The sequence below is a fragment of the Pholcus phalangioides genome, unplaced genomic scaffold (assembly GCF_987345545.1).
Source record: "Pholcus phalangioides strain wild (caught in Gottingen) unplaced genomic scaffold, Ppha-v1.0 ptg000008l_1, whole genome shotgun sequence".
Taxonomy (NCBI): domain Eukaryota; kingdom Metazoa; phylum Arthropoda; class Arachnida; order Araneae; family Pholcidae; genus Pholcus; species Pholcus phalangioides.
The window spans coordinates 13594643-13738821 of NW_028301601.1; the positions used below are offsets into that span (position 1 = coordinate 13594643).

The following is a 144179-nucleotide window of genomic DNA, read 5'->3' on the forward strand; positions in this document are numbered from 1 at the left end:
CGAAGAAACGGTGTGACGAATGAAACGAACATTAATGCTCTGGTGCACGGCAAAGTCCTTTTTCCTTGCCTAGTTCCGGGGATTTTCGTGCTACAGGTGCCATTCCAACGCTATTTAGTGTTTTTCAGTATGGACATCGCATTCCAATACAAAAAACTTGGCGTTGCCATTTGATGTTTTCGAAATTTTTTCACTGTAACCGTAACTGTTGTTTTCCATATCATTCTTGAGCGCATACCTCAAAATACCTTATGCCAAAATTTCATTCAGTTTCTGTGAATGGTATGATAGTTAGGGGCCCATATGTCGGGATAGTTTTTTTATAATCACCCTGTATATAATATATACATTCACCATATTGTGAGAAATGTAAAAGGAGATATAATTTTCTACAAACTTTTCATTACATGTTTAATTGGTGATATATCCACATTCAAAACATACAGTATTTAATTAATAAATTTCGACATAATTTCCATTCCTTACATATTTATAATTAAAGCGTTTCTCGCTCTCACTCATTCCCTTACTATTTCGCTCGCTCGCACGCTCACGGACTCTGTAGCTCACTCGCTCACTTATTCGCCCCCCCTCACCAGCTTGCCCATTCACTCGCTCACGGATTCAGTAGCTCGCTCGATGAATCCCGCATTCACAATCTCGAGTCACTCGTCCCTCCATTCACTCGCTCCCTCACCCACCCGCTCAAGGAATCAGTATAGCTCGCTCTCCTACTCACTCGCTCACTCTCCTGCTCACTCACTCACTGACTCAGTAGCTCGCTCGGTCACTCCCTCACTCAACCACTCGTTCACTCACTCACTCGCTTGCTCACGGACTCTTTAGATCGCTCGCCCACTCATTCGCCCAATCACTCACCCGTTATCTGACTCACTCGCTCATTTACCCACTCACCCATTCACTCGCACCCTCAGTCAACTACTCACGGACTCAGTAACTCGCTCTCACACTAATTCGTCCACAAACTCGCCCGTTCACTCGTCACTCATTCAGTCATTCGTCCACTCACTCACTAAATCACTCTCTCACTCGTTCGCCCCCTCAGTCGCGGACTCAGTAGCTCGCTCACTCGCTCCCTCACTCAATATTTCATTCGCTCACTCGCTCCCTCACTCAATATTTCACTCGCTCACTCGCTCCCTCACACAATATTTCACTCGCTCACGGACTCGGTAGCTTCGTGACGAACTGCTATCAGTGAATTGTTATCGATGAATTTTCCGTCGACGAATTGCTAGTTGGTGAATTTTCCTAGCAGTGAATTGTTGTCGGTGAATTTTTCATAAACCATTCGACTCGGGGCAGTGCCCCGGTTGCTTCAGACTAGTTACGGCCCAGGGTCCATAATGTCTAATATTAAATCAAGCTTCTTCACAACCATTCAACCCGGGTTTGATTTTCGTCATCAGATAGCAGCAGCAGCACGGCATTTCGATTTTATTTAATAACTGAGGGGCCTCTTCCGCCTGTTGGCCACCCCTCATTTTCTCTTCACAACATATCTTGTTTATTTTGTCTCACCTTATCAGAGTACTACGAAAAGCGACATGTCGAAGCACCGGCTTATTGACGAATTTTAAAATAATAAACGGAAAAAAAAACAAATGTGATTCACATTAAGTACCCCCAGAAAACTTCTTCATGAGGGCTCCGCAGACTGGAGCCCTGTTGGACCAAAAAAAGTTTTCACTTGTATTCATTTCACCAATATATAAATTCTTGGGTTTCCAATCGAGGACCCACGACCCGATTCGCAAATTTTAGCGGAGCCCAGACTGGATTTATCTCGGTGTTCCTCTGTTACAAATTTTACAGTGTAAAACAACAAAAAAAAAAACAATGCGATTCATCCAAGGCCCTCAAAATGAAACCTGTCAACTACACATGCCCCCCCCCCCCCATGGCTTGTCAGACATCCCTTCCGTGAGAGCTACGAAAAATTTTCATTTATGTTCATTTTAACAACAAATAAAATTCAAGATCCCAACCAATTACCCGGGACCTCAAACTGGATTTACCTCGGGCTACCGTTGTTACAAATTTTACAATGTTAAACAACAAAAATCATTGAGATTCATCCAAGGCACCCCGAAATGAAACCTTTCAACTTTTCCATGGGGGGGGGGGGCGACCTGGAGACTTCTCGGACACCCCCCCCCCCCCGAGGACCACGAAAATTTTTATTTGTATTCATTTTGGCAATCAATAAAATCCAGGTCCACCCAATCAAGGAGCCGGGATCCACCAACTCGTAGATTTTTATGGGGGCCCACAGAGTGGATATATTTTGGGCTTGCCATTGTAAATTTTTTAAAGTTAAAGCAGTAAGAAAATATTGAGATCCATCAAAGGCCCTTGGAAATAAAAACTTTTACTTTCCTGATGAAGGTGTATATGCAATGCCACGCCCTGGGTACCCGACCTTGTGTGCTGCGAGCACAGGTGATGTATGTATATTATACATATACATTCCTCTTAGCATGGCCACCACAAAGGCAGGGCTGACGGGGGCCGGAACGATTCTTACAACTTTTTGATTTTACACACTATAAATTAACCACGGGCCCTCGTGAAAAAGCTGGTTTGGGGCTCGTAAATTATCCCATCCTAGGGGTCTTGCTGCAGGATATTGGAAGTGCAAGCCTCTCGGTACATACACATAGTTTGGTCCCGATGGGTCAAACGGTTCCCGATATATTCAAGAGTAAAGCCAGGTTTTCCTAGAAGCAGGCTTTCTGCTGCGCGTCCAGCGTGAAAACTGTGATTGGTCAAAAAACCTGAAATTCAGGTTTTTAACCAATCAGCGTTTTCACGCTGCACACTGCGCAGAAATTTTACTCCTAGGAAAACCCGGCTGTGAACCTAGGTTAACCCGGTAAATGAAAACTTCACCAAAAAATGTAACAGATTTCCGTTGCATAGAAACAGGCCCTTTTCGAGTTTGTGATTTCATATATTCAGCAGGGTTTTCATAGGAGCAGGTTTCTACAGCGCGTGCAGCGTGAAAACACTGATTGGTCAAAATACCTGAAAAAAACCTGAATTTCAGGTTTTCAACCAATCAGCGTTTTCGCGCTGCTCACGACGCAGAAATTCTACTCCTAGGAAAATCCGGCTTTACAATAAATAGATAGACCATGCACGTGTAGATTAATCTCGACACATTATCGAAATTTTAAAAAAATCGTAGTGGGGTGGGGGAGGGGAATGTGCATATTTTTCGTGCATATTTTTAGAATGAGCGAGTGGCTGACTCAACACCACACTAAATATAAATATATATTTCTAGTTACTCCGTGCGTGTTCATTATAGCAAGCTGTGAAATAATAAGAGCCATAAGTGGGGTAACCATACGTCCCGTACTTCCGTGCACAGTCCCGGTCTTTTCTGTTTTTCTATCTGTCGCGACTTTTTTGCAAAAATGTCCCGGTTTTTCACGCATTTTCAACGAAGCCAACTTCACTTTTCGTTATCAATTTTATTCATCAAATCAACAAATAAAAGTAAGTTCCAAACTCAGAAATTATATCAAGACTTAAAAGACAGAAATTATATCAATCATCTCAGTTTTTTTTTATGTCTTTATTTTAATTCCTTAAAATTTGAAACGGGCTTCATTTCCCGATATTCACGACTTTTCTATGATTTTTGCACGAGTTGGCATATATGTTTATTTCTAGCATCAATTTTGGCGATAATTGGCGATATTCCGTATTTCTAAGCTTGATTTACCATATTTTTCTCGTGTAAATATGGTCAGTCTACTAATGATGACACTTCAGCACATAAAGACTCAATAGATGTCACTGCGAACAGTTCGTTGTCTGTAACAAATATAAGTAAACAAATCGACATTCTACCAATGCCTAAAACGTAGGAAAAGCCCAATATACTCGTCTCAGCTTATGATTATTTCAGCATATAAAGACTCACTAGATGCCACTGCAAACAGTTTGTTGTCTGTAACAAATATAAGTAAACAAATCGACATTCTACCAATGCCTAAAACGTAGAAAAAGCCCAATACACTTGTCTCAGCTTATGATCATTTCAGAATATAAAGACTCACTAGATGCCACTGCAAACAGTTGGTTTGTCTGTAACAAATATAAGTAAACAAATCGATATTCTACCAATGCCTAAAACGTAGAAAAAGCCCAATACACTTGTCTCAGCTTATGATTATTTCAGCATATAAAGACCCACTAGATGCCACTGCGAACAGTAGGTTGTCTGCTACAAATATAAGTAAATGAATTCAAACTGGTACCAATACTACTTTTTAGGCATCGGTCCAATGCCTAAAAAGTAGTAAAAGATCAATATTATTCTATCGTGATAATATATCGAGGAAAATGAAGAGTCGTTACAAATTGTAATGAATTAAAAAAAAAAAAAAAACCATGACAAATATCTCTACTCTGCAATATAAGAGTGACCATACGTCCCGTATTTCCCGGGACAGTCTCGGTTTTCTCTCTTTTTCTGGCTGTCCCGACTTTTTGGCAAAAGTGTCCCGTTTTTTACATGATGCTACTTGGATTTTTATTCTTTATTGAAGTCAAAGATTGAAATTATTTTTTACCTCGTCTATTATATTATGATTATTAAAAACTATAAATAAGAACATTAATCTCCCTCATTTGTGTTGATGAACGTTTTATTTCGTGGAATTCATTTTAATTCACTACAATTTTCAGTAAGCTTCGTTTCCCGTCATTGAGATTTTCCTTAAATTCAGCAATATTTGGCAACTTTTTTCACTTTTGGCGTTGTTCTTGGCAATAATTGGCGATATCCCGTATTTGGAATCATAGATTCCCGTATTTCTCTAGAGGAAATATGGTCAGCCTATGTAATATAAAATCACATACCCGAAAAGGGCCCGTTTCTATGCAATGGAAATTGGTGACGACTTTTAGTCGTTGACGTTTTTTGAGGCGGAAATCAGTTACGTTTTTGTGTTAAGAAAATCTGTTACGGAAGTGGGTTACGATTTTGGCTCAAGTTTTCATTTAAGTCCTAGACATATTGGGAACTCCTTGACCTGTAGACATCACAGTGTGCATTGCTAATAATGGTGCATTCCGCATTGCAGCGCATCACGTGATGTACTGCTCATTTGTAATGTAATAATGCAGTGCTTTTTCTTTTTCCGTATATTATAGTGCTGCAGTTATTGCGATATATCGCGTATTGCGATGAATTGTGGTTATTGCGATATATCGCGTATTGCGATGAATTGCGGTTATTGCGATGAATTGCGGTTATTGCGATGAATTGCGGTTATTGCGATATATCGCGTATTGCGGTGAATTACGTTTTATGCTATATTGCGGTGCACTGTAAATAGTGGTGCACTGCTATTTTTGGTCCATTGCGTATTGTAGTCCATCGTGAGCTGCATTGCTTATTCTAATGCATTGCTTATTATGGTACATTGATTATTGCGCGCCATGAATCGCCTATTGCGCATTGTGGTGCATCACGTGCTGTATTGCTTATTATAACGCAGTGCGTATTGCGTATCGTGCTGTATCGCTTATTGTGGTTCATTGTCGATTGTGGTGCGTTGCGTATTGTTATGCATTATGCATTATAGTGCCTCACGTGATGTATTTCCCATTGCAATGCAGTGCTTATTGCGTATTACGGTGCATTGCGTATTAGGCTGTATTGCTTATTGTGGTTTAGTGCAAATAAGTGTGCATCGCTTTCTTATCGAATTTCAGTGGTTACGGTGTATTATGGAGTTTATTGCGATGCATAGTGCTTATATTGCGTATTGAGCTGTATTGCTCATTGTTGTGTGTTTTGCGAATTGTTATGCATTACGTGTTGTATTGCATCGCGTGCTTTATTGCTCATTATAATGCAGTACGTATTGTGATGCATTGCGTATTCTGATGTTGCGTTTTGGGGTTTATTGCGTATTGTGGTGCATCGCGTATTGTTATGAATAACGTATTTTAGTACGTAGTGTGCCCTATTGCTTATTATAATGTCGTGCCTACTGCTATTACGCTGTATTGCTCATTGTGGTGCAATATGGGTCCATTGCTGATTGTGATGCATTGCTATTGCTATGTTATGAATAACGTATTTTAGTACGTAGTGTGCCCTATTGCTTATTATAATGTCGTGCCTACTGCTATTACGCTGTATTGCTCATTGTGGTGCAATATGGGTCCATTGCTGATTGTGATGCATTGCTATTGCTATGCATCACGTATTGCATCGCTATTGCTATGCATCACGTATTGCATCGCGTGCTGTATTGCTTAATATAATGCAATGATTCTTGCTATTGTGCTGTATTGCTTATTTCAGTGCACTGCAAATAGTGGTACAATTCTGGTTTTAGTGCATCGCATGCTGTATTGCTTGCTTATTATAATGCAGTCCGTATTGCGTATTGTGGTGAATTTCTTATTGCGATTTCGTTAATTGCAGAGCATTGCTGATTTTATTGGTTGTGTACTGTTATGCATTACGAATTGTAGTGCATACGTGCTGTTGTATTGCTTATTGAAATGCAGTGTGCAGTGCTTATGGCGTATTTTGGTGCATTGCTTAATGCTTTATTGTGCTTTGCTTAATGCTTTATTGTGCTTTGCTTAATGCTTTATTGTGCTTTGCTTAATGCTTTATTGTGCTTTGCTTAATGCGATACATCGTATTGCGTATTGTGGTGGGTTGCATATTATACTCTATTGCTTATTGTGGTGCACTGCAAATTGTGGTGCATTGCGTATGGAAGGGCATCGGGTGCTGTATTGCTTATTTTAATGAGTGCTTATTTAATATTGGGGGTGTATTGCTTATTGCGGCGTACTGCAAATAATGGCGCCTTCCATATTGTAGTTCATCGCATGCTGTAATTTCTAATAGCAATGAAGTGCTTATTGCGTATTGTGGTGCATTGCATATTATTACACTTTGCTTAATGCGATACATTGCGTACTCAGATGCATTGCTTATTGTAATGCAGCGCTTATTTTTATGTATTGTGGTGCATTGCATATTATGGTACTTTGCCAATGGCGATTCATCGCGTATTGTATTGCGTATTGTGGTCCATTCCTTATCATGTTGCACTACTTACTACTTATTTTGCTGTATTGCCGATGGTGGTGCATTGCGTTTTGTGCTGTTTCTCATTGTGGTGCATTGCGTTTTGTGCTGTTTCTCATTGTGGTGCACTGAGTATAGTGGTAGTAATGTGCTTTATTGCCGATAATGGTGCTTTGCGCGCTGAGATTCACCGCATATAGTGGTGCATTCCTTATTGTAATGCATTGCATACTATGGTACTTTGCGAATTGCGATGCATCAAGTGGATCAATTGGATGCATAAGTGGTGCATTACTTATTGTGTATTGCCTATCCAATACGTTATTATTGCTAATACATTATTGCGTTATACACAACGTACGTACGGTTCACGGAACCTTTGCCCCCGATATTTCGCCTCCGACATTTCGTCCCCGACATCTCGCCCCTGGCACGTTTCGTCCCCAGTACATTTGGCCCCCGGAAATTTCGCCCCGGACATTTCACACCGGGAATTTCGCCCTGACCATATCAGTGACCCAGTGAGTGACCACATGAGTGACTCAGTGAGTTACCATATGAGTGACTCAGTGAGTGACCATATGAGTGACTCAGTAAGTAATCAAGTAAATCGGAAATTTATCTCTGATATTTCGCCAGCCCTTATCGTACGCGTGACTCCATGAGTGAACATATGAATGATGGTACAAGTGACCAAGTGAGTGACCACATGAGTGATCAAGTGAGTTGGACATTTACTCGTGACATTTTGCTTCCCCTGATCGCATGAGTGACCAAGTGAATGAATACATGAGTGATCGAGTGAATTGAAAATTTATCCCCGGACATTTCACCTGCCCTGACCATATGAGTGACTCAATGAGTGACCATATGAGTGACTCAATGAGTGACTCAATGAGTGACTCAATGAGTGACCATATGAGTGACTCAATGAGTGACCATATGAGTGACTCAATGAGTAATCAAGTGAATCGGAAATTGACCCCCTGTCATTTTGCCTACCTTGACCGTACGCGTGACCGTATGAGTGAATATATGAATGATAGTGTGAGTGACCACACCGGTGTGAGTCGTAAATTTGGGAAAAATATTTTATGCTTAAACTGAAAATTCCAAATTCTTAGAATCCATTAAAGTGTGAGTCACTTGGTCACTCAGTGCTACGTAACCACCTATAAAAAGGGAGGGGATGAGGAGAATCATCTTTGCAGACACTCCACCCTCGCACTTTGCCAATCACTCAATCGCTCACTCTGTCAATCACTCAATCGCTCACTCTGTCAATCACTCAATCGCTCACTTTGTCAATCACTCAGTCGCTCACTGGGTCAATCATACGGTCATTCACTTTATCAATCTTTCGGTCACTCATGCAATCATTCACTTTATCAATATTTCGGTCACTCATGCAGTCACTCACTTGGTCACACATTCACTTATGCGTTCCATCACTCAGTAACTCCCTTGGTCACTCACACGGTCAGTCCCTTGATCACTCACTTGAACACTCATACCGTCACTCACCTGGTCACATATACAGTCACTCACTTGGTCACTCATGCAGTTAACCACTCGGTCACTCATGCGGTCAGTCACTCGGTCACTCATACGGTTAATCACTCAGTCTCTCCCTTGATCACTCATATGCTCAATCACTCAGTCACTCGCAAATTTATTCAAGCATTCACTCTGTCTTTCATTCCGTCAGCCACTCGGTCACTCATACGCTCAATCATTCACTAGGAAACTTACACCAGTATTTAATTAGCCACTCACTTGGTCACTCATTCGGTCAGTCACTTATTCACTCATTCGGTCAGTCACTTATTCACTCAAACGTTCCATCGCTCAATTCCTCCCTTTGTCACTGACACGGTCAATCCCACTATCACTCACTTGATCACTCATACAGTTAATCACTTGGTCGCTCATGCGGTTATGGTGATGCTAGTGCTGGTGGATGTGTCTGGTTGTTATTTCGGAAACATACAGTCATGACTCCTTTCTTTCTTTAGTTATTTAATAGAAGAGAGAGAGACTTTTAGGACATGTTCGGTCGACAGTTGGAGACAGACTGAACTCCAATACAAGAACACACTAGATAATGCCTAGCTAGTGAGTGGCATAAAAAATATAATAAAAATATAAAAATTGTACAAGACAAGTAGCGCCACACGGTCATTCATTTGCTCACTCATACGGCCATTCGGTCAGTCACGTGGTCACTCATACGTCCATTCGGTCAGTCACGTGGTCACTCATACGGTCATTCACTCATAAAGTCAACTGCACACTAGTTGATACGGTCACTCACGTGGTGAGTCATTCTGCCACTCGCTCAGTCATTTGTACGGTCACTAACGCACTCCTACAGTTCATTTCATACGGTCACTCGATCACTCATACGGTCACTCGATCACTCATACGGTCACTCATACGGTCACTCATACAGTCAATCACTCATACGGTCACTCATACAGTCAATCACTCATACGGTCACTCATACGTTCAGGGCAGGTGTAATGTCAGGTGTGAATTTTTCGGGGGCCAAACGTAGCAGGGGCAAAATGTACCGGGGCGAAATGTCAGGGGCGAAATTTCCGGGGGCCAAATGTAACGGGGACGAAACGTTCCAGGGGCGAGATGTCGGGGGCGAAAGTTCCGGATCCCCGTACGTATTGCGGTGCATCGTGTATTATGCTGGCATCCTGGAGTAGTTAGGTCCTTTGGAGAAGTTTAATGGGTTTGAACGGCGAAGCCGTCTGGGGTGGGGGGGGGGGGGGGGTTGCCCTACGCCCTCCTAGTGTGAAAAATATTCTTATTCGTAATTGTAATTATCGCAATTATCTTTAAATTTAAAATTTTTAAATTTATTTTTAAATATTTAAAATTTATCGCTGTATTATATCGCTGTAATTATAAATTTAATCGCTGATTTGAAGAATAAATGTCAAATTAGATTCGTTGAAATTACGTGAAAAACCGGGAAATTTTTGCAGAAAAGTCGGAACAGCGAGAAAAACAGAAGAAACCGGGACTGCGACCTCATTAAAAGTAATAAAATTCTAATACATTTCTTTCAGCTTATTATGATGTCAGATGACTCACTAGATGTGAGTGCTTTGCAAACAGTTTGTTGTCAGTCACAGAAACAAACCTCGAACTTCCACTAATGCTTGTAGTGGCGTCCTATACTATACGTCCCGTATTTCCCGGAACAGAATCGCGGTTTTCTGCTTTTTTTTTTTGGTGTCCTGACAATTTAGCAAAAATATCCCGGTTGTCCCGTTTTGCCTCAAGAGAAGAGGGACCTACAAAAATGAGATCTCGTTGAAATTTTCTAGAATTAACCAGGTGGGGGCCTCATAAAAATCATTGGCCCGGGGGCCCATGATGCTCTTAAGACGGCCCTGGTGAGTGCTGGGTGTGATCGTAAAATTTGTTAAGTAGGACTTGTTATATCGAGGTAACTCGACCCTCTTTCACACCGAGCTGTCCGCTCACGCATAGACGTAAAGTTATTCAAAATGTTGGGGTGGGGGGGGTGCTCAGTTTCATTATAACGAAACCTCGTTTATACTATGCGTCGCATAAACGAAGTTTGTATGCTTATGCAGGTCAAAACGTCGTATAAATGCGAAAATCGTTTTACTGAAATTTTTTTAAAATGACCTTTTCCAGCCATAGCCCTTTTTTTTAAAGAATTTAATGGTTTTAATTCAAAATCATTGGTTTCTATTCCTGTGGAAAAAAAATTGTGGTAGGCTCTGTGTCGTGGCCGCAAGTTTCAACATGAGCTTTCTTCGTGCCTTGAATCTCATTGTCGGTAATTTCTTTCAAAAAGAACACGCGGACCAGGCTCTATCGGATTTAGACAATTTTAGCCACCCAGGGGGCGGGACCGTGACGGTAAAAACTTTTATAAACAATACACAGCGTTGACACTGCGACGATTTTGTACCGCGACGAATTGGCACTGCGACGAATTTGTACCGCGACAACTTGAGTGCGACAAATTGACCGGCTACGAATAACAATGTGCCTACCTATATAGTTCAAGTTTGAAAAATTTGGCTCTCAAAACAAATTTCAGTCGTTGTACTGTTGATATTTGCCTCTGTTAACTAATGAGTTTGCCGACCACTGCCCTAAGTGGACAGAGCGGGGGTCACGGTTGGTCTGGTGGTGGTTGTTTGAGGAATAGGTCAGGTTGTTAAAAGCTCCTTTAATATCGATGATAATTCATGACTGCCGCCGTTTGCAAAGCATATTGTTGCGGCCTTGGAACTCTTTGAAACCGTGTATTCACGTGTTTATAAAAACTCGTACATCATTTGTAAATTTGTCACAATATGCCAATTGGATTGTCAAGGATATTCCAGGAAATAATGTAAAGAAAGGAATTACCCTCGTTCCCTATTATTCACCTTATCAATTAAAAACACCAGGTAGGTAACAATATCCATACAAAATAATAAATAAATCAGGGATTCATACCAAAATATTACTGCTTGTGTTTATTGATTATATGCAGTGGATCCCCTGCTTTAAACGAATTTTCCACGACATAATGACATTAGTATCATCGGATTTGTCTTTGAAACAGCTAATAGACGATACCAATATCTTCTATGTATATTGCAAACTTCTCGAGAAAAAGCGCAAAACAATTTCGCTACGAAAGCGGGACAGGGTGTCCAGACCGGGAAAGCTATTTAAACCAGAGTAGAGCACCCAGGGCCGAAACTAGACGCTTGGTCAGCCGGGGCAAATACGCTCCCCGGATATTTTGGTGCCTCTTTATAATGCTGGTAAAATTTGTGCCCCCCTCTGGCCTGGCGCACCAGACCATCCTGCTACCCCTAGTTGTGGCCCTGGTAGTACCATTGGATTTGTCTTGCCTATCATTGACTTAAAAATGCCTATCATTGACTTAAATTTGCATTGCGAAGCCGGGCCTTTCACTTACACAAAAGAGATTTACCAGGACACGGGCTTCCAAATGTTTAGAATAGATAGGTACTTGGTCAGCACGGGGCAAGCCAACACCTTCTAGAGCAAGCTGCTTTAGAAGGTATTGGGCAAGCATGCATTTTGGCACCCCCTTGTAATGTTCAATGATAGGTAAAGAGAGGAATTTGCTCCTTCTCTGCAGGGCCGTATTAAGAGCATCATGGGCCCCGGGTAATAAGTGATGTTTTTGAGGCCCTACCGGAAAAATTTCAACCACTTCTCATTTTTGTGAGGCCCCTCTTCTCTTGAGGTGCCCGGGTGGGCCCATGCGTTAAGACGGCACTGTTCCTCTGGCCTGGCACCCGTGGCAGCAGACCCACCTGCTCCCCTCCAGTTGCGGCTCTGCATCAGTCTGTATAGTCTCGGGAACTAAGTTTTCCTTTTTTTATGACATTGAACATTGAAGGACCGGACACACCCCGCTTCCCATCTCAAGGAGATATCAAAGCGTTCCCGAGAGATGGGTGCATCCGGAATTTTATTAAATATGTATATGTATATATATCTATATAAATTTGTATAACAGAATAACAATCCAATTACAGGAGTATAAATCAACGAAATAATTATGATAAAGCATGATCTAAGAATCGAAATCTAAATTGATATTATATCGTCCTTGGGGCACGTCCAGACTCGATAATCAAATTCTGTTGGTGGCGGTCCGTCCGCGTTCGTTGGATGTCACTAGTCGTGTAGGCCGTACAACGACGAATCGATGTCATGTTTGCGTCACATGTCCTGGTCCAAGTGTCCAAGTCAGCCAATGTTCGGACACCCAGATGTTTTAGCTCATTCTAGGAACACATTCCTGTTCCATAAGCATCCTACGTCTTAATTCTCCTGGGCAATTAGGAGATTTCATCATTCCCGAAGCTACATCGGCTGGCTAGCTGGATTATGGGGTGCATAGATTCACAACGTTAACATGTTAAGTGTTTATAGTTTCTCCAATAAAGTTCACCGTTCAACGACGTATCAGTTTCGTGAATTTCCGGTACCCCTACGTGGCCGCAAGTTGTAGACTCTCCGTGGTATCAGCTTTACTGGTCTGGAAGGCTGAAATTCATCCTGCTTCTTCCGTAGTCCACCCATCTTGTCGTGCAGCAAATATAGGTTACGGTCTAAAAATTGAATCAAATTTTGAATGCGTGAGAAGTTCATCGGACTTTTTAGTATTCTTCTTTTGAATGCCGTCATCTGACTTTGTGACATCTGACCAAAATGAAACGCTGATGTGTGTGGACATTGGCAGACGTAATGCCATAGCGAGCCCGTAGCACCACACTTACAAGCATTGTGAGATGATCGTCCAAAGCGCTGCAAGTATGTCGGAAATGGACCATGCTCAGTTAAAAGGATTGTTTTTGTTCGCGGCCATACACACTTGCGCAAAGCCACTCGACGTTGTATCTTGTAGACGTCTTTCGTTGAGTTCTTGTTCCATTCTACTTGCCAAAGATGAAGCATTCTGTCTTTCAAGATATTACGGGCATGACTCCTCGGCCAAGGTAGAACAACCAAGTCTTTCAATGTTGTCGCTTCCTTGGCAAGTTGATCCGCTTTTTCATTTCCAGCAATACCAACGTGCGCTTTGACCCAGACTAACCTTATGTTGTCATGAGCGCGTAGGATAAGACGAATACTTCGTACGTCAGGGTTAGGTGAACGAGGATCTTGTATGGCTAGGAGGCCAGATGCGCTATCTGTCAAGATTGTTACTGGACAAAGCATCTCTCCCGCACGTTTAACAGCATTGAGTATCGCAAAAATTTCGGCTTGGAATACGCTATTCTCTTTAGCTAACCTTCGACTCCATTGCTCCTCTATTGAACCATCTTCCGCTAGTACCACATACGCGCAGCCAGTAGCCGTTTCTGTTTTAGAGCCATCAGTGAATATTTTCTTAGAGCCTAAGGAATCTATATTATCAATACCAAATGGCATTATTTGAGACTTGGTGAGATGTCTGCTTGGGTGAAACAGCCATTGCTTATGCCGCTGCTCAAATTGGTTTGACGAAATTCTCTGCTCGTCCAATATTATGTCCTTTTCAAGATGTAGCAGTCTGTTCTTAAGAGCCTCGTACTCCATGTAAATACTCAAAGCTGGGTTGCCTGTAGCCACATACAGAACTTCGTTCGCGGTTGTAACGTATGCTCCTGTAACATATAGAAGAAAGGGACGCTGTGCGATATCCAGAGCTCTCTTTTGTTTTTGAGTTGGGTGCTGATACCAAGTGGCGCATCCATATGAAAGTTGCCTTTGTACAATAGTCTTATATAAGATGTTGCGAAAGGCTCGCTGCATCCCCCATTTCGATCCGGCCAATCTGCGCAGTAATTGCAGTGTGCCATTTACTTTGTCGACCTGTTTTTGGATGTGCGCCATAAAGTTCAATTTACTATCAAAGTACACACCAAGGTATCGTATTATCTGAGACGGTCGAATTCGTATACCTTCAATGTAGATCTTAGGTTTCATCTTTTTCTTTGGGTGCGGCCACAAGAAGCGGGTTTTTTCTACTTCCAATTGAAGTTTATTATTAGCCAGCCAATTGCTCAATTTTTCGAACACTGTCTGTGCTTCATCCGTTATTGCTATATGGTCTTCGCCGGATATAACATATACCAGATCGTCGGCAAATGCCTGTATATATACCCGCGGGCCCCAGTTAATCTGTAAAAGCGTGTTGAGGACAAGTGACCACATCAAGGGGCCGCTGCATGAGCCCTGTGGACACCCTTTCATCTGCTTTTTCATGGCTATTCCTCTTTTTTTATGACAGCCTAGCCCCTCTAGCGGCAACAGTGTGGCACCATAGTTCATTTGCTTAAAACTGTCAAGCAGTCAGAATAATGCAGACTTGGTGTATAATGCAGTAAAACCTATCTTTTGCGGACACCAGTGGGACAAAAAAATTCTTCCGTAAAAGAGGGGTGACCATTAATCAGGAGTTTGAAATGCATACTTTTATTATACAAGGGTAAATTATTATTTGGCCCTAAAAGGGGGGGGGGTGACAGTATCTGGGAGGTGTCCGTTAAGAGGGGTTTTACTGTATAAGAAAAGAGTGAGTTAATTGTTTTCTCACTAACGCTCACTGACCTCCAAGGATCCCTAATTAAGAACAGGCGATTTTAAACCTTCGGTTCACGTGTTTAGGCGCATTGCTTAGGCATCATGAGCAAAGTGATTTTTTTTTTGAGGCCCTACCTGACAAATTCCGAAAATATCAAACAGTTGTCATTTTTGTGAGGCCGCTGTTCTGTTGAGGCTCCCGGGCCGTGTCCGATTGGGACCATGCGTTGGGACAGCACTGATCTGTGGTCAATAATCATTTTAAATCAGCAAAAAAATTTAAAAGTTGGCGACTCACAAGCTCGGATTTTTGGTTGGTTTCTAGATTCAAAATCCCCCCCCCCTCCCCGTTCAATAAATTTGATGTCAAAAATAAAACACAATAATAGAATTCTACCCCCTCCACCCTTCTTAGTCCTCTAAATAGTGGGCCACACATCGAGTAATTGTTATTGCCTCGAGCTGGAGCCCTGTCAGCACCACCCATGGGGAAAGGGGCGGGCAGGGGCAGTCTTAGGGCAGTGTGACCGGTACACTTGCACCGGGCGTCAAATGAGAAAGGGCGTCGAAACGCGTTAGATATACATTACTAGAAAAATATCTTTAAGATACGTGTTTGAAAAAATAACTGTAAAATATACATGAAAAATGACTGAGAGGAGAAAACAAATTGGAGGTTTGAGTGCATATAATATTACGGTTATTTTTCGAAAAGAAAAGAATCGACGGGCAGTGCACCTATATACGTACAGTACATAGCGATTTTGATCAGTTAAAAATACTCTCTTTCTCGAGCTTTTTTCGTTTATTCCTGCAGGAGATTTTGTGGGAGACGCAATTTCTTCCTCTTTTTTTTGTGCAGTAAAAAATAAAAATAATGGAAGAGAATCGCCCTCGGCCTCAGAATTCTTCTACTACCGAGAGCAAAAGTGTTTTCCGGTGTTGTGGGGAGTATTACAGGAATTCAAGGTGTCTTCTGATATGTTAAATATTTTGAGCCAGAGGCCTTTCATGCCTATTTCTTCCCGACTTGTATAACTTTTTATTAAAAACGCAGAATCGAATAGCCAATGCAGTACAGTATTTCGTAAAAACAATATTGAATAAATATTTGAAAAAAAAAAAACCAATGAATTAGAACCTATTTTTTGCTGACCATTTTAAATAGGGATCCTGTACTTGCGCCTCGTTCCTACTTGTCACACGAGGAGAAAAAAATGTGCTCACACGAGAAAACCCATGCACTTTGGAGCCCCCGATCACTGGCCAGACTCTATTAGTTCAACCAGGGGCAGCACGGTGGCACTGGGTGTGCTCTAGAACAGTGGTTCTCAACCTTTTATTGTCCATGGCCCCCCTTTCAACCATTTCTCATTCCTATGGCTCCCTCTTGCGAACATGAATAATTTTTTAACCCCCCCTCCCGTTTTCCATTAGAAGATAGTTATTCAAAAATTGTCTGAAGTATATAAATATGTTTGAATTTAATTTGATGAATTTTTAATTTATGAAAATAACGAAAAAGCAAAATAAACGTAATAGGAATACAGTAAAAAAAAATAGAATAAATTATTTTCAATCAATGTAAATTCTGCGCTTCAAGATAACACAAAGTCATGAAGCTACTGAACTGGATGAAATTTGTATTATTTCAAATTAGTTTATTTTTGTGTAAATGATTATGGTTTCGTTGAGAAAATGTCAAGTTGTAGCTTCCAAAATACGCATTCTTGTAGTGATAAAAATCGCAAAAAGTGGTAGCAAGCAGTTTTATTAATTTTATTATCTTCATGCGATTAAAAGTAGTATATAATGAGGGAGTAACCACACAGAAATGAATCACAATTGAAATGTTCAACCTTTCACATCGTTTTCAATATTGTATTAAGGATATAGGCTCATGTTATAGCCATACTATGAACTTAAAAAAACGAACTAAAATACGTGTGAAAAATTTTTAAATATTTGTTGGAAACATTCATTCCAGAGAAATCATGTGCGCAGTCACAGGGCCGGATTAACCATTAAGCAAAATAAGCACGTGCTTAGGGCATCAGTACTAAAGGGGCACCACCAAAAAGATATCATATGGTATTTTCTTTTTAATGCACGATTTTTTTTCAACATCCATCATCCGATAGAAGATCCTAAAATTGTAAGAACACTCGATTGTATAGTTGAAGATCATTATCACAAGAATGGCACGAAAGATGAGAATCTAATAATATTGCAAACTAGACTTCACATTATTGCCAAGTTTTTCGATTAGCTTTTCGCAATTTTCATAAAGTACGTCCAGGGCTGTCTTAACATCATCATACGCCCACATACAAAGCGATTTTTCTGAGAGAGGCACTACTACCTATAGCTAAACATTCCTACCTACCTACCTATTTGCATATTTACTCTTGAAAATCGGAACCAGATCTAATTGTCACTTGGTTGCCAGAAGTGCTCAGGTGGACCCACGCAGTAAACCAAGTTCTACAGAATAAGGACATGATTTTTTGTGGGTCATTAGTAGATCAACTGTGTAGTTTGATCCATAGAAGTAAAAGAAATGTTACCAGGTGTAAATTACAAACTTGACAATGTATCTAAACAAAAAAAATACCCAATATATATATATATAACGGTGAATCGCCAGAAATAAGATACCTATTGGCAGGGCCGCAACTAGATACTTGGTTAGCCGGGGCAACTACTCATTTAGGCACTCCCCCCCCCCCCTGTAATGCTGAAGGATAGGTTGAATGGTTGAATTTGCGCCCCCTTTTGTAATGCGCACATAATCCGTGTTTTCACTTATTTGTTCGATCATCCATATTGTCCGAATGTTTTTGTGGAAAGAAATAATTATTTTTTTTCTACATAAAATCGATTCTTGCAAATGTACGAATTTTGTTACGAAATTTTCGTCTCATAAAAAAATTTCATGCCAAAAAATGACAAAGAACTCTCTTATCTCTCTTTCATCATCTCATGAGTTGCCTGAAATTTCGAGATTAAATGGCAGCACCAACAGTATATAAATCAAGCCTCTGGAGAGAGTAGGACGTCAGCGGTCTCCGCCTTGGTAGTGCTGAGAACGGCGTCTCCCAATATCTTTCGTCGGAACATCACGTGACTCGGTGAAAACAAACATGATCCCCCTCAACTGTTATTTTCTTATGGCATAAATAGGAGTTTAAAACAATAAATGAAAAAATAATTTCAGCTTGGACGAGATAATTCCAAAATTAATGAAAGTTATAATTTCAGCATTAAAGAAAGATAATTTCAGCTTTAAAGAAAGATAATTTCAGCTTTAAAGAAAGATAATTTCAGCATTAAAGAAAGATAATTTCAGCATTAAAGAAAGATAATTTCAGCATTAATGGAAGAAAATATTCTAGAATTAATGTAAGAGATAATTACAGCATTGATAAAAGTGATAATTCCAAAATTAGTGAAAGAATTAATGAAAGAGATAATAATAAAATTAATGAAAGATAATTCCAGAATGATGGAAAAAGATAATTCCAAAATTAATGAAAAAGAGATAATTCCAAAATTAATGAAAGAGCTCAATTCCAAAATTAATGAAAGAGACAATTACAAAATTCACGAGATATAATTTCAGAATCAATGAAAGAAATAATTTCAGCATTAATGAAAGAAATAATAATCAATAAAGGAAATAAAATTCCAGAATTAATGAAAGAATATTCAAAAAATGAAGAAAAATCCAGAATTTATGAAGGAAAATTCAAGAAATTATGAAAGAAATGATTCCGGTATTAAATAAAAATAATTTGATCAGTAGTGTACGCGTCGCTTTACCGAGATTTACGCCCATTTCCGCCGCTAGATGCCGACAAATGCCTTATGAAATAAGTATATAAAAATAATACTACGTATATTAAATAAGTATATTAAAAAAACGTCGCTCCCCTAATTTTGATGTGCCTATGATCGACGATCGTCCACGGAGTTATTGGTGAAAAGGGCGAATATTGTGAACCATAGCTACTGTTTTTCAATTATTTTCCACAAACCTTTTTTTAAATAAATTTCAAAAAATTTTCTCAAGATGGTCGATCACGTGACCCACGTTGATGACGATACTAGATGGCAGCACTACCGATATTTAACTTCCGTGAAAATTATTCACTACGTCGTCATATAAAATTTTTTTTATCAAATGTCGTCCCGATTTTCTCTTTGGACATGAAGTTGTATTAGAAATGAATTTAAAAGAGAAAAAAATTAAGTCGCCAAATTACGGCGAAAATGTCAATTTTGGGACCAAACTAACCAAGATTTTTCTCTAGCTGCTTTCAATCCTCAAGTTTGAAAAGATATAGTTCGTTTGTGGATGATGATGATGCTAATTAACCACTAGTATTCAAATTATGCTGCTTCAAGAAGAGCCTTTTTATAAAAAAAATATCCAAGTTAATCAAACATGATCCAGAAAACACGCTCACTTTCCAAGCGTTATTATTTTTACCCCTCGTCTTTGGATCTTTAAGAGATTAGATACCAAAAATATGCCCAAAAAAAACACACACACAACTTTTCATTGTCAACATTTTTATATTTCCTTCCATAACGAAACGAGATTTGTAACAGCACCCTTAAAAAGCTTATTCTTTAGACATCACTCCTTATACCAAATAAATAAGAAAGATATTGTGTCTTCCACATGGCCCCCACATCCTGGACTAGGGCCCCTAGGCTGGAATCTTTTACGGGGGCCCCCCCCGACCAGACTTTCGCGGGCCCTTTTATGATGGATTTATAGCGTTAAAAAACAAAAATAATGAAAATCGTCCCGGGCCCCAGGGCTGGAGCCTTGCCAGCCCACCCCTTGTGGGGGCTATGGTCTTCCCGCACTTTATTATTTTATTTCTATATTCCATTCAGCCACTTAAAAATTATTTATTTCACTTGTTTCACTGATATTATTTTTTAAATTTAAACCTATTTTTAATTTTTCATTATGCCACTTTATTCATGGCTTTTATTTTATTTTATCACTTTTTTTTATTTATTTATTTTTTTATTCACTTCAAACACTTAAAAATTTATTAATTTCACTTTATTTTATTTTATCCAACTTATTCTATATGTTTTACTTTATTAATTATTCAAACTTTTATTCAAAAATTTTAATATTTTCTTTACTTTATTATCTTTTTCATTTTGTTTATATTTTAATCATTCAAAATTTTATTTTTTAATGTTTCATCGTTATTATATTATCTATTTGGTTTTATTATCTTTGTGCCAACATTTTATTTTCATTTCTTTATTTTTACCGTTATTATTTCATCTATATCGTTTTTTCACTATCTTTATTATTTTCATTGATATTATTTTTTTAAATTTAAACCTACTTTTAGTTTTTCATTATATCACTTTATTCATGCTTTTATTTTAACAATTCTATTTTTTATTCACTTCAAACACTTAAAAATTTATTTTGCTTTATCCAACTTATTCTCTATTTAATTATTCAAACTTATATTCGAAAATTTAATTTTTTTCTTTATTTTATCTATTTGATTTTATTATCTTAGTGTCATAATTTTATTTTAGCTTATTATTTCATTTATAGTTTATTTTTATATTCCATTCACAACCACTTAAAAATTATTTATTTCACTTGTTTTAGTTCACTTTATTTCCATTGATATTATTTTTTAAATTCAAGCCTTTCCAACTTATTCTATATTTTACTTTTATTAATTATTCAAACTTTTATTCAAAAATTTTAATTTTTCTTTATTTTATCTATTTGATTTTTATTATCTTAGTGTCATCATATTATTTTCATTTCGTTTATTTTTCAATCATTCAAAATTTTATTTTTTAATGTTTCATCGTTATTATATTATCTATTTGATTTTTATTATCTTTGTGTCAGCATTTTATTTTCTTTATGTTTTTATCGTTAGTATTCATCTATATATCGTTTTTTCATTATCTTTGTTATTTTATTTGTAATCATTCGATTTTTATTTACTTAAAATTGTTTATTTTGTCGTTTGAAGATTTTACATTTCTTAAATGATTTTATATATATATACAGGGTGATTATAAAAAAACTATTCCGGCATATCGCCCCTAACTATCATACCATTCACAGAAACTGAATGAAATTTTGGCATAAGGTATTTTGAGGTATGCGCTCAAGAATGATATGGAAAACAACAGTGTCACTCTAACAGTTACGGTTACAGTGAGAAAATTTCGAAAATATCAAATGGCAACACCAAGTTTTTTTGTATTGGAATGCGATCTCCATACTGAAAAACACTAAATAGCGTTAGAATGGCACCTGTAGCACGAAAATCCCCGGAGCTAGGCAAGGAAAAAGGACTTTGCCGTACACCAGAGCATTAATGTTCGTTTCATTCGTCACACCGTTTCTTCGGCTGAGATCCCACAAGGCCTGATTAGTCCTCCACAAGGTCATGTGGAAAACACAATAAAATGCTTTATTTTATGCTGCTTCTCTGTCCTTATTGGTTGTCCTCACTTTTAGCCTATCTACCGCCGGTGATTTTCATGCTACAGTTGCCGTTCGAACGCTATTTAGGGTTTTTCACAACGGAGATCACATTCCAATACAAAAAACTTGGTGTTGCCATTTGATATTTGCGAAATTTTCTCACTGTAACCGTAACTGTTAGAGTGACACTGTTGTTTTCCATATCATTCTTGAGCGCATACCTCAAAATACCTTATGCCAAAATTTCATTCAGTTTCTGTGAATGGTATGATAGTTAGGGGCGATATGCCGGAATAGTTTTTTTATAATCACCCTGTATATTAATTAAAATGTTATGTGAATAACCTTCACACATAGTTCAAAAAATGAGACAGACTACAAATTTATTCAGTTCGATTATTTATTCATATCAAGATATCGATTGCGTGCTCGATAAGTTTATACATTTGTCTGGAATTTAAATTAATTCCTTTTATCGTCGGTGTGTTATTGACAAAAACACGAATGTCATAAATTGTATTATATTTCGTGAAAAAAAACACCATCACCAAGAGGTTGGGAACGAGAACAGTTTCCTCTAAATTTGAAGCTGGGGTCGTCGTACACATTCAATGCAAGGCTAGATAAAGTGATAATTATAATCACGGACACATCGATGATCCCGATCAAGGCTTTCCCGGTCTCTTCACGGCTAAAAAATTTTCTCTGGGCCGGCACAGCGCTATCCTTTGGCACGTCTTGCATAACTCTGTACTTATCACGATCTCCACTGGAAGTAACAAATGCTAGCGGGATTTCAGCAATTAATATGATTCATTATGAAAAATCGACGTGGTCTTTCTAGTGTTAAACTGTATTTACGTTGAATTGGGTGTGAAAACCGTGTTTCTGACATGTCTCAATGAATAAAATTTTCATAACTTAATATTATTCATTTTATGAATAATAATATTCATTTCCTGCCTTTTTATGAAATATCAATGTTTCTTACATTTCTGCTGAAAAGATTTCTAATGTTTATCAATCCGGGAAGTTACTCCGACTTACGTGCTATAAAATATTATATCTGTATGCTTATTCGAGTTTTTTTTCGTGAATTTTACGTTCCTTAGTAGACATTGTTACCACGAGAGGCATGTTTTTTCGAATAGTGGTGAGAATAAGAAAAGGCTAAAAATAAACTAAAATAAAAATTCCGTTCGGCATATATACGCTCTAGCAAAGGAAAATCTCTATCTCCTCTGTAGCTTAGTGGTCAGAGCACTCGTCCGGCAATCGAGGGACCCGGGTTCGACTCCCGGTAGAGGCAGAGATGAGTTTTTTCCTTCCTTAAAAAATTAACATCTCAAATAATAAATATCTTCACAACATCCAGTCTTCCGTATATCTTGTATTAACAAGTGGAGAGCGACATTCATGTCATATAAAAATAAACTACTGTATCCGATATGACTGGTGTCAACTAAAGACATGACATTTTTACTTTTATTCTTTCTCGCACCAATTTTCTCAGAAGCATGCGTGTGTATTCAATAAAATAATAATACTTTTATAAAAAAAGGGATAAATAACATGAAAAAATGTTAAAACTCATAAAAATGATTCAAAAAAAAAAAAAAAAAAAATCCACAAGGAATTTTTAGCCAGCAAGACTTCAAAATGACAGTCCTTTTTTACTGTTTCTAAATCGCATGTTATATCGTGACTTAGAACGTGACCTACGTGAGTGACACTTATTACTTTCAAAGGGCACGCTTAGAATGACCAACTGAACACATTATTCGTCCCTAACTATTCAGTGTGAATCCATTGTTTCTTTCATAAAATTTCTCACAGTGAATGCTTTCCAAAATCAGTTTTTGGTTTCCAATCTTTAATTCCGACATATTCAATTTCTCGAGATGAACGAATTCTCAGCTGTTTTCTCTTATTCACACACACGCACACACGCTTCACTAATTTTAACATATTCTATTTCAAATGAAATTTGAAAAAAATTTAATTATGAGAAACATATATACCATCCCGAGAAAAATGCCTGTACCGACGATTAAAAAAATTACATTGTTATTAAGGGATAAATAAAATATTTATAAAATTAACAAAAAAATATAAAAAAACACAAGACAAAATTACTGATGTCAAATAAAAAAATAAACACAGAAAAAACACATACAAACACCTAAAAGGGGAAAAACCTATAAGACTAACCTAACCTAAACAAACACCTATAAGGGAAAATTCTTAGTTTATGATGAAAAATGCAAGAGAAACAAGACAAAATTTACGTTCACATAAAATTTCAAGATTTAAAAGATTTAACGAAATGAAATGATTTTTTCACCTGTTGTCGTAAAGTACTCCGGATATCACACTATGAAACGAAATGGGTTTTTTATATATATAAGTTATTCTCCTTAGATTATTTTCACAAATTCAACAAAATGGGATACAAGTCGTTCTTTTAGTTTTTCATAGATTTTCACAGTGGTTTCAAAGGATTCAACCTAAACTTTGCGCTAGTCAACTAGTTGATTTGTTCTCCCACCCCCCAAACAAGAGCGACAATAGAAAAGTTACAGTATGTAACTATGTAGTATGGATACAGATGATTGCAATATCCAAGATGGATAGACGAAACAAATGCAGAGATGTTTTGTTTATGGTGTATGGATGAGATGAATAATGGTTTTTCAAAACTAAATTGTTCAAATGGATAAAGTATTCACGTAATTTTCGAATGATGTTCAATATGATGAGACTTAATAAACCTCTTTTATTATTTCAATACATTAATTCCTTTTGACATATTTTCTTTGATTTCGTGATTTTTCCCCTTTTCAAATTACCGATTTTTGATTAAAAAAAAGACACAGGTGTATCATTTTCATCAACTTTTTTTAACAGAAAATACTTTAATTACCGTGAGCTAATAAAATATGAATTCGATTATTTTACTGTTCGTATGCTCATTCAAACTTTTCCTTGGACTCATCATTCGCGACGTTTCAAAGAATTATTTTCCGATAAAACTTGCATTTTCGATGAAAAGATTTTTCGTCGTGGTTTCTTCCTGCTATCTTTCTATTGTTTATTAACCTATTGCCAGCTTTAATGTTATAAAATATTATCTTTGTATATTTCTTCGTGTTTTTTTCATGAATTTTACGAGTCTCAGCAAAATTACATCGGTACTTGATAACTCTCATATCGAATTGTTGAACATCAACGCGATCGCGAAACCCCCATACCATTAAATACTCAATATTTCTCACCCATATGGGCGTTAATGCTGAGAGTAATACTTTGATTTAGACAAAATTTATCACTTTAAATTCACTTTGAACGTGTACGCCTGATGAAAAAAATTCATTACCCATACTAGACCGTTGAAAAAGACGATTAGGGCAACAAAATTTGGGCGTTCACTCTTACCTTCGAGAACTCTGATGTCCTATATTACCACACAATCTTGACCAATCGATGGGTTTGTAATCCAAGAATGTCGTTCAGAACGGGTACAAATTCAGGTGAAAAGACGGCATATATCATCAATATAGTGGAAGAGAAATTACATCAAGCACAAATATTATAGAAAGGCGTGTATTCAGTAAAATAATTATACTTTAAAATAAAAGAAATCATTGAAAATGATAAACAAGAAAAAAAATTGTAGAAAAAAATATTACAAATTTTAAAGAGGATGAAATACTGAGAGGTCTGGAACAAAAAGTGTGTGCCGTGCAAAAAGTGTCGATTAGGGGCCGTTCAAGTATTACGTCATCATCGATGGGGGGGGGGTGTTTCCGATTTTCTGACTTTTGATGGCATGGGGGGGTGGGGGGGGGGTTTGGATAATGCTTACGTCATCTACCACCCTTTATGAAAATATGAGTTAGGATTCAGAGAAGCACAGCTGATGACGAAATTTTGCTGACGGTGGTGGGGGGGGGGGTCAAAAATGGCTAAAAATATGCTTACGTAATACTTGAACGGCCCCTTATGACAATATAAGCATGAAAGGGAAATTTCCGTACTAGCGGCATTCTCTCCCTCCGAAAACAAATATCGTATTTCTCCGAATATTCGGATGACGATAAGGATAGGGCAGACCCACTTCTTATAAGCATCGGATGATCTTGGATTTGGAAATTTATTACGCGATGACTTAAGTGGTGTTTTTCCTTGGAAGAAAACTATGCAATTTCGTCGGCTTTTTGCAATTGATTGGATGGATTCAATTAGAAATCCAAGTGTAGTATACAGTGGAACCTCGCTACAACGATGCTCGATATAACGATAATTCCCTCTACAGCTAGTATATTTTTTCGAGATATTTTTTTCACGGTATATTTCTCGATGATATAATTATATTATCCTAAAATTATATACATATATACTAGGAGGGCTCTGCCCCCTGCCACCTTTGGCGGCCAACCCCCCCCCCCCACTTCTCTTCACAACATATCTTTATATCTTGTTTATTTTGTCCCACTTCATCAGCGTGCTATGGAAAGAGACGTGTGAAAGCACCAGCTTACTGAAGAAGCGAATTTTAATAAAAATAATGATAAAGCAACAAAAAACAAATGAGATTCATCAAGCACCCCCAGAAACTGGGGCCCCAGATTCAATTCGCTGAATTTTAGTGGGCCCACACTGGATATATCTCGGGCTACCGATGTGTTGCAAATTTTACAATGTTAAACAACAAAAATCAATGAGATACATCCAGGGGCCCCGAATTAGACCCTATCAACATTCCCATGGAGTACTGACCTGGAAGCTTGTCGGACACACCCCTGTAAGGGGCCACGAAAATTTTTCATTTTTTTCAATTTTGCAACGAATAAAATCCAGGGCCCCACATCCATTAGCGGGAACACAATACGCAGATTTTTAGTGGGGAATCCAGACTGGATTTATCTCGGTCTTCCGCTGTTGCAAATTGTTCTAATGTTAAAAAACCAAAAGAATCAGATTCATCCAGAGCCCCAAAATGAAACTTGTAAACATGGGGCCCCGGACTTGGAAGCTTGTCGGTCATCCCCCACTGCGAGTGCCATGAAAAATTTTCATTTGTATTCGTTTTACCAATGAATAAAAGCTAGGGCCCCCAATCAGTTGCCCGTTGTATTCGCATACTTTTAGTGGGGCCCCAGACTGGCTTGATCTCGGGCATCCGCTGTTGCAAATTCTACAACAGAAAAGAATGAGATTCATCCAGGGCCCCCAAAATGAAACGTGTAAACATGGGGCCTCCGACTTGGAAGCTTGTCGGTCATCCCCCGCTGTGATTGCCATGAAACATTTTCATTTGTATTCGTTTTACCAACGAATAAAATCCAGGGCCCCCAACCAATTACCCGGGACACCAATTCGCATACTTTTAGTGGGGCCCCAGACTGGCTTGATCTCGGGCATCCGCTGTTGCAAATTCTACAACAGAAAAGAATGAGATTCATCCAGGACCCCCAAAATGAAACCTGTAAACATGGGGCCCCCGACTTGGTGACTTGGGAGCTTGTCAGTCATATCCCGCTGCGAGGGCCATGAAACATTTTCATTTGCATTCGTTTTACCAACGAATAAAATCCAGGACCACCCACGCAATTACCCGTGACCGAATTCGCAAATTTTTTGGAGCCCCCAGACTGGATATATCTTGTGCTTTCGCTATCGCAAATTTTTCAACGTTAAAGCAGCAAGAAAACAATGAGATTCATCAAGGGCCCCTGGAAATGGAAACTTTTAACTTTCCCATGAAGGTATACGTACAACCCCCCCCCCGGGTACCCCGACCATGTGTGTTGGGAGCACTGTTGTTATATGTATATTATACATATACATACCTCTCGGCATGACCCCCCCCCCCCTCACAAGGGCAGAACGATTCTTAACACTTTTTGATTTTTCACACTATAAATTAACTACAGAGGGGCCCTGAAAAGCTGGTTTGGGGGTTCGCCATCTAAATTCCAGCCCGAGGGCCGTGCTGTAGGATATGGGAGCCTCTCGGTACATGCACATAACATGGTCCCGATGGGTCAAATGGGTCCCAATATGTGCTAGAGTTAAATGAATACTTGACCCAAAATCGTAACCGACTTCCGTAACACAAAAACGTAACAGATTTCCGTCACTCAAAAACTTCACCCACTTCCGTGACTTGGTTGCTTAGCAGCAGGCCCTTTTCGAGTTTGCGATTTTATATTATAGAGTAGATATAAATGAAGCAACGTGTAATAATCACCCACGTCCATCAAAATAGGCAGTGGAGGACAATACATTATTATCCCAATGTGATTTCGGTAGTTCCTTATGAAGTACGGCTTAAAAAGAACTTCAATAAACTAATTAGAATGCTGAAATATCTTTCTGAATAACATTTACACGCTGAAAAATATATTTTAATTATAGAAATAACTCTTCATATTACTCTTATTTTCCATCCTCCCCATTTAAAAAAAATAAAAAAAAGTATCTAGCTGATAGCCCCGCTAACACCTTCCGTTTTTAACGTTAAAGAATGTGAAAAAAAAAACAACAACAAATGTTCTGCACGTGCATTACATGGAGGAAAGAATTAGTAAAACTGAATTGCGTTGCCACCGCCGTTGAACAAAAAATTCAGTAAATGTATAGTAGTAGTTGTATACCCCAAGCTTAATTTTGATTGGTCAGTGGTCGATCGGCCAAAGGGAAAAATCGATTTTCCCTGTGTAGAAAGCGATTTCTTTGATTTTCCCTCTTTCACGTCACGTGACGTTAAGGAGTGAGCCTACGAATAATTCCTTGGTATCGTTTTTCGGATTATTCTTAACGTCATGCTTATAATTCAGATCGGATGAGAATAAGCATGAGCAGGTAGTACAGCCCCAGTCTTCCTTATCACAACTATGAGCCGGCGCCCAATCGTAGTAACCACCTGGCATTGCATTGAACCTGCCGACTTTTCCATCAGCATGTTCCAGATGTCGGCAAACCATTGGCGTCGTCGTTGAGCTGACCACAAAGAGGTGCGTTTCCAAAATCAAAATGTTTCAGAACTGCTTTCGGACTGTTTTGTTTGAGTACATACACATCACGAGAGAAAATTGCCGCGAAGAGGGATGGGCTGTTTACTTTAGCTACCATCATCATCGTGAAAGTCCCGACATTGAGTGATAGAACTATTGTTTGCTTAGGGAATCCGCATTCACAATGGTCACTTTGGTGGTGTAAACAGTCATTAAACCTAATAGAGACATATACATATATACATAAAGTAGTGAGTGCCATAAGAAGAGAAAGAAATTTCTCTCTCATTACAAAGTTAAAATGTCATTGCAATTTACATGTGTCAAGATATATATATATATATATATATATATTACGATACAAATACAACCCCTAATAATTATTAACAACACATTAAAAGGCATTCAAATTCATAATGTGATTAAATAATCCAAATACTTCGAAAACAAGTACTATACACACGTGTTTCTAACATTTAAAAAAAATTCTCACTCTTCCATTATTATTCGTCATCACAGAACCATTTCAATACTCTCTCGGTGAGAGAGGCAGGGTATTCAACAGCTGTTCGATATATATCGGTGCTTTCTACATGTGCGATGCGAGTGCGGCGTGGTCTGAGATCATACCTGCTATGAGTGGCCTCAGTCGATTGCTGTACAGGCCCACACTGTGGTTCGTCATCACCTACATTACTGGATAATGAAACATCCCTTACGTTATCGGAGTAAGATTATGCTGCATCAGCTCCTTGGGGCGTTTGTATCGGCCGACAAAAAGATTGTAAATATTCCCACGGCAGAATCTTTGTCTCATCCGATTCAGTATCGCACTCCTCCCTTTCTGAAACCATTGAAGAACTAGATTCCGCATCTTGGTTTGTTTCGAGGGTTTCCTCATTTTCTACAGTGTCAGGGCCCTCTCTCACCTTTAAAAATGTCCTATCCAGTGAAGCCTTAGTCAACCTATCTGAGTGAACTTTCTGGACATCTTTTCTATCTTCAGTGTGTTTTATCTCGAAGAGAACAGGACTCAATTGTTTTTCAACCCGATAAGGACCCTTAGAATAACGCGCCAGTTTGCGCCCCTGGCCCTTCTTCACTTGGGGCGTATACAAGTATACGAGATCACCTATTTGAATGTCTTTGTCTATGGAATGCTTTGCTCGTTGTTGTTCTTGTTTTTCAGCCGCTTCTTCGAGGTGTTGCCTTACTATCTCGTGCGCACGTTGCATTCTTATCTTAAGGGTCTTAATATAATCTTCGTAATCGAAATAACCCCGAGCAATTTTCTCCTTTAAAGTGAGGGTCGCAATGAATTTCTTAAAAAGAAATTTTGAGTTCTTACCCTTCAAATAGCATTGAAATTAACAGAAATCGACTATAATTACATATAAAGGTATTTTATTTTGAAATTTTAATTTCTGTTTTTTTACATTAAAAAATATTTTTTTCGTCTGGGGGGGGGGGCGCATGAACCCCCTTAGCTCCCCTCCTGCGTACGTTTCTGATCCCAACAATATGCGTTAAAAGGTAGGGGGCAGTGCTGACGAAATTTTGCTGACGGCGGGGGGGGGGGGGGGGGTCAAAAATGGCTAAAAATTTTCTGACGTAATACTTGAACGGCCCTTAAGGGTGGGAGTACCGTCAAAAAGAATGGGTACACCCAGACACGGCTCGAGGGTCCAAGAGAAGAAGGAACCTCACAAAAAATAGATCTGGTTGAAACTTTAGATAATTTGCCTAATAGGGAGGGCCTCAGAAAAATCATTTGGCCTGGAGGCCCGTCAAAGATCCCAGCACAGGCAGCGTTGGAGGATGTGTGGGACCTCTTATACACTTATATTATGTCACGGGTTCTCAAACTTTTTCCACCCGAGGCACGTCTTTTTCTAATCATCGCTGATCCGCGGCTCCCCAGAGCAGTTTAACAGTCTCTTCGGAAAACCTTTTCAGGGTGCCGCGGCACACAGTTCGATAACCCCTGCAATATGTATTTGCATCACTTTCTGTTTTTAATGTAAGCTTCTCCATTATTCTGAAACCACTTTACTCAAATACAAATACAAATACAACGCCACAACAGGCAAATTGCCCAACGAGGTGGCTGACTTAAGAACACATGGATCCCCGAGCCATGTTTTGGAGGCCCTACCTACTACTGCTACACCACACATGCACCCCCCCCCCCCCGCGGAACCGCCAACGAATCGGTACATGCGGGAATGTGCGTGTACGTGTAGTGAAACCTGACGTGAAGTTTTTTTGTTTCTCTGTAATGCTTGTTATGCGTAGTGCTGCCATCTGCCACCAGTTTTTCTAACTATGAGTGAAGTGTTATGATTGAATGATTTATCGTTGTAGGACTGTTGCTCTCTGTGGCGAGACTTTTTAACGGGGAGATCGGCTCGCATTTGCGCCTTGAAGTTGGGAACCACGTGACCCGCAACGTTACTGTGTGGTATTGGTTGTCAATTTAAATGATATCGGAGAACTTGAAACGCGAATTCAACCAAATTATCAACAATCCAATCCAATCATTGATTAAAAACTGTAAAATACATACGATAGAACTATTCGATTTCAGAATACGCATTAGCATGGTTTTAAAGAATTGATGATCAAAACCATCATTGATTAATGATTAAACCCATTTTCCACCACTTTATTTCGGTTTATAATAGAATTTCACAGTTCTATGTAAATATTATGAGGGGGGGGGGGGGCAAGGCATTTGTTCCAAGAGACATTTTTAATTCATTACCTTCAAAAAACATTTTAAATCTACAGAAATTGGAAAAATATATCACGTAAACGTATTTTCTATCAATATTTTAATTTATTCAAAAAAATAATTTTAATTTTTGTTTGTATTGGGCAGGGCCGTCTTTAGAGCATCATGGGCCGCAGGGCCAAGCGATTTTTCTGAGATTCCCACTTGGCAAATTTTCGAAAATTTTAACTGGTTCTCATTTTTGTGAGGCCCCCAGGCCGTGCCCAGGTGGGCCCATGCATTAAGACGGCACTGGTCTTGGGGCAGACACGGGACCCCTATACCCTCTCCTGCATAGGTTTGTTACATTTTACTGTAGTGGAAATTTTACCACTACTACAAAAGTAGGTTGAAGAACGGGCTATCGCTAAAATCCAATGGATTCGAAAAAAACGGGACACCCTACTTCAAAAAGGGACGTGTGGTCAGGCGAAAATATATGTAAATGTTATGGTCTGTACAGAGAAATGACTCGCATACTTTGAGCAACACCAATCATTTCTGACTTCCGGCGTCCCTGTCCTTATCCAACATGATATAATACCATCGCGAATACATGAACTTGACATGCCGAATGTTAAATGATTAATTATCTCCATGAAAATAAAAACTACATTAGTTATTGAGGGAGATGATTCCGAGACTATATTGATACGGCACTCACCACCAAATCTTTCGGACCCATCTCAGTCCTGATCGTCCATAATCATCACCAGATTTCCTCTCTCGATCTCTATCTCGTTTCGACCTCTCACCTCCTTCTGAATTCGACTATGGGGGGGGGGGGGAAAGACCCCGTTTTTAGCAGCGTGTCACCTTATATAGGCCCGATGGTACCAGCGGTTCCTCAGAAGAATTGCTTCTCTGAACTTACCGGTTACCTTTATGTCGGTGCTCTATTATTTCGAGAGATCGTCGAGGCGCTAGAAACTGTAATTACACCGTCTGCGTCTGGCAGTGTTACATTAAAAATGGTGACAAACGTGAAGAAAGCTAACATTACAAAGCTGATAATAATTTATTACGTCTTTTTAATTCTCATTAGCTTATTTCCATTTAGTTTTCATGACCTAAATATGTGCAGTGCACACATCACGTAAAGGAGAAACTAGTGAGTGGTTGAATTTAATTGATATTTCCGCATTATTTCTTTCATGTTTATGTCATGCTTCATGTTTACCAACTTCAATCGGGAAGGCGAGCAATACGGAAGAACCTTCAATCTCAGAGAAAACCAACATCATCGTGATTAGGATTTTTTTTGACAGTTTCAATATATTTTGCTTGCTAAAAATAGTCATTTATGAATATCAAAATGCGTAGACACTTAAAAAGGATGAGTAAGCGCTTTCTGATACGGGAGTTACCCATACATGTGGCAAAAGCTCATTCAAAGGGGGAGGGGGGGAAGGTGCTTTCAAGCAATTATCATGATTCCACGGGTTTTTAAATAATGAAAGTCATTTATTTTTCAACACATTCACGTCATAACAAAATCATCCGAGATTAATACGTTATAAAGAGTCCTTTAGGAAAAATTTAGAGTCAGTTTCTCGAAGCAGAATCTTCAAGTGCATGATATTCAGATATGGCTGCCATGGGGATACGCTCAAGGTGTGCGCTGATCGTCGCTTTGAACGTGACTCTTCTTGCCTCGGTCGTGCTTCTTGCTCCGTCGCCTGACACTGAAGTCCAGCAGAAGTTTAAAGCATACAATATAACGCCGCAAATAATCGATTACCCACCATCATATGAACTTCAAGTACGTATTTTTTTTTTCATTGCATTCATGTTATACTGTAGAGGACCTTCAAGTATTAGGTCAGCATCGATCGGCGGGGGGGGGGGAAGGTTTCCAGATTCGTTGACTTTTGATGACAGGCGGGGAGAGGTTTTGACTGAGGCTTAAGCTACCGGCGCCACAATGGTGGTCGGCTAAAGTTGGTTTTCTGTGGTTCCCAACTTCAACGCGCAAATGTGAGCCAATCATCGTGTTACAAAAATCTCGCCACAGAGAGCAACAGACCTACGAGCGATGCAAATACTCAATCATTAGACATCACTTACGTCGCTTCTGAAATATAGATGGCAGCACTGCAAAATATGACACAACACTAGATGCGAACTCAGATTGTTAGGTACACATACTTACGCGTCTGGCACAACTCAGTAGGTAGTAAATTGCCCTTTTGCGATAGTCTCTGAGTTGGGATCCGTTTGAAAGAAAGAAAGGTTATAGCGAAACGACGAGAGCGAAGATACACAATTTTGCGCTGTTTATCGTCCACATCGACCGCTCTCTGTGCGCAGTTTCACCTTAAAAACCTGGTTTTTCACTGCGCAGTTACCAGGATGTTAACCCGTCTTTACGGGTATGACACTATCCGGCAGAGTTGCCATATGGGCACTCTTTAGAGACTCCATAGAAATATAGTAATTTTCGTCGAAATCCTCCCAGTTAAGTAAACTCAAGTAGGTCTTTTCCCGCCTGATACACACTACCACTGCTTCCTGATAGGCTAGTAACGTTACTAGCGTACTCAGTCGCATCATAAGTTACGTTTAAAAAATATCAGGATGGCCTTTGACAAAATCAGGCATCTTTACCAGGATAGAGATGCCTAATATCTACTATGTAGATGCCTCACCTATATACTCTATAGATAGCCACATCTCATTGCACCGGTATTGCACTTATGAAACTGCTGAATACGAGAACTGACTGCATAATGAGCTCTGAAATTTTAATGTTTGTTGGGTTAATATGAAGGCATGATATCGTTAATGTCTAAGGTTGATATCATTTATTTTTTACCCGTTATTCAATTTATATTGAGAAATTGCCTCTCCGCCATACAGGTTGTGTACGAAGACTCTATCAGAGTGGAATTAGGAAATAACATTTCTCTTGATCTGACACAGCGTGAGCCTAAAGTATCGTTTGCCGAAGCTGAGAGTCAATTGAATTTTACTCTGGTGATGATTGGACCAGGTAAATATTTTGAAGTGTTAACCACATCTTATTAATGAGTCAGATCATGACAACACGTCGAAATATTTTATTATATCTGTCAATATGTGTCACATTGATCTTTTTTTCACACAAAACAATTCATCTCCGAGCAGGTCAATGATGTGAATTATTCAGATACAAATTTGCCAACTTACCAACAGGAAAAATAACCGACTACTTTATTCATCACGTAAATATTCTATAATTAGTGATTGAGGCAGCGGGTGTGAGCGACTGAACGACCATTGAACGTTGAAGGACCGAACACACCCCGCTTCCCATCTCATGGAGAACGAATCTCGACTGAACGACCGCAGTGACCTAGATACAGAGACTGACCGATAGAGTGTGAGATCATTCGCTCAAACTTGGTATATATAAATGTTTCGCGCGCGCGCGTAAACTCGCTTTTGCTCTCTCGGCCATTCCTTGTCTCCGTCACTCACTCGATCGATATCGATAGACACGAAAGTGCGCCTACACGCGCGCGCGCTATGCGTTGTCCTTCAGTGCTTTGCTGAGATTGTCCATCCATTTGTACGGCTGTCACGAAATATTTCTTCTAGTGCGCCAAACAAAGCGCACTAGAAAAAAATGTCAAAATTGGGAGGACCCGACAACGTTGGATTCAGCAAAGAAGGTCACGTCGAGTCTTTCAGATTTTGTATACCGAAGCGTGTTTTGTGCTGAGGTCAAACGAGGTTGTGCTTTGCGAAAGGGAACGATTATTTGTCCATCCAAAAGCACGGCGAAAAAAAATCAAATCGCAGGTAAGCCTACGTAGATGCGTGCACCTTAGCACAATCTTAGACACTCGTTTACTCTATTTGTGTTTTGAACTCTTGTCTCAGTCACTCACTCGCTTAATCTTGGTATACAAAACAATCTCGGCCATTCGATATATCAATCATTATCTTGAATACTCACTCATGTGACTTTGGTATGAAAAAAGTGCCTATCAGTTTAGGCCACTCGCTTTATTCCCTGAACTTGAAAAACCAGACACACTCCCACGTTACTATTCCTATGGAACCTCTATAAGGAATAGGGAATGTGCTGGAAAGCAGCCATTCCCCCAAGGAATCCCAAAGGTGGACCCACCGCCACAACTCCATCGGCTCCCCATAGTTCGCACGCACCAGCGATCCACGCCGGAAAAGCCCCCCCCCCCCCCACAGACAAGAAGAAACCAACCCTCAGTCATGCCTGAGAAAGGGCGAGTCCCCCAGGCCACACATGCCACCGGTGCAAACCACCCGGAAAAGAAACACGGAGGGCCATCTATTGAGCTTAGCAAAATACCAAGGCCCTCTCCTCCGAGGGCAGAAGACAAGATAAACATGGGCAGGCGCGGACTGGCCATGCATCGCCAGTGATTCACAAGAACCACCAATCTGGGGGTGCCATAGAAGCTCTTTCCCGCCATCAGCTCCCACTTGGCCGTCTGCCAAGGAAAGGGCGGCTCCCATACGATGGACTATCGGAGAGAATCTCGCGCTCCCACTCAGCAACTAACTGAGGAGCCCATGAGGTTCAAGCCGAATCCCCAGTGACGGTTACAAAGAATTAAACTTGCAGTAAGGGAGATAAACAGAATTTACAGTGAGAGAAAAAAAACTCGGTCCAAAATCTGAGCTGAGGAAAATCTTTTAATACGCCTCCGCTCTCCTGTATGCCCGGGTAATAAATAATAGGGCAGGCCTTTGTACGACGTCCATTTTGGCCATAAGTCTGGCTGATGGAGATGAAAACCAGATCGAAGCACCATAAGCCGCTTCACGATAGAGTACTATCTTGTAAAGGATATTTTTAAAGATTTCTATGGAAACCACAATTCGCGCGACCCAGCGAGGCGGCGAAAATTTTCCAGGGTACTGGCTATTTTACGGATCAGTAAGAGAGCATGGGCTTGTAAGTCATATTGACGACTCCAAGAGAATCAGAAGTACGATTACATTAAAGCATATTTAATAATTACAACATGAGGATCGTTTCGCGACCCCGAGATAACAACGTGTCTCGTCTAGCGTGTGTAGACAACTGATTAAAAAAAAACATGCCATCGTGGAGTTGTACACTTCGTACAAGAAGGAAAAATTTGTACTGAGTATGGAAGTACACTATGGTATGGCGACGCCATCTGGCGAGTGAAATATGAACTGAGGGCGCCGGCGCACCACAGGTACTCCCCCCCAATGTATACTGGAGGTACAGAGAAATTAGGTTGATTACAATGTTTAGACACAATCACGATATTTAAAATTAAATCTAACAGTTCGTCCTGAACGAGTCGTGACACCAGATTTTTTTTCATCGCAGTCCTTTTTGTTCTTCACAGTCATGTTCGGAAGATTTGATGCCGTTAGAGTTAATGGTTGGTTTTGGTCGGAGTTGGTTTCTGCAATGTCCAAGAAACATGGTTTAACTCTGTCCAGACTGACAGTTGATCTCTTGCCATTTACATCCAGGGTGATTAGTTTGTCAGTCCGAGACACAACTGGATACGGGCCATCATAAGGTGGAGTTAGTGGAGGTTTGACGCAGTCAACTCTGAGGAAGACATGAGTGCAGGTTGACAGTGCTGGATGTTTGAAACATGTAGTAGAACCTGTAGAGTGAGTTGAAGTTGGTACTGGCTGCAACTTGGCCATAGTGTGGCGCAGTTGTTCAACAAAGCTGCTGGGATCTTCAGCTTGGCTCGGTGTCGACGAGCACAACAGTTGACCTGGTAGCCTAAGGGTGGTGCCATACACTAGTTCAGCACAAGTACTGCGAAGATCGGTTTTGTAGGCAGAGCGGAGACCTAGTAACACGATTGGTAGTGTTTCAGTCCAACGCTTGTTGGAGTGGCACATTAAAGACTGTTTTTGTTTTAGTGAACGGTGTAACCGTTCCACTAAACCGTTGGATGCCGGATGGTATGGAGTTGTTCTAATGCGCCGGGCACCAAGGAGAGCTGTAAGTGCCCTGAAGAGGTTGGACTCGAACTGTCTGCCCTGATCTGTGGTAATATTAGACGGGATGCCGAATCTTGAGACCCATCCTGAGACAAATGTTCGAGCAACTGTGTCAGCAGATATATCTTGAATAGGGTATGCTTCTGGCCATCTGGTGTATCTGTCGACACACGTTAAGAGATATCTGTAACCGTCTGATGGTGGAAGTGGACCTACTAGGTCTATGTGCACATGATCGAATCTTGCAGAGGGCAGGTTAAACATCTGCGGTGAACTGCGAGTGTGTTTGTTCACTTTACATTTTTGGCATTGGGCACATGACCTTGTCCATTCTGCAACATCTTTCAGCATAGAAGGCCAGATGAAACGCTCCTGGATTAGTCGTTTTGAAGCACGGATACCAGGATGAGACAGGTTGTGAAGGAATGTGAAGACTTGACGGCGCAGTTTATGTGGCACATACGGGCGAACACTTCCGGTGCTAGTGTCGCAGATAACATGAGTAGAAGGTGACAGTTCGAGTGATTTCCAGTGTAGCTGAGAGTCTGTCTTCTTCATCAGGTTTCGCAGCTCTTCATCTTCTGCCTGAGCTGTAGCAAGTTCTGTGTGGTTCGGGCATTGGAGATTAATTTCATTGATGCGGGACAGTGTGTCAGCGACTACATTGCTAGAGCCAGAAATGTGTCGGATGTCAGTACTGAACTGGCCAATGTAGTCCAGATGCCGAAGTTGGCGAGGAGAGCAGGAATTGGAATTCTTCTGAAAGGCGTATACCAGGGGACGGTGGTCTGTGAAGATTATGAAGTTGGTGCCTTCCAGGTAGTGGCGAAAATGTTGAACCGCTGAATATATACCCAGGAGCTCTCTGTCATAGGTAGAGTAGTTACACTCGGCAGGCTTCAGTTTGCGAGAAAAGAAGGCCAAGGGCTGTAAACCAGAATTTGTGTGTGACTGAAGAACAGCACCTATAGCAACGTTAGATGCGTCGACTGTAACTGATAGCTTATGATCGGGAGAGTGATATGTTAGTGCAGCAGCATTGGCCAAATCTGATTTAGACTTCTCGAATGCTGCGACAGCAGAGTCTGTCCAAGGAATAGGTCGTTTGTCGTTCTTCTTGGAATCTTTGAGGAATTCATGTAGTGGTGCTTGAGTGTGTGCAGCTTGTGAGAGGAAACGTCTGTAGAAGTTGAGCATTGCCAGGAAACGTCGGAGTTCATTGATTGTCTTTGGTTTTGGGAACTCTCTAATAACCTGAACCTTCTCTGGAAGGGGTTTCACTCCGGTCGAAGTAATAAGGCATCCTAGGAACTTCACTTCACTTCTTCCGAGTACACATTTTGATGGGTTGAGTTGAAGACCATGGTGTTTCAATCGAGAGAAGACTTGGTGTAGATGTTGAACGTGTTCTTCTTCACTGGTTGATGCTATCAGGAGATCGTCAAAGTATGGGACGCAGAAGTCGAGTCCAAAAAGGATTTGGTGCATGAATCGTTGGAAGCTTTGGCCAGCATTGCGGAGGCCAAACGGCATGCAAGTGTATTCAAACAGCCCAAAAGGAGTAGTGACTGCTGTTTTTGGGACGTCTTCTGGATTCACTGGGATTTGATGGTACGCGCGGGTGAGATCCAGAGTAGAGAAGATCGTCTTGCCATGAAATACTTGCGTGCAGTCTTGCAGATGTGGCACTGGATAACGGTCGGGCACAGTAATAGAATTCAAGCGACGGTAGTCTCCGCATGGACGCCATTCGCCGTTAGCTTTGCGAACCATATGCAGAGGACTTGCCCAAGGCGATTTTGATGGTCGAATTATTCCAGCTGACATCAGAAATTCAAATTCTTTTCGAGCTATCTTCAACAACTCAGGTGACAGGCGCCTAGGTTTGCAAAAGACAGGTTGTCCTTTAGTTTCAATGTGGTGATATATTGTCGAAAGTTCTGCTTTGTTGGATAGTTGAGATGGATTGGTTATATCCGGATACTTCGCGAGAACTTCATGGAACCGAGAATCACCCAAAAGAAGACTGATGGTGGTTGACGACAATTGAGAGCTAGGTGGTTTGCCAGAGGAAGAAAGGTTAGTGTTACCATCAATGAGACGAGAGTTCTTGGCATCAACTAATAGGTTGAAGTGTTGCAGGAAGTCGATCCCGACGATAGGTTGTTATACGTCTGCCACGATGAATGTCCATGTAAAGGGACGGCGTAGTTTCAGGTCGAGGGTAAGTCTTTTAGTGCCAAAAGTTGGAATTTTCGTGCCGTTCGCGGCAAATAGAAGCAAGTCCGCTGGTGTTTTGGCTTGAGGTACGAAGTTCTTTGGGAGCACAGAAATATCAGCACCCGTGTCTATAAGGAATTTTGTTTTTGAAGTCTGGTCGGCCAAAACAATTCTGTCGATATAGCGATCACTGTTGTGGCCGTTTAGCGATCGCTGTTTCAGTTTTCCGGCTGGGCGCGGTACTCGCATGGAAGGTTACATTTCCTGGCTCTTGAACCGAAGTTCGTATGGTAAAAACACATACCGTTCTCCGGCTCTTTGTACTGTCGATTTCTTGAGCTGCTCCTTCGGCGAAAGTGGGGGCTACGGTCGTAGCTGCGAGATGCATGGACGACAGCCGTTAGCTCGCTCACTTGCTTGGTTAGTTGTGCCACTTGCCTCGCCAGTTCCGATTGTTGTGGTGGCACCTGTATAGCAGTGACCTGCGCCGGAAGGGCCAGGTCACAAATTTTGTCGGCGATGGCTGCCAGCTGGTTGAGGTCGCCTCCCAACGCGGCGAGGACGCTTTGGGTAGTGCTCGGCATTCTGGCGAGCCACAGTGATTTGAGTAGAGGTTCTCCCACACTACCTCCTGATAACGCACGCATACGTGTGAGAAGTTGTGATGGGCGTTCGTCACCGAGTTCCAGTCCTTGTAGCAGGGTGCGGATACGCGAGGTTTCGCTTTGCGAGTGCAAGTCGATAAGTCGTTTTTTCAGAGCCTCGTACTTGTTCTCTGTTGGCGGGTTAAGGATGAGATCGCTGGCCGATGCGAGAACGTCCGACTCCACAACCGAAACAACGTGATGGAATTTAGTAGTGTCCGTGGTAATGTTTGCGAGTGCGAATTGCGCCTCCACTTGGCTGAACCACAGAGTTGGATTCGCTTTCCAAAACGGAGGGGGTTTTACTGCTACGCGGGCGATTTGCGCCGCTGGTGCGGGAGAATTTTGGTCGTCAGTCTGAGGCATGGTCGAGAGGGAATATATATTATATGACGAAAATAATGCTGAATAAATACGGACGGCTTCGTTTCAAACGTTTAACTTGAGTGTTATGACATGAAGAGGAAAATTAAAGCTTACGGTTTACGGATGCACCCGGATTGATATGAAGACAACGCTGTGGCACCGTAGCGGTCTGTCGGTATGATGTCGAAACTTGTAGCGTGTAGGAACACGGGAAAAGGTCACCAGTTGTAAGTCATATTGACGACTCCAAGAGAATCAGAAGTACGATTACATTAAAGCATATTTAATAATTACAACATGAGGATCGTTTCGCGACCCCGAGATAACAACGTGTCTCGTCTAGCGTGTGTAGACAACTGATTAAAAAAAAACATGCCATCGTGGAGTTGTACACTTCGTACAAGAAGGAAAAATTTGTACTGAGTATGGAAGTACACTATGGTATGGCGACGCCATCTGGCGAGTGAAATATGAACTGAGGGCGCCGGCGCACCACAGGCTAAAAAGTTGAGATTTTTGTCGAAAATAATACCGAGTATTTTGACGTTTTCTGCCGACATTATTCGTCGATTCGGTCAAAGAAATGATTACTTTTTAGCTTCTACTTGCAAATCATTTACTTGAAGCCATTCATGAATTTGTTGTAGCACTGTATTAGCCAATAAGGAAATTTCTTCCGGCTCTTTGATGGAAACTATGAGAAGGAAATCGTCAGCGAAGGCCTGAGCAGGGATTCCCTGGGCCCATGGTAGCCTAAGTAGTGGGTCGAAGGCAATATTCCAGAAAGCAGGACCACTACATGAGCCTTGAGGGCATCCTCTGCTAAAAGTTCTTGAAAGAACCTCCGAACCTATGTGAAGGGTGATTGTCCGGTCAGAGAAAATGACCTCAAGAATTTTTCTTAGTGAACATGGGATAGGAAGATTTTGGAGGTTGTTGGAAATTACCTCGTGTCTGACACAGTTGAAAGCATCCTTTTATATCTAATGAAATAACTGCAGTTAGTAGACGTTTCTTCTTTCTTCCATTCATAAGATGTTGGAGCGCATCATCCGTTGAACGGCCCAAGTGAAATCGGAATTGGTGTGGGTGGAGAAGAGCATCTCGTTCGACGTTAATACAAATACAAATACAACGCCACAACAGGCAAATTGCCCATCGAGGTGGCTGACTTAAGAACATCATGGATCCCCGAGCCATTTTTTGGAGTCCCTACCTACTACTGCTACACCACACATGCACCCCCCCCGCGGAACCCCCCAACGAATCGGTACATGCGGGAATGTGCGTGTACGTGTAGTGCAACCTGACGTAAAGTTTGTTTCGGTGTAATGCTTGTTATGTGTAGTGCTGTCATCTGCCCCCAGTTTTTCTAACTATGAGTGAAGTGTTATGGTTGAGTTATTTACCGTTGTAGGACTGTTGCTCTCTGTGGCGAGACTTTTTAACGGGGAGATCGGAACCACAGAAAACCAACTTCAGCCGACCACCACTGTGGGGTTCGAACCCGGATCCTCGCATCACGAGTCCGGCACTATAACCACTCGACCACCACAGCGGCCGTTGGAGAACACTTGCAGTACCCTCCTCAATTATGAAAAAGTCATCACCAGGCTGGCCTTGCTCAACTATAACATCACCGTCATTGAACTGTACCGTTTCCAAAGCATCAGCCACTGTCAATCTTTCCCATTTGTCTAAACTTTCTAATATAGACACTTTACTCAAGAATTCTTCATACATTTTTCGCTTTCTTATTATACTTCCCATAAGAATTCGCCTGTATGTGTCCCTGTCAATAGCCCATAATTTTATGTAAGTTTTGGCCTTAACAGTAGCTGCTCTTGGAGTACCATATATCAAAGCTAATTCACCAAAGCTGCCAGTATCACCAATTGTTGTAACCAGCTGTCCATTGACAAAAACCTCTACTTCTCCGTGGTCAATTACATAGAAATTATCACCCTCATCTCCTTGATTGATAATTACTTCACCGGGAGAATGAACAACCGGAAACATGGCATTCGCTCATTGTCATCCAAGTGTGAAAATAAAACATTTTTCTCTATAGCTTTTGACAAAGCAGTCATAGTTTTGTAATCTTTGGGAACAACTTTTTTGACATATGTCTTAACATCTTCTTCCGAGTATGTCTCTGCACTGACAGCGCCTCTCCTAACACGCTGAGCTTAAACATTAGTCTTTGTAAAAGAAGTATCTTCAAAATCTTGCCAAAATTAGAGGTTAGAGTAATCGGTCGAACGGTTTTAGAAGCACCAATTCCTATTTTAGGCAAAAGAACAAGTTTGCTTGGCTTGAATACATCCGGAAAAGTGGAAAAGGAGAGACATTTATCAAAGAAATTCTTGAAGTAAAATGGATGAGCCCGGATGATTGCTTGGACTAAATGGTTAGACAAGTTGTCTTAGACTAGCTGCTTTTCTCAAATTTAGTCTGTTAACACCTCTTAAGATTTCGTGATGATTTTGAAGAGGGATGAATGATGATACTGCTGGGAAGAGGTTATTGATCTTTTGTGTAGCTAGGTCCTTAGCAGTTGTTGCGATCGGAGAGATTGTAGGCTGAATTAGAGAGTGTCGTGGCCGAAAAACAGCTTTGTGCCATATGCTGTCTCGTCCTGGTCCACTTGGACGATAGCCGTTTTTAGGTTGAGCGATGACCAAAGAGTTTGGGCAGACTACTTTGCAAAACTGTACAGCTGGCTCTTGAAGAAACAAAAAATCGATAGATTTGGACTGCGCATATTCGTAAAGCGGGGACATGCGCTCTATCCAAGTTGATTTGAAGGAATTTGATGCCGCGTTGATGAGGGTTGTTATTGCAAATATTAGATGTAGATCAGTGCCGTCTTAACGCATGGGCCTACCCGGTGTACGGCCCGGGGGCATCAAGAGAAGAGGCGCCTCACAAAAATTAGATCTGGCTAAAATTTTCTAGATTTTACCAGGAAATCACTTAGCCTCAGAAAAATCATTTAGCCCGGGGCCGATGATGCTCTTAAGATGTAGATGATGATGCTCTCCCTGATGTAGATGTGGATGAGATGTTTGAATTTGACATGAAGCTTCAATAAAAGTTTAGAATCGATGAAAAAGATTTTTTGCAGCTCTAGTTGAAATCTGAAAAATTATGCCAGATATATATTGAATTTTAGTTTGAAATTGTTCCTGACGTCATGGTGGACTTGTCGTCGAAAGGTCTCTATTCCCTCGGCCTTAACTTCAACTAACTATTCACTGTAAAACTCGGTGTTTCAGTCACACGTTCTCTTGATCTTCGTGTCAATAATAGATGGAAGGAGACAGTTGTTCCCCCCCCCCCGTCGACAGGAGGGTCATGGGTAGAGAGCAATGTAGGCATGCGTAGTGCTTTTAATGACTTCTTCGCGTCAATTTTTAATAAAGAAAACCGTATTCAATGTACGGGTGTTGCATGGGGAAATACCCTAGGGCAGTGGTCGGCAAACCACGTCTCGCGAGCCACAAGCGGATCTTTGGCCCCTTGAGTATGGCTCTTCCTCAATATACCAAGTGCGGGCGCACAAAAATTGCAGATTTTTGAAAAATCATGTTTAGACACGCATTTTGGTCATTTTGTTCTCGCTCCCTCCCCTCCCAAATGAGTCATCTTTTTCTCGGTTTTTGCCGAAAAAAAGAGTGAAAGCCTGACGCTGCTGTCACGTGACACTTCCGCGACCAATTAAAACTTGATTTTGTGTCGAAACTGAAAAGTTCGGGAAAAAGTTGTCTAAAAAGAGGCTTTTTTCCTAAGGTACTCGGGGTAAATAGACGCGAAATACACGTCTCCTTTCAGAACATGGGGAGGGGGAGGGCGCATGCAATGTTTCCATACTAAGGGTCGTCAACCTCTACCCTGCCAGATCATAGAAGATGATGCTCCTGGGCCACCACCTCTCATGACGACTCTCCCGTGTGGCCACCTCTCTCCATCTGCATCAAACATCGGCTATCGCTGCTGAAGAAATCCACCAGAGGCGACCATCCGAAAACGATGCTCCTGGGGGCTCCTGCCCCCACCTGACGGACCGCCTTGGGCTTTCTTTCATCGACGACGTCTTCCGGCTAACATCTCGTCGGACGAGCTTACAGTGAAACCCTCTTCCGCACATTTCGCAGAGAAGGGAGCCAGGGGCTGTACTATCTCTTCATGCTTATCGGGAATCCGATCCGTATCTCCGCCGATTATGACAATATAAGCATGAAAGGGAAATTTCTGTACTAGCGGCATTCCCCCTCCGAAAACAAGCATCATATTTCTCCGAATATTCGGATGACGATAAGGATAGGGCAGACCCACTTATAAGCATCGGATGATCGTATTTTCTACTCGGCCATCGCGAGTAGAAAAATACGAAATATGAAAAATTTATTTCTTGGACTTGGAAATTTATTACGCGATGACTTAAGTGGTGTTTTTCCTTGAAAGAAAACTATGCAATTTCGTCGGCCTTTTGCAATTGATTGAATGGATTCAATTAGAAATCCAAGTGTAGTATACAGTGGAACCTCGCTACAACGATACTCGATATAACGATAATTCCCTCTACAGCTATATTTTTTCGAGATTTTTTTTCACGGTATATTTCTCGATGATATAATTATCCTAAAATTATATACATATGTATATATAAAATAAATGACGCAAAGTAATAATCACCCACGTCCATCAAAATAGGCAATGGAGGACAATACATTATTATCCCAATGTGATTTCGGTAGTTCCTTATGAAGTACGGCTTAAAAAGAACTTCAATAAATTAATTAGAATGCTGAAATATTTTTGTGAATAACATTTACATGCTGAAAAGTATATTTCAATTATAGAAATAACTCTTCATATACTCTTATTTTCCATCCTCCCCATTAAAAAAAGTAAAAAAGTATCTAGCCGATAGCCCGCTAACACCTTTCATTTTTGACGTTAAAGAATGTGGAAAGAAAACAACAACATAAATGCTCTGCACGTGCATTAAAAATGAATTGCGTTGCCACCGTCGCTGAACAAAATATTCAGTAAATGTATAGTAGTACTTGTATATGCAAAGCTTAATTTTGATTGGTCAGTGGTCGATCGACCAAAGGGAAAAATCACTTTTCCCTGTGTAGAAAGCGATTTCTTTGATTTTCCCTCTTTCACGTCACGTGACGTTAAGGAGTGAGCCTACGAATAATTCCTTGGTATCGTTTTTCGGATTATTCTTAACGTCATGCTTATGAACCGATGCTTATAATTCGGATCGGATGAGAATAAGCATGAGCAGGTAGTACAGCCCCAGATATCCGTAAGACAACAAGTAAAATAATAACTTAATAAATTTAAGTAAAGTTTATATATTAGGTTGATTTTAGGGAGTGTTGTGTAGTGAAAGAAGATGTTGTGTCGAGGATTGAAAAAGGTATGTTAAGATGGTTTGGATATACATTGAACATTGAAGGACCGGACACACCCCGCTTCCCATCTCAGAGAGACATCGAAGCTTTCCCGGGGGATGGGTGTATCCGGAAATTTATTAATTTATGTGAAAATAACAATGATATACATATATACAATAAATAATCTGGAATGAATAATCGTACAAATTGTGATCATATAGCATCATCCACAGATAATCAGTCCGTAATCGTAATAGTCCTTATATAAATAATCATAGAATAATTTTTGTCTTGTGTGTGATAGAATCTGGAAGTGAGTTTATCCAATCTCGAATATAACAATCTCGGCAATCAAGCTGTAATAAGATATAAATTACAGCTTGATTGCCGAGATGGTTTGGATATACAGGATATATAGAGAGGATGAACGAAAAAGAGATACGACTAAACAAGTGTACAAGATGGGTGTGGATGGGGTCGACCAGGGCCGTCATTTAAACTTTTTCCGGGGCGGGGGCAAAGTACATGTAGTCACTGTATGTATATATACCATTTTTAGCGTATTTTCAAAAGCCACTGCCCCCCCCCCCCTAACTGACGGGCCTGGGGTCGACCTCACCGAACGTACCTCAATCAGATCGAGGACGTTTTAGAGCGGGGGTCACGGTTGGTCTGGTGGTGGTTGATTGAGGAATAGGTCACAGGTTGTTGAAAGCTCTTTTAATATCGATGATAATTGATGACTACCGCCGTTTGCAAAGCATTTTGTTATGGCCTTGCAATTCTTTGAAACCGTGCATTCACGTGTTTATAGAAACTCATACATCATTTGTAAATTTCTCCATATATAGATCCTGAAGCTGAGCTTTCTGCTCGGCGTCCGTCACAATATCTGAATTGGCTTGTCAGGGATATTCCAGGAAATAATGTAAAGAAAGGAACTACCCTCGTTCCCTATTATTCACCTCAACAATTAAAAACACCAGGTAGGTAACAATTTCCATACAAAATAAATAAATGTGGGATTCATACCAATTATTGCTTATGTCTACTTATTGATTATATGCAGTGGATCCTGCTTTAAACGAACGTTTCCATTTGGACCGTTTTCCCGCTTAGTACGACCCATTTTTGTGGTCCTAACTAATACTGATAATACTCGTTGAGATTTCATTTCATGCGCTTAACCGCTTACTCCGTTTATCCATGATGGTTTCTTGGAAACCGTTATAAGCAGGATCCACTGTATGTAAGTGATAAAATATTTTTTGGACAAAGGCATGGGATATTTGTCCGAGTTGAATTCTTCGACCTAAGTCGGATACCCAGCGAACTCATCGTCGTCCATCTTAGGCCGCGCCCGCGCACATAGTATGGTACAGAAATGCATAATAGCATGGAATGCTAATAGCCTAGCGACGAAGATATTGGAGGAACAAACAAAAAGGTAGGAAGTGGCCACTCAACGAGGTGCGCGATTTGGACAAACCTGTTTGTTTTCACCTCGATTTGCTGATTTTCACTAACTGCCGATTGTTTCGTTTCTCCTTTTTTTTTTCTTTCCCTCTTCTGCGGAGGGGAATCAGCATCATCAAAAAACCTTACATTTCAGAACCCCTTATTTTCTCTATCCTCCTTCTCTTTTACTATGTGCAGGCATCTTTTCCTCCACCCCCTATGGTTTTTTTCCCTCCTAGTCACAACTCTTTCAACTCTTCGCTCCACTACGAGCGCAGCCTTACGGTTAAAAACCGGTTTTGTCTTCAACGTGGCGTCTAATCGTTAAAAAAAGACGTCACTAAATCATTTTAACGCAGTCAACGGTCCTTATTAATATGAATTAAGCGGTTCTTAACTTTCTTGGACTCGTGGAGCACTTTTTAGAATGTAATTTCTATGGCAGTGCCCTGTAGGTTATAACGACTTCGGTTGTAAAGGCAACTCGGTTATAACGTCATTAATTGGTGGTCGTGACTATTTCCCATAGAGAATAATGTTAACGAACCTCGCTTATAACATTAATTGAACGCGATATTATAACGTCGCATTTTTTCGTTACTCCGTTTTATCATTATTAAGGTGATAATATGACACGTACACGGAAAATTTCGCAGTTTTGCCCTCTTTTCAACAAAGCTTACTTTTATTCATAACCCTTACTAAAATAGGGGACGGATGTGTGTGTGTGTGTGTGTGTGATAATTATGATTATAAATATCAATATAGTCTAATATTTACCATGTTCAGTGCCGTCTTAACACATGGGCTCACGGCCCGCGAGCCTCAAGTGCAGAAAGGACCCCGTCAAAATTAAATTGGGCCAAATTTTCTTTCGAGTATGAAATTGGATATATAGCAAAAGTATCCGTCTTTCTCTCCGGCCAAGTAGGGAGCCCCAGAAAATATCACTTTGCCCGAGGGCCTGCGATGCCGTTAAGACGGCGCTCGCTGTGTTCGACTCCCCTTCCCCCCCCCCCCCCCCATGAAATACATTTCAAATCACTGCAGACTTGCTGTAGTTGCGCCGCATTCTTCGCCACTGGCCATTTATAAGGAATTGGCGATTTATCTAACAATTGCAGCATTTTAGCGGGAATTGACACGATGTCCGGAATTTATTACCTCAATTCCCCATATTTTCCCGGATCAAATATGGTCACCCCCTTACTTAAAATAAAACTACTTAATGCCACACTATTTGATTGCATTTTTTTTCCCCCTTGAAAAGGTCTCGAAAACGTCGACCTTTTGATTGTAACGATATCTCGTTTATAACGACAAAGTTTCCCGGAATCTTCTTCGATGTCGTTATAGTTTTGAGTTTGACTGTGTGCATCGAATTCACTCGAACGGAAGTGCACACTGAGGAGCCCCAGTTGAGAAACCGCGGGACTAATTCGTAGATTTTTTTTCTTTCTTTCCAGGAATGAACCTGTTGATATTCTTTCTTTTCCCCCAGGAAGACGAATACGATTATTTTGGCGACGTCACCGTCGACCCGTTACAAGCTTCTCTCAGGACAGGATTCCGCACCCAAGCTCTCATATATCAAAGTGGCTTTCCAGGCGCAATCGCTGGCAATTTCTTCAACGCAGTTTCACCTACAAAAGGGACGCCGGAACCTATTTGCTCGTGTTGCTAAAGCATTACCAATCACCATTCGAACATAGCTCAGATATTGCACTGAAAGAGCTTTTTTTAAAATTAAAATTTTTGATGGTTGGAATTGAAAATAAAATTTTTGACGGTTTGATGGTGAGGAATTGCATAGCTGTAGCTCCTTTTGTTTGCTAGTCATTTCACGTCCAAGGGACTTTCCCCATACACCCTGTATATACATTAAGCATGAGAATAAAATGAGCATCATAGAATCTGAATACCACAACGGTAGTCACAGCAATAGACTTGAGACAGTACGTTTCAACGCTGATTTCAGACGAATCTCAACCCTTTGAGTGGCATTTACAAGATATCTCGCCTTCTTATTTTAGCATTGACAAGCCCAAATATTTTGTAAAGTTAATCTCTCTCTCTCTCAGTGGAACACTTTTCCCTGTACCAATGGTTCACAAACTTGTGTCGACCGCTGCTTCCTAGCCTGAATATCTCAAGCTTGCCGTGACACCTTACATAAAGGTTGGCGTTCCCCTTAGAAACAGCGACGCACACTTTGAAAAAGCTGCTGTATACCATAGGCGATGATAAACTTGGAATTCTGGGGAGGCACGATAATAATGATGTCAATTCCTATATAAATATATACATTAGTCGAGACTCCACGCTTTAACGCTGGGGGCGGGCAGGGCCGCAACTAGATGCTTGGTCAGCCGGAACAAGCATGCATTTTGGCTCCCCCATAATGTTCAAGGAGAGATTAAAGAGTGAAATTTGTGCCCTCTAGTGCGACGCCCGGGGCACCAGACCCGCCTGTACCCCCCCCCCCGGTATCTCCGCCATGCTCTATACCCATTACTTTTTCATTAATTTATACTCATTTACTGCTGAAAATCATAAGGAAGCTACAGAATCGTGTATTCCAGCGCTATTACCAAAATTAAAATTCACAGCTCAACATAAGTATAAATAAACAAATTCACCACAGACACAGAAACAAACAGGTGCCCGAGTAGCATCGTGAAGGTTGTTATCAGGGTCCCGGGTTCGAACCCAAGGGAGGACATAGATAAGATATTTTCCCTGACGAACTCGAGGCGACTACCGATAGACAGCGCCTTCACTTCCAACCCATCTCGCTAATTATCAGGGTCCCGGGTTCGAACCCAAGGGAGGACATAGATAAGATATTTTCCCTGACGAACTCGAGGCGACTACCGATAGACAGCGCCTTCACTTCCAACCCATCTCGCTAATGGCAGTAAATTGCAATATAGCGATATGGCCAGAGTTGGTGTTTGGTGAAGTAGACACAGAAACATGTATTTAAAAAAACATCCCGGTAAAATGTGTGAGATGCTGTATATACACATTTATGCAGGATACTCATCACAAAGGATGCATCTTCTTCATACTTATTTTAATTGAATTTTATGGTAAAATACGCAGAGTGCACGTACGGGCTAAGCTGCTAATAAAAGTGGTTAAATTACAGTGATATTTCCGTATGATTTCTTTCATTTATAAAACTCGTGAACTTCATTTGAAATTAACCCTTCAGACCCAGTACTAAGAAACAGAGCGGGCAGGTAAACACCAGCTAAAGCACCGGGACATAACTATTCTGAGGCAACTTGGGCGGTGCCCCGAAGCCTGGAGAATGACAGAGCTGTCTTGAGAGCATCATGGGCTCCCGGGCAAAGTGGTTTTTCTAAGGCCCTACCAAGTAAATTCTAGAAAATTTTAACTAGATCTCATTTTTGTGAGGCTCTGGAGGTAAGATGGCACTGGGAAGGGGTTGTTTTTCTCTCTGTAGATTTAACCTCGGGGACTTCAGCTTAACGATAATGCACAATTCTTGCAGTTTGGGCTGAACATCCCCGAGGTTAAAAAAAGAATATCTAAAGCGGAAAGAAACAACCGTACGTTTGTGCATACAGGTTACTATAAAAGGATTATGCATAATCGCCGGTAAAAGTGATAAACGTTGCGAAATTTATCGAACTTGCCGAGACGATTGGTGATTATGCATTACCGATTCAACGCAGTTACCATTTAATGCTATATTTCTTCAGCTTCAAAAAACCTCATTTCGAATATACGAAGACACATACTCGAAATTTCTCTTATTCGAAATGGATTTGCCGCTGTTTGTTTTGAATATGTGAGGTGTACCCTACTTCATTTCCGTATTTCAATGGAAGTCCCTATTAACCTACCTATTCTGCTGCGCATAGTCCGTGGATTATACGTTTAAAAAAAATACGTTTAAATAAAAACAAAACGTCGGAAATGAATTTCTTATTGTGGATCGAAGTTGCATGAAACGGGTCTAACTTCGAAGTGACTTTAGTGCGGATAAACCACTGCGTCTTATCTGCGGCTTAAGTTTTTTCCCGAGAGCGTTTTAGTAGTTATAATTACATTGGTAGATTTTTCAGATTGGGTAGATGCCAGTACGAAAATTGGCATTTTCTCTACAAAACCGTGTTACACAACACCCCCCTTCCTCCTTGAGAGTGATTTCATATTGATAAATGAAATATTCTCATGTGGGTTACGTACCGCTGCGGACTATACGTGGTGCCTTTTTTTCCTCAAACTAGCGAAGTTTGCGGATTATACGCAGCTACACTGCTGGCCACCGTAAATGCAACACCCTGAAGGAAGCATGCAAATAATATGAAATTTACAACATGCATTAGCGGAGGTGAGATATGCAAATGATTAGAATTTCAGCTCAGACGCACATCACGCGCGCCTGTGGCGCCACTTCAAAGCGCTATTTAAGGCTTGGAGATTTCGACGATTTGAAGTACGGCAATTGTGTTTTTCTTGTGGTTTTTTCAAAAAAACGATCAATTATGCCTCGTAGAAAACAGCGATCATCTTTTGATCAAGTATCCGAGTTCGACAGAGGAAGGATAGTGGCCTACCGAGATTGTGGATTATCTTTCAGGGAAATCGGTAGTCGTGTTGGACGAAACCAAACAACTGTAATGCGGATATGTGATCGTTGGATGCACTTCACAGAAGTCTATAAATTTAATCATTTGATGCTTGGTCAACATGTTATCTACAAAATAAATATTGTTGCGATATCTCTTGTCTTTCTTGGTGTTGCAATTTGGGTGGCCAACAGTGTAAATTCAATAGGTTTTGTTTGACTCTTATTAAAGATTAACGTCGAGGAAATGACTCTTTAAGAAGATTAAAATTCTTACAAATCTTATAGAAAACTAATACAACAAAAATTAAAATCGACAATTTCTCTATTAGGATCACCAGATTTTCATTTCGGTCGAATTTATATTGAGGTTTTCGGCCCTTCTTGAAAGTCGGTTGGGGGAAAAAAAGTCAAATTGAATTTTCAACATACGTTCCTCATTAGTTTCTTGAAAGTGGGGAAATTATGCCTTTTTACAGTCCCGTTGTGGCCACAACTTACCAAGGCCTCCTAGACAGAACGGAGACTTACTGTCTAACGGCCGTCTTAACCCATGGGTCTACCCGGGCACGGTCTGGGGGGCCTCACAAAAATGAGATTTGATTGAAATTTTCTATAATTTACCTGGTAGGGCCTCAGAAAAACCACTTATCCCGGGGGGCCCATGGTGTTCTTAAGACGGCCCTGTTGGCATGGTTTTTTTTAAAGAGCTGATGATCAAAACCATCATTGATTGATGATTTTGCCCATTTTCCACCACTTTATCGGTTTATAATAGAATTTCAGTTTTTTGTGAATATTATAGGGGGGCACAGACAGTGCCGTCTTAAGGCATGGGCACAACCGGGCACGGCCTGGGGGCCTCAGGAGGAAAAAAAGCCTCACAAAAATGGGATATGGTTGAAATTTTCGAAAATTTGTTTGGTATGGCCTCAGAAAAATCACTTGGTCCGGGAGCACAGGGCATCTGTCCCAGAGACATTTTAAATTAACATAAATTGAAAAATATAGCACATAAAGGTATTTTCTTTGAATAGTATTTTAATTTATTGAAAAAAAAATAGTTTTAATTTTTGGTTGTCTTGGGCAGGGTCATCTTTAGAGCGTCATGGGCCCCCGGACCAAGTAATTTTTCCGAGATCCCACCTGACAAATTCTTGAAAATTTTAACTGGGTCTCATTTTTGTGAGGCCCGGGTGGGCCCATGCGTTAAGACTGCACTGGTCTTAGGGCAGACATGGTACCCTATACCCCCTCGAGCATAGGTTTGCTACATTTCACTGTGGTAAAAATCTTACCACTACCTCAAAAGTAGGACCATCGCTGAAATCAAATAGATTCGAAACAAAAATACGGGACACTCTACTTCAAAAAAGGACGTATGGCCAGAGGAAATATATGTTAATATCGTGGCCTCTACAGAGACTCGTATACTTTGAGCAACACCAATCATTTTTGACTTCCGGCGTCCCTGCGTGAAACATTTAGAGATAATTAAAGTGGCTCTGTAGGGCAGGGTTTTCCAACGTGAAAGCTCGCGCGAAAACCTTAAAACATTTTGAATATTTCAATATATAGGGTGTCCTAAAAGTCCGCATTCGCTCTGCGAAACAAGAATCCTCACTTGCAGTAGAGTGAGAAGTGTCAAAGAATATATATATTCGTGACCATATGATCCATATTTTTACGGGGCAGAATTATTTTTCATAATATCCAGTTATTTAACGAGCTATGGATCAATGGAGATGTCCGGGTATATTTTTCATATAGTCATCCTAGTTATGGTCATCCTAGCTTTAGGATAACGAAAAACATGCTCATTTAATCTTTTTTTCCTCCTCCACATTCATTTTTCTCATTTCAATAAACTAATTAGACCGTTACTTATACAGTTCACAGCCAATCCCGAACGGCTTTTTTGTTTCTCACCGAGAGGGGTTTGAATGTCAAACGTTTGGTGTGCGCACTTTCTTCAATAGCAATGTGCTGTTTGATCATCATGGCGCTGTTTTCGCAATAGTTCCTTGTATCAGAAAAAGCACTATGAAGGACAAACTAGGGTATTGAACACATGACATCTCTGAACATCTTGTGGTACAGTTCACGAGTATCTTATCGACCTAGGCTACCATATATTTCACTGCTATGTAATTAGTGTTTCACAAATACCCCCGGTTTTTAAATCTTGACAACTACATTGCTCAAAACAATTAGGGGAGCAAGCAAAAAAGTGAAGAAAACCCCTGTGCGAGACAGCCACGTATTGGCATACAATGGATAGTACACGCGTATCAATGCGCAATACAGAAAAAAGACATTATAAAATTTGGAATTAAGCTTTAATTCTTTGAAAATATGGAAAAAACATGAAAAGATGATTTAGGGCAACAATTTGGTTACATGTAAACGATAAAAAAAAAAGTACTGTTTAGACATGATGCATGAGTTTTAATAGGGCGTGTAGTCTCCTCGAACAGCTAAGACTGCTGCACACCTGTTTGCCATGGATGCGATGAGGTTATAGATCAGACTTTGGGGAATACTGTTCCACTCCTCAAGAAGTGCAATCTGCAAGTCTCGGACAGTAACAGGCGGCCTTGGTCGCGCAGCAATGCGTCGTTCGATTCAGGTCAGGAGAGCACGCAGGCCATTCCATACGCTGTATTGTTTCAGCTTCAAGCATGTTCTCCACCAGACGAGCTCTATGCGGTCGGGTATTATCATCCTGGAAAACAAAGGAATCTCCAATGGCTCCAGCGTAAGGGATGACATGAGGTCGCAGTATCTCGTCTGCATACCTTCGGGCCGTCAAAGTGCCATTCCGAATGATATGCAGGTCCGTACGTCCGCCTATGCTGATTCCACCCCATACCATCCAACCAGCTCGTCTGTATTGTGACCTTTCACGAACGAATGCGGGGTTATTTCGAGTGCCCCTGTCCCTCCATACCAGAACACGTCGGGTGTCACACTCCAGACTGAATCGGGACTCGTCTGTAAACAGCACTTGGCTCCAATCATGTTGCTCCCAATCTCGATGTTCAGCAGCCCATCTTCTTCGGGCCGCACGGTGGCGTGGGGTCAACGGAATGCAGACCATTGGCCTACGTGCATAGAGCCCTCCCTCATGAAGTCGATTACGTACTGTTTGGCTGGACACCCTTCGTCCTGTTGCCAACAGCAACCGTCTTTGCAGCTGCGTAGCATTCTCTGTTCTGTTTCGACGGGCTGTTAACCGTACATACCGGTCATCAGTTGCTGTAGTGGCGCGTGGCCGACCTTGCCCTGGTCGACGTCTAACATTTCCGGTTTCTTGGAATCGATTCCACAGCCTTGCAACAACACTTCTGGCGACTCCAACAGCGTCCGCGACACTACGTTGTGTTTGCCCGGATTCCAGTCTGCCTATAACACGCCATGCCATGGATTCCGGTAAATCACAGAGAGAGAAATCGTTGAGACATCCTCAAGTCACCTTGTCTCAAAAAAACAATACTGCGCAATCGAATTTCACAGTTACGGCAGTAAAACAGACGTTTCTGCAACATCCCGATTTCTGCCCTTATCTCCTTTTTCTGGTTTTTGACGTCATGAACTTTGATTTGCATATGAAGTTTTCTTCTTCCGTTTCCTGCTAGGCTTTAAATTATGGATGATTCATTTTATGTTACTTATCCGTATACATCTTTGCGTAATTTTGTTAAAACCATGGGCTCCTCTAATTGTTTTGAGCAGTGTAGTACACAATATCATTGATTTCTCGTTAAAGTATTCACATTAAAATTCACGAAAAGAACAAGAAACGTAAAAAAAATAAAAACAAAAATAGATGAAATCAAGGCCGGAACTGGGGAGGGGGCAACTGTCCCAGGCACCAAACTTTAGGGGGGGGGCGGCAAATATCAGTGAAGAACGAAAATACTTTTATAAAATCATCAGAATTTAAGTGGAGAGGGTGACAAAATCATGTTTGCCCCTCCTCATAAAAATCGTAGTCACTAACTTGGATGAAATTGTCCTTAACGATAAATAATATCGATAACAAAATACAGAACAAGAGGAAAAAAATTACTACTCACTGTACTTGGTCATGGGTCGAGTGTGAATTTTGGCACGCACCATTCTCACCCGAAATGTGGAACGAGTGGTCAAAGTAAGAGGAAGGGTGAATATAACCCCCCCCCCCTCCGGTCCACAGGATGCCAAACCAGCACCAGCTATAGTGAATATGAACAAAAAATATTTGTTCTTATGCTTCAATAGAGTAAAGCAAGACGAGCTGAGGCTTCAAACAAATAAGAACACAACGAAACTACAGTCAATTCGCTGGATCATTTCCCTCGTGATGAAAGAGATCACAAACTGATATCGTGGCCTCAGAGGAGCGAAAAATTCCAACTTCAGCAAAAACACGAAAGTGAAAGGACGGTTAGTTTTTAACAATTGACCATTTTCCTGGAGCATGCTAAATGTTTGCTTGTCATGGGATGTTGTCACATGACCAACACTGATTAGACATTGAGAGCGACTATGTGTTATTACTAGGGGTGGGAATATTGACATTTTGGTGAACTCACCCACATACAATGATGGTCACTCGTGGGAAATTTCCCTTACGCTTTTCTTTCAACATTAAACAAAAGAATAATTGGAAGAAACAAAAATACCGCAGGTCACAATGTCAGTCTTTCTCGAGACCTTCTTCCGAGCATAAGCATTTTCTATACATTGAATCGATGTAATTATTGTGGATTACAAAAATGTATCACTATAATAGTTTTTCATTGCATATTGTCACCTCAAAAGCCCTAAACTTTGATGATCGACTGATTGTTGACGGAGGTACGGTATCAGAGGACGCAACCAGATGCTTGGTCAGCCGGGGCAAACCCGAATTAAGGCAATACCTTCTAGAGCAGCCTGCTCTAGAAGGTATTGATTAAGGAGACCCCCCCCCCTTTAATGTTGGGGAGAAGTTAAAGAGTGAAATTTTCGCCCCCTGTGGTCCGGGTCACCAGAACTCCCAAGTTCTCGTCTGGTTACAGTCCTACTCTGACACGCCCGAGTGTCGCTGTGGTAAGATGCTCGTCTGCCACTACGAAGGTTACCATTAAGGTCCATGGGTTCGATTCCGGGCAGAGAACGTTAGGAGTAAGTTCTTTACCTACCGAACCTGGGGCGACCACCGATGGACGGAACCTTCATTTCCCCCCTAACTCCTATGGTTTGAAAATTGCCGTATGGCGATATATGACCGGAGTTGATGTTCGGTAAAGTAGCTATAAGTAGTCCTACTCAGAATAGTTAAACAAACACCCCTTTAAAATACTGAATAGGCAATCAGCAATGTCTACAGCTTACCGCGACGCCCTTGACAAAGGTTGGCGATGCCCCTGAGAGACTTTGAGAAACATTGATATCCAGTATTTCGGTTCTTCTCTTTTAGACAACTTTTAGAGAGTTGGACTCGATGTCCAACTATTATCTTCTTTGCTTAGATATGGAAAACAAAAACAAAAAAGTGAAAAGTTACGTTTCAAATCTTCAGAAGAACAATATAAGAATATTCAGGATTCAAGGAAGGGTGAAAAAATGCAAATTAGTTATTTAATTAATTTATAATATTGTTTTGAAAAACTAAATATTGTGGCTAATTTTTCTCAAGAATTATTATATAACAAACAAAGTGCAATTGAATTGTGAAATTTTCTGTGAGGTCTATGGGATGGGGGTAATTTCCAAAGAAGTTTCAATCAATTGTACGATTTTCACCCTTATACGACGTTTTGACGTGGCCTCTCGAACGTTGTTTAAACGAGGTTCCATTTGTAGTAACGAATTTGTAGCGTGGAAGAATCTGGTGGGGGGCACAGAATGCAAAGGAACAATTTAATACTTCCGAATCTTTGAAGGAAGACCCTCATAAAAATTCTCATGTAGGTCTTGAGAGTTTTGGGAATACCAATTCAGAGGACTGTTGTTGTCTGAAGGACTTGTGTGCGAGAATAGAAAGAAAGAAAGGAGCCAACACAAGAATATTGTTCGTCTTCTACTGGTCGATTATCCAATATTTTCTCTGAATTACTTTAGAGTACCCGTTCTCAACAGAAATGAAAATAAAAAAATTGCTTGAAACAGTAACAAGAAAATTTTCACAAGCTACCAGGGTTCCGTCCCTTTTGATTCCGCGGAACCCCCCAAAAAAAGCTCTCACGGAACCCAAGAGTTCCGCGGAACAACGGTTGGAAAACCCTGTTGTAGGGGACTTATCAATAGGTAGAATGTTAGTTCAGGTGCCCAATATTTCATATCTTCATGAAGGGTGGTTGATTATGTAAGCATCATCCAAACCCCCCTCCCCCCCTTGTCATCAAAAGTCAGCAAATCGGGAAACCCCCTCCTCCATCGATGCTGACGTAATACTTGAATGACCCCCTTGCTAAAAAATAGCCATTAAGGAACATAAAAATTCGAATATTCTTAAAAAGGGTGAATAAGCGCTTTCTGATGCGAGAGTTACCACAAACCCATTCATGTGGAAAGAGATGATCCAGGAGAGGGGGGGGGGAGGAGGAAAGGTACTCTCAAGCCAGTATCACGTTTGCACGGGTTTTCTCCTCGCTTAATGAAAGTCATTCATTTTAAACTCATTGACGTCATCACTAAATCATCCGCGAACAATATGTTATAAAGAGTCTTTTCGGAAACATTTAGAATGAATTTCGAAGCAGAATCTTCGTGATATTCAGATATGGCTGCCGTGGGAATACGTTCCAGGTGTGCGATGATCGTCGCTCTGAACATCACTCTTCTTGCCTCGGTTGTGCTTCTTGTTTCCTCTCAGGAGATGACTGAAGTCGAGCAGCAGTTCATAGCATTCAACATAACGCCCGAAATAATCCCAAAAGCACCAAAGGATAAACTTCGAGTTCGTATTGCTTTTTTTTTCTTTATCGTTTTTCATTGCATTTATGTTACGCGGTAGGAGCCATTCAAGTATTACTTCAGTACAGATGGGGGGGGGGGAAGGGTGGGAAGGGTTTATGGATTTCTCGACTTTTGATGACACAGTGGTGGTCGGCTGAAGTTGGCTTTCTGTAGGTTCCCAACTTCGATGCGCAAATGTGAGCCGATCATTCAGTTGAAAAGTCTCGCCACACAGAGAGCAACGGGCCTACAAACGGTGCAAATATTCAATCATTACACTTCTGAAATATAGATGGCGGCACTGAAAAATCGAAGTTGTGTTCGGTTCGAAAGGAAGAAAGGCCTAAAGATTAATTAAACCACCATTTATAAAAATATGAAATATTCTTAACGGTATCTTTACTAGCAATGCGTAAAACGGGAGAAACCTTTTCTTAGTGGGAACCTGAACTGATATCCCCCATTCCATTGATACTCTACAAGAAGAGAATACCTACTTCTCTTGTGGATTTAACCATATCCAGGGCTCCCACTCAAAAAAGTAGGACGTGGTAGTACCGATCATTGCCCTAAACAGGAAAAAGAAAACACAGTCCAAGTTGGAATGCTCACGCATGAGCCAATTTCTTTGACGCGATGATTCTCCGGCACTAAGTGCTCTGACGAGAGTGAGGATTACGCAATTTCGTGCTGTTTACCGTCCACATCGACCGCACTGTGTACAGTTTCACTTTAAAAAAAAAACTCGTTTTGCACTGTGCAGTGCTGCGGGTGTGGATCCACCACCATCTGCCAGATTTACCATATGGGTACTGTTGTTGGGACTTACTTTCTTTCAAACCGAGCACAGCTCAGGTCTATAGGCAATTCACTACCGAATGAGTGCCGGAAGTGTGAATGTGTGTACCAAACAGACTGAGTGCGTATATAGTGGTTTGTCTGACTTTTCAGAGCTGCCATCTATATTTCAGAAGTAAGGGTCCATTCAAGTATTACGTAAGCAGATTTTCAGCCAATTTTTGACCCCCCCCCCCTTGTCAGGAAAAGTCAGCAAATCCGAAACCCCCTCCCCCCCCCCCCCCCGATGCTGACGTAATACTTGAATGACCCCTAAAGTGAGACAATTAAATATTTGTACCGTTTGTAGGCCTGTGTTGCTATGTCTGTTGAGAGACTTTTTAACGGGGATATCAGCTCGAATTTCACGCCTTCAAGTTGGGATCCACACCCAGAAAACCAACTTCAGCCGACCACCATCGTGGGTTTGACCCATGGACATCGCGATGCGAGCCCGTCACTTTGACCACTCGCCCACCGCATCGGCACTGTTGCGAGACTGCACAGAAGTAATTTTTGTCGAAATCCTCTGAGTTTAGTAAATATCCCACACACACTCACACTCCTCTCTGAAAAAATCATTCATCTTCTATTGTGTATGCTCGCAACGTTTACTCAGTAGATACCCAGGTCACACACATCTCGTTGCGAGATGGTATTGCTCTTATGAAACCGCTGAATACGGGAATTGACTGCATAATGAGTCCTAAAATGTTAATGTTCGTTGGTTTAATATGAAAGGCATGATATCGTTAGTGTCTAAAGTTGATATATCATTGATTCCCCCCCCCCTTATTCAATTTACATTGAGAAATTGCCTCTCCGTCATACAGATTTTGTACGAAGACTATATCCAGGCGGATTTAGGAAATAATATTTCTCTTAGTTCGACACTGTATGAGCCTAAAGTATCGTATGACGAAGCTAACAGCGACGCGATGTATACTCTGGTGATGATGGGACGAGGTAAGTGGATATTTTCAAGTGTTAACCACATGTTATTAATGAGTAGGATCATGACAATATGTCGAAATGTCATGTTATTATCTCTCAATATGTGTCACATTGATCTTTTTTCACACAAAACGATTGATCTCCGAGCAAGTCAATGAAGTGAATATGCAGATACAAATTTACGAACAGGATAAATAACCGACTACTTTATTCATCACGTAAATATTCTATAATGAGTGATTGAGGCAGCGGGTGTGAGCGACTGAACGACCGCAGCGACATAGATACAGAGACTGACCGATAGCGTGTGAGATCATTCGCTCAAAAAAACGTGGTACATTAAAAACTGTCTCGGAAACTCGCTTTGCTCTCTCTGCCATTCGTTGTCTTTGTGTCACTCACTCGATCAACACCATCTGAAGCGGAAGGGCTCCGCGCGAAGCTCGTTATGCCACTGAACAAGGTCACCTCACCTATAGCCATTGAATATAGATAGCAGTCCGACGCATGCGACATCTATAAATTTTTTTGTAGTATATCCTATGACTATAGGTGAGATGATCTTATTTCAGTGAAGTTACGAGAATCGAGCGGAGTCTTTCTGCTATAGATGGTGTTTCCTCGATAGACACAAAAGTACGTCTACACGCGCGCACTATACGTTGTCCTTGAGTGCTTTGCTGAGATTGCCAATCAATGTGTCACGAAATATTTAATCGTGAGCCAAACACGAACGTCAAAATTGGGAGGATCCACCGAAGTTCGATTCAGTAAAGAAGCTTGCGTCGAGTCTTTTAGATTTTGTACGCCGAAGGTTGTGTGGCGCTGCGGTCAAACCAGGTTGTGCTTTGTTGAGTCTCTGCCATTCGATATATCACACTCATTATCTCGAATACTTACTCATGGGACTTTGGTATGAAAAACTGTGTGTTTTGGTCACTCGCGGTTAATCTCGCGACCATTCGCTGCATAACTCACTGTTTCGGTCATATATTCTCTTGACCGCGTGCAAAACTGCCTTGACTGTCTTGGCCACACCGTTATTTCCTCGATATACACCCCAGGCTTATATACCTTATAGTAAGGGCTATTTCATCTCTTTAAAGTCGAGCTTCCCGCCTTGGCTCAAAAGGCGTAGTCTCTAAGCTACTGCGTGTCGTCAATGCCCAAACACTATTTTTAGCAGATGACACCAGCACACGAAACGTGCTGAACTGACGTGGTTTTTCATTTTACATGTAAGTTGCTCATTTTAGTGAGTGATCTCTCGTTTTTGGATTTGTTTTATCGTCACAGGCGTACGCGTGTGGTATTTTTATAACCTTTTTATAACCTATGATCCAAGAAATAAATTAAATCTAATTAATATACAGGGTGATTATAAAAAAACTATCCCAACATATGGGCCCCTAACTATCATACCATTCACAGAAACTGAATGAAATTTTGGCATAAGGTATTTTGATGTGCGCTCAAGAATGATATAGAAAACAACAGTGTCACTCTAACAGTTACGGTTACAATGAGAAAATTTCGAAAATATCAAATGGCAACACCAAGTTTTTTGTATTGGAATGTGATCTCCATTGTGAAAAACCCTAAATAGCGTTCGAACGGCAACTGTAGCATGAAAATCACCGGCAGTAGATAGGCTAAAAGTGAGGACAACCAATAAGGACAGAGAAGCAGCATAAAATAAAGCATTTTATTGTGTTTTCCACATGACCTTGTGGAGGACTAATCAGGCCTTGTGGGATCTCAGCCGAAGAAACGGTGTGACGAATGAAACGAACATTAATGCTCTGGTGCACGGCAAAGTCCTTTTTCCTTGCCTAGCTCCGGGGATTTTCGTGCTACAGGTGCTATTCCAACGCTATTTAGTGTTTTTCAGTATGGAGATCGCATTCCAATACAAAAAACTTGGTGTTGCCATTTGATATTTTCGAAATTTTCTCACTGTAACCGTAACTGTTAGAGTGGTGACACTGTTGTTTTCCATATCATTCTTGAGCGCATACATCAAAATACCTTATGCCAAAATTTCATTCAGTTTCTGTAAATGGTATGATAGTTAGGGGCCCATATGTCGGGATAGTTTTTTTATAATCACCCCGTATATAGTTGGTCTGTATATAATAATATCTTTTGATATTAATTCGAAATTACATGGTAATAATAACCTCGAACATTTTGTATAAGTATTTGTTTATTAGAAGCTTCAGAAGTGCAAGAATTCCAAGCAGGGCCGCAACTAGATGTTTGGTCACCCGGGGCAAGTGCGCATTTTGACACCCCCTTGTAATGTTGAAGGAGAGGGTAAAGAATAAAATTTGCGCCCCCTCTGGTCTAGTACCCGGGGCAAGAGACCCGCCTGCTCCCCACCTAGTTGCAGCCCTGATTCCAAGAGATAAACCTAATTCAAGTGAAAACAAAAAGATAATCAAAAATTATCAGAACGTTCAAAAGATAATTGAAATTATCTGTCACGAGTTGGTTTTCCATCAACTCAATAGCAATTAATTAACGTACGTGATTAGAATGAAACTTGTATCCCGGGGAAATGTTCTCAGTGGAAGTTAACCTCGTATACAAATGCAAAATGTCTTATTTTGAATTTTTAAATGGTTGAACGATGCAAGACAATAGCAAATACTAGTGACAATAATCGTAAAGATAAGCTTATAGATTCATAAAATACTACACGCCCCTGTGACACTAAGGGGTCATTCAAGTATCACGTCAGCATCGATGGAGGTTTCCGATTTGCTGACTTTTGATGACGGGGGAGGGTTTGGATGATGCTTATGTCATCAACCACCCCTTATGAAGACATGAAATATTCTTAATGACTTCTTATTCGGTGCCCCAAAACTAGGAAAAAACACCTTTCGATTGTTATTGGCCAACTGAACTAACATTCTCCCTATTGATGAATCCCCCTACAGAAACACTTCCTTCAAGTGCTATGGAAATGTGTCCGGGCTGCTTAAGTGCTATGGAAATGTACAACGCATCACTCAAGTGATCCGTAATTATGCCACGTAATCTGGGAATGTTCCGCGGGTAACTTGAATGATGTAGAACCACACTGTTGGGGGGGGGGTCACTTAAGTGCTCTAAAACTGTGCCACATGTCACTCGAGGGATCTGTAAATGTGCCACGTATCGTTTAAGTGTTCTGGAACTGTGACCAAGGTTACTTAAGTGATCTTTGAATGTGAAAGTGATTATTGGGGGGGGGGGGGGGGCTTCTTCACTGATCTGAAAATGTTCCACGGGCCACTTAAATGCTGTGGAATTGTGCCACGGGTCCATTTAAGAGATCTGTAAATGTGCCGCTTAGTTCATTCTTACAAAATTAGGTTTGAGGTGACAAGCCACATCAGATAACCTTCAGGGCCACATTTGGTCCGCGGTCAAGTGTTTACCATATATGGCTTAAAGGGGTGGGTCGCAATGAATTTCTAAAGAAGAAATTTTGAGTTCTTAATCTTCAAACTGCATTGAAATGAACAGAAATCGATTATAACAACATATGAAGGTATTTTCTTTCGAAATTTTAATTTTCTTTACAAATATTTTTTGCATTAAATTTTTTTTTTTCGTCTCTGGTGGGGGAAGGGGGGAGGAGGCGAACGAGCCCCCGGCCCGCGTACGTTTCTGATCCCTGTACTGATTTCTGTACGTTAGAAGGTGGGGGCAGTGCTGACGAAATTTTGCTGACGGGGGGTCAAAAATTTCAAAAAATTTGCTGACGTAATACTTGAACGGCCCCTAAAACAAATCCATGAACGAGAAATCACTCACTTAAAACAATACAATAAATAACCATAATGTGGGGGAAAAAAAACCTCTATCCAGTTCAGCACGTTTCGCGTGCTGATGTCATGTGCTAAAATAAAGTGTTTGAGTAGTGACGTGTTACGAAGTAGCTCCGACGCCAAGCCCGTTGAGGCGGCAAGCGCAACTTCACAGACCTCAATTGTCTTCGCCATTAGCAGCCATTAATCGATTTTCCGACCACTCAAACGCTTGAAATACATAAGGGGCCGTTCAAGTATTACGTCAGCAAATTTTTAGGAATTTTTGACCCCCCTCCTCCCTGCTTGTCAGCAAAATTTCGTCAGCACTGCCCCCTACCTCCGAACGCGTATTAGTGGGATCAGAAACGTACGCGGGAGGGGGGCCATAGGGGACTCGTGCCCCCTTCCCCCCCCAGACGAAAAAAAATTATAATGTAAAAGTCACTTTAAAAAAAATTGAAATTTCGAAAGAAAATATCTTTATTTGTAATTACAATCGATTTCTGTTAATTTCAAAGCTATTTGAAGAACTCAAAATTTCTCTTTAATAAATTCATTGCGACCCACCCTTTAAGCCATATATGGTAAACCCTTGACCCGCGGACCAAATGTGGCCCTGACGGTTATCTGATGTGGCTTGTCACCTCTCAAACCCAATTTCCGAAAAATGAACTAAACGGCACATTTACAAATCGCTTAAATGACCCGTGCCACAATTCCAGAGCATTTAAGTGGCCCATGGCACAATTTCAGATCACTGAAGTAAGCTCGTCGCACATTCAAAGATCACTTAAGTAACCCGCGACAACGTTCCAGAACACTTAAATGATCCGTGGGACATTTAGAGATCCATCGAGTGACATGTGACACAATTTTAGAGAACTTAAGCGGCCCCCCCCCAGTGCTGTTCTGCATCTTCACTCAAGGAACATTCCCAGATTACTTAAGTGATCCGTGGCATAATTACGGATCACTTGAGTGATGCGTTGTACATTTCCAGAGCACTTAAGTGACCCGGAAACATTTCTTGAGCATTTGAAGGGTCCGTGCAACATTTAGAGATCGCTGTAGTAGCTCTGTAAGGAATTTATCATTAGGAAGAATGTTAGTTCAGAGGTTGTTCATATCTTCGTAAAGGGTGGTTGGTGACGTAAGCATCATCCACCCTCCCCCCCTTGTCATCAAAAGTCAGCCAATCGGAAATCCCCCATCGATGCTGACGTAATGCTTGAATGACCCCTAACTGTATTAGTCACTCTCTTATTCTCTTCCCGCCATTCGCTGTACAACTTCGTTGAACTTACAACTATTCGGAAGATTTTCTCTTGTCGATGAAATTTTCCTTTCCGTACTCTTTGTGAATTACGTGGTGGTGTTTGATATTTTAGTGAATTTTCGAGGGTCGCAATGAAGGGGCGGGGCGGAGGGGAGTCAAGCTCCCCTGATGCCCCAGGCACAGGAAATCACTGAATTCATTCTTCTCATTAATTTTTGACGCGGCTGAATAATTCATGTCTGCCGAGGTTGACAAAGCATTTTTGTTGCGGCCTTGGAATTCTCTGATACTGTGTATGCACGTGTTTATAGAAACTCTCATACATCATTTGTAAATTTCTCCAGATGTAGTTCCTGTATTCCCTGAACGGCTTCCGTCACAATATCTGGATTGGATTGTCAAGGATATTCCAGGAGATAATATGCAAGGTGGAAGTACCCTCGTCTCCTATTCGTTACCCAATAGATTTAAAACACCAGCTGGTAGGTAACATAATTTTCATGTGAAATACGCAAATAAATGCGGAATTCATACAATTACTGCTTGTGTTTATTGATTATATACAGTGGGTCCTGCCTAATAAAGTTCCGACTTGGAACGTTTTCCCGCTTAGTACGACTTATTTTCTCGTTGAGATTTCCCGTTTAAAGCCCTCAAAACGTCACGCTTCGTACAAAGATGGCGGATCAGTCAGCCTAAGGATTCCAGCAGCTATGATCCAACTATCCTCAGTGATGAGGCGACTAGAAAATACCTAACGGACACGTTGTCCTCCATCTTAGGGTAGAAAAACACATTTTATATTCACCGTGAGGTCTATTAGGTCCTTTCACACGGAGCGGACGCGGGTCCGGAAGAAGTTTTAACACAATTGGTTTATACTGAGCTTTTTTCAAACGAGGCGAAATTCGCCCGCAACTTCGAAGTGTTCATGTGGGTCGGGATGGCGTCCGCGTGTGTCAAAACCCAAGTGCGGGCTCCGCATCCGCACATGCAAGTTTTAACAATTAGGTCATTCTTAGCTATTCACACGACGCGGATGAGAGTCGAATTCGTCCGCATGTTTCGCTACTTTTCAAAGATGATTTTGCACGGAATTTCTTTAATTATTTGCCATAAATACCCTTAAAAACACGATATGAAGGTCCCTGCTCATTAATATAATGTACCCACATACGACTATTCTTCCGTTTCCTTCCGAGATGAATGAGATATAGTAACTTTTAACTGCCTTTTGTCCATAATTTACAATTTTAAACAATAAAACCTGCCACTGACGGGACCAAAATTATAAGCCGTTCTGTAATTCATTGCGAATATTTAATTGACTAAATATTTTAATAACTTTTAAATTTAATTTAAAAAATTCAATTTTTTTTTCTTTTTAAATATATTCGAAATTATTTAAAAAATATAAATATTTAAATATTTACTTTTTAAAATTTTTAATCTTCTAATTGTTTTAAACTTAAAAAAAATAATAATTTTATTAAACAACGTTATCCACGTACGACGTTCACTCAGGGCCTCGGATTAAGACGTTTGAAGGCCCTAAGCACTTGAATAGTTTTGGTGCCCCCCACCCCTACAAGTATATTTTACTCGATATTCAGTCTATAAACTAAAAAAAAACAAAAACACATTCTATGGGGCTCTAGGTCAATCCACCAAAAGAAGGCTCTAGGATACCTATAGGCACTGAATCAGTGGTTAAAGAAAATATTTACAAAAATTGCAACCAAAATAGTTTTTATGCACATATTTTAAACTAAGAGCGCACTGGGCTGAGTGACTCGCAGAGAACCGTGAGTAAAACTTAAAACTTAAACTAATCCTCTATTAAACAGCGCGTTGTCGACGTATGGTGTTCGCTCAGTGAACACCAAACCAGTCCTATCTTCAGTGTTCGTGTGAAAGGGCATGCGGATCCGGGACCGCATCCTCTCCGTGTGAAAGGGGCTTAATCGTTAGTAAAAGGGCATAGAGTAATTGTTATTTCCCTGAATGACAACCAATGGATTTTGACTGTAGTGATAACATTGACGTCACACTTCGCACAAAGATGGCGGATCAGTCAGCCTAAGGATTCCAGCAGCTATACTCAGTTGGTCGGTGCATATGTCTAGTGTTTTGTAGAAAGAGGACCAGGAGAGACCCTAGAATTAATTCAGAAATTAAAATATCTTAAATGAAGATCAAGGACAGAATCCCTACAGGTCTATAAGACTTTTGACTTCCCAGTCAACGAGAGTGGACCTGAATTTGTGAACAAAGGTGTAACAATAATTTCAAGCTATAAACTTGTTCACTTTCAACTTGGGAGATCAATGTAACCATTTCGAACACTTAACTCGCAACAAATGTTTCTTTTCAAATTTGACGCGGTCACCAAACCATTATGAAGGCATAAGCATATCAAGGCTGAAACTCGTTAACTAGGGAACCACAGTAGCTAAAATAAACGTTCCGAAAGTGACTGTTAAGGACCCAGTTTTTCATCCATTTCGGGCGTTTACCCTGCTCTGACGAACTTTTAAAGTAGCCTATCGTTCAAGTTGGGCTCCGTTTGGTATATATGTAAAATTTAGGAACGATCAGTCTAAAATTGTAGATTTGTATAGAGAACATACACACACAGACAGAAAATCAATTTTATACAGATGGACTATAGTCCTCGTACCACGAGATGAGATTTGGCTACGGCACGTCATGTCACGTCAAACGATTCTATTTTATCCTAGAAGGACATGCCAATCGTGAAAGCTCAGTCACTGATGAACTTTTCTCGATGTGCAATCGTTTTACCAAAAAAAAAAAAAAAAAAATTGAATAAAATCATCCGACGTGACGTGCCATGGCGCAGCGAAAATTCATCTCGTGGTCGGAGGACTATAATTCATTGATTTTTTCTTTGCAGGACTGGACCTGTTCAAATTTCTTCTTTACGAACAGCCTGACGGCGCCGACGTATCCATCGAACCCATAGCATCTTTAATCAGGTCAGGATTCCACATCAAACACTTCACAGCTCAAAATAGTCTCGGAGACCCAGTCGCTGGTAATTTCTTCAACGCTATTGGATTTTCATATGGTGGCGAAACATGAAGTAAAACAGACCGCAGAGTTCGCGAGGACCGGTCTCCTGTCTATGAAAAATACTTGTGATCCATTTACAATTGTACGAAATTATATTATAAGTGATGTGTATGATATAAAGACTATTAAATACAACGGTTGTTTTCACGCAAGCGAATCATACGCTGTAAGAATGATGTCCACATTGTCATTTTAGACGTCGCACTATATAGTAGGAGGATTCTTAATGTTTTACAGCTCCGAACCAAAATCAACAACGAGATCTATGCTTTGCGACCCATGGGACTGTCTGTTTTCCGAGATTAGTAAAGCCAGTGACGCATGCGTTATATCTATAACAGGACTGTAAGAGAAAAATTATCCGATTGGTCCATCCCTTTCGGAGGTAACGCAACTCTCGGACCAGGGAGTTTTTCGTAAAATAGATAACGACATACCGCGGGTTGCTGAGAAAAATCAAAGTTTTTGACGATGGTCGTTGAGATTTGCGTTATGAGGCTCATTGAGAATTTGCGTTAAGGGCGTGGCGTCACTAACGACCTCGTTGTATAACGACGTGAGCGTAATAGACCCCCCCCCCCCATGGCTGTTAGTGGGGTTTAGTCAGTAGAAATGGTTAAAATAGGCACGAAGAGAAGACATTTATAATTACTAACTGCTATAATACATGGAGACTAGCTATAATACATGGCGCTGCCCGGGTTTTCTTCAGTGGGGCTTTTTGGATCACGTGATTTCCCATTTCTTTCTTTGAGGGGCATACAAACCGTATCTAAGTTAACCAATATACGACTCTTGAAAGAAACAAATCCAGAAACGTAGAAATGAATACATTTTTTTTCTTTTTTCAAGGGGCGCTAAGTATTTCGATCCCCCCCCCCCCCGTGAACTTCAAGTTATCTAGATCTGCCTATTTCAGCTTCCAAAATGATTAATTAAAGCTGTGGAATGTTTCGGTGTACTTTTTACGGGTCCATAATTACTTTTAAAAAACATCCTAAACATGAATTTATGCTGTTCATTATCAAAAGACAATATGGAGACATTAATTTTCATGCTTGAGAAGATATAAATAATAAGTAGAAATCAATGTTATTGCATGAATATTCAACTCAAAAGTAGGTTCGGCTAATTGCTTCATATTTAATCTCCTGGGCTTTGTATCTCTATAAGCGAACTCAATATTTCCAAAAAAATTCTATACAGTTTTTAAAATTATTGATGTGGTGGAAAATGCCACTAAATTTCCGCATTTATACAAAAAAATCGGTGATTTGAACACTGATTTCTATGGGGATCATCCTTTACCTGACCCTCGAAGTGATGCTGATGATGATTCTGACGATTATTGAAAAACGTGGCAAACCATTATAAAGGCATAAACTATTGTAAATAGACTGGTAGCATTAAAGAAGTGACAAACCATTGTAAAGGCATATACACGTCTTAAACGCACTGCTAGGGAACCACGGTAACAAAAGTAAACGTTCCGAAAGTAATTGTTGTGGATCAAAACCATTGTTGCTCGACAGTTTTTCGCCCATTTCGGGCACTTGCCGAAATCTGACAAATTTTTAAAGTAGCATATCATTCAAGTCGGCTCCCGCATATATGCAAATCCCGTATATATGTTTTGGTATATATGCAAAATTTGGTGACGATCGATCTAAAATTGTAGATTTGTATAGAGAACACGCACGCACACACACACACACTGCGGCATTTCCTTTTTTGGCCACCCAGTCGGTGTATATGAACTTGAATCAACAAAGAAAAACGGATGCCGTAAAATAAATAAAAATTCTTGTTCCTTGGCCCTAGATTTGTCAATATTGGGTTTTATTTCTGCATTAACCATCACCAGAGCCGTCTTAAGAGCATCATGGGGCCCCCGGGTGAAGTAGATTTTCTGAAGCCCTACCTGACAAATTTTCATCAACTACTTATATTTTTGAGGCGCCCGGGTAGGTCCAATCGTTAAGATGACACTCACCATCACTCAGGCCTGTGAAAATGCATTCTCGTTCCCTCATTTCTTTTTCGGTCTGCGAAATTTTTCACACATTTTCACCGGTCCACAGATGTGAAAAGTTCAAGAATACCTATGTATGGTTTATCATAAGAAAGTTTTAAAATAGATCATACCAATGAATTACTGAATGAATAGAACGCCACGGCACCACGGCACACAATTTTGAAACTACTGGCACAGCAAATCAAAGCCTTTTCTGAGCAGACCAAGAAAATATATCGCTGAAGAGCAGTGGCCCTTACTATAGCCCTAAACGAACTCAACATTTCGAAAATCGAATTCAATTTTTTAAATTACTGATGTGACGGAAAGCGCCACTAAATTTCCGTATTTCTACGGTAAAATCGGCGGTTTTAACATTGATTTCTATGAGGATCATCCTGTGCTTGTCATTTAAAGCATCACACAAAAAAATTAACATAATTCCAGAAACCTGAAAAGGAGGACAAAAAAAGGCGAATTTTTCCGAAACGTAGGAGGACGGTTTGTAAAATCTATTGAAAAAATATTGTTGAGAAAAATTACTTGTGGGGGCCATCTGTTGTGAAAATTGGGATACGTGACGCCACTGAGGATGCGCACGCAGGCGCCCTCCTTCCTCAGTTTTCGAACATGGTAACCCTAGGTAAGAGTGTTTGCGTCTTATTTTCTCACGCATTTCTACACGCTGTGACCAACGCCCTCGAAATTCCGAGACGAATCCAAGATGCCTTCAAGCAGGTCAGATGCTCTATTCAACGAGTATTGCTTTTGAAAATGCACATGAATAATAAACAATTGCCAAGTGTTCGAATCTTACAGCATTTAGAGAGGATTTTTTAGTGAAAGAAGACTCTGTTCAGGTAGTCGTATCCAAGGGGCGGAAAAATTTCTAGTACCGGTCCTGGTAATGATATTACAGTTAAAAACCTCTTATCGACATCCCTCGGATGCGGTCACCCTCCCCCCCCCCTCCTTCTTTTACGGCCAAACAATATATTTTCACCTTGTATTACAAAAGTATATATATTTCTAACCCCGATTTTTATACGGACGAATCAGGGCCGTCTTAAGAGTATCATGGGCCCCCGTGCCAATTGATTTTTCTGAGGCCTTTACCAAACAAATTCTCGAAAACTTCAACCAGCTCTCATTTTTGTGAGGCGGCCCCTTTTCACTTGAGGACCCCGGGCCATGCCCGGGTGGGCACATCCCTTAGGACGGCACTGGGACGAATTTTTTGTCCCACCGGTGTCCGTAAAAGAGAGGTTTTACTGTACTACCGTATTCTCCGTATTAGCCATCGTGCCTCCAAACTCGAGGACACGATTTTTGAATGTTGGGGGGGGGGGGGTCCGGTCCGTTCCCGGCTCGGATCACAGTATGCGTTCATGCAATTCAATGTATATATTTAACCCTTTGCGATCACGGATGACGAAATACTTCGTCCAAACGCCAGTAGAATAAATTCAGTTCGGTTCTGTGTACTTTCTTTCCTCTCTGCTTCTCATAGCGAAGCTTTAATGTAACCTTATGAACCAAAGTTTTTTTTCCCCTTTCCCCCTTCTACACTCCTGGCAGTGATTTTCTCAATTTTTATGATGTATCTTTCCACTATGTACATATGAGAGCGAAAAAAAGCACGCAGGGCAAACGTGGTCAACCTTTTGGAGGATGCAGGCCACTTCATTGGTTTGAAACGACTCACGGGACACTTAAATGAGCTAGAAATGTGCCGCAGACTGCTTAAGCGATCCGAAAACATGTTGCGAACCTCTCATGTGCTCTGGAACTGCGACGCAGGTCACTCGCGTGAGTCACTCAAGTAATCTGTCAATATGCTGCGGAGCTGTACCTGGATAACTTAACCAATGTGCCGCGGATCACTTAAGTAGTAGTAGCGCTTAATGTGCCGCTTATTTAATTTTTGCAAAATTTAGTTTTAGGTTGCGGGCCGCGGGTTGGACGTAGGGACGAGAGATAAGAGAGTGCCCAGTAAATTTCTCTTCTCAGCTACTCGTCTTCCGCCCGAGTGGAGTCGTTTTAAGACGCTTGTCTTCCAATATGAATTCTATTGTCAAGGTCCACGGGTTCGAGTCCAGGCAAGAATATTAGAAACAAGTTCTTTACCTATCGAGCCTGTTGCAACCACCGGTAGATGACGCTTTCATTGCCCACCCATGCTTCACTAGTTTGAAATTGCCGTATGGTGATGTCCCAAGACTAAAATCGAGAATCCTGGGTAAAAGTAAGGTATATATTATTAAACGCAGTCAGGTAATATGTTGGCGCCAACCAACATATCGTCTTTCGCCAATGCTAAGCGCCAATTTTAAAGCAAACTCGTTCATGCATTGCGCTGTAGGGAGAAACTACTTGTCCCAAGTAGCACAAAGATACAGCGATCTATATCGTAAAATTTCAGTTTCCAATATTGATCTATATCGGGCCACGATATTGTTCTGGCTAAAAAAAGGCATAGTCAGAGATAAATAGATCTACTTATATCTTTGTCAGGTTCACGATATAGATCTATGTCTTCTATGATATCTGTATATTCTTCTATGATATCTGTATATGTCTTCTATGATATCTGTATATGTCTTCTATGATATCTGTATATGTCTTCTATGATATCTGTATATGTCTTCTATGATATCTGTATATGTCTTCTATATATCAGGTCTATATTGTGAACCTGAAAAATATATATATCAGATTCACGATATAGATCTATGTGAGATCCAGGATATAGATCTATGACTCCTAAGAGGCCTTTCACACGATGCGGATGCGGGTCCGGAAGAAGTTTTAACAATTGGAATATAATGAGCCTTTCAGACGAGCCGAAAAATCTCCGCACCTAGGATATGTTCATGCGGGTCCGGACGTCGTCCGCATGTGTCGCACATACAAGTTTTGACAATTGGGTTATTCACATGATGCGGATGCGGAGCGAATTCGTCCGCATCTTTGGCTACTTTTTAAAGACGATTCTGCAGGGAATTTTTTTGATTATTTGCCATAAATACCCTTAAAAACACCATATGAGGGTCCCTGTTCATCAAATATGATGTACCCACATACGTCTATCCCTTTGTTCCTTCCGAGATGGAGATATAGCAACTTTAACTGCCTTTTGTCCATACTTTACAATTTTATACAATAAATCTTGCCAACAACGGCCACTGACGGGACCAAAATTATAAGCCGTTCTGTAATTCATTGCGAATATTCTATTGACTACATACTTTTAAATTTAATTAAAATTTTTTAATTTTTTCTTTTTAAATATTTGAAATTATCTAAAAAAAATAAGTATTTAAAATTATTTTAAATATTTATTATTTTTTAAATTTTTTTATCTTAATTTTTTTAAACTTTAGAAAAAATACTTTTATTAAACAACGTTATCCACGTACGGTGTTCACTCAGGGCCGGATTAAGACGTTTGAAGACCCTAGCGCTTGAATATTTTTCGTGGTTCCCCCGATACCTACAAGTGTATTTTACTCGATATTCAGTCTATAAACTGAAAAAAATGGAATTTTATATTTATATCTAAGGATGGGATTTTACTATAAAAGGTTTATGAAATCTATCTATATATATAAAATTGATTTTCTGTGTGTCTGTGTGTGTGTGTGTGTGTATGTTCTCTATACAAATCTACAATTTTAGATCGATCGTCGCCAAATTTTGCATATATACCAAATGGGACCCGACTTGAACGATAGGCTACTTTAAAATTTCGTCAGACCAGGGCAAATGCCCCAAATGGGCAAAAAACTGTCCGGCAACAATGGTTTTTGGGCCTCAACAATCACTTTCCGAACGTTTACTTTGGTTACCGTGGTTCCCTAGCAATGCGTTTCAGACGTGTATATGCTTTTACAACGGTTTGTCACTTCTTTAATCCTGTTAGTATATGTATAACAGTTTATGCCTTTATAATGGTTTGCCACATTTTCAATACTCTCAGTAATGAGGCTTTTTGAATAGACGTCATAATCATCACCAGCATCGCTTTGAGGGTCAGGAAAAGGGTGATCCTCATAGAAATCACTATTAAAATTGCCCGATTTAACTGCATAAATACGGAAATTTAGTGGGTGGGGGGGGGGGGGGTTCCTGTCACATCAATAATTTTAAAAATTAAATTGAATTCTCGATTTTTGAAATATTAAATTCACTTGGAGATACGAAGCCCAGAAAATTAAAAATATGAATAATGTGCCGGATCTACTTTTGAGTTGGATATCCATGTAATAACATTGATTTCAACTTTTTATTTATATCTTCTCAAGCATGAAAATTAATGTCTCCGTATTGTCTTTTGATATTTATTTGCATAAATTCATATAGTTTAGGATGTTTTTAAAATTAGTTATGGGCCCCGTAAAGTGCATCGAAAAAATTCCACAGCTTTAATTAAGCATTTTTGGAAGCTGAAACAGGCAGAAATAGATAACTTGAAGTTCAGGGGGAGGGAATCGAAATACCTAACACCCATAAAATAAAGGGGGGGGGGACTATTCATTTCTACGTTTCTTTAAATTTAGATTTGTTTCTTTCATGAGTCGCGCAGGACGTCGCCATATTGGTTAACTTTAGACACGGTTTGCATGTCCCTCAAAGAAAGAGGGAGATATCGCATGATCCAAAAAGCCTCCTTGAAGAAAACCCGGGCAGCGCCGGGTATTGTAGCTAGTCTATATATATAAAATTGATTTTCTGTCTGTCTGTGTGTGTGTGTGTGTGTATGTTCTCTATACAAATCGACAATTTTAGATCGATCGTCGCCAAATTTTGCATATATACCAAATGGGACCCGACTTGAACGATAGGCTACTTTAAAATTTCGTCAGCCCAGGGCAAATGCCCCAAATGGGCAAAAAACTGTCCGGCAACAATGGTTTTTGGGTCTCAACAATCACTTTCCGAACGTTTACTTTGGTTACCGTGGTTCCCTAGCAATGCGTTTCAGACGTGTTTATGCCTTTGCAACGGTTTGTCACTTCTTTAATCCTGTTAGTATATGTATAATATTTATGCCTTTATAATGGTTTGCCACATTTTCAATATACTCTCAGTAATGAGGCTTTTTGAATAGACGTCATAATCATCATCAGCATCGCTTTGATGGTCAGGAAAAGGGGGATACTCATAGAAATCAGTGTTAAAATTGACAATTTTAATGTAGAAATGCGGAAATTTGGTGGGGTTTTCTGTCACATCAATAATTTTAAAAATTGCATAGAATCCTCGATTTTTGAAGTATTGAGTTCGCTTAGAGATGTACGAAATCCAGAAGATTGAATATGAAGTAATCAGCCGGACCTACTTTCGAGTTGGATATCCATGCAATAACATTGATTTCAACTTCTTATTTATATCTTCTCAAGCATGAAAATTAATGTCTCCGTATTGTATTTTAATATTCAACTGCATAAATCCATGTGGGTTAGGATATTTTAAAATTAATTATGGGCCCGTAAAAAGTGCATCGAAAAATTCCACAGCTTTAATTAAGCATTTTTTGAAGCAGAAACAGGCAGAAATATATGATCTTGAAGTTCAAAGAGGAAGAATCGGAATACCTAGCACCCTTTAAAAAAGAAAAATATATATATTTATTTTTGCGTTTCTTTAAATCTAGATTTGTTTATTTCATGAGTCGCGCCGGAAGTCACCATATTGGTGAACTTATACACGGTTTGCATGTCCCTCAAAGAAAGAGGCACATATCACGTGATCCAAAAAAAGCCTCATTGAAGAAAACCCGGGCAACGCCGGGTATTATAGCTAGTTTATTTTATAAAACTTGAAAAAAGCAACTTATGTAAATTTATCTATTGCATTCGAGCAAATGCAACCGATCAGCTTATTGGTTGCATTTTTAAAAGAACTATTATAAAATTTTTATAGTGTAATCTGGGCTTAAGGCCGGGATCACACTATAAAGTTTTATAAAAGATCTTCTACAAAGAAAATTAAACCAATAGGCGCATCGGTTGCATTCAAGCAAATGCAACAGGTGATCTTATTGCTTGAAATTTTCACGTTTTATCCAGGAGCTTCTTCAAAACCTTTAAAGTGTAATCCCGGCCTAAGGTTGGTATTACCCTATAAAACTTTGATTAAAAATTATTTTATGAAACTTGAAAAATGTGGCCATTATATACGTGTTACATTCGAGCGAACTTAACTGATCGGCCTATTGGTTTTATTACACCATTTTTCAAGTTTTATAAACGAACTTTTATCATACTTTTCAAGTCCCGGTGGAGACGTGATGACTTTTATTTCCGAGCTCACCTCAGCAAGATATCCTGAAAATAACAGTTTCCTTGAATACACTGGTGAAATAAATTAAGAGAATATGCACATTTTATCGAATTTCATGAAAAGAACTGAACTGAATGTAAAACCACTGCTTCTAGACAAAAATGCAAATCTTGTACGTCAAATACGTAAGCGTACACGTGTGTGTAGGCGGAGCCAGTAGGGAAACAGGCTTTATAAGCGCGCGTAAGTTAAGACGCATTTCGTTCGCTAGCACACCTCGGCGAATTTCTTGGTGTTATTTTGCAGCAATCTGTTAATTTCAAATTGTAACAGTAAAAATGAGTAACCACCAACGTTTAGATGATGGAATGAGGTGGCGAATTGGGGGGAGGCTAGAAGCAGGCCAATCTCAAGTCCAGATTTGTAGAGAGTTCAATTTAACGCCCAGCGTCGTGTGTAATTTATGGAAACAGTTCCAGGATAACGGATCCATCGAGAGAAAGCCTGGGCAAGGTCGTCCAAGAGCCACGACGGCCAGAGAAGATCGCCATTTGTCGATTATAGCGAGGCGTAACAGGAGTGCTACAGCTTCTCGGCTCTCTCGTGACTTGTATGCAGCCACAGGAGTATCAAGGGTGACTGTTTCCAAAAGACTTCATGAGAGAGGGTTGTTTGCAAGAAGACCTGCTGTTTGCATCCCGCTCACTTCTACGGACAGGAGAATCCGTTTATCATGGTGCAGAGAGCATAGAGATTGGAGTATGGATCAATAGGTGACCGTTCTCCTCACTGATGAGTCCCGGTTCAGCCTAAGCACCGATTCTCGCCGTACGTTCATATGGAGAGAACCAGGGACCCGCTACCTACCCTCCAATGTCAGCGAAATCGACCATTATGACGGAGGAGTTTAATGGTCTGGGCAGGCATCATGTTGGATGGCCGCACACCTCTCTGTGTCTTTGAAAGAGGCACTGTGACTGGTGTGAGGTATAGGGATGAGGTCTTGGAGCCCTATGTTCGCCTTTTCAGGGGTGCAGTTGGCCCTGAGTTCATTTTAATGGATGATAACGCGAGGCCACATAGAGCTCTTCTGCTCGACGATTTTCTAGAGAGTGAGGATATTCGCCGGATGGATTGGCCAGCCAGATCTCCAGACCTTAACCCTTTAGAGCATGACTGAGATGCTCTGGGGAGGGCAATTGCAACTCGCAAACCCCCTCCGGGAACCATCCAGGGAATGAAAACAGCGTTGCTGAACGAGTGGGACCAATTGCCACAGGAAATGATAAACTGCAAGTATCAAATCACGCTGCGAGACCTGTATATCTGTAAGAGGGGGCCATACCCCCCTATTAACCCATCTATTAACCAATTTTTTTTTGTTTATTCTGCAACCGCTGTTTCATACCTTCCGACTCCAACGAGTGTTACGCACGATCATGCGTGTGTATTACAATTATTGAATGGTTATTTGTTTTGTATTGTATCAATGTATGTACATATCAAATTTCATTAAAATCGGTACAGTAGTTCTAGAGATAATCGACCAAGTCTGCAAATTCTCTTAATTTCTTACACCAGTGTATATTTTTTAGTTCTTTTTCCCCATTTCCTTTTCCCCCTTTCTTCCTTCTAACGTGCGGTTACGTTAGGACAAAGTTAACAGATTTATCGACGATACGTCAAAAATACAGATAAATCCAAATTTGTTGCCAAAAGCTTGTTACGCAAAAGGGGGTTAAGAAATTTTCGGAACCTGTGATTCGAATTTCTCGCTATGCCTGGAAATACGGGTAAAGTTTCAACGGGGGGGGGGGGGGGCGGGCTGGTCTCCCACGATGTTTCCATGCATGCCGGTTAATGCGAGCAATACGGAAGCACCTTCAATGTCAAAGAAAACCAACATCATCGTAATTAAGGTTTTCTGACGTATTCAATGAATTTTTGCTTGCTAAAAAATAGTCATTTAGGAACATAAAAATTCGAATATTCTTAAAAAGGGTGAATAAGCGCTTTCTGATGCGAGAGTTACCACAAACCCATTCATGTGGCAAAGGGGTGGGGGGAGGGAAGTAAAGATACTCTCAAGCAAGTATCACGTTTTCATGGGTTTTCCCGACAGGTTAATGAAAGTCATTCATTTTAAACTCATTCACGTCATTACAAAATCATCCGAGAACAACAATATGTTATAAAGAGTCCTTTTTATTAAACATTTAGAGTCAGTTTCGAAGAAGAATCTTGGAGTTCGTGATATTCAGACATGGCTGCCGTGGGAATACGCTCAGGGTGTGCGATGATCGTCGCTTTGAACATCACTCTTCTTGCCTCGGTTGCGCTTCTTGTTTCTTCTCAGGAGATGACTCAAGTCGAGCAGAAGTTCATAGCATACAACATAACACCCGAAATAATCCCAAAAGCCCCAAAGGATAAACTTCGAGTTCGTATTGCTTTTTTTTTCTTTTTCATTGCATTTATGTTACGCGGTAGGAGCCATTCAAGTAATACGTCAGTACAGATGGGGTGGGAAGGGTTTACGGATTTCTCGACTTTTGATGACACAGTGGTGGTCGGCTGAAGTTGGTTTTCTATGACTGCACAGAAATAATTTTTGTCGAAATCCTCTGAGTTTAGTAAATATCTCACACACGCACTCCTCTGAAAAAATCATTCATCTTCTATTGTGTATGCCCGCAGCGTTTACTCTTTGGATACCCAGGCCACATCTCGCCCCGCCGGTATTGCTCTTATGAAACCGCTAAATACGGGAATCGACTGCATGATGAGTCCTAAAATTTTAATGTTCGTTGGATTAATATGGATATCGTTAGTGTCTAAAGTTGATATATCATTGATTTTTACCCCTTATTCAATTTATAGCGAGAAATTGTCTCTCCGTCATACAGGTTGTGTACGAAGACGACACTAAAGTGAATTTTGGAAATAATATCCCTCTTGGTCTGACACTGTATAGGCCTAAAGTATCGTATGACAAAGCTAGCAGCGACGCGATGTATACTCTGGTGATGATGGGACGAGGTAAGTAGATATTTTCAAGTGTTAATCACATGTTATTAATGAGTAAGATCATAACAATACGTCGAAATGTCATGTTATTATCTCTCAATATGTGTCACATTGATCTTTTTTCACACAAAACGATTGATCTCCGAGCAAGTCAATGAAGTGAATATTCAGATACAAATTTACAAACAGGATAAATAACCGACTACTTTATTCATCACGTAAATATTCTATAACGAGTGATTGTGGCAGCGGGTGTGAGCGACTGAACGACCATTGAACGTTGAAGGACCGAACACACCCCGCTTCCCATCTCAAGGAGAACGAATCTCGACTGAACGACCGCAGTGACCTAGATACAAAGACTGACCGATAGAGTGTGAGATGATTCACTCAAACGTGGTATAATAAAAATTGTCTCGGAAAGTCGCTTTTGCTATCTCTACCATTCGTTGTCTCTGTCACTCACTCGATCAACACCATCTGAAGCAGAAGGGCTCCGCGCGAAGCTCGTTATGCCACTGAACAAGGTCATCGCACCTATAGCCATTGGATCTAGAAGTCCGACGCACGCGCCATCTTTATCTTTTCCTGTATTATATCCTATGACTATAGGTGAGATTATCTTATTTCAGTGAAGTTACGAGAATCGAGCGGAGTCTTTCTGCTATAGATGGCGTTTCCTCGATAGACACAAAAGTGCGTCTACACGCGCGCACTATACGTTGTCCTTGAGTGCTTTGCTGAGAGTGCGCGAGTCCCCTATGCCCTCTCGACTCGTACGTCTCTTATCCCACCAATATGCGTTAGGAGGTAGGGGGCAGTGCTTTTTGATATTAATTCGAAATTACATTAAAAATTATGGTAATAATAACCTCAAACATTTTGTATAAGGACTTTTTTTATTAGTAGCTTTAGAAGTCCAAGAATTCCAAGCAGGGCCGCAACTGGAGAACTGGAGAAACCGCGAGAGGGGGGAGGTCCAGGGCATCTCCGGCAAAACCATTATTTACTGATACGTCAAAGATTACATACAGTGAAAGGGAATTAAGAATTATGTAAAAAGAAGAATCAAATTAATCAAGTTAAAGTCAAAGTGCAACGGGCACGGATAATAAATCATCATGGAAAGTTGTATGAAATCATATCGCAAAGACGCAATCAGAAATTTGATTAAATTAAATAAGTAAATAAATTGAAATTAAATAAATAAGTAAAATTGAAATTAAATAAATAAGTAAAATTGAAATTAAATAAATAAGTAAAATTGAAATTAAATAAATAAGTAAAATTGAAATTAAATAAATAAGTAAAATTGAAATTAAATAAATTAGATTGATCGAGGATTGTTTGACAGAAAGGCAGAGCACCCCATTGCGCTCGGGCAGTTCAGTACACTCTGTCCGATTCGCTTTTGATCACAGTTGAAGGTCTTTAAAATATCTCCGGGACACTTGATTTAGGAATAGATTTAGGAATCATCCTGCTCCCCGCCTTCAAACAGTGCCACCAGCGTACTGTAAGGGTGAAGACGCGGCGATCTCCTTAGCGGAGGTGCTGGTACCGGAGTTGCAGTAGCTGCAGGAGACGGATCCAAACGACACCCTATCACTTCCGTTCGCCGGCTCCACATCTACACAGACCATGGATGCTTAGTATACTACGTCGAGAGGAATCAAGAGAAAAGATAAGAAAAATGGTGAAATTCCTTGAGGAACATCCTGTGAAGATAAGGGAACATTAGTCCCGGACGCCTTCGAGCAGAAGACTATAGACTGGTCCTCGCATCCCGCATAATCTCTGCAGGTCAATCAAGTTCTTCTAGATTCTTCGGAGGACGATATACCTAAGGAGAAATCCGTCGTATATTACACTCATGGCTCTAAATTGGAATCACTGCATCCATTTATCCACGATCCCCGTTCCCACGGTTTTTATACAGGCAGCTCCTGTACCTGATTCCAATTTAGAGCCATGAGTGTAATATACGACGGATTTCTCCTTAGGTATATCGTCCTCCGAAGAATCTAGAAGAACTTGATTGAACCGCAGAGATTCTGCGGGATGCGAGGACCAGTCTATAGTCTTCTGCTCGAAGGCGTCCGGGACTAATGTTCCCTCAAGCAATGAACATGACTTGTGAAGCTTTAGAAGACGCGTGACTCTGGCCAGGAATTCTATCTTCAGAGATAATGGCGGAAGCCCTAGAATCACCTGAAGAGCATTTGTAGGTGTAGCTCTGTACGCACCAGAGGTATATAAGAGAAAGGCTCTTTGCATTGCATCGAGCCGTCTGAATATCTGGACCATGGAAGAATACCATATTGAAGCTCCATAAGCTATCATAGCCCATGTCAATCCCCACTGTGGTTCGGCTATCAGGCGCATCTTCTGAAGAACACCGGACGCTTTTCTCGTCTATTCCTTGATGTGATCTTCCCAGCTAAGTTGCTTATCGATAAAGACACCTAAATAACATAGCACGTCCGTTTTCTTGATAGCTTTTCCTTGGAACCAGATAGTGGGAGGCCTCTTCATTGATATCCACAAGAATTTTGTCTTAGCCATAGAGAGAGTGAGCTTATGCATGTGCAGCCACTTTGACGCTGTTCTGAGGGCTTCCTCTGCCAGATCGCCTGATCCCTTAACAGTAGGGGCGGATGCAATCACCAAAAGGTCGTCCGCATAAGCCTGAACTTTGACATTTGAGGGCCACTTAATTTTCAACAGCTCATCAAGAACAAGATTCCATAACAAAGGGCCGGAACATGAGCCCTGAGGAGCACCCTTCTGAAGTTCATTCTCAGCTTTACCTGCATCCGTGATCAACACCGCACGACGGTGGTTCAAAAGGTCCGATAAGATAACCTTGAGCTCTTATGGGCTCTGGTATGGGCGCTGTTGCTAGACGACGGCGTATAGACTGGAGAACTAGAGAAACCGCGAGCGTATAGACTAGTATCTGAGGTTATCAAAAGCTCCTTCATGTCCAGGGATATGATGGCTACGTCATTACCTCTATCTCTTTGCGTCTTGACCTCTTCCATCATGTCTGCAAGCGCCATTTCCGCCGAACGACCTTGCCGGAATCCATACTGGTTGGCATGCCAGAATCCTTGCCTCTCCGTGTAAAACATAACTCGTTGTAATAAAATCTTTTCCAGTACCTTCCCAAAACTAGAGAGTAAAGAAATAGGACGGTAAGCTTTTTTCTCATTCGGGTTTCTTCCTTTCTTCAATAGAAGGAGCAGCCTACCTTCTTTGAAATGATTTGGAAAACATCCCAGTTGCAAGTACTTATTGTATAGGGAGTGTAAGAGATCTGGAAATGCTTTATTTATCGCCTTGGCCATTCTATTGTTCACCCGGTCTAAACCCGGGGCTTTCCGCATATTTAGCTGGTCGACGATTCTTTTTATTTCTGGCTTAGATATTGCTCTTATACTCATCCGGGTCGAGGTACAGACTAGAACTCATAAAAGGAGGACCATAGTCATCGGGGGTTGACATCGGGGTGAATGTCGTTAATGTGTCTTTCCCCCGCTTGCAGAATTGTTTCGTCTCCAAGCTGGCTCATAGTCAGCTGTGACTTCGTTTTGCGAGACATAGAAGCATGACATACGGTACCAAATTCAGAGGCCGTTTTTTCACATAGTGTACGCCAGGCAGTTAATTTTTTTTACGAATCTCTTTACGGTACTGAGCCTGATATTTATTAAATGCCATTTGCAGGCGAATTTCGTCCTCTTGATTTTTTGCTCGTATATATCGTCTTTTCAGAGCTCTGAGCTTCTTGCGTGACACTTCTAGTTCAGTTGTCCACCATGTGCTTTTGTATTTATCCGGCATCTGCGATCCCTTGCTGCCAGGGAGCAACGATCTATTATTACCTGCCTCTTCTATTACTTGATGCACAGTGTTTGTAATATGCTGAAGTTGATCATACGTTCGACACTCACGAATCTGTCGTATCAGGACTGGTGTCGTACTTCTGAGGATACGAATAAAATTGAAGAGCTTACGCTGCGTTGTTTTGAAACAAGGGGGTTTTAGTTGATGGAGATAAGTCACATATCACCATGTGAATATAGGAGTGACTACTTGCCGAATATTCCTCTCCCACTGACCATTGTATAGCATTTGCTAGAGACACGTGATTGCATATAGATAGATCCGGCCAGCCGAAGGATCCAGTGTGTCCATAGGTCGGTGTGCTGTTGTCGCCATTCAAAGGGAAGAGGTCTTTGGACATAAGGAAGTCTAGGATGTCTTCACCTCTTTCATTGATATCGGAATAACCCCATAGAGAGTTGTGTCCATTCCAGTCTACGGCAATAATGATCCCGTGCCTTCCATTCTTTACCACGATCTCCTCAATCTCCTGGATGGCTTCCTTTATGTCCTTGTATGGAGAAGAATATGAGCTAGCCACGATCAGCTCCCTTCCGTCTACTTGCACCGCCACCGAGTGCATAACCGACAGCACAACTCCATGAAGTGCTCTGTTGCGGATCATGATCGCAGCCTTCCCATTATTTGATGTCCAGCGTGACCAAGTCAAGGGGGGACATTTGAGTTCCGGATGTTGCGCTGTGGACCAGATCCAGGGCTCTTGGGCAAATATTATGTCCACCTTCATTTCGTTGACAGTTTCTTCTAATTGGAAAGTAGCCGCTTTAGAACGATCTAAGTTAATCTGAAGTAATCTAATTCCCTGCTCTTTCCTCGGTAAATTGTTATTAGCCATTACACAATATATTTCATGCTATTTCGCCTACCCTTGATGAGAAGAAAACTGGGGCACATACGATCATTGGCACGGTGGTAGACATCGAGATTGGTGTCGTGTGCGAGGTTTTGGAAACAGCAGTGCACACATCGGTTCTTTCCTTCCGGCCTGCAATTGAGGATCGACGGTAAGCTATATTGATAGAGTTGAGCATCGGAACTGTTGATATGGGGGGGGGGGGGGTCAAAAAATGAGTCGATCGAGTGGCCGGAAAATCGAGTGATGTCTGCGAATGGGCAAGAGGATAAGAGACTTGCCGAGAATATAAGCGACTAGCTATAATACCCGGCGCTGCCCGGGTTTTCTTCAATGAGGCTTTTTTGGATCACGTGATATCTCCCTCTCTTTTTCTTGAGGGACATACAAACCGTGTCCAACTTAACCAATATGGCGACCTGCGCGATTCATGAAATAAACAAATCTAGATTTACACAGAAACGTAGAAATGAATATATATTTTTCCTTTTTTAAGGGGCGCTAGGTATTTCAATCCCCCCCCCCTTGAACTTCAAGTTATCCATCTGTCTGTTCCAGCTTCCAAAAATCCTTAGTTAAAGCTGTGGAATTTTTTCGATGCACTTTTCACGGGCTCATAACTAATTTTAAAATATCCTAACCCACATGAATTTATGCAAATAAATATAAAAAAAAACAATATGGAGACATTAATTTTCATACTTGAGAAGATATAAATGAAATCAATGATATTGCTCGAATATCCAACTCAAAAGTATAGGTTTGGCTCTAATTACTTCATATTTAATCTCCTGGGCTTCGTATATCTCTAAGCGAACTGAATATTTCAAAAATCGAGAATTCAATACAATTTTTAAAATTATTGATGGGGCGGAAAATCCCACTAATTTCCGCATTTCTACAGTAAAATCGACAATTTTAGCACTGATTTCTATGAGGATCACCCTTTTCCTGACTCTCAAAGCGATGCTGATGATGATTATGACGTCTATTCAAAAAGCCTCATTACTCAGAGTATATTGAAAATGTGGCAAACCATTATAAAGGCATAAACTGTTATACATATACTAACAGGATTAAAGAAGTGACAAACCGTTGTAAAAGCATATACACGTCTGAAACGCATTGCTAGGGAACCACGGTAACCAAAGTAAACGCTCGGAAAGTGATTGTTGAGGCCCAAAAACCATTGTTGCCGGACAGTTTTTTGCCCGTTTGGGGCATTTGCCCTGGTCTGACGAAATTTTAAAGTAGCCTATCGTTCAAGTCGGGTCCCATTTGGTATATATGCAAAATTTGGCGACGATCGATCTAAAATTGTAGATTTGTATAGAGAACACACACACACACACACACACACACACACAGAAAATCAATTTTATATATATAGATATACTAGCTATAATACGCGGCGCTGCCCGGGTTTTCTTCAATGAGGCTGTCAGAAACACGTGATATCTCCCTCTTTCTTTGAGGGACATGCAAACCGTGTCTAAGTTAACCAATATGGCGACTTCCTGTGCGACTCATGAAATAAACAAATCTAGATTTAAAGAAACATAGAAATGAATATATACTTTTCTTTCCTTTTTTAAGGGGCGCAATGTATTTCTATTCCCCCCCCCCCTCAAACTTCAAGTTAATTATCTGCCTGTTTTAGCTTTCAAAAATGCTTAATTAAAGCTGTGGAATTTTTTCGATGTACTTTTTATGGGCCCATAATTAATTTTAAAACAACCTAAACTGTATGAATTGATGCAGTTGAATATCAGAAGATAATACGGAGACATTAATTTTTCGTGCTTGAGAAGATATAGATAAAAAGTTGAAATCAATGTTATTACATGAATACCCAACGCAAAAGTAGGTCCGGCTAATTACTTCATATTCAATCTCCTGGGCTTAGTATACCTCTAAGCAAACACAATATTTCAGAAATCGGGAATTCTATAAAATTTTTAAAATTATTGATGTGGCGGAAAACCCCACCAAATTTCAGCATTTCTACAGTAAAATCGGCAATTTTAACAGTGATTTCTATGAGTCTCGCCCTTTTCCTGACCCTCAAAGCGATGCTGATGATGATTATAACGTCTATTCAAAAAGCCTCACTACTGAGAGTATTGAAATGTAATTGTATTGAATAGTAGTATTGTGTAGTATTGAAAGTATTGGCAAACCATTACAAAGGCATAAACTATTATACATATACATATACAAACAGGATTAAAGAAGTCACAAAACCATTGTAAAGGCATATACACGTCTGAAACGCATTGCTAGGGAACCACGGTAACCAAAGTAAACGTTCGGAAAGTGATTGTTGAGGCCCAAAAACCATTGTTGCCGGACAGTTTTTTGCCCGTTTGGGGCATTTGCCCTGGGCTGACGAAATTTTAAAGTAGCCTATCGTTCAAGTCGGGTCCCATTTGGTATATACGCAAAATTTGGCGACGATCGATCTAAAATTGTAGATTTGTATAGAGAACATACACACACACACACGCAGAAAATCAATTTTATATATATAGATTAGCCAAAACAGTTTTTTATATCAAAGTGAACTGAGTGAGTATCGGAGACAACTAGTGATATCAGGGCTATATGATAAGGTCTGTGAAGCTGCGCTTGGCGTCGGAGCTACTTCGTAACACGTCACTACTCAAACACTTTATTTTAGCACATGACATCAGCACGCGAAACGTGCTGCACTGGATAGGGATTTTTTTTTCACATTATGGTTATTTATTGTATTGTTTTAAGTGAGTGATTTCTCGTTCATGGATTTGTTTTAGGGGCCGTTCAAGTATTACGTCAGCAAATTTTTTGTCATTATTGACCCTTTCCGTCAGCAAAATTTCGTCAGTTCTAACGCATATTGGTGGGATCAGAAACGTACGCGGGACGGGGCATAGGGGGCTCGTTCGCTTCCCCCCCGAGATGAAAAAAAAAATTTAATGCAAAAAATATTTGTAAACAAAATTAAAATTTCGACAGAAAATACCTTCATATGTTATTATAATCGATTTCTGTTCATTTCAATGCTGTTTGAAGATTAAGAACTCAAAAAAATTCTCTTTAATAAATTCATTGCGACCCACCCTTTAAGCCATGGTAAATACTAGACCGCGGACCAAATGTGGCCCTCGAGGTTATCTGATGTGGCTTGCCCCCTCAAACCAAATTTTGTAAAAATGAACTAAGCGGCACATTTACAGATCGCTTAAATGGACCCGTGGCACAATTCCAGATCACTGAAGTAGGCACGTGGCACATTCAAAGATCACTTAAGTAACCCGCGACAACGTTCCAGAACACTTAAATGATCCGTGGGACATTTAGACATCCATCGAGTGACACGTGACACAATTTCAGAGCACTTAAGCGGCCCCCCCAGTGCTGTTCTGCATCACTCAAGGAACATTCCCAGATTACTTAAGTGATCCGTGGCATAATTACGGATCAGTTGAGTGATGCGTTGTACATTTCCAGAGCACTTAAGCGACCCGGAAACATTTTCATAGCACTTAAGCAGCCCGGACACATTTCTTGAGCACTTGAAGGGTCCGTGAAACATTTAGAGATCGCTGAAGTGGCTCTGTAAGGGATTTATCATTGGGGAGAATGCTAGTTCAGAGGTGCCCACAAACTAGCGAAAGGTTTTTCTAGTTTTTGGCGCACGAATAAGATGCCATTAAGAATATTTCATATCTTCATAAAGGGTGGTTGATGACGTAAGCATCATCCACACTCCCCCCTTGTCATCAAAAGTCAGCAAATCGGAAACCCCCATCGATGCTGATGTAATGCTTGAATGACTCCTAACTGTATTAGTCCCTCGCTTATTCCCTTCCCGCCATTCGCTGTACAACTTCGTTGAACTTACAACTGTTCGGTAAATTTTCTCTTGTCGATGAAATTTTCCTTCTCGTGCTATTTGTGAATTACTTGGTGGTGTTGATGTTTTAGTGAATTTTCGAGGGTCGCAATGAAGGGGCGCAGGGGAGTTAAGCTCCTCTGATGCCTCAGGCAAAGGACCAGGAAAAAACGCTGAATTCATTCTTCTCATTAATTTTTGACGCGGCTGAATAATTAATGTCTGCCGAGGTTGAGAAAGCATTTTTGTTGCGGCCTTGGAATTCTTTGAAACCATGTATACTCGTGTTCATAGAAATAGAAACTCATACATCATTTGTAAATTTCTCCAGATGTAGATCCTGTATTCCCTGAACGGCTTCCGTCACAATATCTGAATTGGATTGTCAAGGATATTCCAGGAGGTAATATACAAGGTGGAAGTACCCTCGTCTCTCATTTGCCACCCAATGAAATAGAAACACCAGGTAGGTAACATAATTTTCATGCAAAATATGCAAATAAATGTGGGATTCATACAATTACTGCTTGTGTTTATTGATTATATACAGTGGGTCCTGCCTAATAAAGTTCCGACTTGAAACGTTTTCCCGCTTAGTACGACTCATTTTTGTGGTCCTAACTACTACTAATACTCGTTGAAATTTCCCGTTTAAAGCCATCAACCGCTTACTATATTTTTCTACGATGATTTCTCGAAAAACGTTATAAGTGGGGTCTACTGTACATAAGTGATAAAATATTTTTTGGACGAAGGCGTCGGATATTTGTCCAAGTTGAATTCTTTTTCCTTAGTCGGGTACATTGTGGTTGGAATGGGTTTCTTGCCATGAGTTTACGTGATCCAACTATCCTCAGTGGTAAGGCAACTAGAAAATACCTAACGGACACGTCGTCCTCCATCTTAGGGTAGAAAAACACATTTTATATTCACCGTGACGTCTAATCGTAAGGAAAAAGGTATATAGAGAAATTGTTATTTTCCTAAATAAACAATTTCCTGAATGACAACCAATGGCTTTTAACTGTAGTGATAATATTAACGCCGCACTTCGCACAAAGATGGCGGATCAGTCAGCCTAAGGCAGCTATACTCAGTTGGTCGGTGTTTTGTAGCAAGAGGACCAGGAGACCCTAGAATTAATTCAGATATTAAAATCTCTTAAATGAAGATTAAGGAGAGAACCCACAGGGATCTATAAGACTTTTAACGTCCCAGTCAACGAGAGTGAACCTGTGATAACAATAATTTCAAGCTATAAACTTGTTTCATCTGCCAATTTCACTTTCAACTTGGGAGATCAATGTAACCATTTCGAGCACTTAACTCGCAACAAATGTTTCTTTTCAAATTTGACGCGGTCACCAAACCATTATAAAGGCATAATCATATCTGAAACGCATTGGCTAGGGAACCACAGTAGCTAAAATAAACGTTCCGAAAGTGACTGTTAGGGACCCAGTTTTTTGCCCATTTCGGGCATTTGCCCTGCTCTGACAACCTTTTAAAGTAGCCTATCGTTCAATTCGGGCTCCGTTTCGTATATAGATGCAAAATTTGGCGACGATCAGTCTAAAATTGTAGTTTTGTGCAGAGAACATACACTCAGACAGAAAAAAATCAATTTTATAATATACAGATGGACTAATTCATTGATTGTTTCTTTGCAGGACTGAACCTGTTCGAATTTCTTCTTTACGAACAGCCTGCCGACGCCAACGTATCCATCGACCGGTTATCAGCTTTATTCAGGTCAGGATTCCACATCAAACATTTCACAGCTCAAAATAGTCTCGGAGACCCAGTCGCTGGTAATTTCTTCAACGCAGTTGAATCTCCACATGGTGACGAAACGTGAAGTAAAACAGACCGCAGAGTTCGCGAGGGCCGGTCTCCTGTCCATGAAAAATACTTGTCATCCATTTGCAATTGTACGAAATGATATTATAAGTGATGTATGATATAAAAGACTATTAAACACAACGGTTGTTTTCACGCAAGCCAATCAAACGCTGTAAGAATGATGTCCACATTGCCATTTTAGACGTCGTACTATACAGTAGGGGTATTCTTAATGTTTTTCGGCCCCGAACCAAAATCAACAACGAGACCCATGCTTTGCGACCCATGGGACTGTTTGTTTTCCGAGATTAGTAAAACCAGTGACGCATGCGTCATATCTATAACAGGACTGTAAGAGAATTTTTACGTACCCATCTCGGAATCCTCCATGAATCAAGTTTAGGTCGTGACTCATAGCTTAAGCGTCCTTGGCTGTAAGTGGATTTTCGTGTATACGACCCTTCCGGAATACCCTGCGAATCAAGTTTGAGTCTTGATCCATAGCTCAAGAATCCCTGAATGCAAGTGGATTTGTGAGAACCGCTTCGGAAGCTCCTGTTAATACAGTTTTGGTCATGATCCATAGCTCAAAAACTCTTGGCTGAAAGATTCGTGTGACCCTTCTCGAAAGCCTCTGTGAATCAGAAGGGGTGGGACCCATAACTCAACAGCCCATGGCTGTTAGTGGAGTTCAGTCACTAAAAATGGTTAAAATAGGCACAAAGAGAAGACATTAATAATTAATGGAAGAAAGAAGAAATAACTAAAAGCTAAGATTTATTAAGTTTTGTAACAGGCAAGCTGTTAACAAGGATGTACAGTAATACTTTTATTCACGAGGCACGTGAGATTTAAGTTGTATCGAGAGAAGAAGACATTCTCGAGGAGTTCGATTTTAACCTTCATCACGAAGGGTTGTATGTTTCGCAGGTTAATGCAGAATAAAGGAATGCTTCATGTTCGTCGCTTCGTATACACCTCACCAATCGTCACATTGGCGCCCAACGTTTAAAATAGACGCGTGAGTGTTTTTAGCTAAGCGGACATCCTAATTAGGTAGCAAGTGAGTGAAAATGGCATACTTGGCGAAATATCGAAAAGACGAACTCCGTCGCCTTGCCGAAGAGATGGGCGAACCTACCGAACCCGAGATGAAAGTGATAGAGCTGAAGAAGCTGATTACGTCCAGTAAAGAATACGACGAGGTCTTCGCAAAAGGAGTGCTACAGACCCTCGTAGAAGAGAGAATTCGACAAGAAGAAGCAGAAGAAAGAATTCGACGAGAAGAAACAGAGGAGAGGATTCGACGGGGAGATGCCGAAGAGAGGAACCGGCGAGCAGAAATGCAGTTCGAACTCGAGAGACTGAGGATAGAAGCGGAGAAGTGCCAAGCTTCCGTTCGACCGGCTGTGACAAATCGGGACTTTCAAGTGTCGGTTCCGCGTTTTGAATCATCAGATGACATTTCATTGTTCCTGGTCCTGTTCGAACGACACATGGGATTACACCAGATTCCGGAAGAATTGTGGATTACGTATCTCATCAATAGCTTACCGAAGGAGGTGGCTAGGATCTGTGCCAGGGAGCCTGACGAGAAGTTCAAGGACTATCGGTATCTCAAGGAACTGCTGTTAAAGCGATTTAAGCTACATGCGGACAGATTTCGACAGCTTTTTGTAGAGCATCGGAAGAACTCGGAGAGATCATGGCGTGATTTTTATTTTGAGTTGAAAACGTATCTTGAAGGGTGGTTAACAGAAGCTAAGGTTACAACATTCGAGGACTTGATTAATCTAGTCATAGCTGATCAGATGAAGAAGAAGTGCCCTCCACAAGTGAAAGAACATTTCATCGATGTATGGGCCATGTTGATCTCCCCATCGGAACTAGCTGAGAAACTCGACGCGTATGAAGATGCCAGAAGTACTTTCAGAAAGAAATTCAACCAGCAGTACGATGTCGAGGGTCGTCGAAAGCAAACACCGAGGAAATATCCATGGACGTCATCAAAACCACTGATTCGTGCAGATGAACAGACACTTCCCATGATCAGCCTGGATGAACAGCGACCTGTAAGCTGCTATGGATGTGGATATCCGGGGGTAACTAGAGCGCAGTGTCCGACCTGTAATCCTGAAATGACAGCGACAACCGCTCAGTTGGGTCAGTTGGAACTGAATCTATGCTCTTCTGTAACAAAACCCGTAGCATTGTTAAAAATTCATGTAAATGGCAAAGTGGGAACTGCCTGTGCCGACAGCGGTGCTACGCACTGTATCGCAAGTGATACTCTGCATCGTATTTTGAAAGAGCAAAACGCCAAATTCCATCAGGAAACTATCGAGATGCGTCTTGCAAACGGACAACAATCAACGGTGAATGTGTGGACCACAACGGTATTGGTCAACATCCAATGGTAGCGACTAAGGACGAAATTTATAGTTCTTCCTGGAATCGTCGGTAACAGAACTCTTTTGGGAATCGACTTTCTAGAGAAAGTTGGTATCGTGTTGGATCTCAAGCGAAGGCAATGGTTCTTCGGGGAAAATACTCGGAAGCGATTCCACTTTGTGAACGAGTCTATGATTAAAACTGTTCAACATGTAGTAGAGCATGTTAACTTGAATTCTTGCCAACTACAACAAGTTGAAGGACAGCAACGGAAACAAGTGCTGAACAGGTCGGGGAAAAAGAATGAAAATTTTTTCAGTCCAGGGGGAGGAGACACTCCCGAAGGCAAAGTTCACCATGGTGATATGGCATCGGAACCTCAAGGGTGGGATCGGTCTAGACGTCGCAGGAACCAAACAGGTCGCGTCCGTGACTATCCATGTCATGTTTCTGGCTATCCACGTCCTGCTGTCCACAGCGAAATCCACCGATCCGCAAGAAGTGTTCACCAACCGGTGCAAGGACAACCACGATTACTCCGACGGGTAGGCAAGTACTAGACTTACGTTTCCGCAGGAACGAACGAGTCGAACTTTCCGGTGCCAGGCGACGCAGTCCAGGATCACCAGGATATTATCCCATACGGCATCGTTGTAGAATGCCAAGCCAAACAATAAAGTCTAGTAATAGCTTCCGTGAGTCAAAGACCCAAACAAGTATAAGCAGTGCTAGAGAAGGGAACGATAAATGCAGGGGGAGCGGCATTAAATATTCTGATCAAAACCCTAACGCGCGTCGATCAGAAGGTCGCAGCCATGCCCAAAGAAGTCGTGAAAACAGGTTGACTCCCATGCAAAGCCTTACAAGAGTTTCTGTGAAGCAGAAGGTGGAACAAAAACGGGATGAACGCAAAGGTTATGTTGACAACGGTTCCAAGCAGAGTTCTCGAAGGAAGAACTGGTCGACAAAGTTCACGCCACAACGAGATGAACCGTACCCTGTGCTAGCTCAGAGATCGCCTACGAGGTACATAGTCACTGATCCGGCCAAATCGGGTGTCTCTGTCAGCGTATATCGTACTTCTGCTCTCACACCATGTGCGAAACCGGATGCTGTATCCGTAGTGTCATTACGAAAGAAGGGACGACCACTCAAAGTTGGAACTAACAAGAACACTGAACAACTTCCCATAACGCCTGTTGCTGGTTCCTTGCCGGGACGTCCGCGAAACCAGTGGGGGAGTATGTAACAGGCAAGCTGTTAACAAGGATGTACAGTAATACTTTTATTCACGAGGCACGTGAGATTTAAGTTGTATCGAGAGAAGAAGACATTCTCGAGGAGTTCGATTTTAACCTTCATCACGAAGGGTTGTATGTTTCGCAGGTTAATGCAGAATAAAGGAATGCTTCATGTTCGTCGCTTCGTATACACCTCACCAATCGTCACAGTTTCCAAAAACTGGCTAAAATTGTTTGCACTCACTCTGTCTTCTGTTTCAATTATAGCTTATAATAACCGCAATGGCATCCAAGTTAAATTGATTTCACACCGAACATGGAGTGTTTGTGGTCCCTCAGGATAACTTAAGTTCCAGGACCACCAATACCAAACGCGAAGCTAGCAGAGAAAACGACTGAGGGGCTCTTTCGAGTAATGAAGGATTCTCATTTATTTTTATTGTTATTTTTTTGCATCACTTGGAAAATTCATAACCATTTTTACGACTAAAACATAGCTACAATCAGGACCGCAACTAGGGGGGAGCAGGTGGGCCCTGGGGCGCTGGACCAGAGGGGGCACAAATTTTATTCTCAACCCTCTCCTTCAACATTACAAGGGGGCGCTAAAATGCGCACCTGCCCCGGATGACCAAACATCTAGTTGCGGCCCTGGCTACAATGTTCTATATAATGTTCGCGACTTGGGTGAACCAAGACGTCAACCAATGATCTCTTGGAACAGTGATCGGTCAGCTATGAATACACAATGCGTGATACGAGGATGTGATGTTAGTCTCCGCTATCCTTGTGAAGGCCATTATCCGAGGAAAAGTCGACAATAAGTGGCAATGCCAGCAGTTGTGAACTTTGCCTGAGTTAGGTTCGACCGTCTATGTACGGTCCCACTAAATGCACACGCAGCTCTAAGGCTGCCTTTATAGTGAAGCGAAGAGGTACAAGTTACAAGAATTGCGACTAGGAAGAAAAAAAATGCATGGGGTGGAGGAAGAGAGGATAGAGAAAATGGCAGGGGGGGGGGGGGTTCTGAAATATAAGGGTGCGATGATCCCTCCGCAGAAGAGTGAATGAAAAAGAAGAGAGAAACCGGACCAATCAGCAAATAGCGAAAATCATCAGATCTAGTTGAAAACAAATATGTTTGTTCAACTCCCGCACCTCGTATCCTCTTTCTCTTCTTTGTCCCGCTTCTTGAGTATGTGGGGTTGTAACAATAGAATTGTTTTCGTCGATATTCATCGGATTGGTTAGCTGTTGAGGGCTCTTACCTTCGTAAAGAGGCATATTATGTGGAGAAACAAACTTCTAATTTTTTTAGCTTCTCTCATTAGATAGGTTGCGCTCATCTACAACTAATATTCATGTCCAGGGCCATAAATAGGACTTTTTCCGTCCGGGAACAAACATGATTCACCTGCCCGTGGCAAACATTAATTTTTCCGCCCCCACCCCCCACAACTTTAACGTTCTTTGTCCCCACCAAAACTGCCGCCCTTAAATTTTTCCCGCCAACTATTCCCCCGCTCTAGTTTCTGTTCTCACCAGGTTCCTGTAACACCATCCTGTTCACCTGTCTAACACCATCCGGTCTCATAGCAAAGTTACAACACCAATTTTTCTACCTCAGGCACTTAACACCCATCCGCGCTCAAATGGGGCAAGAAGTCGGGGGCGGGGTGTTTATAATACGTAATTAATAATAAGAGTTAGGAATTAAAAAAACACAAAACGTGTCTTTTTTGAAGTTCTCCGTAATTAAAATATCCGATTTCTACGGAATATGGTCTCTGAAATTCAAAAATAAACTTGCATTAGTGTTAAAATAGGCATTTATGGCATTAGTGGCAAAGTTCTGGCGTTCATTCATTCAGGCATTTATGGCGGGAAAGTTTTAGAAAAGGCATTTTTACAAAAGAAGTTTGATAATAGGCATTTTTATGGCATATCGCCGGGCTCTAGAAAGAAAAGTCATCTTCTCTCCGCCGGGACATTACCTCTTACGGAACCTCTATGAGGTAATGGCCGGGACTCTGACCCAGTCTCTCTTGCATTGCGGGCACACACAAGCATGCTACCATTTACACCCACTGGAGACAGGACCCTGCCTCCCTTATTTCACTCACTGTGGCGTGAGGCGCTGAAGAAGAGTTATTAGTAACCTCCCTTAACTTCAGGAAATTACCCCCAGGTAGGACGGTTTAGAGAGAGATAATAGATGGCTTTTTCCTCATCCCAAGATATCAAGAAAACATATTTTCTGGATATTATGTTAAACAAGTCATCTGGTCTCCGCCGGGACACGAACCCAGGTCCTTTTTCCGAGTTCAACTCGGCGTAATATCTAGAAAATGTCTGTTTCTTTGATACATTGGGCTGAGAAAGAAGCTCCGTCTATCTCTACCGTGACACCTAGAGGCCATTTGCTGAAGTTAAGAGAGGCTACTAATTTCTCTACTTCAGTGCCTCACTCCACAATGCATGGAAATAACGAAGGCAGGGTCCTGTCTCCAGTAGGTGCAAATGGTAGCATGCTTGTGTGTGCCCGGAATGCAAGAAGGTCTGGGTTCGAGTCACGGCGTAGACCGGTCTTTCCGAGTTCACCGTGCCATAATATACAGAAAATATCTGTTTCCTTTTCTTTGTGTAGTTACTAAATAGCAGGCTGTGAGCAGCAGGTGTTTGGACTCGACAGTAGTATACCAGACAACATGAAAGGTGGTTAGTATGGCCCTGGAAAAGTCAAAACATGCATTATTTTGGACCATTTAATTCGGGAAAAAAGTTTATTGGGCGCCTAAAAAAATTGTTCCGACGCCTAGATTTTTTCACGATTTGTCCAGTTCCTGTGTTTGATCGTAGCTAACGCGCAATTTCTTGCTGAAATTTATTGTACCATACGGATACTAAGAATAAAAACGTCCCGGGAGTATATAGTCAGATCTCGTTAAAGGGTCACTCTTGGGAAAGCAGGAATATGACCCCGCGACCAGATAAGGGGCCGTTCAAGTATTACGTAAGCAAGCAAACTATTAGCCATTTTTGACCCCCCCCCCCCGTCAGCAAAATTTCGTCATCACTGCCCCCCTACCTCCTAACGCATATTGGTGGGATCAGAAAGAAACGTACGGGGGGGGGGGGGTTATAGGGGGATCATGCTCTCCCTCCCCCCAGACGATTTTTTTTTAAAATTAAAATTTCGGAAGAAAATACCTTTATATGTTATTATAATCAATTTCTGTTCATTTCAATGCAATAGAAGGCTATGAACTCAAAATTTATCTTTAATAAATTCATTGCCACCCACACTTTAAGCCCTATATGGTAAACCCTTGACCCGTGGACCAAATGTGGTCCTGAAGGTTATCTGATGTGGCTTGCCCCCGCCCCCCCAAACCTAATTTTGTAAAAATTAACTATAAGCGGCACATTTACAGTTCGCTTAAATGACCCGTGGCACAATTCCAGAGCATTTAAGTGGCCCGTGGCACATTTTCAGTTCCCTGAAGTAGGCCTCAAAGATCACTTTCATTTTCAAAGATCACCTAAGTAACCCGCGACACAGTTACAGAACACTTAAACGATCCGTGGCACATTTAGAGATCCCTTGAGTGAAATGTAGCACAGTTTTAGAACACTTAAGCGGTCCCCAGTGCGGTTCTACGTTACTCAAGTTACCCGCGAAACATTCCCACATTACTCAAGTGATCCATGCATAAGTATGGATCACTTGATTGATGCGTGGCACAGTTCCAGAGCACTCAAGCGGCCCGGAAACATTTCCAGAGCACTTAAAAGGATCCGTGAAACATTTAGAGATCATTAAAGTGGCTCTTCTATAGGGGACTTATCAATAGGTAGAATGTTAGTTCGGGTGCCGAATAACTATCGAAAGGTTTTTTTTCCGTTCTTGGCGCATCGAATAAGATGCCATTAAGAATATTTCATATTTTCATAGAGGGTGGTTGATGACGTAAGCATCTTCCAAACCTACCTCTCCCCATCGATGCTGACGTAATACTTGAATGCCCCCCCTCCTTAAACGGAATGTGTGAGCCATGGTCTCGCTACCTTCCATCTCCGTGCGGAGACATTCATGCCATTAAAACTGACTTTTGGTTATTCAAATGAGTTCACTACTGCAAATTAACTAATTTAATTACATTAATTTACATTATTTACCTCAACTCTTTCCCGTTCCATTCTGAGACGAAGGAACTTCGTAAAAAGCTTAGCACAGGGTCGCTATGACTACTACTACTAAACCAGACATCGTCCATATTCCTCTGCGGAACGTCTAACGAATTGGTACATATTGGAATGTGTGTGTATGCATAGTGGACCTTTCGTGAAGTTTGTTTTTGTGTAGTGTGCTGCCATCTGCAAACAATTTTTTTTAAACGATGAGTTTTTCCCCCAACTCATAGTGATAGAGAAAAAGTTGAAATCTCATTTTAGGGAGGATTTCCCAGTTGAAAAGTCTTCTCGCCACAAAGAGCATTCAATTATTACACTTCACTCGCAGTTAGAAAAATTGTCGTCAGATGGCATCACTGCCTACACCATCTATAGCAGAAGGCCTACGCGCGAAGCTCGTGACGCCACTGAAGTAGGTAATTTCACCTGTAGCCATTAGACAGTGATGGTAACTAGTGGCCAAAATTGGTCCATATGGGAAATTTCTCGGCGTTTGTGGGAAATTTTGAGAGGTAATCAAACAAAAGAATTTTTTTTGAAAAAAATATACAAATGCAAAACAATGCTTTTCTAGAGTAAAATAATTGACTACATATTTCCACTGATAGATGGCAGCACAAATTTCGGAATGTGTGGGGAAAATTTAGTCAAAAGGGAAATTTTCGAGGGAAATTTTGCTTGACGAGGTTACCATCACTGCCATTAGATATAGCAGCAGGCCGACGCATGCGATGTCTTTACCCTTTTTATATCCAATGGCTGCAGGTGAAATAACTTCTTCAGTGGCGTCACGAGTTTCGCGCGAAGGCCGCCTGCTACGGATGGTGCTGGCACTGTACATAGCAAGCGTTACACAGAAACAGACTTCTCGGCTGAAGTTGGTTATCTGCGGTTCCTAACTTCAGAACGCTCAAATGATGGCCGAGCTCCCCGTTAAAAAGTGTCACCACAGAGAGCAACAGGCCTACAAAACGATACAATTATTCAATCACTACACTTCACCCGCAGTTAGGAGAACTGATGGTAGATGACAGCACTACACAGATAGCAAGCGCTATACCGAGACAAACTCCACGTCAGGTTCACTACACGTACACACGTTCATTACACGTACAGCCGGGCAAGATAAAATTTTGTGGCGCCCTTTGTAATGTTGATGGAGGGGGTTAAAAGGCCGCTAGGGGCACTGGACACGCTTGCCTCCCACTAGTTGCGGCCCTTTCCACAAGAGTAAGCAGAACTGTAACGACTGCAACTAGATGCTTAGTCAGCCGGGGCAAGCATGCATTTCGGTGCCCACCCCGTATGATCCGACACCCGGGTCAAAAAACCAGCCTGCTCCCGAAGGCCGCAACTAGAGGGTATCACACACGGGACGATAATTATCATTTTTTTGTGTGGTTTTCCCGCATTACTTACTGTAGAGGGGGCATGAGAAGTTTTACCTGGAGGCGTACCAGAGATCCCAGCCTAGGAGCCATACTGTAGGATATGACTTATGTGGTGATGGCGAAGCTCAGGTATGAAAAACTAAATTCTTCGTTCAGCTTTGCTCCTTTATAAACAAAGCTGTTTATAACTGACCTGAAAGATCAAACTTCCAATTCAGCTATGTTTTCAAGACCTAAGGAGACATCCAAAACAAAGGACCTCGAAATAAACAGACGACAGGTAAAAAGTGAATTCTTCCACACTCACAAAACTTTAGTCAGAGAAACACTAGTTTTGATCCATTTTTTGCGCACGCGCACTACAGATATGATTACAGCATGAATTTTACAGAGTTTGCCAGTGTGTGACATGGCTTCCCTCTGCACCATGCTGTAACCAGAAAAAATCTGATAAAATTTATTATATTTTATAATGAAATTTAATTTTAATTTTCAAATTTTTTTCAGTGCATTCAATGTACTATCATGTAAAACGTAGGCATATTATCAGATTATTTGAAATCAAAAATTTAATGACAGTGAATAAACGCAAATAATAATAATTACGGTATTTAGCGTAAGTACAATCAAAATATAGCTAAATAAGTGCAAATAATAATAAATATGTATAAAGATTGCAACGATTGAAGATTGAAAAAAAAACCACGTGAGAACGAAATAGGACGAGCCGTTAATGCCAAAAGGGACAGTCCCGGTATTTTCTGTTTTTTTGGCTGTCCCGACTTTTTAGCAAAAGTGTCCCGATTTTTCCCGTATTTTGCACGAAGCCTACTTGAATTTTTATTCTTTATTGAAGTCAAAGATTGAAATTATTTTCAACTTATAAATTATATTATGATAACTGCAACTATAAATGAGTATATGAATCTCCAACATTTGTCTTAGTGAAAATTTTTTTTTTTCGTGGAATTCATTTTAATCCACTGCAATTAGCAGTAATGCTGCATTTCCCGCCATTGTGATTTCTCAGTTATTTCAACAATATTTGGCGACTTTGTTCGGTTTTGGCGTCATTTTTGGCGATAATTGGCGATGTCCCGTATTTGGAATTCCCATGTCCCGTATTTCTCTCGAGGAAATATGGTTCAGCCTAGCCAAAAGGCACAGTGACACGATTGGCTGTTGGTGAACTGACTTATCAGTTTGTCATTTTTGGCAAGAAATCATACTTTTTCATCATTGAAACAAGTCGCCAAGATGACTTTGTGTTGCTATCTTTTAAGACAGAACTCTGTCGGGAAACCTCATGACCATGTACTCTGTATTTTACGGAACAAAATTACATAGAACTCTGAGAGAATTTTAAATTTCCTGTTATCACGTCATTTCTAGTAAAAGTCATTTAGTGGATTTTTGTCTCTGCGAGATATTGGGTGCATTCAATACCACTCTGCTGTTGTTACATTACGCATGCTCAACCCATGGCCCGCGGGTCAATTTGGCACTCAGAGTGATCTGATGTGACCCGCGACCTCAAACTTAATTTTGTAAAAATTTACAGATCACTTGAGTAATCCGCCGTACAGTTCCAGCGCACACTTAAACGGTCGGTGGCACAGCACTTAAGTGACTCGTGGGACATTTACAGAGCAATTGAATGACTCTTGGCACAGTTTAATATCACTCAAGGGACCAGCGACATATACACAGTTCACTTGAGCAACCTACGACATAGTTCTAGAACACTTTTGAGTGGACCCGACATATTTCCAGATCATTTAATTATCCGCGGCACATTTTATATCACTCAAGTGATACAATTCCACAACACTCAAGTGGCCCGCGACACATTTATGAACCACTCAAGTAACCCACGACGTATTTACAGATCAATTAAGTGATGTGCGGCACAGTTCCAGAGTAATTAAGGTACGTGTGGCATAGTTTCAGAGCACTTGAACGGCCTGCGATGCAGTTTCACATCACTCAAGTTACCCGTGGCCTAGCTCTAGATCACTCAAGTGGCCTCCGAGGCATATTTCCACATGATTTAAGTGGCCCACTCTTCCCCCAAAGGTTGAGCACCATTGCATAAGGGTAATTGAAGCGAGGGGGTCCATGGAAAAATTCCAGTTGGTCCGTGTAAGCTTGGAAGTGAAAACATTTTCGTCATTATTCTTATCAGTGGTGTTTTAACAATAAAAGAGCAACTAGATCAACGGACCCCAGGGGCGAACAGTTGGTCTGGTGCCACGGACCAGTGGGGACGAAAATTTCATCCTTTAACCTCACCTTCAACATTATAAGGGCAATACCGTCTAGAGCAGAAGCTGCTGCCTTCTGCTCTAGAAGGTATTGGTAAGGGGGTGCCCAAGCATTTAGTTGCGACTCTGCCTACGGCCGTAGCCAGAAATTAATTTCGGAGGGAGGGGGGGGGGTGACGAAAAGTAGAACAGACGATTGTACCATGTTATTACATATATATTGGCCTTTTCTTACATTTCGAGGGGGGAATGGAACCAACCTCACCCCCTTCCTCGCTACGGCATTGATGTACAATTGAAGAGGCTTTTGATTCGCAATTTTCACAACTGCACAATTTGCAGTCCGTCTCAAATTTTTAACTACGTATTTTTTTCCATTCGTTCTAAAATTTCAACAATTGGGTTATTGGAATTAACGCTCACACACATTAGCTTTTAATCTCGTATCTCCTCTTTTATCAATTCTGAATTTTTATAATTTTTTATTTATTTTGTATGTTAATATCGAAAGAAAATACCCTTTATATTATGCTTTGGGGTTTTTAAGTATAGGAAATATTACGCAAATAAATGGTGAGCTGTTCAAAATCTTCTCTGCTTTCACGTTTCACCTAATTTTTGTGCTTTAATCACTATAATTATTAGAGGAATGATGGCTCCTAGATGGGAAAACAATCACCTCATTTTTTTTATATGTCTATGTACTAATTATTATTTGGGAGAGTTCGTGGCCTTCATTTCATGGGTACTGTGTGTTCATGGAACACCCTGCTATAAGCACACAACGTAAGAAATATCCTTATCCATTGGCGTTTCGTCCAGAACATAACTACTACCTTGGTCCATCAGATAACTTGGATAGACCCCCCCTTAGACATTTTGAAAACCCAGAAAGCACAAAATTTGGTAAATTTTTTCGTGCTGTAGATATTTTTAATCTAGTGAGTTTAGCCCCGACTGTAGGTGTGTTATTGAAGTCGGGTCTGAAAGGGTAATAGCATTCGTTTTTTAATAGGCTACCATTCCTGTCAGAAAGCGATACATGAATTCCTTTGTATTTCTAAAATTCAATGTCATTTTAAATATCTTTCCACTTCTTGAATATCATCAAAATTCAAGAACTGGTGAATATAAACAAATTAAAACAGTAATGAAAAATAGGCATCAGATATATGTGTAGAAAAATTTTAAAGCTCTAACACTCTTATAGAAGCACCCGTTCCCCCCCCCCCCACTCTAAATCCTAGCAAGTCTTGAGAGTTCAATGGAAATTTCACATCATTTTTGTGAATAAATCACAAAATAAATTGAAACTGAAGTATTTATTGATGAAAAAATATATATATCAGCTAACTTTCATTTACAATGTATACGACTGCAGCCACTATGCACATACAAAGGACTTTTGATCATTTTCGCTTTCTCAGCATAGAAGTGTCAAACACCTGTTGATGTTGTCTTTTTTGGTGATTGTTTCCTCTGCAGAACTGAAATTAACGAATCTCTGATATCATCTAGTGTTTTGTGGAGAGAGATTCCCGCTTTCATTTTATCTGGAAAGAGAATGAAAACAATTGTAACAATTAATAACACAAATACAAACTCTACGGCCACAACAGGCAAATTGCCCAAGTGAACTGATGCTGGGAATAGGGTTTTAACTCAAGCAAGGGTGAGCAAACAGACAGTGTTTCAAAAGAGATGGGCTATTTCTAAAAAGATGGCAGAACAGGTGAAACAATCTCATTTTCCCTTTAGCAATGCATGGGACAAAAAAAAATGCTAAATGGCCAAAATTCTACTTACACAATACAGTAGACGCGGTTTATTGGAATCATGTACAGTATAATGTTATCATTTGGTATTGGTTTAACCATATATTTTTTCACTCCCCAAATTATCATTGTCTGCAAAACAATGTAGGAGATTAGAAAGTGTAATACTCCCCTCCCCGACAAACATTTCTGTACTCTGGATGATGATTTTTGCTTGCACATGAAATTGATAGGCTATCTGATTATTATTAGCCGTTATAATCCCTGTACGTGTGCAGCTGCTTTTGCAATTAACTTCCACCAATGGAGGCAAACAAATGTATGATCAGAAAGAAACTTCAGTTCCCTGTTAATTGTCCAGATTCAGTTTTTGTTTGAAAAACTTTCTCAAGGGAGCTATGGAACACACGGTACATGAATTAAACACCTGATGACTGAATTAAAAAAATTTTTTAGCTTAAAGGAAAAAAAAAAAACCCCCAAGCATGATTTTTCCTCGAAACAGTCCTAAATAATGTTTTTAAACTTTTCAGAGACATAATGACTTTTTTTTTTAGAAGACAACAACGAATAAGGCAAATACACAAAAAATAATAAACGTCCTAATGCATTTCAACACCAATGGGTGCCGTCTTCAGAGGAAAAATTTTACCGCTAGTTTCGCTGACAGAGTTTCCCATTTGGGTTGAATACCAAATCTTCCGCTGAGCAACCGAGCGTGACAGCACCCATTGGTGTTGAAATGCAATAGGACTTTTATTATTTTTTGTGTATTTGCCTTATTCGTTGGTGTCTTCTAAATATTCTTGGGCAAAGTGGATCAACTCTTCTACATAATGACTTCTTCTCATGTTGCAAGACACACTGCAATGAAATCAGAAAATTTTGAGTCACCCTTAGAAAAACTAAATTTAAATCCTCCTGCTTAAAATTAAAACTCCCTTTTAGCAATCACATGAATTTCAGACGGGAAATACCAATTTTACAGTTGCCACGTCGACTAGGATTTATCAAGCCTTGAGCTATGGGGGAAAGCGAATTGAATCAGCTTGATTTAAATTCTGTTTTTCCTTTTCATAACTTATATTGAAGTGAAAGTAACCTAGTATATATGGTATACATGTTATTGAAATGTGAAGTTCTTGATTAAAATAAGCATAGAAGATCTTTGGGATAAAATATAGACTTAAACTTAATCCCTAGATATAGAACAGCTTTCTTTCTGCACTTTTTCTAGATTTTGTACATGGAAAAAAATTGTAGAGAAATATAGGGAGTTAAACTTAGCACTTAAAGAGTTCCCCTGATTAAAAAACAAACTATTTTTTGTATAAAGCCTTGAATTCTGCGTACTAATTGCTGATTCAAAATAATAGATATGTTGTTCCAACATAAATACCGTTGGACTTTACATTTTAATACAAGAAGTGGAAAAGGTCTAGTGTTTGTCTATTTTTTTTACCAAAACTCATTAAATATGTGCAACAATGAAAATGTGTAAATTACTAAGCAACATCATGCGAGTTGGAAACACATCATAATAAATGCATCCATCTATAGCGGAAGAAACAATCTTGTCAAGAGAATGATTTTATTTAGTTGATGCCGAATGGAAGTTCAGAAGTGTAATGATTAACGTATGGAATTCCGCACATGTAATAAATCTAAAACAAATATATAGTTGATCCCACTTATAACGTTTCTCCCATTTAGAACGTTTTTCCACTTGATACAACTTATTTTCATGGTCCAAACAATAAGTAATTCTCATTGCGATTTCCTGTTTAAAGTGTTTTCCTATTTATTAAATTTTTTTATGACGGTTTTTGAAAATCGTTATAAGCAGGATTCACTTTAATTAACAGTTGAATGCACACATTTATGTATTTACTAATAATCAATGTATGAATTCCCTTCTGATTGATTTTACATTTTTTTAAAAATATCTTCTGATCAAATTTAAAGCAAATCAGATTCTCTCTCTCTCCTCTCCAGACACTTATCTTCTCATTCCCTATTCATACTTTGGTTATCCTGCTAAAATGATTTTATTTTCCTTCCCTGATGGTCCACAACTCTGATTTGTCACCATTTAACTGCCACATATTTCAACACCTGAATGTGGGTGCTATGTCTGATTTGTGTTGAAGAAACTTAAGTGTGCTTATGTGTGCATGCCCAGCATTTGGAGTGTTTTGTGTTCAGTAGGTGGTGCTATCTATCTAGCGCCGCAACTAGATACTTTCTCAAACGGGGCAAGTACACATTTTGGCACACCCATATAATATAGAACAAGCAGTTACAAAGTGTGAATTTGGTGCGTCGCTCTAGTCCAGAACCCAGGACACTAGGCCCGCCTGCCCCTCCCAGTTGTGACCCTGTATCTATTCTCCAATCTGGTAATGCGTGCATTTGAAGTTCAATGTATGCATATTTGTGTTGTAGGTCTGTGTGATCGCCATGGCAACCAGAAGCTTTTTCAAAGGAATAGCCAACTCCAAATTTGAAATCTTTAGAAAAATCCCATTTTTAGTCGATTACCATTGCGCAATTGCAAGTTCCAAACACAGATTTTCGCGAAAAGCAAAATTTGGGGGGAAGTTATAAGGGGGCCTCTTTCTCCCCCCCCCTCCCAGAGATCAAAAAATTAAAAATATTTTTGTAGAGAATTAAAATATTGGAATAAAATAATTTATTTTATACTATCTGTGAAGAATTAGATCCTTGTGCCCCCTCCGATTCTGCTTACACACCCATGATTTTTGCGATGCGAAATGGTGACTACCGCATAGCAGCTAGATGACAAAACTAGATATTCAAGGTCGAGTTTTTACAGATTCGGTTTCTTTCCACGGTATCGGGAAGGTTTTACAATTTGAAAGGGTGTTCCAATCCTTTATGATAAAAAAAAAACCTGCGCATTCGCAATATTGTAGGAACAAGACGAATTTACGCCGTATAAACACGGTCTTTGAATGCCGGCTGATCACCGCAAAAGTACCATAATTTCCCGTATATATCAGGAAGGGAAAAAATTTGCAGGGTAATAAAAATCTGAAATTTGAAACTTCTGTACACGGCCCCTCATTCAGAGAAGCAACCAAAAATACCCCTCATCTTCAACAACCCACAGGTATATCAATACAGTAATGCACAAAGTAGTAAAACCAGTTTTTCAAGGTAGAGGGATCACGATATACGGTAAAAAAAAGTTGGGAGCTTTTTCCTCTCTACTTTTTTCTTCTAAGAACTAAGAATGAACGCATCCCGGTGGATGTATGAACAAAATTTTTACACTTCCTTTTCCGAAATTCCAAGTATTTGACGCGTTATAACGCGTCAATGGCATCTCTGCGAGTCAGGGGCACTGCTGCCAAATGTGGAGGGGGGGGGGGCGGCGGCGGCACGTGTAGCTTAAGCAAGGCTACAAGGGGTACGGTGCACCTGAGCAGCAGATTGTAAGGGACGGCAGCCTAGGCTTTAGTAAAATTTATTTAAAACCTCGATTTAAAAGTTATTTTAAAACCTCGAATATTAAAAATTCACATGACCAGAGGCAAATTTACAGTTTAGCTGACTGTGGGCTACAAAAATTTTGCCACCTTCCACTCATCTTTGTCAAATTTTCTTGACCATTTATTCCTCAAATTTGCAGGGCTATAGCCCAGTATCAGCCAGTATTTCTCAACCTGTAAACATACCCGTTTCTTACTTTTTTCATCCCTCTTTTCCTCTTCACCTGGTCCCTAGATTTCTCTATTACACTTTTTGCCTGATCACTCACATGCTTGAAAACTCTCTGAAGTTTACTTTGGTCCTGTACATGCTTGCAAACTCAAGGCCACTATTTTTGGTCACTTGCTGACTCAGTCCCTCTCTCCCTGGGCAGAGGCGGATGTACATTTTTGTCAATTTCGGAGTCCTCCTCCCATTATACTAATTTTCCTGTGACTATTTATTTCTTGAATTTGCTGTCCTGGGCCTGCTAAGCCCCTCTATAAATACGGCTCTGGGGCCATTCAAGTATTACGTAAGCAGATTTTCAGCCATTTTTGACACCCCCCCCCCTCCTTGTCAGCAAAACACTGGCCCCCCTGCCCCCGTCAGCAGCTTAGAATATTTCATATCTTCAAAAAGGGGCGGGTGATGACATAAGCAACCTTCAACCCCCCCCCCCTTGTCATCAAAAGTAAGCAAATCCGAAATCCCTCTCCCCTCAATGCTGACATAATACTTGCATGACCCCTCTGCAAATGATATATTATGCTTTTAAGACATACCTTCCTGATATATTTGTTGAGAAAACTTTAAGATAGAGCTTAGGGACAGTGATACCAGAACAAGAATGTACTCTATCGCCCTTTGTGATAGAGTACATTCTTATTTGATGTCATCGAGTAATTTTCCTGAATGTCAAATGAATTCAAATTCTGATTCTTAGTAGTCCGATCTCTGTACAACAAAAACGGCTTAAAAATAATTTTTTAAATAAAAGTTACCTCATTATATTTTCTATTTATAAAGTGTCAGCAACGATGACTCATCAACAAGAGCTGAAATGTGAATCGAGTTATCTGGCAAAATTCTATACCTCAGAGCCATACTATCATATGTGGTTCCGAGGAACAGAATTAAGAACAGTATAATGATTTGACTCTTGCCTCCTGCAGCAAGAGTCTTCTTTAGGTGTGGCACATGAGGCTTTGCACCCGGATGGCATTTAAGCTTGAGCCGGCCCTAGGTGAGGCCGCGCTTCTATTATTTCTAAAATAACATTGATTTTTAGATTGTTTGTCTCGGTAATTTTCATGTCTAGCATTTCTGAAGAAAAAAAAAAGAGGATTGAATATAGAAAAATTTAGGTGTGTTAATTAGCATGTTAATGGCTCATTGCTGCCAACATAAAATATTAAACAGAGGTATAAGCTCAACAACTACAAAAGATGCATTAAAGGGGAAAAAAAACGGCAAATCAAGTCACTTGCAATTTCTTACCTCTCTGCTTTGATAGGAGAATTATTGGTGTGTCCCAAGTAACTTTCCTAGTGCTGCACTTGAAACATTCTGGAATTTTCAAGTAATATTATTTCGGCAGGAATTCATCTTTCCGCTACCCTGACTTTTGCAACATCTCTGGTCAGTGCATCTGCTGATCTATGACACAAAGGGCTCCTTACACATTCTTTCTTTTATGTCATTCCGATGCTTTTGATAGAAATATTTTGACTGCCTTACCAAAGATTAAAATCTAAAAAAACAAACAAAAAAATCATGCATTTCAAAAACACAGAACAGCCAGAACTGGGGTGGGGAGGGCAAAGGGGAAAACAAATTTAAAGGGGCAGTAAATTTTTGGCGAAAACAAAAACACAGGTGTAAAATCATCAATCAAATTCTAAAGTGGCGGGAGCAGAAAAATCACACTTGGTCCTCTCCCCCCCACAAAAATCGCAGTTAACCTTCACAGTGACAATCCCGAGATATCTCATCAAACTTGATCTGCTTTATTACGGTCATCCCATAATATCTCAATTTCTTAACAGCTTTTATTTCTAATGTGGCAGTTGCAATGCAGACCAGGAAAATTTAAAAAACTACTTAAAGGGTTAAGGCGTGACATAACTTCACTCTTCAGTTATTTTAAAGTTGTAGTCACTGACAGTTTGATTGTGAGGTGAACAAAAAATATTTTTGTCACATTTTCACGTTATCCTCATTGAACCCTGATTTAAAACACATGCTGGGAATAGAGACTCCAACATTCAAAAAACCGGAGTCTTCCCCGATTTGCCTGGAATGACAGTTAAAATACTGGGAATACTGTTATTTTGATAGCAGTAACAGAGTGGTCTTAACGCACTGGACTACCCCAGTGTGTGTGTGGGATCATAGCGCTCCTTCTTGGTGCCCCAGTGTTGACATTTTCTTGGGAGGCCCCCTAGGCCTTAAAAGGGAAAATATTATGCAAAATAAATGTACATTATTTGTGAGGCCAACATTTGGCTCGAGGCCCCTGGTCTAACCAAACCCACTGCCCCTCTAGGCAGTGCCGTCTTAACGCATGGCCTGGGGGCCTCACAAAAATGAGATTCGGTTGAAATTTTCCAGGATTTACCAGATAGGGCCTCCGATAAACCATTTGGCCCGGGGGCCCATGATACTCTTAAGACGGTTCTGCCTCTAGGACTGGGGTCCTGGAGAGCGGCATGAATGTGACATTTGGTTTAAATTTGACAGTAAGCATGGTTATTGCTGGGCAACAATTTCTAGCCAGATGGAGGAAAAATTGTTTGCATGGAGGGCTGTCAGGAGTGTTTGACAAATTAATTTTTGGTCAGCTTGGGGAGGGGCAAGGCCAGGGCTCAACTCAAGGGCGTAGCGAGGGGGGGGGACTTGGGGGGTCTGGTCCCCCCCACCCCGAAATGTGAGAAAATGACAGAGAAAAGGGAAAAAGATGGCCAAATCCATTGTTCTGTCACTTTGGTCCCCCCCCCCCCGAACGAAATTTCTGGCTACGCCCCTGGCTCAACTAGATACTTTGTCAAGCAGGCATTTTAGCACGCCAATGTAGAAATAGAGGGTGAATTTGGAACCCCCCCTCCCCTCCTGGCCCCAGCTCCCGGGCCACTCGACACGCTCCCCCGTCCCTGGGCACGTCCCCCCCTACACTGTGTACGCCTCTGGTGCCCGTGATACACTTAGAACGCCCCTGGCTAGCAAATTTATTGAGTCGTGCAATGATTTCCCGGATTTGACGAATTTTTTTTACGAAGTTTCTGTGCATATTTCGGCATCGATGTTACCCCCGATAAAACGATTTTCCTCGAATTAAGGAATGGAAACGGCAGTTTTACACAATTTGTTCAATCGGGATTTTCAACTCTTATTAACGAATAATTTTAACAAACGAATCAACTCACCTTGGATCGATGAAAATACATGCTGCTCACGTTTAATTTATTGTCCATTGCTTTCAGTCAGATGATGGCGAAGAATATTTTGTGCCGCTCACATTCTGAACGCACTAACAGGCTCCATGCACTGCTAGTTTTGTCACCAAATTGCTTTCAGCCGGCAACCTATTCATTTCTGTTGCCAATCGTCGATCAACAGGGTTGATAGAGACAGTAATAATCCCATGTGATCCTCGTGGTAATAAAAGTAATGAATCGAGTAGAGCGCATGCGCAAAAAATGCGAGCAAGTAGTGGTATCGCCATTGCGTATGCGTTGGGCTGATGATCAAAAGTGTTTCTGTGACTATGTGTCACACTCCACTTTATAGTAATGTGCTGCCATCTAATGTGAAATTTAAAAGTGGCTCATGTGGTGATGATGAAGTTTACAATAAAAAAAACTATATTCTTTATTCCGCTCAGTTCCTTATAAACAAAGCTTATAAACTGAACTGGAAATTCAAACTCAAAGTTCGGTTATTTTGTATGAGCATAAAGAGACGTCCAAAACAAAGAACCTCGAGCAGACGACAGACGGTTTGTTTGGTTCCCTACGAGCTAAGCTCACGAACAGAACTGGCAGTTTGGACTTCCAGTTCAGTAAACATTTCGGGACACAAGGAGACGGCCAAAACAAGGAACCCGGAGAGAAGCAGACGACAGAGATTTTGAGGCTTGGATTATATAGTGTTGGTGCTGCCATCTAATCTCGGAATTTCAGACAACTCATACAATGACGAAAAGAGGGAGAGAGAGAGAGAATTCTGTTTTTTTGTTATTTTTAACATAAAATTTTTTTATGAGACGAAAATTTCGATAAAAAAATTCGTACATTTGCAATAATCGATTTTTTTATGTAGAAATAATAATATTTTTTTTCCACAAAAACATTCGAACAATATGGATGATCGAACAAATAAGTGAAAATACGGATTATGTGGTCTTCAGATAATAGGGTTACCAGGTTCAAAACTGAAAAAGGAGGACGCCTGGTGCGAACCTTAGGCTGTGCCGTCTTAACGCATGCCTCTCCTCTCCCCCCGGGACTCAGAAAAACGAGAGACGTAGTGCTAATTACTATTAATAATTTATGAATTCTTTAAAATTAATTTAAATGCTATTCCCTCTCGCTGGATCGTGTTTGATTACGATCCAGACTATCAACGCGTTCCTGAAATAATGAAAAATAAAAATGAGTGTAATAGAATATAGAAACTTCCCCTTCAAGATTTATGTTCGTAACTCGAAAAGTTTGTAAGTCGGGGTGCAACTACATAAAACTTTTATAGAGGGGCCACAAATTTTTTTTTGCATTGGGCCGCGAAATTCTACTGAGCCTGGACCTGTCTCCGATTTTTAAATTTAAATATCTCAGGGAATAATGCAGTTTAAAAACGTGCAAGTTGTTTGTTGGGCTCAGAAGAGAAAGAGCAACAACTGTCTAATTAGAAGTTAGGGAACGGGGGAGGGAGGGGGATCGTATAAAAATCTAAATTTTTTTATTTTATTTTCATCCTCAAAACTCGTACAGGGTAATTTCTGGTCACATTTTGAGAATTTTTAAAATTAGAATCCATACCACTACGACGAAACGGTTGATGAGATAAAGGCCGTAACACCGCTCCAAGGAGAAACCATTGAATGTTAGAATGGCCATAATATTACCAATAGGCAGGAGGGGAGGGAGAGCAGGTGGATCTGGTGCCCCGGGCGCATCACAGAAGGGGGCGCAAATTTAACCATTTAACCTATCCTTCGGTGCCTTAATGACTGGTTGCCTCGGCTGACCAAGTATCCAGTTGCGGCCCTGCCAATAGATATCTTATTTCTGATGAATCACCGTTATGTTGGGCATTTTTTTCTTTTAAGCCTCGTTCACATGTGCAAATATTGCGGTAGCATTGGGAGTTCTAACACCCGCTTTAGCGACTTTTTTCCTTCGTAAGGAAAGGAATGGAGAACATTAATTGGTGAAAATTCTTTTGAAGCCGGTTTTAAACCAGCTTTTTCAATTTAAATTTTTTCATTTTTTCACTTTTTCAATTTTTTCTATCTAAAGCCTCGTTCACATTATGTGAACGAGGCTTTAGATACAAGTTTGTAATTTACACTTGGTAGTATTACTTTTACTTCTATAAATCAAACTTCACAGTTGATCCACTAATGACTCACAAAAATCATGTCCTTATTCTCTAGAACTTGGTTTACTGAAAAGGCCCATCTGGGCACTTCTGGCACCGGAGTGTCAAGTGACAATTGGATCTGGTTCCGATTTTCAATAGTAAATATTCAAATAGGTAGGTAGGAATTTTTAGCTTGGTAGTAGTGCCTCTCTTTCAGAAAAATCGCTTTGTATGTGGGCGTGTGATAATGTTAAGAGACAGCCCTGGGCGTACTTTATGAAAATTGTGAAAAGCTAATCGAAAAACTCGGCAATAATGTGAAGTCTAGTTTGCAATATTATTAGTTTCTCATCTTTGGTGCCATTCTTGTGATAATGATCTTCAATTATACCATCAAGTGTTCTTAAAATTTGAGGATCTTGTAACGAGTGATCGATGTTGAAAAAAATTGTACATTAAAAAAAAAAAAAAGCCAATCAATCTTCCCAAGTATGCACTTACGCATTCGTCAGGCCTCATCGACACATTAAGGAAACTCTCTTAAGAAGCTGCAGTGTGTGTGTGATAATCCAAACTTCGTGTGAATGTCCCTCAAGGATGCTCAAGCGTTCCTCGCTCTCGCACAGTCCGCGATATCATCTAAAAAAGTCATCTTCGACCACTAAAAACACAAACGTTTCATTTTCACAGCCCTTTCATTTGTTTCCCTCTTGTCCTCCCTCACTTCTGGTCCGTATCCGGGTTCTATGGCATCCGTATACTCCACTCGTTGTAATTGTCCCCATTGAGCTTTGGAATCTTCAATTCCTCCATCTGTATTAGGCTTAGTTGCGCGCGTGTACAATTTTCTTCGATCCTTTGTGAAACTAGAGATTTAAGTTATCTACTTCCCGCTTACCGATGAAACGTCTATCCAGGAGCCTTCGTGCTGATAACATGTTGTGGAACAACGGGGGTGGGTGGCAGTGCCGTCTTAATGCATGGGCCCACCCGGGCATGGCCCGGGGGCCTCAAGCGAAGAAGGGGCCTCTCAAAATGAGATCTAGTTGAAATTTTCAAGAATCTAATAGGTAGGGCCTCGAAAAAATCCCTTGGCCCGGGGGCCCATGATGGTCTTGAGATGACCCTGGTGGGTGGACTGGATACACCTGTTATAAATGAGACACTCTTCACACTAGGAAACGCACGTCCTTCAGCACCACGCTTTTATTTACGGGAGCCATTCTACTCAAGAGGTCAACTACAATACTCTTCACGCTTTGGCCATAACCAGCCATAATAAAAGCTTTACTTTTATATCGTAACAGTTACGGAAGTCGTAACGTAACACACCTATTTCAATAACAGAAATCCTTCTAAAACGACATAACCCCTTAACTTCCTTAACTATACAGTGTATAGTTTAAGGGAGGAGGAGTTAATACCCTTAATATGGTGATAAACTATGTGATCTAATAGAAATATCATTAAAAATACTATTTAACCATTGATTTATTTCACATTTTTTACACTTGTTCTTCATTGTATGTGTTATCTTATACTGCATAAAGTTTTGCACACCTTGGATACTCATTTTTTATTTTGTAAATTTCCAAAGAAAAGCATTAAAAACAGCTAATGATCGGTGATAAAATACCATGACATCAATGTAATTCAGCGTTCCCAACCAGGGGTACGCGAGAGGCTGTTAGGCTACGCGAAAAGAAAATGGTAATGGCGGCCATCCATCTAAAAAAAGGACAAAATAATTAAAAACATTAAAAAGAATTTTTTAAAAGAAGGTAGAGGTTTTTACTAATATTGTCAGTTGTAATATATCGGCCTTCCCTATCAATAAAATCTTCTAAAACAGAGGGGTTGTGTCCGCTGGAACAGTCGGCCTTCTCCCCTCCCGCCCCCAACCTATGATCGGGATTCGCGAACTCCTTCCTCTCGGCTCACTTTACTTCTGTGTCGTAGATTTGATTGTTGACACAAGCGGGGCTGTGCATAAAAGCGAAGAATTAATTCGTGTTGTGTTGAACTTTTGTTGTGGGTGTTTGTATTGAGGCGTGTGCGTGTTATTCCGGCAATTTTCTACGTCAACTTTTCTACCATTTCTACCAAACACCTACTACTCACGCGATTTGCACTATGGATCAGCGGCTAAAAACTAGATCTTTGCGGAAGCAAACTGAAACACCAAAATGAAATTACTGAGCATCTGTAAACGTGAAAACATATTTTGAATCTTCCAAAAGTGATTCTGCCAAAGCTACCGAAACCTCCTACTATAACTGTATTAGCTATCGCATTGCGAGACGAGGAAAAAATCACACTGTTGGTGAAAAGATGCTGTCAGATGCATGTTTGAAGAGGGAAGTGCTCTTATAATGAGTTCAATATCTCTATCAAATAATGAAATGTCTCGAAGAATACAGGACATGTCAGGCGATGTTGAGAGCACAATAAGTCATGTCAAAGGTGAATTTTTTGTCTATCCAAGTCGACGAAAGTACCGACGTTTTGCGCAATATTCTGTGCTACTTGTAATCGCTAAGTACTTGAAAGAGAATTCGAAGTAAAGCTTTTTATTTGTCACCCATTGAAGGGGTCGTACGACTGTTAAAGACTTTTTTGAAGCAATTAATCATTATTTCCTTGAAAAAATAATTTAATGGTCAAAATGCATTGGGCTCAAAACAGATGGAGGAAAATCCGCGAAAGATTGCTACTCAGGCCGTCGTGAACGCGTGGCAGAAGTCTCTCCCAAAATGAAATGGACTCACTGCTATATTCACAGACAGGTCCCTGCATCGAAACCGTTGCTTCCAAATTGGCGAAACGTTCTTGATGAAGCGATCGAGGTTTTCAACTTTGTCAAGGTGAATCCTATCAACTACAGGTTGTTGAAATTGTTGTGGGCAGTGCCGCTTTAACGCACGGGCCCACCCAGGCACGGTCCGGGGGAGGCCTCAAGAGAAGAGGGGGGGGGGGCTTCACAAAAATGAGATCCGGTTGAAATTTTCTAGAATGTATCTGGTAGATCCTCAGAAAAACCACTTGGCCCGGGGACCCATGATGCTCTTAAGACGGCCCTGGTTGTGGGAAGATATGGATATCCTTCACAACGCTTTGCTTTTGTACACCGAAGTTAGGTGGCTGTCCAGGGGTAAAGTCCTGACATTGCTGTTCGAATTTCGGAATGAGGTAGCCCTCTTTTTAGGAAGTGTTTGAAACACTTCACGATTTCTCGTCACAAGCCGAGCTGAATTTAACAGTCGGCCACTTGGAAGGATTAAAATCCTCGTTTGAAAAATCTTTTTCAGAGCAGGAAATGAGTGATCGGTGGACATCTTATCTTTTCAAAGAAGACTATTTTCAACCGGCTGTATTGTCGATCCCAGAAAAAGATAAATCGCTGGAGCTCTCATCAGATACCCCTCTGAACATCCTCTTCCATGACGGGATGGCGAACCTAGTCAGTTTTTGGGCTTGTCGCGGTGACGAATACTTTGAACTTTTTAGAAAAGCCATAATATTTTTGTTGCCGTTTGTTAGCAATGAGCTTGTTCAACGGGGCGTTTTCTTCTTATACTTACATAAAAAATAAATATAGAAGCAAATTGAACGCGCTCCAGACTTGAGTTTGTATTTTTCCCCTTTTGAGCCTAATTTTCCAAAACTTTGTGATTCAATACAGTCCCAAACATCATCACATTAATTTTTTTCCTAAACTTTGTGTTAATTTGTTTGCTTACTTGGAAAATAAATAAAGCTAAATAATGAAAAAATAGACCATTTAGTTTAATATTTTCAACATGTTCCTTTTTTTTAAGTTTTCCGAAAACTGTAATGGGTGAAACAGATTTGGGGGGGGGGGGAGTCCGGAGGATTCGGGGTTGTGGGTACGCAGAAAGGAACCGAGCCAGCTGGGGGTACGCGGACTGAAAAAGGTTGGGAACCCCCTGATGTAATCAAATGAAAATTTATTCGAAATGAAGGAAACTGTTCAATTCATGAAATGAAACAAAATGTTATCATTTGACTCAATCTTATTTAAAATTAAATTTTAAAATTCAAATATTTTTTTTACTTACTTTTTTACTTAATTTTGAGTGAAAATGAAATCTTAAATTTTGCTTCATTTCATGATTTGAAGACCTTCCTTTACATTTTGAATCGACTTTTATATAATCTTATATATAAATGTGAAAGTATGTATGTTTGTATGTATGCTCTTTGTACAAATCTACAGTTTTAGGCCGATCGTCGCCAGATTTTGCATATAAACAAGACCGGGATTGAACCGTAGGCTACTTTAAAAGTTCGTCAGAGCTGGGCAAACGTCCGAAATGGGCGAAAAACTGTGCGGCAACGATGGTTTTGGGGCCTCAACAATTACTTTCGGAACGTTTACTTTGGTTACCGTGGTTCCCAACAATGCGTTTCAGACGTGTATATATGCCTTTACAATGGTTTGTCACATCTTTGACGCTGCCATCATAACAGTTTATTCTTTTATAACGGTTTGTCACTTTTCCAATCCTCCCAGTAATTGAAGAAAACCCGGGAAGCGCCAGATATTTTTGCTTGCATGTATACAGGGTGTCCTGTAAGTGCTTATGTGGCCTTTATCTCATCAACCACCCATCGTTGAGGCATAGTTTCAATTTAAAAAGTGCTTAAAAGGAGTTTGAATAATATTCGCTGCAGTCATATAGTGACATATGACGTCACTATATGACTTCTGTATCCTGCAGAATTTCTGAACTCTTTGGATGTTACGGATGTGCCACCACACAACTTCACCCTCAAAGTCGGACACCTATAATGATTTTAAGAAATTTTGAGATACCGATACTCTGCAATGGCAACAGACTCTGCGTGAAGAAATTGCACAATTACATCATTGAAGCAACGATTCTAACTGAATGTGCTGGAGGAGAAGCCGTTTTCATTCCACGTACCCCAATTACCACTGAAGAAATGCCATTCACTTTCAAGCGATTATAGTTCTCGATTCGTTTAGCTTTTGCCATGACAATCAACAAAGCGCAAAGCCAGTCGTTAGCAGTGGCAGGTATCAACCTACTTGAGTCCTGTTTTTCACACGGAGAGCTTTACGTCGCGTGTTGGTAATCCTAAAAGTTTGTACATCTACACACCAGACGGACAAACAAAAATATTGTGTATCCACAAGCGATTGCCTGAAGTTTTTAATTAAAATATTTAAAAATAAAAGTAATTTTTTCTTACTTAATGCAGAAATATTTTTATTAAGAAATAATTAATAAGCTATATATATATGTAAATTTTTTACAGGGCGGGCAACGTCGCCGGGTATCAGCTATCCAATTACATTGATGTCACGGTATTTTATCGTGCACGCAAGCTGTTCGTAATGCAGCGGTTCTCAACCTTTTTTGACTCGCGGAGCCCTATCCACAGTGCCGTCTTAAGGCATGGGCCTGGGGGCCTCAAGAGGAAAAGGGGGGGGGCCTTACAAAAATGGGAACCGGTTGAGATTTTCGAAAATTTGCCTGGTAGGGCCTCGGGAAAAGCATTAGGCCCTGCCTATCCAGTATATAATTTCTATTGCGGAGCCCTGTTTGGCTCGAGGAGCCCTCTTTTGTACATAATTTTTATGACAGAAACCCTTCTAGGCCTCTTTTATTTATTTACTTATCAAATTTACTGATTTATATTATTTTTCTCGAGTCGCCGCGGTTTCTTAGGCCGGGAGAATTTTTTCTAAAAGTTATTTTATAAAATTCGAAAAATTCAACCGATAAGATTATCGGCTGCATTTGCTCGAATGTAACCTATGAGCTTTATTGGTTGGATTTTTCAAGTTTTATAAAAGGGATTTAAGGGGTCATTCAAGTATTACGTTAGCATCGAAGGGGGGGGGGGTTCGGATTTGCTGACTTTTGATGACAAGGCGGGGAGGGGGGTTTGAAGGTTGCTTACGTCAACCCTTTTGGAAGATATGCAATATTCTAAGCGGCTGACGAAATTTTCCTGACAGGGGGGGAGGGGGGTCAGTATTTTGCTGACAAGGGGGGAGAGGGAGTGAAAAATGACTGAAAATCTGCTTACGTAATATTTGAATGGCCCCTTATCAAACGTTTTATAGTGTAATCCCGGCCTTAGGCATCTCGTTTTTACAGTATCTGCTTTGAATCACGGGACCCAATCCACTTCTTCCACACAGTGATGCGTTTGGGAAAGAATACAATGTCTGTCAATCACGTCTCGGCCAACTCGTAGGGCATTTTGCCTGTTGTGGCCTTGTAAGTACTGCATTTGTATCTTCTACATCTTTCATGTTTTGATGAGTTCGAATTTATCATTGTATGAGTAGAAAATCTTCTAGTAACAACGTTCTTAAATAAAAGATTACATAATCTTCGATTTCCCGGAAAACAACATCATCATTATGATTCAGTAAATATGGAAATATGACATTCTCAATTTCTTTTAATTGCCAATAGTTGTCTTTTATGAAGAAACATAGTGCCAAATTCTTCCTAATACACATGAATAAGCGATTTCCGATGCGGGGGGGGGGGGGTTCAATGATTTACTGCATAGTAATCATGTGGCATTGAAATTTTCATAGTTTTTGAAAATGGAAAGTCATTCATTAATATCAACCGGGAACAACACTTTATAAAAGAGCCTTTTAGGAAAAATTTGAAGTATTTTGAAGCAGAATCTTGAAGCTCACGGTATTCAGACATGGCTGCCATGGGAATGCGCTCAAGGTATGCGACGACGATTGCCGCGTTGAACGTGAATCTTCTTGCCTCGGTTGTGCTTTTTGTTTCATCTCAGGAGATGACCGAAGTCCAACAGAAGTTTGTGGACTACAATATTACGCCGAATACAGTGCCCGTAGCACCACCGGATAAACTCCGAGTACGTATTATTATCTTCCCGTTTTCATTACATTTATGTTACGCTGTACCTCCTATCAAGCAGGTGTTTAGGGCAAACTTACACTTTCTGTGCAGTTAAATACACTGCTAAAAAAAATTAGAGGATGTAGCGGTTTCGGCTATGAACAGCAGAGATCAGGGAAAGTTTTGGAGGCTGGAATGTAATTCAGAGGTGTGTGTAGCACAATGCGAGAAAATATGATCACGCTTGCAACATGGAATAATCAAATTTTATTCGGGTTTTACGCTGAAGATGAGAAAATGCACATTTTATGCATTAAAAAAAAGGGGAAGGGGTGAATGATAATAATTTCTAATACGGAATATGGCTTTGCCGAACAGAAAGCAATGTTTGGTACTCGTAAAGTATGGACTCTCAGACATTATTGATGAGGGACCAAGGTATTCTGCCCACTCACGCCTGCTGAAGTGCGGTTTCCAGCAGTTGAACAGCCTATGCGGGTGATGGACGACAAGACATCCCTCGCTCTAGAATGTTTCAAACATGTTCAAAGGGATTCATGTCAGGAGAACACGATGGCCAGTCCATTTGAAAGCCCGATGGGCATGGTGGTAAGATGCGTGAAGGTTGCTGTCACGGTCCCAGTTTCAAACCCAGGGGAAAATATAGATACCCTTAGGAGCTTGGGGCGACCAATGATAGATGGTGCCTTCGTTTCCAACTCAACTCATTAATGCGGGAAATTGCAATATGGCCCGAGTTGATGTTTGGCGAAGTAGTCAATTTGAAGGAATCCTTTGTCAAAATGGAAGCCATCTACATGCCTAGAACGGGGTAGCGTCAATCTTCCATGAAAAGGAATTTATTTCGAACTGTTGCAGCTTAGGGAATCACAAAAGGTCTGAGAATCTCTTCTCTATAGCGCTGATCCGTCAGAAATCTATTCCTGGCGATGTGCAGGTAGGTGCGGCCGTTTATGGAGATATCCGCCCAGACCAACAACAAGCCTCCTCCATACTGGGTACCTTCACTCAAGAATGCCCGATTGTTTCGAATGTCACGTTCTCTTCGGATCAGCAGTTGAAAAGTGAAACGGAACTCATAGGAGAACAGAATATTGGACCATTCATTTCAACCCCAACTTACATGTTCTTGCGTCCATCGTCATACCTTTTTTGTAGCAATCTCGTACCCACAAAAAACAGCATTTTCTGTACCAGAAAACACATGGATCTCGTAGGCGATGCAAAGTTTTCGCTGACTACGGCCTGCAGCTACGGCCACGGTTGCTCGAATTTCAACTTCCTTTTTCTTGATATATCTTACCGTAGATTAGTTGATTCCGTAATGGCGAGCCACGGCAGCACCTGACTTACTTTCACCAAACATAGCCAATATATCCAATTTTTCTTGTAAAGACTTCACTTTTTTTTTGCCTTTTCAAAACGTCATCAGTAGCACTAGAAAAATGAACCATCCTAAACACGTACAACTCAAATTTTGTAAACAAAACACGTGAATGACCATTTTACTGAGTGTTGCCAAAAAACAATTCTCCAATAAAGGAAACCCCCCCCCCCCCCGCGAATACGGGGGATCGACTGTATATAAAATTTTATTTTAATGTGAAACCTCGGTGTAAAGTCATTTTAATGTGGACCTATAGGCCGAGCAATGCACTAGCCCTCCCAAGTCTGACCAAGTATATGGACCGACTATTAAATGCATGATGGTTGCTATGCAAGGTAAATAGAGGCCTACTGCACCACGAACCCTCCTGGCCATGCCAGTTGAGCCGATGAATTGACCCTGTCACCAGCATAAGACGGAATATCTCGCCCTTCTTGGGAGAAAGCCTTTAATTTTAGCAAAGACAACCTGAACCTGAAGAACCAGATGCATTCAGGTTACCATCACTTATGCGATTTCGAAATTTAGCAAAGATAAGTAAAAACTCAGTAAAGCTGATTTTTCTCAATGGAACACATTTGCCTCTCCCCCTATCTTTGCACCTGCGGAAGAAATCTTACTTTATAAAAAGATATGGCATTTTACAGTGTTTTCAGAGATTTCTGATGCGTCGGTTAAAGGGTTAAAATTTACCCGAGGATCTGCAGTAGGACATATAGGCCTTCTTTCCACGTTCAAATTTTGCTCATAAATATCCGGGTGTCTTGAAATTCAGTGGAAACGATCAGTGACTACGCGGCTGTTTCTCCTGGTATTGACTCGGTCCTTATTTTGTGAATGGCATTTTGACCGTAATTATTGCGACATTGTAGGAAACTCTGTATCACATTGTAGCAAGAGTTCCATTTCTGTTCCATGACAAGTCCATACTGTTCATGCCGTGCACATTTCTGGTTACTCGAAGTTCGGGAAGTGGACTGGGCTTCTTGGAACACTTGACGTACTAAACGCATACAAATTTCAACGCCACACTGAAAATTTTATTTCTGTTACGAGTGGAACATCATCTGACCAGAGTTGCCAAATAGGCCACCGACCATTGACCTGGCTAGGGGCGGATCTAGAGCTCGCTGTTAGGAGGAGTGATTTTACAAATCACTTTGAAAAAAGTAGTCTCAGCATGGGATGACCACATCCCGCATTTTCCACGAAAATCCCGTTTTTCGGGGTTTATTCTCCATTCCGACTTTTTGAAAGATGTCCTGGTTTCACTCATTTTTTAGTCGAAGTTTTACTGAATTTGTTGTTGCAATATTATCATATATACTAGCTATAATACCCGGCGCTGCTCGGGTTTTTTCCAATGAGGCTTTTTTGGATCACCTGATATCTCCCTCTTTCTTTGAGGGACATGCAAACCGTGTCTAAGTTAACCAATATGGCGACTTCCTGCGCAACTCATGAAAGAAACAAATCTAGATTTAAAGAAACGTTAGAAATGAATATTTTTCCTTTTTTTAAAGGGACGCTAGGTATTCTGATTTCGCCCCCCCCCCCCGAACTGCCTGTTTCACAGCTTCCAAAAATCCTTAGTTAAAGAAGCTGTGGAATTGCTTCGATGTACTTTACGGACCCATCATTAATTTTAAAGCAACCTAAAGTATATGAATTTATGCAGTTGAATATTAAAAGGCAATACGGAGACATTAATTTTCATGCTTGAGAAAAAGGTTGAAATCAATGTCATTGCATGGATATCCAATTCAAAAGTGGGTCCGGCTGATTACTTCATATTTAATTTTCTGGGCTTCGTATCTCTCTAAGCGAACTGAATATTTCAAAAAATCGAAAATTCTATACAATTTTTTACATTATTGATGTGACAGAAAACCCAACCAAATTCACTGCATTTCTACAGTAAAATCGGAAATTTTAACACTGCTTTCTATTTGGGATCATCCAGTGCCTGACCCTCAAAGGGTTGCTGATGATGATGATGACGTCTATTCAAAAAGCCTCATTACTCGGAGTATTGAAAATGTGGCAAACCATTGTAAAGGCACAAACTGTTATACTGGCAGAGAGAGAGAGAGCGTTAATGTGAAGTGACAAACCATTGTAAAGGCATATACACGTCTTAAACGCATTGCTAGGGAACCACGGTAACCAAAGTAAACGTTCCGAAAGTGATTGTTGAGGCCCAAAAATCGTTGGTGCTCATTTGGGGCATTTGCCCTGCTCTGGCGAAATTTTAATGTAGCCTATCGTTCAAATGGGGTCCCATTTGGTATATATGCAAAATTTGGTGATGATCGATCTAAAATTGTAGATTTGTATAGAGAACACACACGCAGAACATCAATTTTATATACGGTATATAGATATAGAAATTCCGAAAATTTCAGGAATTATCGCATTTTGCTTGGAAGGGGTGGTCACCTCCCCTCCCCATTCCATCCCTGGACCTTACGAGATTTGACTATATGATGAGTTTCGAAACTTTAACATTTGTTGGTTTGATATAAAAATCCTGATATATACCGATTGCGACCGAAGTTTATATTATTGATTTTTTTCCCCATTGAACATATATTGAGAAGTTATCATTTCGTTACGCAGGTTGTGTACCAAGATGACATCGAAGTGGATTTAGGAAACGAGGTCACCCTCGCTCAATCATTATTTATGCCTTGCGTGTCGTATGACAAAGCTGACAGCAGCCTCATGTATACTATGGTGATGATGGGACCAGGTAAGTGAACATTTTCACGTGTTATCGACATAATGTTATTAAAGGCAATTCGCGTCAAAATATCATCTCAAGTGTGTGCAATCAGTAACCGACGACAATTTGTTTATTGAGCATAGCGGGTGTGAGTGACAGGAGAAAAGGCGAGACACCCAGTCACTGCTGCATGAAGCAACGTAAGCACTTCGGGTGCCCCCCCCCCCCCCCACAGGGGAACCCGAGCATCTTTTTTTTGTTGCGGAAAATCGTAATTAAAATAATTAAAATCAAAAAATCAGGTGAATATCAAAGTGCAACGGGCACTATAATAAACAGGGGCGTATTTATGGTTTTGCAGCCCGTGACTAACAGTGTACCTGCAGGAGTGGGGTAGAGGAAGACCCCCAAGCGGGTTATAGCACATGATGGCGAATTCGAGGAAACAGTAGTCAGGAAAACTAGACTAGAGGCCTCCCCATCTTCTGCAGGTACACTGTTTCTAAAGTCACTTTTAGTCATTTACATTCTTGCACACTATGCTTTGGTCACTCAGATGCCTGCACACTATTCTGGTCAGTCGCTGACCTGGTCCCATTCTCTGTAGGTCATTCGTTTAGTCATTCACATGCTTGCTCACGCTCTAAATCCCTCTTTTGCTCACTCACGTACTCTCACACTGTTTTGGTAACTCACATACTTGCACACGCTCTAGGTCACTCACTGAACTGATCCTTCGCTACGTACGCCACTCGTTTGGTCACTCACACACTTGCTAAAACTCTAAGTCACTCTTTTGCTCTCTCACGTGCTAGCAAACCATCTATGTCACTCTAGTCCTAGTCCCTCACTATCTAGGTAGAGGTGGATTTATTGAGGCTTATACAAATTTTGCCACCCTTTTCCCATTCTACTAATTTTCTTGACCACTCCTTCCTCAAATTTGCTGCCGCTCTGAACTTGCCGACCAGGGCTATAGCTCACTAAGGCCCCTATAAATATGCCACTAATAATAAACAGTTATAGAAAGTCATAAAAATCGTATCGCAGAAGGCGCGCAGTAAAAACTTTGAATCGATAAATGTTTGTTAATCAATGCCAAGGCATCCACGGTGTGTGTGGAGATGGCTCGCCGGGGAGAACGGAAGTGAAGGACGTCGTTTCCAGACAGCACGAGCAGGGGCTTGCCATGTTTATGACAAGAGCATTTACCGCGGTCAATTGCTTTAAAGCGATGTAAGGTTGCCGGTACGGTTCATGACCGGATATAAGATGAGCTCTCTGCTCTTGTATATCTGCAGAAGAGTGACTTGGCGTTGGAAAGTTCGAGTGACTGAAAGACCACACTGACCGAGATAGAGTGACTGGCTTGACCGATATAGACAGTGAGATCTCTCGCTCAATCTTGGTGTGTAAAAATGTCTCGACCACTCGCTTGATCTCTCGATCATCCGATGTCTCTGTCACTCACTCTATTATTTTGGTATACACGAAGACACGTCTACGTGCGTGCACTATGCGTTGTTCTTGATATGAGTGTTCTTTGCTGAGATCCCCCCCCCCCCATCATTGTCTACGGCTGTCGCGAAATATTTAACCGTAAACCAAGCAACGCGCACTAGATGAACGCAAAATTTGGAGGACTCGCCAAAGATGGATGGAGAGTGTCGTCTCAAGTGTATCAATTAGTCACAATCATATTTTTCCACAGAAAACAATTCCTCTCCAAGCAAGTCACTGATGTGAAAATAAAGATATAAGAGTTTACCGACACAGTCTCGGCCACTCACTCGATCTACCTTGGTATGCAACACCATCTCAAACAGTCGCTTATACTTTCGGCCATTCGTTGTATTATTTCTCGATGTTTCGGTCATCAATTTTTTTGCCCATGGTATACAGAACAGTCTCGGCCATTCGCTGTTCGGGTCACTCACTCGCTTAACCTTGGCATACAAAACTGTCTTGGCCGTCTCGCTTATTCTTTCGGCAGTTCGATGTGTCACTCGATAAACTAACAACTTTTGTGGTGAATTTCCGTCTGTGAATTGTTCGTGTGAATTTTCTAGGGCCGCAATTAAGAGGGAAGGGAAGAGTCAAGCAAGTCTGAGGCACCAGACACAGGACCACGGAAATGCTGAATTCATTCTTTCTGTTAATTCGACACGGCTGAATATGAGGGGAGGGAGGGGGATGTGACATGCATGTATGCTGCGGTTGACAAATCCTCTTGTTGCGGCCTTGGGATTTTCCGGAACCGGGTATACATGTTTATAAAAACTCATACCTCATTTGTGAATTTTCAGATATAAATGGACTTTTGAACACTAAGCAACTCCCGTCACAGTTTCTTCATTGGATTGTCAAGGATATTCCAGGGGATAGTGAAACGAATGGAAGTACCCTGGTTCCTTACTTACCCCCCCATTTCCATAGACATACCAGGTAGGTAACATTATTTACACCCATAAAATCAAATCAAATGAATTTTTTGGGTTCGATTCATAGTTAGAAAAATTGATGGTATCATTATAACACGCATTAAACAGGAACAAACTCCACTTTAGGTCACAACACATACAAGCACATTTTACAGCACGGCCCAGGTCTTCGACTACCTGCTAAAATCTCTTCATTGAGGGTCCCTAATTCATAATTAGTATTAGAAACGTAACATGGGAAACATAACGTAACATAAATACAAACGTAACATGGTTGAAAACATGTCATGGGAGTCCATGCAGCGCCTTACAGAGACAGAAAGCCTGCGCAAAAGGCACGGGTTGCCAAGCTCATCTGAACGTCATGAGAGTAAGTCCGATAAGGCTACCTAGCAAGTTTGCCACATTTCGAACCACAGCATCCTATTTTGATTCTTCTTATTTTGGCGGAGAATCTTCCGGGTTGGCTCATAAATACCGCACGGTGATTGGATGTGTGGGACATAGAAATCGCCAATTTTGTGCCCGATCGTTTCTTTTTCCCGCACAGCGATGATGCTAGCAAGAGCAGCGGATTTCTCCCCCCCCCCCCTGAATATTCTGAGTGAGGATGAATTACTTGCGTGACGTCACGAGCAGCGTGCGGAGGCCTTCTATCTCTAGGAGGTGCTGGTCTATGACAGGAATTCGGTAATGGTCCAGACACATTATAAGTGCGGAAAAACTTTTTTGACCCACTGAATCACGTTAATGCAATCAATCCCATGTCAAACAGCTCTATTTTACATGAAATAAACTGATTCATTAACCATTTCTTTTCAGGACCGCACCTGTACAAATTTCTTTATTACAAACAGACTGACGGCGTCGACGTATCCATAAACCCGTTGCAAGGTTTTATCAGGGTAGGATTCGACATCAAAGGATTCACTGCTCAGAATAGTCTCGGAAATCCAGTCGCTGGTAATTTCTTGAGCTCAGTAACCGGTCTGTTTTTTAAGTAGGTCTTTGCAGGTCTTAACCTATCCGATCCGATGATCTGATGTTGAGTGAAAAAAATACCGCATCGAATGCAAGGGCCGGTCTTGTTTAGGGTAAATACATGTAATTCATTAACAATTGTGTGAAATGTTATTGTAAGCCATCTATGATCTAAAGACATAAATACAACCCTTGTTTTCAAGTGAATCATATATTGTCCATATTGTATGAGTAACGATATAAGTCCATATTGTCCATATTTTTGTAGTGCAGCGTAGGCCAACGTTTTATTCCTACAGTTCTCAAAGAAACTTGGAATTTCACGTTTTTTACGTTAATTTTTAACTGTGAAACGGTCTAAATATAGTTCATGTCTACAGATAAGCATGAATAATGCACTACCGAATGTTTATAACATCTGGAACTAATTTACAACACATTATGGAACAACATTTGGAACTAATTTGCAACACATTCTGGAACTGATTTGCAACACATTCTGGAACTAATTTGCAACACATTCTGGAACAACAACATCTGGAACTAATTTACAACACATTCTGGGACAACAACATCTGGAACTAACTTACAACACATTCTGGGACAACAACATCCGGAACTAATTTGCAACACATTCTGGAACAACAACATCTGGAACTAATTCACAACACATTCTGGGAAAACAACATCTGGAACTAATTTACAACACATACAACAACATCTGGAACTAATTTATAACACATAGGAGGATATGAACTCGATTCTGCAAGTCAGTGCCGTTACGGATTGGTTGAAAAACCTGAATTTCAAGTACCAATCCATAACAGTGCTGACTGTCGCACCAGCATGTGACTTCCCAGGGGAAAAGAAGGCCAGAAAGCCCAGCCGGATACATTGGAAAAGAGGCAGATTGGCCCACCGGCGCCCCCATTTTGTGCCGTGGCACCAACTTTTGAATTTATATGTCATACATGCATAAGCGGCGAACGATTTTGGATTGTTTATACTGTCTGCACATGTTTTTTTTCTCAATATATCTGTAGTATTTTTTGATGTGGCACACGCGCATTTGTCTGCACATGACTTTTGGCAAATTGCAACTATGACTGTCGCAACCGGATGTAACTCCTCAAGTGAAAAGAAGGACCGGAGACCAGACAGAGTTCGGAGGTGCAGGAAATAACAAGGAGAACAAGATTGTAGATCGACAAATCAAATAACTTCATACGTAGTTCAAGAATAACACACCGATTGAGGCCCTTGTCGCGAGGCGTTCCATGTTTTCCTTGATGAGGGGCGATGTTCCCGTCTTGTAACATATTATTCTCTCATATCCACAATAGAGGTTCTTGGAGGTCGGGGTGGTCGGGGTCTTCCTTCGCGAAGCGAGGGGTCTTGGGGCGCCTTGCGACGGGTGTCGGGATGGGAGGGGGAGTCGCACTCGCGCCACCGCCCTGACTTTGTGGAGCGGTGATGTGAACGGGGGATTGAGGGTTTGGGTGTGGGAGTGTGGACGTGGTGTAGGCCGGCAGGAATTTCACCAATAATTGAGCGTTTAGCTTATTATTTACATGAGTGATTCTAAACCGGAGTGCGGGTCTCCCCCCCCCCTCCAAAAAAAAAATTGAAATTGTAACGGGCCATTCAAGTATTACGTAAGCAGATTTTTAGCCATTTTTGACCCACCCCTCCCCCCTTGTCAGCAAGCAAAACACTGACCCCTCCCCCCTCTTTGTCAGCAAAATTTCGTCAAATACAAATATCACGCCACAACAGGCAAACTGCCCGACGAGGTGGCTGACTTAAGAACATCATGGATCCCCGAGCCATTTTTTCTTTTGGAGGCCCTACCCACTACTGCTACACCACACATGCACCCGGCCCACACCCCCCTTGCGGAACCCCCAACGAATAGCTACATGCGGGAATGTGCGTGTACGTGTAGTGCAACCTGACGTAAAGTTTGTTTCTGTGTAATGCTTGTTATGTGTAGTGCTGCCATCTGCCACCAGTTTCTCTAACTATGAGTGAAGTGTTATGGTTGAATGATTTACCGTTGTAGGACTGTTGCTCTCTGTGGCGAGACTTTTTAACGGGGAGATCGGCTCGCATTTGCGCCTTGAAGTTGGGAACCACAGAAGACCAACTTCAGCCGACCACCACTGTGGGGTTCGAACCCGGATCCTCGCATCGCGAGTCCGTCACTATAACCACTCGACCACCACAGCGGCAAGAATTTTCATATCTTCAAAAAGGGTGATTGATGACGTAAGCAATCTTCAAACCCCCCCCCCCCTCCCTCGATGCTGACGTAATACTTGAATGACCCCTAAGAACCGAATTGAATTTTTCGATTCTTTGAAAAATATGAATCATACTGACATTTCGACGCCTCATTTTTTAGCTTTTATGTGGGGAAATGTGCCATGAGAAATTCCCATTGCAAAATTTTCTTTTTGCACCCAAAATATTTTGCCGTTTCTATTTTGGCGTTTATATAGATTTGATACTGTCGTGAGTATCAAGAGTGCAATATTCTAAGTGGCTAAAAAAACCTTATATAGTATTGTTGTTGTTGAGGCTGGAAATCAATAAGCGTTTATTTTTTTTTTGAAATGAAAGATTTATTGAATCTTTTTCTTAAAAACTTCGAAAATGTCAACACTTTCACCGGTAATCCCGAGATAACTCGTCAAACTTTATCTGCTTTATTTCAGCCAAATCGAAACATTTCGTCTTCTAAAAACGCGTATGAAGGTATTTATACGTCTTCCCATTCCCCCCTCCAACCAATCAACTGCCAAGTGGGCGGAGTCAGCCCTTGTTCAAGGTTAAATAATTAAAAAAAACGGAGAAAAAGAGATAGTATGTGTTTATACTCCTTTCTTTCAGCACAGTAAAAGAAGGTATACACTCAGATTAATAGAAAAATACTTTTTTCCCCAAAAATTTTCTAATCTTCTTATAGAAAGCCACACACGTCAGCAGGCGTTTTTGTATCATAGTGAGGGAAATAGAAGCGAGGGGGTGGAGTGAATTTTTTTGTTTGGGGGGAGGGGGGAGCAGTTATCAGATTGCAATCGGAAAAAATATCTTCTTAAAATACGTGGCAATTCGGGAAGGTTTCGCAATTTCAAATTTCACAGTTATAATGTGGATGGAGAAAATTTTAAAAACCGGTTAAAGGGTTAAAAAGAATTTTAGTTTAGTTTTTGAATTAATTTATAAAAAATAATAATTGTTAAAATATAATTTAACTACAAACCGCAGGCCTGAATGAACGCCAGAACTTTGCCACTGGACTTATCCCGTTACCGAGATCTCTTCCAGCCCAGCAGTTTCGTGGGTGGCAGAGACCGGATGAATTAACCATAGGCCGAAAAAGGAGTTTAAAATATTTAAAATATGTAATTAATTACAGAAAACCGAATTTTACAATTGGAAAACGCATTATCCAAGTGGGTGCGGGAAGGTAAATCATATTGCAATGGGTGGGGGGGGGGTGCGGGACATACAAATTGTAAATAACCCCACTGCTTTATTTACAGTGTGTGAAAAGTTTCCGATTTCCATGGACATTTTTCAAGGCGTGCTCCCACAAAAGTGGCCCCTAAAGCCGAGTACGAAGACGCGTTATCAGGAGTTTAATAACATAAGAACACACAGTCGCGGAATTTTGAAAATGTGACCTGGTGAGAGGGGTGACGCGTTATCCGGGTTACCCGCTAAAAAAAATGTTCTACTGTATGCAATACTGAGATCGGAAAAATGAGGCTACTGTAGAAATGTTTGGCACGTGTTTTCGTATGCAATGTTCGCAAAATTTTTACGAATGTAACAAATACATCAGAAAAGATTCGAAATCGTGTTCACATCGTACACAAGAAATAACTTCAAACAGACTTCCACGATACTGTGTGATGTTTGATAATCACACCATTGATCAATATTATTTTTGCTTCTCCTTAATAGAGAAAAACAGACATATATATTCACTAGGTCACTTGAAGAATCCATAATCACACGGAAGGGAAATTTCTAACTCATAGCAGAGATATAGCCTATTGGTTATCTAACGAATATGGTTTCCAAAAGATTAAAACACTGAAATAGCTAGTGTAGAATCTCGTACAGGTTCGGCTTAAGCGAGGGTGCAAGGGGTGCTGTGCACCCGGGTGGCTGGTTCCAAGGGGGCAACAGCTTAGGATTCAGTTTGACAACTAAATTTTTATTAGTTTCCATGTTTTCATGACAACGATGCTGAGAAAACTTGAGGGAACATACAGGGACTGGAGCCATAATACCAGAAACAAGATTAACTTTGTCACGAGCAAGGTGGGGGGGGGGGGGCGGCAAGTGTGCATTTTGGTGCCCTCAAGTAGTAATATGGTGATACCTCGGTTTTCTTCGACAATCCGTCCGAAAACAATCAGCGAAATCCGAAACCAACGAAAACTGGAGCGATTAGTTCCATACGAACCGATGGAAATCTACACTGCTGGCCACCGTAAATGCAACACCCTGAAGGAAGCATGCAAATAATATGAAATTTACAACATGCATTAGCGGAGGTGAGATATGCAAATGATTAGAATTTCAGCGCAGACGCACATCACGCGCGCCTGTGGCGCCACTTCAAAGCGCTATTTAAGGCTTGGAGATTTCGACGATTTGAAGTACGGCAATTGTGTTTTTCTTGTGGTTTTTTCAAAAAAACGATCAATTATGCCTCGTAGAAAACAGCGATCATCTTTTGATCAAGTATCCGAGTTCGACAGAGGAAGGATAGTGGCCTACCGAGATTGTGGATTATCTTTCAGGGAAATCGGTAGTCGTGTTGGACGAAACCAAACAACTGTAATGCGGATATGTGATCGTTGGATGCAGGAGGGTACGACGGACCGACGTGTTCGATCGCATCCACCTCAGTTCACCTCTTCACGTGATGACAGGCATATTGTGCGTATGGCAGTGACGGATTGCTCAGCCACATCACGAACCATAGCACAGCACATTCAGTCTGTACCGCATCATCCAGTGTCTGCGCGTACCATTCGACGCCGTTTACAGCAGAGTGGTCTGCCGCAAGACGTCCATTGCTTCGTCTACCCTTGACGCAGAACCACAGACGTCTCCGCCGCCAATGGTGCGATGAAAGAAGGATGTGGACGGCACAATGGAAAGAAACTGTCTTTACTGACGAGTCACGCTTCTGTCTGCAACACCACGATGGTCGGAGAGTCTGGAGACATCGTGGAGAGAGGATGCTGAACAGCTGCGTTATGCACCGCCACACTGGTCCTGCACCGGGTATTATGGTATGGGGCGGTATTGGATATTACTCTCGCACTCCTCTAGTACGCATTGCCGGTACTTTAAAAAGCCAGCGCTACATCTCCGAGGTGTTGGAGCCAGTTGTCCTTCCTTACCTTCAGGGCTTGCCCACAGCCATATTTCAACAGGATAATGCGCGACCACACGTGGCACGCATTGTCCAAAGGTTCTTCGTCAATCGCCAGATTGAATTGCTTCCCTGGCCAGCTCACTCTCCGGATCTTTCGCCGATAGAAAACATGTGGTCCGTGGTTGCTCAACGATTGACCCAGATTACATCCCCAGCTGCCACACCAGATCAACTTTGGCAACGCGTGGAAGCTGCTTGGTCTGCTGTACCCCAAGAACACATCCAAAGTCTCTTTGAATCAATGCCGAGGCGTGTGGCAGCGGTGATCTCCAACAATGGCGGCTACTCTGGCTACTGATTTTGGCAGGAACCACACTTCACAGAAGTCTATAAATTTAATCATTTGATGCTTGGTCAACATGTTATCTACAAAATAAATATTGTTGCGATATCTTTTGTCTTTCTTGGTGTTGCAATTTGGGTGGCCAGCAGTGTAATTAATTCGTTGTAGTCATTCCAAAATAATACCAAAAACACATTTTATAGAGAATAAATATAGTGTTTAACACTAAAAACAATAAAAAAATCAATATAAAAAGACTATTGTGAAGATTAGTGATCATTTAGCGTGGCGTTTACATTTCTGAATGATACCCCCGTAAGGGCTTAACTCTACAATCACCACTAGCATTACCATACAACAAAATAGTTAGCCTATCTTTCATAGACTTGGCAAGTCTCCTAAGACAAATAGATATATGACATACACACATCAGATGTATGAAAGAGTTCTAAAACCCAACTATATACCAACATTCATTAGGGCGAACAGCCAAGTACAGTCCGCTCAGCACAAACGGATATCAACGGTTCCAGCGCATAATATCCGATTGAGAGGGCTGTTCGGTTATACGGAAAACAAATTCAATCGCCGTTTCAACGCCGTTATGTATAGTTTGTAGAATGTCTAATATAGTTGAAGTGCCTTAAACATCAAATTGTTTCTTTGCTGCCTGCCATCTGTGTAACCATTTTTTGAGGCAGAAATATTTCCCGAGTTTTCATAATCTTTAGCGGTTTCCTCTGTTTTCGGTCTAATCAAGGCACCGACACCGTTGATACTATACGGACAATTTTAGCTTTTTCCAGCATGAAACAAATGCAACATAAATTAGTCGACGCCGTCGAAATTAGATGTTCAGTTTCATGAGAATTTTCTAAAATGCTCGACAAACTGAGCTTGAAAAACTCCATACATCACCAGTGAACTACGAAAAACCGGTACCTCACCAACGAGCGACCCCAGCCAGCCAATACCTTGGGTTCGTCCGTACAGCACCAGTGAGTGACACCAGCGCTCTGACTTCCTCGGACATTACACACCACATACTCCATATACTTTAGCGATTTCAGTTTTCTTTTTTGAACTTCTTTCAGAACTTTTAATCCTCGAGACATTCCATAACTTTTGTGTAGATTTTTCTTTGAGATTTTTACTTTAACCGAAAAAGTTAGCTCCCTCTATTGGTTTAACAGAAAACACAGAAATGAGATAAAATAATTAGATATAATGAAATAATGAAGGCAGTTTGGATACTGTGTGTGTGTGTGTGAGTGAGTCTAGGTTTTTCTAGAATCTTTCACCTGTTAAATAAATTTTATATACAGGGTAAATAGCAAACAGGGGATATATGACATTGTACTGGTAAACTGTTGGTACTAGAGGTATACTTCGTCTAAGGCCGGTATTACACTATAAAAGTTTGATAAAATCCATTTTATGAAACTTAAAAAATCTAACCAATAAGGTCATTGGTCACATTCTAGAAAATGCAATCGGTGGCCTTATTGGCTGTATTTTTCAAGTTTTATAAAAGGACTTTTACCAAACTTTTATAGTGTAATACCGGCCTTAGAAAAAGTTTTCAAATAACGTGTAATAGGGGAGACCCTGGCAGGTTTATATACTTTTTAAACTATGTTGTTTTCTTTCTACTTTTAGCCATTACACAAATTTTCTCATTTTTATTACTAATTAATTAATTAGTTAAGGGACGTTCAAGTATTACGTCATCATGGATGGGGGGAGGGGGTTTCCGATTTGCTGACTTTTGATGACAAGGGGGGAGGAGGGTTTTGGATAATACCCCTTTATGAAAATATGAGTTATAGAGGGGCAGAGCTGATGACGAAATTTTGCTGACAGGGGTGGGGGGGGGGTCAAAAATGGCTAAAAATTTGCTTACGTAATACTTGAACGGCCCCTTAGGTCTTAAGATATATGGTGCATAATTTTATGTACCTTTTAAATTACTCAATTAAATTATTTTTACTTACCATGTTGTCACACCTGTGCAAATTTGATCCGTGATAAGGGCAAAATTACACAAAGCCTGGGGTACATTTACACACCACTGAAAATGATGAAATATGAGGCTTACTGTGAATAAAATACAACAAATTAATCCCAAAGAAACCTATTTTATTTCAAAAAAGTACGATCACAAACATTAAATTATGGCGAGTCCTCGTCTGTTTCGAATTCGCTCTCACAATTTATACAAACATTTTGAATTCCCTGTGGCAATACAGTCCTCATATGCTCACCTCTTACAGTGGGTGCATTGTACCCACTGTTCGCCTGGTCTTGAATATTTGTATGGTCTTAATGCACACACACAGTTTTCATCGTCATGCTCTTCATCAGAGTCAAATGTCTCTGGGGCATTGAATTTTTTACAATAATTAGAAAGTGTCTTGAAATTGAAACCAAAAGTTGCTGTTGCCTTTCTCAGACATTGCCCACTGCATACATTTTCGACTGCCATCTTCATCACGTCTGGGTCAACATTTTGGCTTCTATTAGTTTTCCTTTTGTTATACCGAACCATTGTTAATCTGAAAAAAAAAACTACAATGATTAAAAACTAACATAGAATATTATTACGAAGAGGGCGGGTTTATACAGACACGGGGGATGTGTAAACCTGCCCCGTGTGTTATGTGTAAACTTGCTCCATCGCCATTTTCTTGTTATAACTCAGCGCATGAGCTTTATTCATAAGTCAAATAATCAATTAAGTAGCTTAAAATAACCACAAAACAACAATCTAAAAGGATAATCCATAATAAGTTGTAATTTTCTAACAGTACGAGCTCTTATTAAAGCCAATAAGTAAGGGTAAAAATTTACTTACCTGGTTACTCACTGAATCCAGACTGGCGTGAGTGCAAATCAAAGCTGGTTAAAGAGTTACTCTTAATATTCTCCAACTAGTTATTCTTTAACCTGCTTTGGTGCAAATGGCGTCCGAGGCGATTCTCGTGACCCGACTGGTGGCGTGCTCTGACGAACGGTATGTGAACTATGAGCAGTGTGTAAACGAGTCGCTATACCAAACTTGCTCCGGTCTAGAACTCCTTAATACACTAATAGTATATGAAGGCGTCTTACCCCGGTCTACCTTACTCAACTACGTCATTCATACTTGGAAGGGGTTGTATAGCTATTAAACAAAATTAACTTCTATGCAGTCCCCTTTGTGCCCGAAAAAACCGTTGTTTTTCGAATTGAAAAAAAATATCTCCTTGAATATTGCACTTACAGACACGTGGATTTTTTTTTCTGTTGACATCAACTTTCTAAATGGGAAAAACTTTCCAATTGTGATTCACACGGGGAATGCGCAAAAAGTTATGCAATTTTTAATTACTATACAACACCTTTTGAAAAACGAATGACGTAGCTGAGTACGACACGTCATTTGAAAACATTTTCAAATTTATCCCGGTGGATGTATACTTCTAGTATCAACGGTTCGACAGTAAAATGCCATACCCCCGTTTGTTGTGCACCTTGTAGAGTGGGTAGAGTGGTCGGATGTACAGGGTGGGCAAAACATCCGCAAAAATTTTAGAAATTCATGAAATCCGGAAAAATAACTAAAATAAAAAACGGTTTGCAGGGTTAGCATTGCTAGGTCACGGGAATTTTTTTAAGACAGGGGAAAAGAAAACAACTAAAATAATAAAGAAGCCGATAGGTGGCGCTGACGTACACAAGTCAAAGAAAAAGATACATAGAAAACGAACAGAATGCCAGCAAATCGTTTAGTACAGCAGTATGTGTTCCACGTGATCACAGGGGATAACACATACATACATATATATATATATATATATATATATATTATGCGATAAATACAAGTATTATAATGGACACAAAAATGAAATTACTTATGTACAATTCACCAAAACGCTACATAATGCACTAATGAGAAAATAATGATAAAAAATAAATCTAACATACAGAAGAAGTCATAGAAAAACAAGTGTGTTAGCCGAAATTATACAAATTGGTGCAGTGCAAGATCAGTCATGTACATCAAACCACAATGTCACTCTATGCAATAGAGTTGATCGATTATTTCGATAGCAAGATAAAAGTACAAAAATATTATGATAGATAGACAAAGATTATACAGCTAAGTAGTTCAGACCCTAACGCACCGACCATGGCAGGCGCAGCACGTTTTGAGGCCTGAGAAATTTTAGTCTTTGACGTGGGTTGTAATCGACCAGCTCTCTCAGATGCTCGTATTCTGAGTTCCTCATCCTTTCAAAGTGATCCTCTGAGATTTGTTGGATGTAGATGAGGATGGTTGGAATCTTCAGGTCTTTTCTAATGTCAGCTCCTCTGATGTACTTTGGGGCACGCACAAGTCAGTATTTTATTCTGTTGACTTTGCAGACGCTGCATGTTGGTTTTTTGAAACATGAGCCCATACTGGGGTGGCGTAGGTCATGATAGGTCCAATGATTGATTTAAACAATATGACTTTGTTTTTAAGAGTTAGTCTTGCAATTGGAAATGTAATGCGTGACATTATTCCCATGGTTTGGGTAGCCTCAATTCTTACGTGATTTATTTTAGGAACGAAGGATAATGATTGGATTAGAATACATCCCAAATATTTCACTTCCTTCACAGGTCTTATGGCTTCTCTGCCCAGGTAGATTGATGCTCTAGTGAATTTGGTTCTTCTTGTTATCCAGATGAACTGACACTTGGCATGATTAAGCTCGACAGCATTATCCTCACACCAGTCTTCAACCTCCTCCAGAGTCTCCTGAAGATTTTCTCTGCATTTATCACATTTTCTGTTGTTGGTGATAATAATTGCATCATCCGCAAAAAGTCCCAGTATGCCCATCTGGGGGGCAGGGAAGTCATTGATGTAGATGGAGAAGAGCTGAGGCCCAAGAACTGATCCTTGGGGAACCGAGGCTCTTATTGGATGAACAGAAGAACAAGCATTTCCATTTTTTACCAGAAAATGCCTGTCTTTAAGATAGCTGTTGAAGAACAACACGTAGTGGTCAGGAAAACCGTATTCAACAAGCTTGGCCAACAGAGTTACGTGATTCGTTTTGTCAAACGCCTTGCTAATGTCCACGCACATTGCGCAGGTGAATTCCTTGTGGTTGAAGGCTTGTATTGCGAGTTCTACGACTCGATGCATCTGTGTGACATAGGAGTGGTTTCTTCTGAATCCATGCTGTCCAGAACGAAGAAAATGAGAAGATTCGAGATAGTTATTGAATCGTATAAGAAGAATACGTTCAAACAGCTTAGATATATTGCTCAGAAGGCTGATCGGTCGGAAATTTTTGGCTATGAGAGGGTTAGAGCCAGATTTGTGGATAGGTTTGATTACTGAAAGTTTCCATATTTTCGGGAAGTGACAAGTTTTTAACAAGCTATTAAAAATGTTGGTGAGAGTCATAAGGGCAGATAGGGGCAGATTTTTGAGAGCAAGATTGGAGATTTCATCCAGTCCAGAGGCTTTCCTGATCGAGAGCGTGTTAATAAGTTCTCTAACCTCCTCCATAGTTGTTAGCTCTGAATCTTGAAACCCACTAAGACTCTGATGACGTGGTCTGTTGAGAAATTCCTCAATTTTATTCAAGTGTTCCCGCTGAGTGCCAATCGGTTGATTCGTGTTAGGTTTGAATTGACCCTCATAAGTTTCGGCAAGCACTTCCGCTATCTCAGCATCAGTGAAAACCAATTCACCTCGTTCGTTTTGAATTTTGGTAATTTTCTTGCTTTTCTTTTTGCAGATCTTCCAAACTTTCCAAAGGGAACCTTCACTCGCAGTGGCCTCTTCAACGAAGTTCGAAAAGCGCTCGTTGACGAATCCTTTGATTTCTTTCCTGATTTCCTTTTCCAGTCGATTGAGTGCAACTTTATCCAAAGGGCGACGAAATCTTTGCCAGGATTTTCTTATTTTATTTTTGAGTCTAATTTTTTTCCTTTAGCTCAAGAGAGATTCCAAATTTGTTTCCCGGATATTAGATTTTTCTAGTTGAATTGTGTAATGCGGCTTTAATACTGTCCGAAAAGATGACCGTTGCTGCATCAACTTCCTCCTTGTTTGCATGCCGAAGCTCGAGAACATCGTCAACATCTAGCAAATCCCTGAATTTATTCCAGTCAGTGGCAAGGCAGAAAGGAACATCTTGAGGTCTTGTTAGATCAATCGTGAATATGATTGGATAATGTGTTGAGTTGAGACCAGTGAACGATTCTAAGTCAACATTATTCCGAAAGTTTTTAGAAAGACCATAGGCGGGGTACATCCGGTGTACCCCGCCCTCCAGGGTGGTGTGTTGGTGTGGAACTGGAGTGTATTTGTAGGCATTTGTTTCTACACCATCTTTCCAGAATTCTACCACAGGAATTTGATCTGTTACTGCAGAAGGAAGGACTTTTGCAATTCCAGTCCCCAGCCAGTAGAATTGGATTGTTGGTTTTGATCAGAAAGTTAAGTAGATTCAGGTCAAGTCTGTTTCTAGGTGGCTTGTATATTGCACATAGAGGTATTGGATGCCTGTTAATAAAGATGGTAACTGCCAGATTTTCCATGGAGTCGGAGTCTGGTGTATCAAGTTCTTTAAATGGTATATCATTTTTGATGAAGACTGCTATTCCACCTCCTCTTTCGTTTAGTCTATCTTTTCTGAGGCAGGTGTAGTTAAATACGTTAGTGGTGTGTGAAGGCTTCAACCATGTTTCGCATACGAGGGCTACATCAATTTCCATGTCGTAGAGTGCCCGCCCAAACTCTCTAAGGTCATTTCTCAGACTTATGGCATTCCATACGCAGTGGTTTGCTGCTGGCAAGTCTTGGCGTGCTAATTGTTGGAGTGTGAGATTATAGTTATCAAAAATTGCAGTATGTAATTTGCGCAACCGAATTGTAAAAATTTGTTTTTAATTTTTATTGAAACTTTTCTTTAAAAATTGTTTTTAAATAAAAAAAAGTTCAATGCGTAGAATTTCACGCGTAGAATTTTTTAAAATTTATTTACAAAGAAATTCAATTTTTTTATGGCTGAAATTTTATCCCGATTTTCGATCTGGAATTTTTTTCCCCCTAGCATCGCTAGGTCACGGGAATTTTTTTTTACAGGAAAAAAACTCAAAAAACAGCCGATACGAGCGACTTTGGTGGAAATATGCAAATGAGACGGTAATAAGAACTTTCGCTCCTAATCTACGACCGTGTATGTGGACCTGCTACTCTGCCGTTGCTAGATTTGTGGCTTGGATTGGCCTACAATGTGTTATACCCTGTGGTGGTGGTCATGTGGAAAACATGCTGCTGTAATAAACGATTTGGAGGCATTCTGTTCGTTGTTTGCGTATCTTTTCTTTGACTTGTGTACGTCAGCGCCACCTATTGGCTATTTTTGACCTAGCCCGTGACCTAGCGATGGTAACACTGAAAGCCGTTTTTTATTTCGGTTATTTTTCCGGTTTTTATGAATTTTTAAAGTTTCTACGGACTTTTTGCCCATCCAGTATGTAGAAATTGTGCAATTTGGTCATGAGCGGTCAGAATCGGGTTATAACGTTTTTTATGATTATTACAGTCGAATCCCGTTTTAACGAATACCGTTATAGCGAAAATGTCGTTTTAACGAACACTTTTTCTAATCCCCTAGAGAAGTTTACGTAGGGACATTTTTAAATAACCTGGAATTCCTTTATAACGAAATTTCGTTGTAACGAAGTGATTTCTACGGTCTCTTGGAGTTCGTTATAACGGGATTCGACTGTATTTGAGAAACATTACAAGCCGGATCGATTGTATAATTTGTCTCGAGATTATCTTCTGGCTCGGGAACTAATTCCGAATTGCAAATTTCTTGTACCATTTTCATCGGCATGGACATTCTATTTGCGTGTATTATTTTTCTACATACACGGTACTTCCTATACTTTTATTTTGTATTTCCATGCCAATTATTATAATTTATCATTGAAACGGCAGATTTAATGCGTGCAGTCATTTTTAGAAAGTTTCCGGACCCTTAATATCGCAGCTTTTAGTTATTTTCCTTTTTCTGCCTGCCTATTTCGACCGTTTTTAGTGCCTAAACTTCCGCGCTCTAGTAATGAATCATTTCCATCGTTTTATAATGTGATGTGCCTATTGGTGTACAACCACGAATGCCACGTTTACCTTGCTCATCTGAAGCTAAACATCATCCAGGTTATGAGACATTTATTTAAATGTGAAACCGTTCAAAACTGTCCAAGTCATCTTAATATTGGCCTGTAGGATGAGCAACTCAGCAGGCCTCCCCAGATGTTTAAGATAATGCATGGTAATTGCTGTACCAGGTAAACAGAGGTCCTCTACAGCAAGGGGCCATTCAAGTATTACGTCAGCATCGATAGAATGTGTGTGTGTGTGTGTGTGGGGGGGGGGGTGAATAATGCTTATGCCATCAGCCACCTTTTAGGGAAAATATGAAATATTGTTGATGGCATCTTTGTTGGAAATGCCAAAAACGAGAAAAACCTTTCCCTCGTTTGTGAGTACCTGAACTAACTTTCACTTCTCTACTGATTAATCCTCTACAGACCCTCCTTATCTATAATTATTATAATAGACCTCTACAGACCACCCCTCCTGTCCTATCTCCTTATGTGGAGGATCGGCTAAACCTTTTTGTCTTCACTCAGTGAGTCACATGCGCTGTTCTTGAGTCATTTGCTGGACTCCCGTACATAAGCGAACACGTACTCTTCGAACGGGGGGAATGTGATTCACCGAGGGTTTGCATGGTGAGCGGAGGGGGGACGGTGATTGCCTGCTTTCGCCCTGCATTTGCAGGACAAGCGAAGAAACTGATACTCGTGAAAACAATTTTATGTGACCGCAAGTGCTTTGTGCGTAAGTGGGATATTGAAAAAGGAGCAAACGCACAATTCATTTATTTTACTATTTCTCTGAAATACTTTATCAGGTGTGTTGTAGGGCCACCTTGTACTGTGAAAGAAATTGGTAATAATTGTCTAAAGAGCCAAGGCCAAACACTGTAATAATTCCATTAAACGCATCGATTGCTAACTAGAAAGGAATCACTTCAAATTACTCAAATGGTTGTTTTTAAGCAATCGTTCCGATATTGATTGATAGACCAACATCTCTCCGGAATTTAGAGTAACCATGGTGACGAAGACGAGAGCTCAATAATTGAAGGGCAATCCAATCAGAGGCGTACGCAGGATCGACCTTTGGAGGAGGCACAAAAGGCTTAGGTGGAACGCAATGAATTTCTAAAAGAGAAATTATGAGTTCATAGGCCACATCCATACACCGGTATCGCCCTTACGAAATCGCTAAATACGAGATTTGACTGGATAATAAGGGCCATTCAAGTATTACGTAAGCAGATTTCCAGCCATTTTTGATCCCCTCCCCCCACTTGTTAGCAAAAGTCAGCAAAACACTGACCCCCTTCCTCCCCTGTCAGCAAAATTTCGTCAGCAGCTTAGAATATTTCATATTCTTCAAAAAGGGGTGGTTGATGACGTAAGCATCCTTCAAACACCCCCGACCCTCCCCCCTTGTCATCAAAAGTCAGCAAATCCGATACTGACGCCATTCCATTAATGACCACAGAGGTATTGGGTCATTCAAGTGGAATGACCCACTTAGGGGTCATTCCACTTGAATGACCCCTAAGTTGGAATATTTTAATGTATGTTAGTTTAATATGAAAGTCTGGTACCGTTAGTGTCCAAAGTTCGTATGATTGATGTGTTTTCTCATTGTGTTTATATTGAGAAGTTACCGTTGCGTGTCATACAGGTTGTGTACAACGAAGAAGTCGAAGTGAATTTAGGGAACTTGGTCACCCTCTGGCATTCCTCGTATGAACCTAGTAATGTATCATATGGCGGAGCTAACAGCAGCCTGAAGTATACTCTGGTGATGATAGGACCAGGTAAACATTAGTACGTGTTATCCTCATGATATTAATGAGTAATGATCACGACTACAGCCCAGAAGTGTCCTGTAAGTGCTAATGCGGCCGCTCAACCTTCCTTCCTGGAGGTATGATTGAAATTTGAAAAATGCTCAAAAGAAGTGTTCAAAAATTACCCTGTACCAGTTTTGAGAGTATAACTAAATAGAAAATAATCTAAATTTTTATACGGTCCTCGGTCCTCTAACTTTCAATTAGAAAGTTATGTTGTCCTGTCTCTCTTGATACGAACAACAACAAAAAAGAAATTCCTAGTTTTCAACTGATTTCTAACTATTCGCTGCTAAAAGTCAGAAAAGTTGGGAAGGACAGCATTAAAATGCGGGAAATTGTGATTAGTTTCGATTTTTGAATTCAAATATCATAGCAAATATTCTGCTTGGATATGCCGCGGGTGCTTTTTCGTGTGCCCATTACTAGATATTCAAATCGAATGACATTGCCAGACATGATTCCAGACACAGATTCCTGTACACATTTCGAGGAGTTTATTTACGATACATAAATAATCATGTTACATCGAACATACTAATTCGATTAACGCAGGCGCTCTCACAATAAGAATAACAATTTAGTCACTCACCCATTTTTCTCCATCGAAGCTTGGCCCTTTCCCATTCCAAGAGAGAGAGAGTTCGAAATGCGACCACCCTAAGCTAAAATATTAGTCTTCTCTGCCGAAAAAACTCATGTGTTTTCACACCAAGTCGGTGAAGACTCCTGCTATAGGTTGAAAGCAATCGCCTGATCTCTATCAAGGTTTCCATTGGTCAAGAGGCCCATTGTCTGTCTCAGG

At 40.7% G+C, this 144179-nt stretch overlaps 7 protein-coding genes, 1 long non-coding RNA gene and 1 pseudogene across 8 annotated transcripts in view; 5 read left to right on the plus strand and 4 right to left on the minus strand.

The window, feature by feature from the left end:
- Nucleotides 1–3778: 3778 nt before the first annotated feature.
- LOC149083852 (uncharacterized) lies at nt 3779–14593 on the minus strand. The gene is made up of 3 exons (XM_089235222.1): nt 13402–14593; nt 3956–4024; nt 3779–3846 (listed from the first exon to the last, which is right to left on the minus strand). Exons 1-3 carry the CDS (start codon nt 14591–14593, stop codon nt 3779–3781), a joined length of 1329 nt encoding a protein of 442 aa, XP_089091348.1.
- An 18430-nt stretch (nt 14594–33023) lies between these two features.
- Nucleotides 33024–50247, plus strand: LOC149083853 (protein D3-like). Its single transcript, XM_089235410.1, has 4 exons — nt 33024–33243; nt 34341–34473; nt 46947–47081; nt 49020–50247. The coding sequence occupies exons 1-4, from the start codon at nt 33070–33072 to the stop codon at nt 49235–49237; spliced, it is 660 nt and encodes a 219-aa protein (XP_089091536.1). The 5' UTR covers nt 33024–33069; the 3' UTR covers nt 49238–50247.
- Nucleotides 39636–41145, minus strand: LOC149083854 (uncharacterized). The gene has a single exon (XM_089234243.1). It carries the CDS (start codon nt 40679–40681, stop codon nt 39890–39892), a length of 792 nt encoding a protein of 263 aa, XP_089090369.1. The 5' UTR covers nt 40682–41145; the 3' UTR covers nt 39636–39889.
- Nucleotides 41376–44665, minus strand: LOC149083855 (cAMP-dependent protein kinase type I-beta regulatory subunit pseudogene; annotated as a pseudogene).
- An 8650-nt stretch (nt 50248–58897) lies between the features above and the next one.
- Nucleotides 58898–69202, plus strand: LOC149083856 (protein D3-like). Its single transcript, XM_089235411.1, has 4 exons — nt 58898–59084; nt 60754–60886; nt 66298–66435; nt 68871–69202. The coding sequence occupies exons 1-4, from the start codon at nt 58908–58910 to the stop codon at nt 69056–69058; spliced, it is 636 nt and encodes a 211-aa protein (XP_089091537.1). The 5' UTR covers nt 58898–58907; the 3' UTR covers nt 69059–69202.
- Nucleotides 69203–79573: 10371 nt separating this feature from the next.
- LOC149083857 (protein D3-like) lies at nt 79574–91017 on the plus strand. The gene is made up of 4 exons (XM_089235412.1): nt 79574–79788; nt 80255–80387; nt 89346–89480; nt 90685–91017. Exons 1-4 carry the CDS (start codon nt 79612–79614, stop codon nt 90870–90872), a joined length of 633 nt encoding a protein of 210 aa, XP_089091538.1. The 5' UTR covers nt 79574–79611; the 3' UTR covers nt 90873–91017.
- A 12627-nt stretch (nt 91018–103644) lies between these two features.
- LOC149083858 (uncharacterized) lies at nt 103645–111214 on the minus strand. The gene is made up of 3 exons (XR_016193020.1): nt 111033–111214; nt 109108–109360; nt 103645–103890 (listed from the first exon to the last, which is right to left on the minus strand). It is a non-coding gene; the product is annotated as an uncharacterized LOC149083858 (long non-coding RNA).
- Nucleotides 111215–119886: 8672 nt separating this feature from the next.
- On the plus strand, nt 119887–127817 carry LOC149083859 (26 kDa secreted antigen-like). The gene is made up of 4 exons (XM_089235413.1): nt 119887–120093; nt 124105–124237; nt 126517–126655; nt 127474–127817. Exons 1-4 carry the CDS (start codon nt 119914–119916, stop codon nt 127511–127513), a joined length of 492 nt encoding a protein of 163 aa, XP_089091539.1. The 5' UTR covers nt 119887–119913; the 3' UTR covers nt 127514–127817.
- Nucleotides 127818–141528: 13711 nt separating this feature from the next.
- LOC149083860 (OV-16 antigen-like) overlaps nt 141529–144179 on the plus strand; it is a 12994-nt gene continuing 10343 nt past the window's right edge. The window contains exons 1-2 of the mRNA XM_089235223.1: nt 141529–141597; nt 143185–143341. Of these exons, the coding sequence (XP_089091349.1) occupies nt 141529–141597; nt 143185–143341 (226 nt within the window). The remainder of the gene's footprint in view (nt 141598–143184; nt 143342–144179) is intronic.

Bases quoted from the DNA above. Each gene is read 5' to 3' on its own strand.
- LOC149083852 (XM_089235222.1), bottom strand. From the start codon at position 14,593: ATGAAACCTAAGATCTACATTGAAGGTATACGAATTCGACCGTCTCAG. The intron at 4,025-13,401 runs GTAAGTGTGGTG...TCTACGTTTTAG, and splicing joins ACGATCATCTCACAATGCTT to GCATTGGTAGAATGTCGATT. The intron at 3,847-3,955 runs GTGAGTCTTTAT...TATTTGTTACAG, and splicing joins ACTGTTTGCAGTGGCATCTA to ACAACGAACTGTTCGCAGTG.
- LOC149083853 (XM_089235410.1), top strand. From the start codon at position 33,070: ATGGCTGCCATGGGGATACGCTCAAGGTGTGCGCTGATCGTCGCTTTG. The intron at 33,244-34,340 runs GTACGTATTTTT...TCCGCCATACAG, and splicing joins CACCATCATATGAACTTCAA to GTTGTGTACGAAGACTCTAT. The intron at 34,474-46,946 runs GTAAATATTTTG...CTCCATATATAG, and splicing joins TCTGGTGATGATTGGACCAG to ATCCTGAAGCTGAGCTTTCT.
- LOC149083854 (XM_089234243.1), bottom strand. From the start codon at position 40,681: ATGCCTCAGACTGACGACCAAAATTCTCCCGCACCAGCGGCGCAAATC.
- LOC149083856 (XM_089235411.1), top strand. From the start codon at position 58,908: ATGGCTGCCGTGGGAATACGTTCCAGGTGTGCGATGATCGTCGCTCTG. The intron at 59,085-60,753 runs GTTCGTATTGCT...TCCGTCATACAG, and splicing joins CACCAAAGGATAAACTTCGA to ATTTTGTACGAAGACTATAT. The intron at 66,436-68,870 runs GTAGGTAACATA...TTTTCTTTGCAG, and splicing joins TAGATTTAAAACACCAGCTG to GACTGGACCTGTTCAAATTT.
- LOC149083857 (XM_089235412.1), top strand. From the start codon at position 79,612: ATGGCTGCCGTGGGAATACGCTCAGGGTGTGCGATGATCGTCGCTTTG. The intron at 79,789-80,254 runs GTTCGTATTGCT...TCCGTCATACAG, and splicing joins CCCCAAAGGATAAACTTCGA to GTTGTGTACGAAGACGACAC. The intron at 89,481-90,684 runs GTAGGTAACATA...GTTTCTTTGCAG, and splicing joins CAATGAAATAGAAACACCAG to GACTGAACCTGTTCGAATTT.
- LOC149083859 (XM_089235413.1), top strand. From the start codon at position 119,914: ATGGCTGCCATGGGAATGCGCTCAAGGTATGCGACGACGATTGCCGCG. The intron at 124,238-126,516 runs GTAAGTGAACAT...GTGAATTTTCAG, and splicing joins TATGGTGATGATGGGACCAG to ATATAAATGGACTTTTGAAC. The intron at 126,656-127,473 runs GTAGGTAACATT...ATTTCTTTTCAG, and splicing joins CATTTCCATAGACATACCAG to GACCGCACCTGTACAAATTT.